This window comes from Glycine soja, chromosome 1 (assembly GCF_004193775.1).
Source record: "Glycine soja cultivar W05 chromosome 1, ASM419377v2, whole genome shotgun sequence".
Taxonomy (NCBI): Eukaryota; Viridiplantae; Streptophyta; class Magnoliopsida; order Fabales; family Fabaceae; genus Glycine; species Glycine soja.
Window position 1 is genome coordinate 16211356 of NC_041002.1, and position 144179 is coordinate 16355534.

General features: G+C 38.9%; 3 protein-coding genes and 1 pseudogene across 3 annotated transcripts; 1 reads left to right on the forward strand and 3 right to left on the reverse strand.

Moving 5' to 3' along the window:
- Positions 1-7171: 7171 nt before the first annotated feature.
- Positions 7172-11031, reverse strand: LOC114412935. The gene is made up of 4 exons (XM_028377059.1): positions 10737-11031; positions 10172-10289; positions 9686-9782; positions 7172-7623 (listed from the first exon to the last, which is right to left on the reverse strand). Exons 1-4 carry the CDS (start codon positions 10970-10972, stop codon positions 7364-7366), a joined length of 711 nt encoding a protein of 236 aa, XP_028232860.1. The 5' UTR covers positions 10973-11031; the 3' UTR covers positions 7172-7363.
- LOC114411297 lies at positions 10975-101030 on the forward strand (annotated as a pseudogene).
- A 1452-nt stretch (positions 101031-102482) lies between these two features.
- LOC114411370 lies at positions 102483-103559 on the reverse strand. Its single transcript, XM_028375093.1, has 2 exons — positions 102902-103559; positions 102483-102577 (listed from the first exon to the last, which is right to left on the reverse strand). Exons 1-2 carry the CDS (start codon positions 103557-103559, stop codon positions 102483-102485), a joined length of 753 nt encoding a protein of 250 aa, XP_028230894.1.
- A 19033-nt stretch (positions 103560-122592) lies between these two features.
- Positions 122593-123480, reverse strand: LOC114411579 (uncharacterized mitochondrial protein AtMg00310-like). The gene has a single exon (XM_028375237.1). The coding sequence runs from the start codon at positions 123478-123480 to the stop codon at positions 122593-122595; it is 888 nt and encodes a 295-aa protein (XP_028231038.1).
- Positions 123481-144179: the final 20699 nt, after the last annotated feature.

Sequence of the window (144179 nt, forward strand, 5' to 3'; positions counted from 1 at the left end):
AAGGATTTTGCTTGATGATAGGAGTGAGAGCGATGCTTGGACCAAGTTAGTGATGATATTTATTTATCTTTTGGTAAAAAGTTTATGGATGTTGCTGAGATTTTCTTGCACTGTGTGGATTTCTTCTACATCCAACAATTTTATTAAATTTCAAACATTACCCCTATTAAGTTTTTTGTGAGTTGATTTTATTTTTTCTTCATTCACCAAGTTGTTTTCTTTCTGGATGACGTCCTAGCTGTTGTTGTGGACGGTTTGATCGAGGTTGCGGTGGTCGTTCCCAACACGTGGTTATCATCGTGGTGGGTATTGCGGTGCAACGATGGAGTAAGTTTTTTTTTTTTTTTGGTGTCTGAGAGTTGATCTGTTTGGTAATAAACATATGGATTGATAATCCGTATGGTTCTTATGGATCCGTATGAAATTTACGGATTGTTAATCCATAAGTAATTTATCGCAATATAATTTGTAATAAAAAAAAAGTTGATAATTTATAACTAATTTGTAGATAATTATATATATATATATATATATATATATATATATATATATATATATATATATATATATATATATTTGTAGCAATGACTAAAAGGTAATAAAAAAGAGTTGATATTTTTTTTTAGCAAAGTCCATATGAGTAATTAAATATTTATAATATTTGTGTAAATATTATTACGTTAACTACTTTATGCAAGTAAAAAAATAATAAAATTGTATCATATATTAGTTTATGCAAGTCTAAATTTTAATATATATGTTTATCAATTTTAATGTATTATATTATTAAATGAAGTAAAAAAAATAAAAATTGTATGATAGTATATGTTAAAAACATATTTATTGATATATCGACATACTTATGTAGTTTAGAAAACATAATTTTTTTAACCTAGATGTTTCTTAAACTAAATAGATTTATATATAAATAATTAGAATTATGTGGTGTCGTTAGGGTTCATTAGTTTATCATTGAATTTTTTTAATGTTTTGTTAAGATAAATGAAGATCAATGGATATATGACAACATAATGTTTGAAGAAGTTAATATGAATGAAGAAAATGGAGAAGAATCTGTTGTGTTTGAAAATATTGATTGTTCTGATGCCTTCAATACTTCTCAGGTATTTATATAATTTTGTATTTTGTTAAAGTAAATAATGTCCTTTAAAGACTAAACATGTATTAACCCTTTTGTAGGTGTTTGCTACCTGTGATGATGTTTTGCATTGGGCTCATTCTATTGCATATGATATTGGTTTTGTGGTGATGATTATGAGGTCAAACACAAGTACTAGAAATAGAGGAAAGATCTCATATGTTTTAATTAGTTGTGAAAAGAGTGGAAAATATAGGGCATACAGGCAAGATTTAGTACGAATAGTTACTGACAGTAGAAAATATGGGTGTCCCTTTAAGTTGTGAGTGAAACCAGTATTAGGAGGTGAATGATGGATGGTGAAATTAATACATGGGAGTCATAATCATACATTAGCAAAGTCATTAGTTGGACATCCATATGTTGATCGACTGACTAAGGATGAGAAGATTATTATTGATGATATAACAAAGTCAATAGTCATTTATGTTGAGGGGCTTCTTTCGCATCACCACTAACCTGTCTCCCTAAGGTTCTTCCCAAAACTCTACCTAAAGCCCAACACAATCCTCTAGTTCTAATAATAATCTACAAATTTAAACAGTAATAACAATTAATGTCATTGTTCAAATAATAGTTTACTTTCATCATATATTTGGTACAAATTTTTTTGTCATTCTATTAATAAAAAAAAAAACTAACAAGTTCAGTAAATATTTTAAAACCCTATTGTACTATAAAATGTAGTATATTTTAACAAAGGTAATAACAACATTTAAATTACCATTAAATGATTAATGTAGCAAACTACAATATATCATCAAAATCAAACTACAAATTCAGTAATAATTCCCGGCTATTATCTACAAGTTGGGAATTATCTACAAGGTTACAATAGCCCCTACAAATAAGGACCAACAACCACACTCAACTAATATAAATACAGGTTCCATCGAACCCCTCTACACGACTTGTTCACACACTCAGCACATGGCAACAAGCTTGTGCCCCCTCTCTCTTTCGCGCATACAAGCTTTACATTAACATACATTTGCTTTTCTTTCCTAACTCATATTGTTACTTGAGCGTTGAAGTCCTTTATTTTGCAAGTCCCCGCTCCTATCAAAGATACCTCTCCTAGCCGACGTATGAAGTTCGGAACCTCACTCAGCCACATCCACCTTGACGTGTTACGGTTCTAAATTTTGGTAAGAACATTTGGCGTCCACTGTGGGGCCACGGTAAAACATACCCCACGACCTCTCATCAATCCCCTCACACTCATCTATGGTTAGCACTTAGTCTGCCCTCTGATGTGAGACCCCCCCTAACGAACTCCCATCTTTGTCCGACAGTTATGACAGACACAAATACTCTACAACAACTCCAAAACCGCATCGCAGGGAGCAACACCATGAGGAAGAGTTGACAAAGCTTAAAAGTTGACCATGACCAGCTAGAGGCTCATGTCAGATGTCTCTAGGGCGATGAGCAATTCGCCCACACCTTGGCCTGAATGCACCCTAGGGGAATCACACATCTGACGCATATGCAACACTGCAGATGATTTGAGTCTCTCCCACATGCAATGCCCAGCGCGGACTGTCCGTTGACATCCTTTTGTCGATCGCATTATGGAGGCAGGTATACCCTTGGGGTGGAAACCACTCAACCTCGAGCGATACGATGGGACAACAGATCCAGATGAGCATCTGTATGCCTTCCTGACACAGGCGAACCTCTACACCAATGATAACACGATCCTATGTTGTGTCTTTACTACGTCCCTCAAGGGAGCAACATTGACCTGGTACGGTGGACTTCCACCTAGGTCCATAGATAGCTTCAACACCCTTGTCAAATGATTTAATGCGCAGTATGCCACTAGCAGGTTTCACCGCATGACCTCGACCACCTTATCCAGTTTGCGACAAGTAGACGACAAGTCTCTCAGAAAGTTCATGGACAAATTTGGGTGCTCTTCGCCTTACGCCCCGACAAGTTCTTAGATAGTCTGTGCAAAAAATCACTCGGTAGCATGGACGAACTGTGCGAATGAGCCAAGGGCTACATCCAAATGTAAGAAATGTCCAGATTCTAGAATGAAGTTCGTCAAGCCCAACGAAATCGCGACAAGCACGAAGCACACACCAAGCCTAACGCGCACAAGTCAGACAAGAGGCACAAGCCAGACAAGCATCAACGTCTCTCCAAAGGGCCTAGGTATGAGCGTTATACACCCCTAACGACTAATCGCACCATGATTCTCGAGGAAACATTCAACCTGGAGGTACGTATCTGGCTACCCCAAAGACGCAACCAAATATTGCAGATATCATCGCAGTATTGGTCACAACACCAAACACTGTTGGGCCCTAAAAGACAAGATAGAAGAACTTATACATGCTAGGTACTTAGCCCAGTTTGTTAAGAGACCAAACAACCACCAAGCAAGAGCAAGACCTGGAGGACATCTAGAGGAGTAGAACAGGAACAAGGAAGCAAATAGAAGAAGAGTAGAAGACTATGATAGACCAAGACAGCAGCAATAGTGACAACCTCCACCCTAGAACAGGAACCCGCCCAACACATCAAAGGTGTAATCAACACCATCACTAGCGGCTTTTCCTATGGATGACAGTCTAACCATCCCCAAAAATGAAGCCTACACGCCATCTGGGACTTCAACATTAATTTTTTCGACACACCCTTTTAGTGAAGTCTCCCTCTTATCACCTTTACGGATAGGGACTTCAAGGGCATCAACCCCGTCAACCAAGACGATTCTGTAGTTGTCTCCATCGTCATAATGAACTTCATGGTGTTTAGGGTCCTCATCGACCAAGGTAGTTCTGCTGACATCCTGTATTGGAAAACCTTCCAAAGACTTGAGGTCTCACATAATATTGTCCACCCCCACGTAGTCCACTCCTCGGCTTGCATGCGAGAAAGTCGAGACCAGAGGCTACGTGGACTTGATGACCACTTCCGATCAGGGCAAGCTCTCCAGGAGCTTCACCATCATATATCTACTGGTTAATGCAAACACATCATACTTTTCCTTAATCAATAGAAAGACATTCCACGAGGTTGGAGCCATAGTCTCCACGCCCCATCTGACAATGAAATTCCCTACACTGACAAGAGAGATCGTAACAGTCAAGGTTGACCAAAGGCAAGAGCGATAGTGCTATGCAAAGAGCTTGAAGTAGCACTGTATCCTCCCATCTATGAGCTTGTCATGCCTCACCCCATAGCAGTTAAAGGCACTTAAGTCATGATAGTGAATGAAGGGTCTCAAAGTCGAGCCCTAACCGTCTACCAATCTAGCCTAGGCATAGAATTTGACATAGATCAGTGAGATGATACCTTCGACAGAGGCCCAAAATCCATCAAAGAGCTTGTCTAGCTACAACTCGGACCTAAACCAGGGCAGTGCACTCAGCTCAGTAGGGACCTCACCAGTCATAAACACCGCTGCATCGTTGACATGCTTTGCAAAAATGCAGATTTATTTGCCTGACATCCATCTGACATGTCGGGGATCCATCCCGACATAATCTGCCATAAATTGGCTATTTGCCCCCAAGCTAAACCTATATCACAAAAGAAAAGGAAGATAGGAGAATAGCAGTGTGAAGCCGTCAAAGAAGAAGTAGACAAGCTCCTTCATGCCAACTTCATCAGAGAGGTCAGGTTTTCTACCTGGCTCGCCAACGTCCTCATGGTAAAAAAGGCCAACGACAAATGACGAATGTGCACCAACTACACTAATCTGAATAGGGCATGCCCTAAAGATGCACACCCTTTTCCCAGCATCGACAGGTTGATCAATAGAGCGTCCAGATTCTAGGTGCTAAGTTTCCTGGACGCATACTCTGATACAACCAAATCAGAATGCATCCTCCAAATGAGGAGAAAACAACATTCATCATTGAAGATGTCAACTTTTGTTATAAGGTCATGCCATTCAGCCTAAAAATACAGGCGTGACATACCAATGACTAATGGACCGAGTCTTCAAACAATGGATTAGACGAAATGTCAAGGTATATATGGACAACATGATTGTCAAGTCTCAAAGAATACCCCAACATGTGGGGGACCTGGAAGAAGTATTCGGGGAACTACGCAAATACGACATGCACTTTTGTGAATGGTTTGACTATTTGAGGATTCACATACTTCTCCACTTCTTCCTCCCATCCATTTTCCTTTTCCTTTCTTGTTCCAATGACTTACACCTTTGCTTTTGTGAATGGTTTGAGCCTGCAAAGCTTGTTCTTAAGCCCTTTCACCACTCCCTCTCTCCTTAACTCATTCTTCATGTGCTTGAAGAGAATTCAACAACTCCCCCACCTTCATTGAATCAAAGATCCTTGGATTCTTTGATTGCCACAATAATGTGATTAAAAGAGGAGTCAATGTTCTCAACACCTTGCCAACAATTTGTTGGTCTAACAACACTTCATTGCAGGCTTTCATTGAATTGATTAATGTTTGGATTTAGTTGAAATAATTAACAATGGACTCTTGATCACTCATTGACAATAATTCATATTGTCTTCAAAGATCTTGAAGCTTCACCTTTTTGGTTTTGTTTGCACCTCCATAAGCTTTGTTCAAGATGTCCCAAGCTTCTTTTATTATCATAGCCTTTGAAGTTTTTCCAAAATTTGCAACATCTACACACTGGTGAATCAAGAACTGGGCTTTGCAATCCATCTTCTTGGCTTCTTTGTGAATTTTCTTTTGCTCATCTGATGCACTTCTTCCAAGTTCTTGAAATCCATTCTTGACGATTTCTTCCATATCCTTGAAATTGAAGATTGCATTCATCCCCTCACACCAATCATCGGAGTTCTTTCCATCAAGCATAGGTAGGTTGCCTGAAACATAACCACTTGAACCAGCCATGACTTCTAGTCACTAACACTTCAGAGTATCGCACAAAATCAGTCTCCACCTCTTTTCACACAGATCCCTAACAATGGCTCTAATACCAGTTTGTTGGGAAGAAGACACTCTCTCACAAAATGTTTAAAGAAGGATAAGAGATAGAAGTTGAAAGTAATTGTTATTGATCACAATTTTCACATATATAATTAGTTTCCTTTTATAAGCAACTCACATTAATACTCATCTACCCTTTAATCTCTAACTAACTAATAACATAATAACTGTCATTTAAATTATATCACAACACCTCAGCCATGGCTAGCACTAAAAAAAGGATTTTTCTTAGAATATAAAAAAATGGAAGAGTCACGAGACCCTTAACAAAAAATTTTAAAAAAATAGTGGTATTTGGTTTTGTTGAGAAAATGGTTAATTTTTTGGATTTGGATCTAAGAAAAGGGTTCCCCAACAATGTGGAACATGAGAATCATTAATTGAGATTTTTAATTTTTTTATTTTTGTTATGTTGAATAGGTGATAGTGTGTCTAAAGAAAAAGTGAGGTGAGGATTGTAGTGAGGATTTTATGCACGAAGCTGAGTGATGTCATTATTACCGCGAGAGGGGTGGTGATAGGATTTTTCTAATGATAGGATGTATGGAATATGGGCCATATTTTGCGCATATTGGTGAATTGAAAAATCACCTTTAAAAAAAGTGAACTCAAAAATACCTCTACTAATAAGATGTTTAATTAATAAACGTATCAAAGTGTCATCTCAGCAATTAGTCAACATTTTTTTTCCAACAATCAACACTCCTAATTTTATGATTGTTAAAATTCTCAATTTTTCAAACTAGGGGACCAAATGTTTCAATTTTAAAATAAGAAGGTCAGAATTGCATATTTAATACAATAGAAGGACCAAAATTATAATTTAATCAAAAATTAATTAAAAATGACTTAATTATGATTCAGATCCTTGAAATTGTGATATTTTCTTAGTTTCCATTTAAATTTAATTTTTCTAAATATTTTATTCAACAAAAAAAATATTTTTTTAATCTATAATAGGTTAAATAAGCCTTCAATTAAAGTATGATAAAAGTGTATTTTTTGTACATCACTCAGGTAAGAGACACTAATTGCTAAACATAGGTGTTGTGAAGTCAGTTAGAAGTAGGAGCTGATATAAAATATTTCAAATATGATAATTTTGTAATGATGAAAGAGCTAACATAGCTTATCCAATTATCTTTCTAGTACAAAAATAAAAGTTACATAAATGACTCATAGTTTGAACATGAATCATATATAATTATAAATATACAATGGAGTACTCTTGCTATATCTACACTCCATGAACTAAAACCTTTGAGATCGAGCCACTATTATAATCAAGAGGATTAGTATGGAGAGAAGGAAAGATGACCTAACTTTTTCATCCCTCTCTGTTGCAATTGTTGTGGCATTCCCCATCTTAGGGGATTGAAATAAATCATTCACAAGTGATTGGAAACTTTCTATTAGTTCCAATATTTTTCCCTTTATGATATCCAATGTCCAGCTAAGTATTTGTATGCCAAATTCATTTAGTTCAAAAATCTGAGGTCTCCTGCAATCAACTAAATAAAACAATACCATGTGAAATGAGTCAGTAGAAGTTTAATGCAATATAGTATTTTAACATTCAAAAAGATGCTTTCATATATATCCCTTGGAGGTCATCAAGCAGGGAGGAAAGAGAGAAAATAAAGGTGTAAGTTGGATATAAAAATAGGGGTGCGATAACCTAGGGTTGTTTAACATTTTATTTTGGATTCTAGTTCCTCCAAAATGAGAAACTCACTTTAACAGAGTAAGATAAGTAATCTTAATCGTTGTTGATGAAATAAGCAATTGATATTATGTACACATGGACAACAAATTGTGACTTTGTTGAGATATCAAAAGTTGATTTTCTCATCAATGTTTGAGATTACTTACCTTTTATTAGAAAAAATTCAAGTCTCGCATCAGCTAGAGACAAGACCAGGATAGAATATATAAGTAAGGGAAAATCCTCACCCTATGAGCTAGCTTTTGCGGTTGAGTTAGACTAAAACCCACATTCTAAAATGGTATCAAAGTCTATCCTAAATCAATTCAAAGAACCACCCACCATGTTATCGCAGACCAAGCCCAAAAGTGTTGGGCATGAAGTAAGGGCGTTCAAATCCAAACCGATCGAAAATAAAAATTGAAAACAATTATAAAAAATTGAAAACCAAACCAAACCGATTCTTTTTTTAATATCTTTGGATGATTATTTTTCTCAAATCGATTAGTTTAGTTCAATTTGTGATTTGCATTTTTGAAACCAATCCAAACCGTAAAACTTGTACTGACACTTATATTACTTTAATTTTATGTATTTTATGTGTGTACCACTTCAATTTCATAATATTTTGTAGTGTTATGTATACAAAACTTATATAATGCATACTACTTTATTTTTCATATGACTCTTTAAAGATATGTTTGGTTCAAAATAGATAAAACTGTCCATATTTTTATTATAAAGGGTTTATCATATTAATAAATTTCGTAGATTGTTGTCAATAATTTTTAATGTAATTTTATTTAAAATATGAAAAGAAGTATATAAATTTTAATAAAATAATATTTTAGTAAAAACCGCAAAAATCAAACCAAACCACAAAATATTGGTTTAGTTTGGATTTTATTGTAAATGAAAACCAAACCAAATCGATCTGCATATATTTTTGAAGCTTGGTTCAAGTGACTTTTTGATTAAAACCGAACCAAACCGAGCTGCGAACACCCCCTAGCGTGAAGGGATGTATTGGAAAAAACTCTAGTCCCACATGGGCTAGAGATAAGGACAAAATAGAGTATATAAGTGAGGGACAACCCTCATCCTATGAGTTAGCTTTTAGGGTTGAGTGAGATTCAAATCCACATATTAAAAAAAAAGCACATCCCATATTAGCTAGAAATAAGGCCAAAATAAAGTATATAAATGAGAAACAACCCTCACCCTATGAACTAACTTTTGGTGTTGAGTTAAGTCCAAACTCACATTTTAAGATGGTATAAAGTATATAAGTGAGGAACAACCCTCATCCTATGAGTTAACTTTTTGGGTTAAGTTAGGTCCAAACGCACATATTGAAAAAAATCTAAATCCCACATTAGTTAGAGATAAGACCAAGATAGAGTATATAAGTGAGGGACAACCCTTACCCTATGAGCTAACTTTTGGGGTTGAGTTAGGTCCAAATTCACATTTTAAGATGATATCAGAGTCTATCCTAGATCCATTAAACGAGTCACTCACCATGTCATCCACGCACCAAGTACAAAAGTGTTGGGTGTAAATGGGTGTATTAGGAAAAATCTAAATCTCACATCGACAAGAGACAAGACCAAGATAGAATATATAAGTGAAGAGAAATCCTCACCCTATAAACTAATTTTTGGAGTTGAATTAGGTTCAAGTCCACGTTTTAAAACTTTTTACCCTAACTTTAGAGTAGTCATTTTTTTCATTTTTCTTTTGACCGGGAAGGGGTTTTATGAAATGCAATATGCAGTTGGTAGCTACTGTCAATCTATTCATTTACTTCTGTAGTTTTACTTTTCAAAAAATACACATATACATAGGACATGACCATACATACAAACCTGAATCAGGCAACTCTAGGAGCTTTTTTTGATGCCGGACATTGCTCATGACAGCATCCCAAAGAGCCTTATCAGATGATAATGATACCACTAATCTCTGCAAGAAGTTATAGTCCCAAAGACAGTCAAATTAAAAAGAAAATTAAATAGGAACAACAAAAGTCATATATAGAAGATTAAATTAGATAATAAAAGCAAGAATGACCACCTAGAAAGTGCCAAAGTGGTGCATTCAAATTGGGGATAACATATTAAATAACAAGATTCCCCCAACAGTGGTTGGTATCCATAACATGACAAATGAGGTTTAGACACTCGGATTATTAGCTCCGAGCAAATAAAAGAAAACAAATTTCGTCCAAAACAAAAATATCTAAAAAAAATAGAATTTTTATGTCAGTTTTCACCCAAAATCAGGGATTGTTTTGATTTAATAAGTGAAAAAAAATACTTTGCAATTTAAACTACTAAAGTCAAGAGGGAAACCTTAATAGTGGGATCAGCTTGCAGCAACTGAAAAGCATCATATAGTCTTTTATATCCATGAGACATCACTCCCCTCGAATCATAAAAGCCTGAGATCTGTTGAAATGCTTGCATAAATCTGACACAACAGTTTTGAAAAGGAACGTTCAAGCTGTTATTAATTGCTTGGATAAAACTCTTATATACACACAATAAACGGTAAAAAGTAACCAGTAAACTTTTGCCACTTGATAAGCTAATTTAACTTGGGTAAAAACTTATTTATTTTTTGTTTCTTGTTTTCTTTTTTTTCTAAGTGGTACGAAGAAGTTTATCCTAACATGCCTAAAACAACTTCTACATTAAAGTAAAGTAGACAAGACTAAACTATGAGTAACGAGAAATGTTACAGCCACGGCTCAACATGGAACACTGATTAACCAAAGCAGTAAAATTGAAGTTAAAATATTCTTTACCGCAACAGTAACTACAATTTAATCCAATTATCTTTAAAGGGGCATCAAGTAATAACAGAGATGTCGGAAGAAAGTAGAAACTAGAAAGTGAATTAGAAGTTAGAACCCACTCTTGAAGAGATGATACAGCATCTTCAACTTCACGTTGAGATGGAGCTGGCTGGTTGGTGCAAAGTTGAGTGTGAGAGACGCTGCAAGTGCAAGATAAAGTGTTTGTAGTTGAAAGTGCAGGGTTAAGCTTGGGAGCAGAAGAAGAAGGAGAAGGAGAAGAGAAGTTGTTGAGGGTGTTCCTAAACTGAGGCACACGATGACTGGTAATGGTAGTCATGATGGTTCCTCCTCCCATTGATGGGGGTACTGCATAGAGAGTTTCTAGTTATTACTCTTCCATAACATAATCTTCTATTAGGTGGATGATGAGATAAGATGTTGGCATTTGCTTCTTGGACCCACTTTTAGATGTTGGAATTTGCTTCTTACACCCCCTATTTTGCTTCATGCACGCCCCTAAAGACATGAACAGATCCAAATACCCCTGCCTCTCCCAAGCAAGTGGGGCCCACCCAAAACCTCCGCCAACCCAAACACCACTGCCGTAACTGTCAACACCACCACCGACAACCATGATTTAAAAAACAACACAAATCAAGTTGTTCAAGTCAAAAATAAAAAAGAGGAGTAAAACTATACCTTACTCTGGAATAGCTATTCCGAAATAGGCTTAATTGTAAATTTAATCCCCCAATTTATCTCAACTCAGGAATTTGGTCCCCCCTCACCAATTGAGTCTTTCATTTTTTTTTAATCTCGTTATTTTAGTCTCTAATCCCGAAATTAAACGTTGACTGTTAATTGCTTATATTGATCATCATATGTCGTGCTTTTATTGGAAATTAATTAGGTACACAAAATTAACCATCATTGGTAATTTTTATTTTACCTCTTTACCATAAAACTTCTCCCTATTATCACCCTACAAGAAAAAGTTGTAAAAGAAAAAGTTGGTTAAGCTTTTCTCATTTATTATCATAAAATAATAATAAATATTGATAAAAATAATTATATAAAATAATTAAGAGTGATTTGATTTTAATTTTTATGTTAATTTAAATATTGTTATGTTATAAAGATCATGTAAACATATAAAATATATTCCTTGCTAATTCAAATAAGATTTTAATATACATGCCTTTTTAGTTAGAATTTTTATTTTCTTATTAGCATGTAAAAAATTTTATATTGTTAACTGGTTAAAAATATTGTTTTGTATGATTTTAACGTAATTATAATAAACTTGATATACATTATAATTGACTGTCTAAAAACATCATTACACCAATAATGTATGTATTATTTATTCTTAAAATAATAATGTTTTAACACTATGTTTTTGTGTGCTGGAACCTCCCATTCATTGTCTATGCCATTTTTTTCTTACAAATTTTCTCCATCGGCGGTATATTAATTCTACAATCTATAAATTATCATATTTTCTCTAGTTTTCATAGTGCGTTTACATTCTACAAGCCATATCTAACACATACACATATATAGTTAGACTTGATAAAGTATTCTATTTTTTTGAATGCATAAAGTCTGTATTATTTTAAGAAAAAGAATATTGATATTACTTTCAATTCTGAAGATGAAGTTCCATTTGTTGTCCTGGCAATTTTTGTTGTTGCTTTACCTTGCGTGTGGACTAGAATGGAGCTTGATGCAGGTCCTAGCTTCAATAGTGTTATCGATCAAGTATGTTTATCAGTTTAATTTCTTCCTTATCTTATATACAGCAACGACCACAAACTGATGTCCTACGTACCCACACATGCATAATTGCATATACCATAAGGTTTTCTTTTTGTGTATAATGATTATATCAATGGCTCTTTTTTGAGATACTGATTAAATATCAATGATAAAACCTACAACTTAATGCATATTATATAAATATCCTTATTATTAAGCCAATTCTAGCGAGATATTGGCATTAGGTTATATAACATTTCTAATTGCCAATTCACATTTTTAAATTTTACAAAATAATTATGAGTATACCTTCAACATTGTCTTCCAAAATTGCACAAGTTATCACATTTTTCTTTTAAAAAAAACATACACCAAATTATTTTTTAAATTAAGATCTCAATCATCACCATATATTTTTCTTCAAAGATTTTATCACTAATTAAGTTTTGAAAAAATTAAAGTCCACTTAATCAATTTTCAAAATTCTTATCCATTAGTTTAGTCATCTATATCTATATTTTGATTAAATATACCGACATTTTAAAATTTTGACGGATAAATTTAGTCACTAGATTATTGGAGGAAATGCATTTTAAAATTATATTTTGAAGGACTTACTTAATGATCAATTTTTTTAAAAAGGGATATAATGTGGTGCTATATTTAAATGGTTAACTTAAAAATTCACTAATAATTTATGATTTCAATATCATAAGTTGTCGTCACTGAAACAACTTCTAATATTGAAATTAAACCTTAATTAATTATTTAAATGTTTATATATTCACAACACTATTTTTTTTTTGTTGGAAATGCTTACATTCATTTTTATCTCAATTACAACTCCTACCACTAAAAAACCCATGCATATACTAATAGATAAAAATGTTAATAGTATAAAACATTGATATTATGCGTCAATCTTCTTTATTAACCGAATTGTCCTTCAATAATTACATATTCTTCATACTTCGGTTTAGAAAATTAACGTGTGCCTTCAATACATCATCATGTAAACCTACAATATTTCTTATAAAGTATGTTTCGTTAGAAACAAGGTTTTAGTACCCTCCAACTTACATTTTTTTTCAATTAATTAGTATATAATTTTTTTTAACTACCCTCCTTTTTCTGCTAAAACTCTTGGAATCTCTGTTCCTTCCGTGGCTCCTGATAATTTCGGATGCGTAACAACTAAAACTAATGGTGATATTTCATTATGCTTTATTTTTTTTATTTATTTTATCTCTGGCGTTTAATTGATATTTAAGTACATGCATTTTGAAAATTTAGTTTTTCTCTGATTAATAAAAATTGCCTTTTCACCTGCTATTCAAAAGACAAGCATCATGAAAACATATAATTTTTTTTTTTTCGAAATGAATATGGAACCTGGCTTTAGGACATCCGCTTGTTTCTTCTCAGAAAAAAAAGGACATCCGTTTGTTATTTATTATAAGTATATTCATTTTTAATTAATGAATAGAAGTTAAATTTTATTTGGCTAATCTGATGTAAATAATTTGCAGTTACTATTTACATAGAGCCAATGCCTTTTATATGGCTTTTGAAGTTAATGTTTTGCATATGCTTTCTTATTTGAGCCTTTGAATACTTGAAAAATAAATATAGTACGTATAGTTAAAAGGAATCTAAAATTAATTTTATTTAATATCATTTTCAACTATTTGTTTGGTAATTTGTAAAGGCTTTTCTGAAAGCATGGAGAGACGCACGTAATGCAAGTCATGGCTCCCCAACACTTCTCATACCGAAAGAGAAAACTTTCATGTTACAGCCGGTGTTGTTCCGTGGTCGTTGCAAGCCTCCAATAGTTCACATTAAGGTAACTAGTCATAACTTTCATATTCTATTAGAATTTTAAAAAAGTTTTTCCACCAAAAAAAAATGTTTTAAAAAATTAAAAAAATCTATATAAAAAATTGAAGTAAAAGTATTAAATAATAAGATTTTTAATTTGCTAATTAACTAGTTTTTAGCGATTTAAAAAATAAAAAGTCATGTGAATAGTATTAGATAAGAAGAAATTCAATTATTTGTAATATTAAAAAACTTTCTTTTAATTAATTTAATATATTTAAAATAAATAAATGGCATAGATAATATTCGATAACGATAAATTTAAACTTTTGGATCAATAACAAAATTATTAATTTATTAAATTTTTTGTAATTTTTATGATAAGTTTAATTAAGATGAAAAAATGTTGATATATGGAAAAATGTTTTTTTATTTTATTTCAAGAAGTTAAAAGTGAAATTTGCTAAAAAAAATAAAGAGAAAGAATATAGATATAAACTAAGTTAAGAGAGTGCAAAAAAAAGAAGTAAAAGTCAAACTAATTAAACAGTATACTCATACTAAGAGATCTAATTCAATTTGTTGAGCAAGATATGTGAGTATGGATAAAAGAATTATATATATATATATATATATATATATATATATATATATATATATATATATATATATAGATAATTAATCCAACAACAAATGTTATAAAAGAATCATATTGTTGGATCACCTATGTGCCCTTGATAACTATTTTAAAGTTTTGATCTACATTTATCATATTGCATTATTCATCATTCTTGCTTACTATCTGTCCGTTTGATCTCCCTCCGTTGATCTTAATTAATTAGTCATCCTCTCACCATCCTTCAATATACGAACATAGCCAAAAATACAAATATTTACACATCGGTTGTGTACAAGTAGCCATCAAACCCTTAATTGATATGGGTATAGATGCAGCAGTTTTAATGTGCCTTAGAGACATTAGGCATAATAAATTTGAAGATTCCTTAATAGGAACGGTAGAAACAAGCCTAGGATAAGGTCCAATATACTTCAACTGTTACCCAAACAAAATAGTGAGTCTGATGGATAGAAACATTTTTGACTCTCTGTTTTTAAACATCCACTTTCATGGTCTCGACATGAAAGAAGGATCAATCCCAGCAACTCTAATCTATAGGATCTAGTACAAATTCATGAACACTTGTGCATCTAGAGTCCTATTAAAACCTCAAAGAGGAGAAACAACTTTGTTTATAACTGATATGACAAAGGCCAATGTTTCTCTTCCGAGAACGGTAAAATGGGATAAGGTAACTCTTCCTGAAAAATGGGTCATGGATAAGGCCACGCCGTCTGTTCCCCGACCCGCTCCGACAATTGAACAAATCAAACAGGATAACTCCGATAAGGTAGAAATAACCTTTAATAGGAGAAATTCTTTTTCATCAAGAATAGAAGTCTCTAGGTCTGAATATGAGTCAGTCAGAAGATCTTTTTTGGTTAGAACTCGTTAGATCCCAATAGGATTAACCAGATCTAAGTCACACAACCAGTTTCCTACTGTAAATCTCCAAGGATTAGATACCACATCTAGCATACCTAGAACAACTTACAACCAAGAATAAAAGGACGACTAAAAGCCAATCCAATCCCCAACTTATTCTTCTATTGAACCTTATGATGTTATCTGGCAACTTTAGCATTGATAAGGAAACACTTAAGAAAGACTTTTTTTCTCCGGAGAATTAACCTCAAAGGAGATGGTTTTTCCAACACTACAAGGGTACAAACAAAAAATAGATCCAAGATAAGTTCTATGAATTTGTCGAAAGAGTCAAAATTAATGTCCTTTTCTTTGATTGGTTTCATGCTTATACCATCAGAAAGGATATAGATTACCCATGGAAGCAGGATATCATAGGTGATCCAACAACAAATGTTATAACAAACTGACAAATGAAGGATGGCAAATTAATCCAATCGGAATTACCTCCCACAACACAATACCAACTACCAAATGTCAAAGATAGTAACAACAAACCTGTCATGACTGTTCCATTCAAAACAAAAGATATCAATGAGGAAATAACCTCTAAAGACATTAAAAGCCTAATGGAACAGGCAAATTGTACCAACAAATATTTACAAGTTTTAGGAGAGTCTATCAAAACTAAGGTAGTCCCTAAACATAAATCAGTTGAGGAAACATCAACAAGTATTCCTATTGAAAAGCCACTATTTAAACCTTTTAAAATTAGTGATAAAGCTAAACGAAAAATTAGGGAACTTAGAAAAAACAATCATCCTCATTCTGGAAACAAGTCCTCAATTGAAGAAGTAGGTGACAATAATAGCGAATTACAAAACAAAATTGGTAGTTTACTTAAGGTCATCCCAGAAACTCCCCAAACTTCAAAAAATACATCAAAAATGGTAACAAGAAGTACCTCCAAATTAATTAATGTCATTAATGAAGATAGTGACCAAAACTCAAGAAAACACAACTGAGATAGGTTCCGTATCAGAAAAGGATATAAATCTAATTAATTCTAAACACTGGAAAACACCTTCCAAGTTATATTATCAATGTCCAATTGCCCCTGACCTTCTATTAGAAGAAAGAGGTGAAAACAATTTTAAGAGTTTTAGTGCAAACAACATCTATGAATGGAACATAGATGCACAAATGGAGTATAACATTATGAATACATTCCAACATATGACCATGGTAGTCACAGCCTACCAAACCTCCCATGAGTGTTCAGAAGAAATCATTATAGATATTTTAGTGGCAGGATTTTCCGGACAATTGAAAGGATGGTGGGATAATTATCTCACTAACGAGGAAAAATAAAAAATTTACAGCGCAGTTAAGACGGATCTCAATGGAAAAGTCATTACTAATGACGAGGATAAGGAGATTCCTGACACTGTTAATACATTAATATTTACAATAGCCCAACATTTTATTGGAGACTCGTCTCTTTGGAAGGATAGGTCTGCAAAATTATTATCAAACCTTAAATGTAGAACTTTAGCAGATTTTAGGTGGTACAGAGATACCTTCCTGACTAGAGTATACATCAGAGAAGATAGTCAACAACCTTTCTAGAAAGAAAAATTTCTAGCCGATCTTCCAAGATCATTAGGAGATAAGGTTAGAGATAAAATCCGTAGCCAGTCTGCTAATGGAGACATTTCATATGAAAGCTTAAGTTACAATCAATTAATTTCTTATGTCCAAAAGGTAGCCTTGAAAATTTGTCAAGATGACAAAATCCAGAGACAATTAGCTAAAGAAAAGGCACAAACAAAGAGGGATTTAGGATCCTTCTATGATTAATTTGGTCTACCAGCTTGTCCAAAACAAAAGAAAAAACAAACCTCTAGGAAATAAATCCATGTGAATAAACCTATCCATAAAAGGAGATTTCCAAAAAGGAGATACTCGCATAAACCTTCAACTAGTAAAGAAATAGAGAATCCTAGACAAAAATTAGGATAAAAAATAACATGCTACAATTGTGGAAAACAAGGCCACATTAGTAAATATTGTAGGTTAAAAAAGAAATTAAAAAATCTTAACCTAGAACCAGCTATTGAAGAGCATATAAATAATTTGCTCATAGAAACTTCGAAGGAAGAAACTTCATCCTCCATGCTCTCTGATGAAAATCTCAATATAATCCAACAAGATGACCAATTATCATCAACAAATGATGATGGACAAATCAATACTCAAACAAGAGAATAAGATCTCTTGTTTGAAGCAATCAATTCAACACCTGATCCACAGGAAAAGAAGGTTTTTCTGGAAAAACTAAAGAAAACATTAGAGGTAAAACCTAGACAAAAGGATTTTATTACAAACAATAAGTTCGATGTTAGTAACATATTCAAAAGGTTAGAAAACACTTCTGCCAAACCAATAACAATCCAAGATCTCCAAACAGAGATTAATAATTTAAAAAGAGAAGTTAGAGAACTTCGTAAACAACAAGAAATCCACCAAATTATCCTTTCTCAGCTTGAAGAAAGCAGTGATTTTGAGAATACTGAAAAGGATAACGAAAATGAAATTAAAAATGAGGAAGATGAAATGTGTATGGGATTAATCAACAAGATTAAAATCCAAAAATTCTACATAAACATTAGAATCATAATTAATGATTTTGTCTTAGATACAATGGTCCTATTTGACACAGGGGTTGATTCAAATTGTATTTTAGAAGGTCTAATTCCAACAAAATTCTTTGAAAGAACCTAAGAGAAATTAAGTACAGCAAATGGTTCAAAATTAAAAATTAATTTTAAATTATCAAATGCAATCATTGAAAATCAAGGCCTTAGGATTAACACAAACTTTCTTCTGGTAAAAAATCTTAAGAACGAAGTAATACTAGGTACCCTTTTATTAGAATATTATTTCCCCTTCAGATATTAAAAGAGGGAATAACTACAAATCATTTGGGTAGAAAATTATATTCAATTTTTCCACTAAACCAATTTCCAGAAATATAAATCTTATAGAAAATAAGATTAACCAAATTAACTTCTTAAAAGAAGAAGTATCCTTTAATAATATCCAACTGCAATTAGAAAAACCTCAAATAAAAGAAAAAAAATCCAATCTTTATTAAAGCATATTGAATCCACAGTATGTTCTGATTTGCCACATGCATTTTGGGATAGAAAGAAGCATATTGTCGATCTCCCCTATGAGAGAGACTTCAGGGAAAAACAAATTCCCACAAAGGCAAGACCGATTCAGATGAACGAAGAACTTCTTCAATATTGTCAAAAATAAATTAAGGATTTGCTTGATAAAGGCCTAATCCAGAAAAGAAAAAGCCCATGGTCTTGTGTAGCTTTTTATGTCAATAAACAGGCTGAACTTGAGCGAGGTATGCCTCGTCTAGTCATAAATTACAAACCTTTAAACCAAGCATTACAATGGATTAGGTATCCGATTCCAAACAAAAAAGATCTACTCAACAGATTGAATTTGGCAAAAATATTTTCAAAATTTGATATGAAATCTGGATTTTGGCAAATCCAAATCCAAGAATCAGATAGGTACAAAACAACGTTCATCGTACCTTTCGGGCAATATGAGTGGAACGTAATGCCATTCGGACTAAAGAATGCCCCTTTAGAATTTCAAAAAATTATGAATGATATCTTTAATCCTTATTCAAAATTTGTCATTGTCTACATAGATGATGTTTTAATCTTCTCACAAAATATTGATCAGCACATCAAACACATTCAAACTTTTATCAATATTATCAAACATAATGGATTGGCAATCTCCAAATCAAAGATCAATCTATTCCAAAGTAGAATTAGGTTCCTTGGTCATAACATATATCAAGGTACGATTATTCCAATAGAAAGGTCAATAGAGTTTGCCAACAAATTCCTAGACCAAATAACAGACAAAGCCCAATTACAAAGATTTCCAGGTTGTCTAAATTTTGTAGGAGAATTTGTTTCCTACTTAAATAACATTGTCAAACCATTACATGATAGGTTGAAGAAAAATCTGCCTCCTTGGTCTGACATCCATACCCAAACAGTAAAAGAAATCAAATTCAAAGTCCAATCTATGAAATGTTTGTATCTTCCCATTCCACAGGCATTCAAAATTGTTGAAGCAGATGCATCAGACATAGGCTATAGTGGTATCCTCAAACAAAGAGTTCATACCCAGGAACATGTCATTGCATACACATCAAAGCATTGGAATTCTGCACAAGAAAAATATTCAACTGTTAAAAAAGAAGTTTTAGCAATTGTTCTGTGCATTTCCAAATTTCAATCTGATTTATTAAATCAAAACTTTTTAATCAGGATTGATTGCAAATCAGCCGAAGACATTATTCAAAAAGATGTTAAAAACCTTGCCTCAAAACAAATTTTTGCAAGATGGCAAGCAATTTTAAGTGTCTTTGATTTTGAAATAGAATATATTAAGGGCACCTCAAAATCTCTGCTTGACTACCTCACACGTGAATTCTTACAGAGAAACACTGATGCCGCCTAAGGCGACGAGTTCCTCCAGTAGAGGAGGAAGTTCTAGCAAAGGAACAGTACTGGCTCTACCAGAGCCAACCACCAAAAAGGCATCCTCAACATCTTCTGGGTCATCTAGCCAGGCTGGGTCATCTACCCAGAAATCAAAACTTGAAGAGTCATCAGCCCAACTAACCACCACCAAACCTGAGTCATCAACTCAGGACTCCCCAAAACCAATCACCACCAAACAAACCGTGGCAGATTATGCCTGATCAATCCAAACCCTCTAAGCCCTTGAAGAAATGGGCCTCACCAAAGTCCCAAGGTTAGCCAAAAAGACCTGGGCAGAAATGGCCTCAGAATCAGATGATGATTCTGAAACGAAACTCCAAAAACAAATCCAAATTGCCAAGCAAACCAAGACGGTTAGCAACCCCAAAGGCAAACAAACAATGGTTCAACAAGACCTAACACCAAAACCAGCTAACAACTATGTTTCAAAGAATAATTTTTTTTTTTTTTCTGTTTTGCAGATGGAGCTGGAGTATTGGGACAAGAATCCCTTTAAGGCAACTGCAAAAGCTTTCCCGCAGGGATTCCATTTCAAGTCAACGACCCTCAACAAAACTAGAAAATTCTATGAGTTCATCTTAGTGGATACAGATTCAATATCCATTAAACACTTCAAAGACTCCAAAGATCCAATCCTGAATACCCATTCAACCATTCAAATCATAAAAGTAATGCAACCATGACATAACAGATTAAACCTAAACCAACCCAAGAAATTCTCTATTCCATTTGACTCGGCAAGATATACGTATTGGGATTACATTGATGCCTGGACCAATGTATTCTGGCATTAAAATAATAAATTTAAACACTCATGGTTAATCTACTTTAAAAACAACACAGTGTATAATTTCCCGAACTGGTTCCTCCAATGGTGGAATTATTTTGAACCAATTTCACAAATTTATCTAGAAGAAGTCCAACAAGGATTTAACCAATTCAAAAAAAAAATGTTTAATAACTAGGAATCAAGAATTCCAACTGATTTAATGTATTTCTCCAGCTTTGGTTTGTCATGGATTTTCTCATGGCAATATAGATATGGGAAGACAAAAAACAACAGGCAATTTCCACCTCTGCAAAGACACGCTTTTGTCAAATGGTGGACTCAATTTGACACATCAAAAGTAGCTCCAGAGCAAGTCAAAAACTGGTTTCAGGCCAACCCAGAATTTTTAAAACCTACTGATCCAGAAACATCATTGTTTCTAAATCAAAAGTCTCAGCTAGAAGTATTCTTGGCTAGCTCCAAATCCAAAGAAACTCTGGCAAAAAATCTAAAAGAGGTTCTTCATCTACTTCAACAAGAAAAAGAAAGTACCATGAAGAAGGAAGTTGATTCCTTAGAAGAAAATGATGATAAAAACAACAGTCCCTTCTATCAGAATGAGGATGATTGTTTTGGCATCTCTTTAGAAGATGATTAATTAATTAAGATCACTCAATAGCTTAATCAATGTAATTTACTTTTTCGGTCAAGTTACCGGTATTTTGCACCAATCATTGTAATAGTTCCAGTCAAGTTATTGGTACTATAGCAAACAGTAAATCTTGTGGCTATAAAAGGAGTCCTCGTCCATAATGTGAGGTACCCTTTTTATTTCAGTCATATTTTCAGGTTTCTGAGGCTACAGGTGCTCTGCTTAAGAACAACTTTTGTAAGCACTTCTTCCAAAGTTTAATAAATTTTGAGTTTCGATTCATCTCCCTTCTCCCTCTTTGTCGATCCTGTGCGGCTCTGCCGCCGTTTCAATTTCTTCTTTTGTGAAAACCTGGGATTTGTAAGCCGTTTAACGGTGTGTGTAACACCCTAATATATATATATATATATATAGTAATTATATTTGATGTTTGATTATTTTGTTGTGTTATTTTATTCTTAATTATTTTCATGGAGGTTAATTTAGTTCATAGAGGGGTGTGGGTAGATAAGAATCTAGCTTCTCAAAGAAGCCATGAGGAAGCCTCTTAATGAAGCTTCTCAAGGAAGCTACATGAAGCTGTCTCGATAAAAATGCTGCCCAGTCTTCGTTAACCGTTGGATCTTCTCGAAATTTGGTCTTGAGCTTCACAGAACACTTGTCCATGATCTGACCATTGGGATATTTGAGAAGACCTCTGGAGTGTGCGCGACGTTTCCATTTCTGAGAGCATTAGTCACTTGTGCGTTTTGAGCCTTGCAGTCCAAGTAGCTTTGGAAAAATGCCATTTCTTCTCCTTCTTTCTTCCAAAACCATTTCTAATGTTCCAAGCTCTTTCTCCATCACCCACAACCACCAGTAGCCACCACAAACCACCGTTGTTCTCCGTTGAAACCCCACACCGAGAGGAACCCTTCAACCAAAGCGGAATCTTCCAAACTTGCCTCGCGGTTTCGGTAGAGAACGAAGCCCTAATCTGACCTTTTGTTTTCCTTCGAGGTAACCATGGTTCTATGCTTGTTTCTTGTTAGTTTCATCTTACCTTTGCATCATTCTGAGTTTGGAAACCGCCATTGCATGTTTTACGCTTCCTCTGAAAAACCCTAGAGCAAAGAGACTTTGTAAAAGTTATCCTTTTCTGAAATGGGTGTTATTTTCGTGACCTTCATTGAACCCCGATCGCATTGGCATGATCAGAATTTAAAAAATGATGTCCCTTTGTAAAACCCAAAATGCTCTCAGCACTTTCATGTAGTGACGTGGGTGTTTAACCCAGAGCATTGTTGTTAGCTTTGTTTCTAAAATCCATATTAAGTCTCCTTCATTTTGGCATGGTAGAGGCTTACGGGGAACCGACGAGCGGGGACGAAAGAGAAATCTCCAAGTGACGTGACAAGGAACTCGTGGGTAGCTTACAATATGTGAGGGGAATTTATTATAAAATTTACCGTTTTAACACCATAGTTAAGGTCAGGGAACGTAGCTATGAGAATAACTGCATGTCCCTGTTGCATGCTGATTTTTCCTTTATAGAAAATGATGTTTTTAACTAATGGGATGCAATATAATTGTCCTTGATGTGCATGCGGGTTTTCCAAGAGAAATAATGTTTTTAACTAATGGGATGTGATACATTTGAATATTGATGTTGCAGCTGGTTTTTAGGAAAAACTATGTTTTGACGAATAGGATGCGATATATATTTATTGTGATGAATGAAATTGGTATCTTTATTTGATTTGTGTTGTTTGAAGACCTTGGGAGTGTAAATCTCAGGCATGAAAGAAATATATATGTGCGGAATGCAATTTATTGTTGATGTCGCTGTCGCAACCTACCCTTCGGCGGGAGGGCGACGCGGGGCTCGCGGGTGCGTCTTTCAAGAAAGGAATACGTGCGGAGTCGCCACCAACATTTATTTGAGGAAAACGTCGGAAAAATCGGAAAAGACGTTGCCTATGAACTTTAAGTGAAAGGTTCGGGAGTTGTATTTATGCACGGGGAAGGTATTAGCACCCCACGCGTCCGTCACAAGGGACGACAGCCTTTAATCAAGGGTGCAAATATGACTTCAATTTGTTTTATTTTCCCTTTTTTATGTTTTTATGTCTTTTTATGCCTTTTGTATTTTTTATCTTTTTGTGGTCGACAAGGGTGTTTCCCTCGCTCCTACGTATCCTCAATTGCGATGAGAAAATCAGACCTACGTAGTTCTTTTGTGAACAAAGCGTTTTGGTTAAGTTATTTTTTAGTTTTTATTGAATGAAAGGTCATTTAAGGCGTTGGACCATTAGACAATCTTTCGATTCTTTTGAAAAGTGAGAAAACGTTAAGGCATTGGACCATTAATGATTTCTTTATTTTTGAAAGAGGTAACAAAGTTACATATTGATTTTAGGCTTTTTTAGAAATCTACACTTAACCAATAAAAGCGGAAAAGACCATTTCAAGGCGTTGGACCTTTGAAAATGGCTCTTTTAGGCGATGACAAAAGTTTGGTTTATGAATTGATTTTAGCCTTAGTTTCACTTTGGTTATTAGTCGATTCGATTTAAGAAAGAGAAATCCCAAAGAAATACGTCCGATTGATTTTTTTTAATTTATTTTACTAAAAGATATTTTTTATTATTATATTATTATTTTACCTTTTTTTGGTTTCCAATGTGGTTACGGCATGACCGAACGGTCGGATTTCATTTTAACATAAATTAACGGATGTTACAATTCAAATGATCGGTGGAAATTTATTTTATTTTTTGATTAGGCGAGAAAATGACTTAAGTAAATGACTAAAGCACGTTAAAAACAGAAGAAAAGAAAACTGAAAGTAAACGAAATTAAAGTGAAAGTACACAAAACAAGAAATGAATTGAAAGTCTCGGATTCGAAAACTTACCCGTTGAAGACCCTGTTGGACTTCTTCGAGTCCACTGGGTGTCTTGCGGGCACGATCCCTGCAAATAGTGGATGGTATAAGAAATCAGTTGAACCATATGCATACTTACCTATGTCGGGACGACAGAGACCAACTGATACATCTGTAGGGGAGATCGGCATTGCGGTCACTGGGCAAAACATTGCTAAGTAGCAACATCATCCATATCTGTGTAAGAGTGGTCATGTTGGTGCGCATGATCCACACTTGTCTCTTTGCAGCGACACGGGTGAAATCATGCCCCGGTATGCATAGTAGCTGCGTGATAGCCTCCCTCTCTGATTGTGCTCGCACAGTTGGCCCTCCTCCAATATCAGGGGGTGGCCCAAGAACTGATAAAAGGAAACTACTGGCCCCTGAACCAGGAGTGCAAGTCTCAGTTAAGCATTTAAGGGTAGAGGACCTTAAATTCTCTTAAGGTGCGGATGTGGAGCCCTCTGAAAGCGAGGACGCATAGTCCTCTAAAGATGAGGGCGTGTAACCCTCTGAAGGTGAGGACGTGAAGTCCTCTGAAGGTGAGGACGTGCAGTCCTCTGAAGGTGAGGGCGTGCAGCCCTCTGATGGCGAGGACGTGTAGCCCTACGAAGGCGAGGACATGTAGTCCTCTGAAGAAGATAGGTACTAGTACCCAAGGGTCCACCCTTATGAGAAATCAAGAGATCGACTCATTGAGAGGGCCGGTCATCCCAAATTCACAAGATTGGACATTTAGATGTAGGAAATCTATGTAGTTAACATGATTTTTAGGGATGCAGATGCATGCAACCTTTGTTGTGAAATTTGGCAAATGCGGACTTCATATGAAATAATGCAATGTAATGGAAAGTTGTACAATGTTCATGTCATTCTTTCCTTGTTTTGTGATTTTTGATTTTGATTTAATTTTTTGGAAAACACAGATTGACTATCCTTTTGAAAAAGGTGATAATTCATGCAACCTTATCCTATCTTTTGCAAATCTTTCCGTGAACTCCCTCAGAGTATATGTTCTGTTTGATTTAGTCACTTGACCATTTTGGAGTGACGGCAATGGAGTCGTTTGACATTTAATCAATCCATTGAAATTCCAGGGTTTGTCCCTTTTTTTTTTGTTTAAAAACATCGACGGGTGAGAACTTTTGATCTGCCCCTATGTTCACTTGAGGCTCATGCACGATGCCCCTCATTGCCCCAGTGTAAGACTTTGAGGTACCAATTTTTATCTTTCATCATGACCTTGTAGCTGGGAACCTATTAGGTGAGAACTTCTAATCTGCCCCTAGGTTTACTTAAAGCTCATGCACGGTGCCCCTCATTGCCCCAGTGTAAGGTTTTGAGGTACCAATTTTTATCTTTCGTCATGACCTTGTAGCTGGGAACCTATTGGGTGGGAACTTCTAATCTGCCCCTAGGTTCACTTGAGGTTCATGCACGATGCCCCTCATTGCCCCAGTGTAGGGCTTTGAGGTATCAATCGTTGTCTTATTTTCACAACCTTGTTGCAAGGAAGAACGAAAGAAGCGATTGATTCTCGAGAAATAATTGAAGGATTTTTTTTTCAGTTGATGGATTAAGTCAAATGACTCCTATTCTTGATAACTCACTTCTCTCTAAAAAGACAAACTTTCCAGAATGATAAAATGAGGTCACATGAACGTCTATATTTTTACTTGAAAACACAGTCAATAAAATGCTTTTTATTTTATTTTTATTTTGAAACTTATTTTTGCTTTACTTGTCGTTTTACGGCACCCTCACCAAATGTGTAGCACGAGTAATTTTTGATTGAATGGTCTTGGAAGTCAACACTCAGGAGCGCAGGTCGCTTTGAGCAAACAAACCAATGGCTTACACTCACATTCCGGTGGAAGTTGAATAAGCAAAGATGTGTTTGTGAAAGGATGAGAGAAACAAGGATGTCAAATTCATTCATTTTAGCATTGTAACTGTGGTTTACAATAATGGCATAAACTTGGAAATCCTGATGTGTCATTAGAGACACCTAACAACAGTCTTCAAAATTGCCCTATGTGTGGTGTCGCTTGTCAATGTCAGGACTCATACGCGATTCTCCTCAAATTTCAGCCAGCCCGCATCAATTAGACTTTGCACCTTATGCTTCAGGGTCATACAATGCTCAATGGAATGCCCCGGGGCTCCTCCATGATAAGCACACATTGCGTTCGAGTCGTATCCTCGAAAAAATAGAGGTTGAGGAAACCTACAGGGGTTATGGCTACCATTGCAGTATCTAGTAGGTAATGGAGCAAGTTAGCATAGGACACCGAAATTTGGGGTGAATCCTACAAGTTTTTTTGCTGTAAAATTCCTTTTTGGTTTTTGCTAAGGGTGGTGTTTGGGCATTGGTTGTGTGGTAGGTGGGTTTTGTGGTTGACTTAAGGATGGCCTTTGTGGATAACTGGGTGGTGGATAAGGAGAATGGTTGTTATTGACTGAGAAATGACATTGTTGGATTGGTGGGAAACTTGGCCATGTAGGAACGGCAGTCGCAGCATGGGTTTCTCCTTCATTCTCACCCTCTTCATTTGCCTCAGTTTTCTCATTTATCAAAGCATGAGGATCAGATTTGCCTCTTTTCAGACCTACTTCGATCATTTCGCCAGCGAAGACCAAATCCGCAAAGCTCGAAGGTGTGTAACCCACCATTTTTCATAATAGAACACTGGTAATGTGTCTATTATAATTGTGATAATCTCTTTCTCTGTTATTGGGGGCGCTACTTGAGCTGCCAGGTCTCTCCATCTTTTTGCAAGATTCATGCCACTTTTTGCACATGTTCTGTAGTTGCATCCTATCCGGAGCCATATCAAAATTGTACTGACACTGCCTAACGAAGGCAACCATTAGGTCCTTCCAAGAATGGAATCAGGAAGGTTCCTAAGTTAGTATACCAGGTGATAGTTGTCCCAGTAAGACTTTCTTGGGAAAAATGTATCAGCAGCTTCTCATCTTTTGCGTATGCCCCCATCTCTCGACAACACATCTTTAGATGGTTCTTAGGGCAAGTAGTCCCCTTGTACTTGTCAAAGTCCGACACCTTGAACTTGAGAATGACCATGTTTGGGTACTAGGAACAACTCTTCTAGGATAGCACAGGCATAATCTTCGCCTCCTTCAATGGACCTGAGCCTTTCCTCTAGATGATCCGACTTTCCCATTTTTTCCATAGCATGAAGGTTTTAACCCGGTGTGGAATGCAAGGGGTGTGGTTATGGGTGATACTGAGGGCCCTCCAAAATGTTTTGCAGGAGTATACCTACCAACTGCTTAACCTTCAGTGGCATATCCGAGGCAAGGCTCGAAGTCGGCTAGATTGTGGTGGGGCATTTCATGTGTCTCCCGCACAGTTTAAGAGACATGTACATGATGAGGTTGTCGACTTTCAATGAGTATGGGAGCGGAGTTATTGACATCCTCATTGGGAATGTATGCCACATTGGGTGGTGTATAGTTGGGAGGCAAGCCACATGGTGGGAAGGCATGCTTGTTTTGAATTTGCGCATAATGGGGGGTCGTTCGTACTTCCCAAATCTTTGCCTACCATATCTAAGGTTGGATGATTCATTTGGTTAAGGCCAGATGGGGGCATCGGGTTCACCTTAGCAATAGCGCTGGTAGCGGCAACTGTAACCGCATTGGCTTCCATTATCTTCTTCATGCTCATCATGGCCTCCATCATTGTGGCCATTTGCTCTTTCATGGCCTCCATGTCAGCCTTTATCTGCTCTTGCGCCTCCTCTACTTTACCCATTACTCTAGCTCTAGCACGGGTTCGGTAAGGGCACCATAAAGCATGTTCTTTTCTTTTTTATAACAATGGTTAAGTTTGTTTTTCTTTTTTCAAGGAAAGAATGTAATGAACAATGCAACCAATGAAAAGCATGGATGTATGTGAATGATGCAAGTTGAAGTATTGCGAATTTTTATGCAGGACATGGGGTTGAATCAATTTAGATTTTCAACATGGTCCATGACATCTTTGTCAAGGTGAAACTGGAAGTAACAAGGACATCAACAGTCCTAAATGTGTTTGGCAGTAGACGAAGCAGCGATGTAACTAGATTCATCTTTTGCCCCAATTTTTGCAAGATGGTTACTTCCATACTTCAACTTGACTTGATGAACCTTTTTCATAAAAGCATGAACTTAGTTCAACCCTATAATCCAAGGAATGGCAATTTTGATCACCAATACTCATGAATGACTCGAGCACACTTAAGCAGTGCATGGAAAATGTAATTATGAGATTGAGATGCCCGAAGAAACATCATTTCCTAGTTTAACCATGCATTAGGTACCATGTTCACTCATTTTGTTTTGTTGTTTTTTTTTGTTTTTTAGAAATGGGTTTATGATCCCAACATGGTTGGCTCATGGTACCTAAAACATGCAACTAAGAATGTAGTGTGAATTTTCATGCTTCCTCTCCTTTTTTTTTTTGTTTTCATTTTGTAGAGGAAAATGCAAGGATCATGCATAAGCGAACATGAAAACAAAAGGTATGCAGTTTGTAGAACAAAAGTATGTTGAACGCATATGCACGATGATGCAATGACTCATGCAAAATTTGCTAGAATATGATAACGGACAAATGCAGGAATGATATTATGATGCCATGAAGAGATGCTTATGCGATGCATGATATGAATGCATTTATGGACACGAGAGCCCGAAAAATTATCTCTTCTTACTTGCGCATTTGGGGGCGCAGTGCCCCATGTGTATAGTTAAGAAGGTGATATGGAACTTCCGGCTTCCCGAGACCAACATACAATGCATGCTAGAGATAACATGCGGGAGTGACTTGATTCGCACTGACTTTTTGGAGCAAAAACGTGGGATAAACTCATTTTATTCAGAAAGTTATAACTAGTTAAGATCTGAGTGACAATACAAACTTTCCTAGTGGTTTCTAATTATATGGGCCATTAAGTCTATCATATGCTGACAATAGCTGAGAAGTCCGTGGATCTCCTCGGGGGTAGAGTAGGTGTCCACCATTGCTTTGGCTTTGGCTAGCAATCGGGGAAGCTCTTGATTCCCGTTCAAGGTAAGAGCGAATCGGTCCATCCACATCGTTGCCTCTTGATGTAGTGAGTCGATCACCCTTCCTCTAGCCTCCTTTTCCGTGTACACTTGGGCATACTCGTCCGCCACTCTATGCTCGGGGGCCGTGGCTAGATTTAGTTCTTCTTGGTACTTGCTGATGATGGCTAACATGTTGGTCTCTGTCTCGCATAACCGCTGAGACAAACTTCTCTTGGACCTCGAGCAAGCCTTCAACTCATCCTTCAAGATCAAACTGTCTACTTGCGATTGGTCCCTTTCCTCTCTCCGGAGCTTAAGCTCGCTGTTACTGCCCCACAGAGCCCCTCGGAACTTGTTCCGGCCGTGTTCTTCCCTACGAGCCCTCTTGGTTTCTCGTTCCAAGGCTTTGGTGGTAGCCACATTTACATCTCTCAGTTTGGTATTCTCTTTTCGGATTTTCAGAGCTGTTGATTTGAACCTTTCTTTAACTGTTTGGGCATGCTCGAGTTCCGCCCTAAGGGCCTGCACTTCTTCGTCTTCCTCCAGTGCCTCAACTTCCTCTCTTTTAGCGGTTCTCAAACTTGGGAGCCAATCCAATCCTTGCACGTGGGCTTTTAACCACTTACGATAGCCATCGATGGGCCCATTGTTACTGCCCCTGAGTTCCTTGTCCTTCTTTTGCAACACCTCCTATGCCTTGCGGACCTTTTGAAGTGTCTCCACGTTGGTCTTATTGAAGCCTCGTGAAATGACAGGTGCGAGCTCATCCTCTAGTGGTGCCCTTCTCATAGGGTAGCCAAGTTGTCTTATAGCAAGAACGGGATTGTAGCTGATGCAACCCCTCGTCCCCATCAAGGGAACATTTGGAAATCCTCCACATGAAATAAGAACTCCGGTTCTTCCTTCCTTCCATCGAGGGAACCAGTTGACAGATGCTCCTTCTTTGCTTGCTAAGAGTTGGTCCCAATTTGCCCCTCCTTTCTCTGTGCACGAACGGTGGCTTTCTAGCGGGCAAGCATGCCTCACCTCTTGGCAAAAAAGGTGTGAAACTAACCATACATAAAGAGCTGTAGTACAACAAACAATCCTTGTGTTGCTCTTTTCACATCTTCGGTCGAAGGTGTCATATAGGTCGGCTAGTATAGCGACAACCGGGCTTTCCTTGTGGTTATTATAGGCGAGAAAAGCGTCGATCGCTGCCAGGTCCACCAACCCATCCACATTCGAAAAGAGGACTCCTCTGAAAATCAACAGTGCGAGAATATCTATGAACGGGGCCCACTCGCCTTTACCTGCCAAGATTCTTGCTTTTGCCTCCAAATATTTTCTCGATATTCGAACCACCCCATTTTTGACTTGCTTCCTGTGGTCTAATTCCTGCGCCGAGATTTGGACTATCTTGGAAATTCTAGTTAATGAGGGATAGAACCCTGAGAAGAGGTATGGTTTCCTTCCCCCTAGAGGGCATCCTAGGATCTCTTCAAATTCTTCTACCATAGGTGATAGCTGGAAGTCCCCAAAGGTGAAGCACCTCAACGGCTGATCATAATACTGGGCAAGGGAGGCAATGGCCTCTGTGGAGACTTCTACCATGGCTAGGTCCCAGATTTTACCATAAGCTTTGCGAAAATCTTGCCACTGGAGCTGACCCATCAACTGCCCAAGCTCTTTTAGGCTGGTGATTCCTAGGCTCTTGACCTTGACTTGATAGAACCTCTTTTTAAGTGAAGGCTTTTGACTTGATCCCATGTTTTACTAAAGTGAAACAAAACCCAACGCGAATCAAAACTTCGACATCTATCATGGGTGGAATGGATGAATGCATGAAGAAATACATATGATACAGATGCAATTTATGAACACGGGAGCCCGGGAAATTGTCTCCTTCTTAGATACAACGTCTTGGGGTAACACAGTGCCCAACGTATGTATTTAAGAAGATGACACGGACCTCCGTTGGTTTGCCAAAGAGAGGGGATTAAGACGGGACCCGCACATGATGCATATGCGAAAGGTACAACACGGGGATGTACATAGTACGACAATATTCACAAACAAATATAAGCAAAAGGGTACTTAACACTTATGCATGGCAGTGTGAAAAAATGGCACACAGCGTGTTTGCCCCGTGCCCCTATTTACGGGACCTATATGGGAGGGAGCTAAAAAGGGCTTTTAGTGATAATTCCCAAGGCGGTCATATCTCTCTTGATGGTCTCTAGAGGTATCATCCCCTTTGAAGAACATATTGCAGCAGTAGGGATTACTAGCAACAATATGTTATCAAAGAAAAAAACTCTAGATAAGGGTTCACTGTAATCAAGCAAGTTGGAGACCTAGCATGATCACAGATTCACCTCCACTCCTTAAGTTCCCATGGACCCGGGTATAGGGACCTTTTTCAACTCACCATGTGTGGAGATAGTGTTTGTGTTTGTGTGCATCAAATGAATAAATATTTACCTCATGCATACATTTTAAAACACACTAAAAGCATCAAAAGAGTTTATATACACAAGAACATAAGGAGAAAGACAAAGAAAAAGAACAAAAAGGGAAGTCATGGTAAGGAAAGCACACTGATTGATTGGCCTAACTCTCTAAAAATTGTCCCCAGTGGAGTCACCAACTGTCGCAACCTACCCTTCGACGGGAGGGCGACGCGGGGCTCGCATGTGCGTCTTCCAAGAAAGGAATTCCCAGCGGAGTCACCAACTGTCACAACCTACCCTTCGGTGGGAGGGCGACGCGGGGCTTTCGGGAGCGTCTTCCAAGAAAGGAATACGCGCGGAGTCGCCACCAACGTTTATTTGAGGAAAACGTCGGAAAAACCGGAAAAGACGTAGCCTACGAACTTTAAGTGAAAGGTTCGGGAGTGGTATTTACGCACGGAGAAGGTATTAGCACCCCACGCGTCCGTCACAAGGGACGACAACCTTTAATCAAGGGTGCAAATATGACTTCAATTTGTTTTATTTTTCCTTTTTATGTTTTTATGTCTTTTTATGCCTTTTGTATTTTTTATCTTTTTGTGGTCGACAAGGGTGTTTCCCTCGCTCCTACGTATCCTCAATTGCGATGAGGAAATCAGACCTACGTAGTTCTTTGGTGAACAAAGCGTTTTGGTTAAGTTATTTTTTAGTTTTTATTGAATGAAAGGTCATTTAAGGCGTTGGACCATTAGACAATCTTTCGATTCTTTTGAAAAGTGAGAAAACATTAAGGCATTGGACCATTAATGATTTCTTTATTTTTGAAAGAGGTAACAAAGTTACATATTGATTTTAGGATTTTTTAGAAATCTACACTTAACCAATAAAAGCGGAAAAGACCATTTCAAGGCGTTGGACCTTTGAAAATGGCTCTTTTAGGCGATGACAAAAGTTTGGTTTATGAATTGATTTTAGCCTTAGTTTCACTTTGGTTATTAGTTGATTCGATTTAAGAAAGAGAAATCCCAAAGAAATACGTCCGATTGATTTTTTTTAATTTAATTTACTAAAAGATATTTTTTATTATTATATTATTATTTTACCTTTTTTTGGTTTCCAACGTGGTTACGACATGACCGAACGGTCGGAATTCATTTTAACATAAATTAACGGATGTTACAATTCAAATGATCGGTGGAAATTTATTTTATTTTTTGATTAGGCGAGAAAATGACTTAAGTAAATGACTAAAGCACGTTAAAAACAGAAGAAAAGAAAACTGAAAGTAAATGAAATTAAAGTGAAAGTACACAAAACAAGAAATGAATTGAAAGTCTCGGATTTGAAAACTTACCCGTTGAAGAACGAAGAACGGATGAAGAACGGTGAAGAGCAACGAAGAACGATGAAGAATTTCCACAAAATCGCTTACGGAGGCGTTACGGAAGCACTTCGACTCGATTTTTCTTCACGAAAATGTGTTTTTTGCCCAAAATAGCCGAAATGCATAGCCAAGGGGTCTTGAACATTTTGAAACAGCTCCCCCCTCCCCTATTTATAGGAAAAAAGGGAGGTGCTTGCCGCCCAGAGACTTAATGAAGAAGATTTCTAAGCGCACCCGAATTACTAAGTTCACCCCCCTTTCGTATTTTACGGAAAAGTTACGGAAGTCTTACGGAAGTGTTTCGGATTTGATTTTCATCTTTTTTCTCTTCCATTTCACCAATGTTAAGTGGAATATGCTTACCCAAGATTTTCGGAAATTTTACGGAAGCATTACGGAAGCCACGGAAGCCCCGGAAACCATTTTTCAAAAACGTGGAGGAGCTTGCCGCCCAGTTGCTTCCTCCTTAAGCAACCCAACTTCCAAAATGTTCCAGAAGGGCCTAGACTCAAATTTCTATTTACACCCCTATCTTGATAAGTTCACCCCTTTCTTTGCTGATTCTTTTTTCCGTAACGTTACGGAACCTTATGAATTATGTAATGATACTTGTTTTCTTTCCACAATGTCGCAAAACTTTACGGATTATGCAACCATCCCTTTTTTTTTTTACTTCCGGAATGTTACGAAACTTCACGAATTGCCTAACGATGGGTGCCAAGTACCTCGAAGTGGTCAAACGAAAGTTGTATGCCACCAAACAATGGTCCCTGGATGAAATTAGGATATGACAGTCGTTATTGCGGATTTTAATTGATATGTGGTGATATTGATAATTATGATGATATTGATTTGAGATGACGTTGTTAATAAAGACCATGTCAACATGAATTGATGTTATTGTTGATGATTATGTGAATATGAAATGAGGTTGTTGTTGTCGTTGTTGATAACGTCATTGAGACGAGATGATGTTTATGTTGAGAATGATATGAAAATGGAATGTTGATTGATGTTGGAAATGCATTGGCATGTGCATGTTGTGTATGTTCATGGGGGGTGTGCATTGACCTTGTCGGACGACCTATTCGTGGGGGACTAGAGTGGTTAAAGAGTCTAAGCATTCGCTACGGGGATGCTTAGGCGCTTTAATTTGTCCATGGTCATTGCACTTGATGGTGCCCATGTTCGATACGTTGGATGTTGTGTATGTTCGTGGGGGGCGAAGTGCATTGACCTTGTCGGATGGCCCATTCGTGGGGGACAAGCGTGGTTAAAGAATCTAAGCATTTCTGAGGGGATGCTTAGGCGCTTTAATTGGTCCATGGCCATTGGCACTTGCTTGTGGCCACGTTCATACGTCGTATGTAGTGTATGTTCATGGGGGGGGGGGGGAAGTGCATTGACCTTGTTGAATGGCCCATTCGTGGGGGACAAGCGTGGTTAAAGAATCAAAGTATTTCTGAGGGGATGCTTAGGCGCTTTAATTGGTCCATGGTCATTGGAACTTGCTTGTGGCCACGTTCATACCTCATACAACACAAGAAATAGAATAACTGTGGCAGAGTGTACTTTGTACTGAGGGTGCACATCACCTGGTAGGGAACTCCTTTGGGCCCCAGACTGATCACCTGTGGGGGGGGGGGGGCAGTTACGTGCATAATCGGGTGGTCTCGATGAACTCTGCATGGTTTCCTAAGTGAGAGTGTCGTGTGGACATGCTTAGGCTATTTCCTGGGATTTGGTTATTGGTACGTACCACATTGCATATGAGAGTTGAGTCAGGTGCATGCATCATTCTATGCAATCTTGATTGGATTCATGGATGAATGATGAGTAATTGTTGAATATGGATGATGAGTAATTGTTGAATGTGGATGATGAACAATTGTTGGATGTGAGTGTTGAATAATGAATGTTGTGTAAGCTCATAATGTTTGCCTATGTTTCTTGCTAATTGTGATTATTTGGAATTGGTATTGGTTCTTTTTATAATGAACTCACCCTTGCAATTTTGTATCGTGTGGTTGATACTTGTGATGATCGCGAACATTGTTCGTGGGAACAGATTGACAACAGCAGGGTGCAGGGAGTAAGATTATGGTGAGGAGCCGCCAAGCCGACGTGAGCATTATTTTGGGAGAGAGTTGTATTTTGTTTATCAACTCCTCCATAGTTGGGTTATGAGTCATTTTGTTGAATCAAGGATGTAAACTTCATATTTTACTTATATGCATGAACAAATTTTAATTTTCCATCATGTTGATGACGTGTACTAAGTTGTTGTCCGTACACATTTACTTAGGTGAATATATATATATATATTCACCTAAGTAAATGTGTATGTTTTAGCGAATGTATGTTGGGACAAAATTACTTCTATTTTCATAAGCAAATTAAGGGAGTTCTTTTTTTATAAAAATTGAAATTATCGCATATTAGAGTGTTGATATCGTAGCGACAAGGCGGGTCGTTACAGTGTGCTCTTGATAACTGTTTTAAAGTTTTGATCTACATTTATCGTATTGCATCATTCATCATTCCTACTTTCTATCTGTCTGTTTGATCTCCCTTTGTTGATCTCAGGATATATATATATATATATATATATATATATATATATATATATATATATATATATATAAATAAATTTTTAAAGACAAGATGACAAAATAATCATTTTTTAAAGAATACACACTTCTACCCTGACATACATACAATTGAAAGATTTTTCTTAATATGTTCATTTCATAATTTTAATTAAAAAGGATGTATTGAGTATTAAAAAATTTATGTAACACCCTAAATTTCTATTAAGGAAATATTATTTATTTTTGTTATCTAGAAAAATCATTTGAATATTTATTATAAAATAATCTTGGAAAACGTGGGGAAATTTGTTCTATTTTTTATTTTCAAAATATCATTACTCTTAACTTCATAAAAGAACCATTCTCATTAACTTATCATCAATTTAAAATCACTCTTTTTGACCCAAAAAATTCGGTTGCTAAATGGTTAAATTCAATCCCTAAAACTATTAGCAACCGAATTAGGTGTGTCACAACAATCCTAATCGCTAAGCCCTGAGCGACCGAATGCCAACTCAGTGGCTATTTAGTGATTGAAATTTTTGGTTGCAAGTACATGTTGTTCGGTGGCTGTCCATTTGGTTGCTATTCTGCTTAAGACCAAATCAACAACTGAAACAGTCGGTTGCTAATTTGGTCGCTAATAAATAATTAAATTTTAAATATAAAACAAAGTAAAATAAAATCCGACGCTATGTTCTACTTAATTTTTAAATATAAAATAAATTAGAAAGGCAATTTGGTCGTCATTTAATATTTAATTTTTGAGTATAAACTAAATTAAAAATACAATTCAATCGCTATTTGGAAATGAATTTTAAATTAAAACAAATTGGTTGCAGATTCAGTAGCTAAAAGATAATATGCTATATTTTTTAGTTTTCATTCATTAAATTTAGACCTACTTAATAATTATCGACTATATATATAATTCTTAATTAAACTGTATAGTCAAACTTATAAATAAAAGCGGACATTTATAATATGTAAATATATCTAATAAAAAAGTTCTAATTTAAATATTGATAAAGTGAAATTCAAAGTTTTCAAAGTACCAGAGTCCAACACAATCAAGGTAGTTAAACTACATTCCAAACACCGAGTCAACAGTTTAATACTAATCATAGAACCTACTAGTTGAACCCACTTTTGACAAAAGAAAGCATCAAATCTACCATGCATCTACTAATATTCTTATAATACTTAAAATTGTGAGTACAAATATTATACCTATTGTAGTGTGTATTGAAACAATTATTGAAGAAAAAGAAATAGTTATTGAAGAAAAACAAAAGAATTGATTTTCCTGTAATGTAAACTGTCAGGAAAAGAAATCGACAAGATTAAAATGATAGGAAAATATAAATAAGGTGTTGGACAAATGGCCTCAGTTATCTTAAGAGGGGGGGGGGGGTTGAATTAAGATACAAAGACTATTCCCCAATTAAAATTTCACTCTCTTTTTTTGGATTAACAATGCACCCTTAACATGAATTACTCAAAAGACAATTCAGAATAAACTTCTTTAAAGCAAAAGATAAATAGCAATAAATAAAAGAATTTTAAGGGAAGAGAGAAATGCAAACTCAGTTTTATACTGGTTCGGCCACTTCCTGTACCTACGTCCAGTTCTCAAGCAACCCACTTGAGATTTTCCACTCTCTTTGTAAAACTCCTTTTACAAAGTCTAAACCACACAGGGACAACCCTTCCCTTGTGTTTAGGAATCCTTTACAACAAGAGACCCTCAGTCTCTTAATCCCTTTTCAGAAGTAAGAAGAAGAGAAGAAGAAATCTCTCTTGAAAGAGATAGATTGTACAATAAAGATCAATCAAGATTCCTTATTGAATATGCAAGTGTTTGACCAAAGAATCTTTTTGAGAGGATAAGACATTTCCGTTCAGAAAAACTCTCTCTCAATTTCATCCCAAGTCACACATATATATAGGCCTTTGATGGCCATTCAAAATCCAAATGATAAGATGTGACTGTTGGCGATATTCCTTGAAAATTCTCTCTGGTAATCGATTACAGCATTAGTGTAATCGATTACACAATTATTTTTCTTGATCAGTTGTGACTCTTCATTTAAAATTTAAATTCCCAACGTTCAGAGTCTCTAGTAATCGATTACATATGATGTGTAATCGATTACATACTTTCAAACCATTGGCAATCGATTACATGTATTGGTAATCAATTACATATATTGGTAAGGAATTACATGTGCCTTGGATGACTTGAAACCTTTCGTTTTGAGGCAAGGATTGATCTTGAAGAAATCATGAATCAAGGCTTTGTTTGAATCTTGTATTAATCTTGAAGCAAATGAGCCTTGTTTGATTCTTCTTTTGACATCATCAAAATCATGTATACATACATTCACATAAGGTAAAGTTAAAGTAGATAAAGTGCATAAAACTTAGAGAAGTTAAAAATAAAAGTGTAAAGCTTAAATAAATATAATTTTTGAGTCCCCCTATATTTCAAAATTCACTAGGAGTAACACACTCCTTTATCACTACACTCACATGACCATTTAGATATTTGGTACAAAATATAATATTAATACAAATTTTATGCAAAAATAGTTCAAAATTCAAACTTTATTCTTTTTTAATTTATTATATTTTAATATATAAGATTAAATTTTATTTTCTCATAAATTAGAGTATGTAACATATGTAAGCTTTATTTTATTTTATATGTTATATTTTTATAATCTTATGTATTTTTATAACATTATTTAAAACTTATTTTACATACTAAAGATATAATATAAATTTTATCTTTAATGTATATTTTTTTATAGATTATAATTTTATATATAAAATGACAGTATTTTATTATGTTTTAAAATATTTATATATGTGATTTAATAACAATTTTTTTTACCTATATTAAAATATTCTTGTTATTTATTATAAGTATTTTTTTATATATATCAATATATTGTGTTTAAGGACGTGCAAAATTGAGGAGCGAGCTTATAGTGTATCTTGGACAATTGCTCTCTAATATTGATGCTTCTAGAGTTTTCTTACTGGCCTCTGTCACCGCATATTTGTTGTGTGTCTACCACCTCAAGAAAAGGAATCTAAGTGAAGCTTTTATTGTATCATAAAACTAATAATTATGAGAAAATAACACAAAAATGAACAATGAAGTAATTTATGCATTTATCTCCTTTCAAATCTATAAAATGATTAATAAAAAATGAAATATATTTAAAGATATAGAAACATCTATTCTTAAAACTAAAATTTTATAATTTTTTTTAAAAGCTCATTTTTTATAAGTTTGGTTCAATTTCTTCTTTAAAAAATATAAACTATGCTACAAGAAATATTACCTTAAATTATCATTTAGTCATATCAAATATACAAGAAATTTGTTCAAATGAAATTATTTTATTTCTTAAAATTTCAATATAAAATTCTTCGTTGTAATTCATAGGACAACAAAAGTGAGAATTAAGTTGATAATGATGACAATGATAAAGATAAGAAAAATAAGGAATTAAAATATTTATCAGCACATGAATAGACAAAAACATAGCAATTACATAGACATAAATAGGGAGAAAACATACAAAAGGCAAAGTGTGTAAAGCAGGTGAAATTGAAATGGTAATTTTTATTTCTATAATAATAATCACATGGTCAGTGTGTGAAGTAGTTTTCTTAGGCTAAAATTAGGACATGGGAACTAACAAAAACCCCAAACTAATAAGAACATGCCTAATACCAAAAAAGCACATTATTAAATGCAAACATTTGAGATCTATATTTCATGACATAACAACTTTTTACCATACAAGTTCCCTATTTATAAATCACTTTCCAAATTTAGTGTCTCGATCATCAGAATACACATACCAAACCGATAACAAACACACATTTAAATAGGAAACAAATTGACTAAGAATTATGGTATAACCAGGGCAAAGCATATGTTAAATTAATTCTAAGTATTTTTAGTTAAAAAAAACATTAAGGTTATTTAAAGAATGAATTGGTGAGACAAATTGTGTGTTAGGCTACACATTTGTGCTATTATTTATTGATTGATTTACAAGCAATTAGAGCATAATCTCATCAGACCAAAAACTAATTTGTAGCCTAATATTTAGTAATTGATTTTTATAATCTAATGAACACCAATATGAAGGGTTGACTATATATTCTAGCATGCATGTTAGTATAACAATGATCAATTCCTTTCGGGGCAACATTTCTATATGCATACTAATAATTAATTTACAATATTTATACATATTTTTCCAAGCAACCTTACCCATGCATCACATGTATACATATTATCCCCATGAAGCCACTCCTTGGCAGTAAACTGGTGGGTGCTAATGATTGTTCCATGTGTTGGTATGTTAAATGTAGTTTTGGTGAAAAGAAGTTAACTTTACCCCATTGTAAGTCTAATGACAACATTTGCAGTAGTTCTATGGAAACAAGACTTTATTTTGAACTCATTGTCATGTCAAAGACAAATATTATATGACACTAATCGTAGATTTTCTTTTTAAGTCACATAAATGAACTAAAACATGCTAATAATTCCTTTGTAATCTTCATAGTTGAAATCCTTTGTAATCTTCTTTTTTTTTGGATAAATAAGATATTCCTAACATTATATATGAAGGGTGCAGATTCTCAAACTAGAGAAACCATAAAAGTCATAATGAGGTTACACATGCAACTAAATGCCTATTCTACGAGTCAGTGACAGAATTGGAAGATCTACCAACACTAAAATGTTTTCAGAAATTCAAAATATGGTTACTGGTTAAAGATCATAGGCCTTCAACATCTTTAATGTCACCATAATTTTCTAATTTCCTATAACTATAAAAGTCATGTATATAAAGACCTTCCAGTTTGCAAATAACCTAAAACGTAGAGTACACATAGCTCTTTGTATATTACCTATTTTTCCATTGAACCACTCAAACATCTTAAGTATAAACCCAGAAGTGAAGCATCTTTAGCTTAGTTTTTCCATGTATAGAAATAAAGCATGCAAGGTAATCTCAGTTACTATGGCAAGTACCTTTTATGGTAGATGTTAATGCACAAACTCTTTTCTTCTATTCTTCATCTAATTAGCTTAACAATTGATACCAAATGTAGTGGCAAGAAATAAAAGGAAAATTAAGCTACCTTCATGTATGCAAGCATTAAAATCAAAATGGTATTTAGCAAAGAAATCCATTTAAGTGGTCTGACAAAGGAATTCCTAATTCTTTCTCAGCAAGGATATTCTAATGTATGATATAGCTTTGCCCTTTTGTAGTATAACATTCCTATTTTTACTTAGAGTTTGAAGTTAGAACAACACGTGGTTTATTCCTAGTTTTGTTAGATTGTGATAAATTTTGTTTTCTCTTGGGTTTTTCTTCCCTTACCTATTTACCTTTTCAGTACTATGACACTGAGACTAGCTAATCATTACTATATAGCAGCTCACAAGTACATTAAACTTCCTACAATCAAATTTGAAGTAATACAAGATAAATAGGAGCAAAAAAGAAAGACAAGGAAATCTATAACAAAGCAAAAGAGAGTCAACCTTATGGTTGGTAACCAAGTACAAGTGGAGGAAGAAAATCTTCTGGGCTATTAAGAAAATTTCACCCATCCACTGTAACAAACACTAACAACCCTTTTTTCCTTGAAGAAGTAAAATTGGGTTAATTTGAAAATCCTATGGTTTCTTGTTCCTAATGATTTCATGCTAGAGTTGTGCTAGTAATCTTCAAGCTACTATACCTCAAGCAATCTTCTATTCTAACCACATAAAAAAAATTTTGTTACATGAACCACCTAAAGTTTGACTGATTGAGCAGTCAAAGTAATATATCATATGATTTTTATTTTATTTTTTACTTCCATTATATCTAGCAAACCACATGATTAATTAGCATAATCCTCATTGTTTCCATTTATCATTCAACATTAAATTGGGTGGTTTCCCTGCTTTGCTGTTGACCCACCACGTAACTTGAAACATTGCCACTGCTCACTCATTATATTTATGCATTCCCCAACCACACTTTTTAACTCTCAATAATCACTGTTTGGAATCTTATCCCATCCCCACAAGTAACGATCCCTACCCACTGACCCATGTCCATGTTATGATGGCTTTGTTTAGTATTCGTAAGATGTGACGTGTATCCGACACGACATGGTGAAGGGAGTTGCTAGGTGCACCCAACATCATTGTCGATGCACCTAGCATTCTTAAAAAATGCCAAAACTACCCCTGACTTCTTTCTCCTTTTAAAAGTTGTTTTCTTTTTAAAAAAAACCACACCAGCCATTTTTGTGCACTCTTCTTCTCGCTTTTCTCTCTTCGGTGCCGTATTTTCTTCGGTTCCTTGGCAACGGTTAGGTTCGGTGAAGGTGAAGGTACCGGTGTTCACTGTTGCGGTGGTCATTGGCGGTATACGAGGTACACATTTGTGTAGGGTGTGCGTTCTGGTGTACCGTAGATCGTGCAGATCAACTTGATCCGTAAAAAATTATGGATCAACTTGATTTGCATGTTGATTTTAAAGCTGCGGATCAAGTTGATTGTTACAGATCCAGTTGATCTGCAAAAGAGTTACGGATCAACTTGATCCGTAAGTCTTCTACGGATCAACTTGATCCGTAAGTCTTCTACGGATCAACTTGATCCGTAAGTCTTTTGCAGATCAACTTGATCCGTAACATGCTATAATTTTTGAAATTTTAACCTTTATTTAAGTTTAATTTTGTTTTTTTTAATTATTACTTTGTTTGTATTGTCATTTTTTATTTGAATTGTTTATACGTGTAGAATGATATAGGATTTTGGCTTTTTACTAATGATGAGTTATTCCATAGCAGGCTATATTTTTTGAAATTTTAACCTTTATTTAAGTTTAATTTTGTTTTTTTAATTATTACTTTTTTTGTATTTTCATTTTTTATTTGAATTGTTTATACGTGTAAAATGATATAGGGTTTTGGCTTTTTACTAATGATGAATTATTATGTATAATTTTGTATGTTATGTATTGTTCGGTTAGGTGTTGTATGCCTGTGTTGAAATTTTTGATTTATTGTTAAGATGGATGAAGATCAGTGGATGTATGAAAGTATAACGTTTGAAGAAGTGGATATGGATTATCAAAATGAAGAAAAATGTGGTGTGAATGAACCACATGTTGATTGTTCGAATGCGTTCAATACTTCTTAGGTAATAATGTTCATGATTGTGAGTGATTTAATAAAATGAATATGTTGTAGGAAACTGAAATTATCTGGATTGGTTTATAGGTGTTTGACAACCAAGAGGATGTTTTGCAGTGGGCTCGATCCGTTGCTCATGAAAATGGATTTGTGGTAGTGATTATAAGGTCTGACACAAACAATGGTAGTAAATGAAGTACTTTGTTTGTGTTAATTGGCTGTGAAAGGAGTGGCAAGTATAGGTGCAGGAAGAAAGAATTTGTTAGAAGAGATACTGGGGCTAGGAAATGTGGGTGTCCCTTCAAGTTTCGTGGCAAGCCAGTGGTTGGAAGACAAGGCTGGATGGTGAAGTTGATGTGTGGGATTCATAGTCATGAATTGGCCAAGTCATTAGTTGGACATCCATATACGGGGCGATTGAGTAAAGCTGAAAAGACACTTATTGTTGATATGACAAAGTCAATGGTCAAACCAAGAAACATTCTGCTAACTCTGAAGGAGCACAATGCCAATAGTTGTATGACCATCAAACAAATATACAATGCAAGAAGTGCATACCATTCTTTCATAAGAGGAAGTGATACTAAAATGAAACATCTAATGAAGCTTCTTGAACGGGATCAGTATATTCATTGGCACAAATTAAAGGATGAAGACATGGCTCATGATATCTGTTGGTGTCACCCTGATGCAATGAAGTTAGTCAATGCATGTAATTTGGTGTTTTTGATAGACAGTACCTACAAAACAAACAGGTACAGACTCCTACTGCTCAATTTTGTTGGGGTGACACCAACTGGGATGACATTCTCTGCCGGTTTTGCATATCTAGAGGGTGAACGTCTTAATAATGTGGTTTGGGCTTTAGAACGCTTCCGAGGTATATTTTTAAGGCGTGATGCCCTACTTGGAGTTATTGTGACTGACAGAGACCAAACATTGATGAATGCAGTGAAAACTGTATTCCCTGAGTGTACAAATTTATTGTGCAGCTTTCACATAAACAAGAATGTGAAGGCCAAATGTAGATCGTTAATTGGTCAGAGAAATGCTTGGGAGTATGTCATGGATGCCTGGGGAACTCTTGTTGATTGTCCTTCGGAGCAGCAGTTTGATAAGTGACTGAAGAAGTTTGAAATAGTTTGTTCACCTTGGCCAATGTTTGTTGACTATGTCAAGGAAACATGGAGAATCCCACACAAGGAAAAATTTGTTTCCGCCTGGACGAATAAGGTGATGCACTTAGGAAACACAACAACAAACAGGTATGAAATTGTTCAATTATTTCTATTAACATTGAAGAATTGATGGAATTCTATTGTTGTATATGTTTATTGTTATTTGTGTATTTGAAATGTAGGGTTGAATCTGCTCACTGAGCTTTAAAAAGAGTGTTACAGAATATCCTTGGAGACTTATGCAGTGTCTAGGATGCTATGAACAACATGATGATGATACAGCACACGGAAATTAAAGCATCATTTGATGATGCTACAACACACGCAAGCAGCTTACGGATCAACTTGATCCGCATGCAGCTTGCAGATCAAGTTGATCCGTAAGCTGCGTGCGGATCAACTTGATCCGCATAAAGCTTACGGATCAACTTGATCCGCATGAAGCTTCACTGAATCCTTCCAATTGAGGATCACCTAAAACCTACATGGATTATCTACATCCCTACCCTATGACTACTGCGGATCAAGTATAATGCAAACGCGGATCAGCTAAATGGATAAGCAGATCAACTACCCTAAGCACTACACAAAGCCACCAACAATGGAAACACAAATGACAGTGAGGGAGAAGAGTGCTTACCTCGACAATCCCGACGCGCTGAAGAAGAAGAAGAAGAAGAAAACAACGTTCATGCCGCGGAGGGAGAAGAGGACGCTACAGAACGAAGCTGCTGAAGACCAAAACCAAGCTCAAGAAGAGGACACTGATGCTGGGTGCACAGGGTCATAGAAGAAGAGTCGCGGAAGAAGAAAAGCCAGGGTGCAAAACTTTTAAAAAAATAAGCATGGGTATTTTTGACTTTTACCCTTAAGTGTTGGGTGCACCTAGCATTAGCCCATGGTGAACCCTATTTTTATTTACCACATAAAGTTTGTGTGATTAAGCTGTCAAAGTACTATATCATATGATTTTTATTTTATTTTTTACTTCCATTATATCTGGCAAACCACATGATTAATTAACATAGTCCTCATTGTTTCCATTTACCATTTAGCATTAAATTGGGTGGTTCCCCTACTCTGTTGTTGACCCACCATGTAACTTGAAATGTTGCCACTGCTCACTCATTATATTTACGCATTCCCTAACCACACTTTTTAACTCTCAATAATCACTGTTTGGAATCTTATCCCATCCCCACAAGTAACGATCCTTACCCACTGACCCACGTCCATGTTATGATGGCTCTATTTAGTATTTATAAGATGTGACGTGTATCCGACACGACATGGTGAACCCCATTTTTATTTGACTCCCAAATATTTTTAGGTAGATTGTTACTACATTTCCAACTAATTAAAACTTAAATAGTTACAAAATCAGACAAACCAAATACTAAATCTCCGGTGGTGCAGTGGCATGGTACTGCGGTGGCCAGTGTCGTCGAATGCGAGCAGGGACTTTTTAGTGTGTTTTTATTAAGTGTGTTTATGTTTTTTTATTTTTATTACTAAGTTTGTCTTTATTTTTATTAACTACTTTTTTAGTCTTTTTAGGCTTGTTTTAACTTTAGTAAAATTGTTTTTACTAAGACTCTTTATTTTTACTAAGTTTATTTTTTATTTTTATTAAGTATTTTTTAGTCTTTTAGGCTTAATTTAACTTTAGTAAAATTGTTTTTCCTAAGACTCTTTATTTTTACCAAGTGTTTTTTTTTCGTCTTTTAGGCTTGCTTTAACTTTAGTAAAATTGTTTTAAAGAAAGCTATTTATTTTTAAAGATAAAATAACAAAAAATGTGTAATTTTTAGAAAATTTAATATTTATAGGTTGTACGCTCAATTATTTTTTCTAACTTTTAATTTAAAAAGAGTTTTTAAAGTATAAAAATGAAAAATAATAAACAACTACTTATTTTTTAAATTTCTATTTTTTTTTACTTTAACTTATAAGTAACTTTTAAGCCCAAAAAAAGCTAGGCCAAATAGAACCTAAGGCTATTTTGGTCCTCTAACCAAAAATTATAATTTAATTATTTTTATTAATTTTTCCTAACTTAATTATAACTCATTTATCTTTATTAATTTTTCTTAAATTATTTTATAACTTTATCAATATAATATTTAATAATTATTTTTATACAAGATAATTAAAAAATGAGCTTAGCATGTAATATATGAGATTAAAAAATTAAAAACTTGAGCTTGACTCTTTTACATAATCAAGTGAGAGTGGTATCTCAAAAAAAGTGGTATCTTAAAAAAAAGTAAGAGTATAATACACATTTATATATGACAGTGCATGACTTTTTCTCATAATATAATTAATTTTACTATTTTTAAAAATATATTTAATCTTATTAATTTTAATAAAATGGAAAAATTATTAATTTATCAACTTGTGCATCACACGAGAATACACACTAGTAACTTTTAATTAATTATTAAGCTTTGATTAGTGTATATGTTACACTAAAGTCATATTGGATCTTATTGAGTTTCAATTAATCATTAGTGCATATGTTACACTAAAGTCATATATTGGGTCTAATTGGGTTTCAATCAATCATTAGTGTATATGTTACACTAAAGTCGTATATTGGGCCTTGATTAGGTTTCAATCAATCATTAGTGCGTATGTTACACTAAAGTGATATTGAGCATTGATTGAGTCTTATTGGGTTTCAATCAATCATTAGTGTATATTTTACACTAAAGTCATATTGGAAAGTGTTGAATGCATAAGTTACACATTGAATCTTAATAAATCATTATTGGGTCTTGGTTAGTGAATATGTTAAATTAAGGCTTAATTGCAAAATTCATCCCGCTATTTTGCCTATTTCACCAAATCGGTCCCCCTATTTTTTAATTCACTATTTGAGTCTCCCTATATTTCAAAAATCACTATCTGAGTCCCCATAAATCGTCAACCGTTAAATTTTAAACGTTGACTAGACTAAAAAGTTGACTAATATTTTCTTAAAAAATAAGAACTTAAAAAAATGCTTGAGGAAGGACTAAAACCATGGTCCTTGGCATAGTTGTGAAACCTAGCCTGGTCATTGACCCGGTTGAGGTAATTGGTCAATGGTCCAACCGGTGGGCCAGTAATTGGTCTGGTTTGACTCGGTATATATTAAAAAATTCAAAATTATATATATTTATTATATACACTATATAACTAACATTATTTGATTAAGAAAAGTACATTCATACTCCAAAATCCAAAATAACAATTGAAGTATTAAAGTTGATAACACAAGTTCACAAATAATAATTCAATAAGACAATTACGCAAGTCCATGATAAGTTTTGAAATGAAAACACAAATAGCATCAACATGATAACATCCATAATTTATATCCAAGGAGCCAATATTGGGTTAACTTCAGGTAATCCTTCTTCATCAAAAGAATGAGACTCTTCACCAATGTTGCTTTCATTTGGATTAACATCTTCCATGGTGTTGCTTGGTGTTGTGGCACATCATCATCCTCATATTCATCCAGTTTTAATTTATCTATGATAACATCATTATAGATTCAAATTAGCAATTAACATAAGTACATAAGTGATACCTAATAAATACTAATGTTATTAAGAAACATACCAATATCATATGAAGTTGATTGAATGGACATGTTTGCAAGATCATTATGTAAAGCCTCCATCTCTTCACAAGTTAAGAATGATGGTGACTCCTCCAACACCCAATTAAAATGGTCATCAGGGGTTTCCGAATTGATTGGGTCATAATTTTGTTGCCTTAGCCGATTCCTAAATTGATCAAAATGCTCATATATCAACAATAAAAAAAATTCAGACAAAATTGGTAAACAATCAAAGCATAATCAATATAATAATACCTTTGTTGTAACCTCAAGTTATACGAACATAAACAAGATCATTAAGCTTTTGATGCTCTAGCCTATTCCTTCTTTTTCAATGGGTGTGTTCAAATATACTCCAATTTCTTTCACAGCCCGAAGCACTACAAGTCTGATTTAAAACATGAATAGCCAATTTTTGCAATTGTGGAGCACTACATCCATAACAATCCCACAATTGATCTAGAATAAAATATATAAAGAAATAAATCAAATGTAATGAATATATTATGACTCGCTAAAATAAATCACAAATCAATAATGTTATCAAAGTATCAAACACTAAATTTACCTGGCATGACTGTGTTCCCTTCACGTATTGAAGCTCGTCTTGCAAAATCTCCTTCAAAATTTTATATATCCTCATGCCTTCATTTAATTTATCTTGCAACTCAAGATCTCCAAGTGTGTAACTATCAATGAGTTTCAAAATGCTAGATTGTGTGTTCCTATGCTTCTTAAATTCTTCAGCATTGAATCTACAAGCCGAATTTAACCAATAACCAGCTACATGTAGATCTTTGCAAAGCTGTGAATCCCAACGCCTATCAAGGACCTCCAAATAAGGCTCCACTTTCCTCTTATTTCTCTAAAACCTCTTAACCATCTTCTCTCTGGCCTTATACATAGCCTGGTAAAGAAAACCCATGGCAGGTTTATGTTGATTGTCAACAATACATAACACATGAACTAATGGCTCCGTAAGCTTCACAATAGCAGCACATTGTTTCCAAAAACTAGAGTCTAGGATTTGCTTCACAAATTTTTTAGCCTTGGAGTCTTTGGCATAAGTTGAGCCTATCCAATCCCTAGATGTCACCATGGCCCTTAATGCATCCTTTTGGGCCAATATGCTTTGCAAGGCAATGAAATTAGTTGCAAACCGAGTAAGAGCTGGACGGAGCATATCTCTTCCACCTGTATGTTGTCTCATCAAGAATAATGCATAACAATGATTATATATGTACTTAGTAATTTTTGAGGCATGTGAAACAATCTCACTTACTTCCTCAAATTTCCCAAAGTTTTGCAACATCAAATTAATGCAGTGAGTAGCACAAGGAGACCAATATATTTTAGGAAACTCTTTTTCCAATAACCTATCAGCAGCAACATAATTTGAAACATTATCGGTCACAATGTGAACAACATTTTCTGCTCCAACATATAACACCATCTCCTTGAAAAGCTTAAACAACATTTCAACAGTTTTAGAAGCATAAGAAGCATCAACAGACCATAAGAAAACAGTCCCTTTAGGACAATAAACAAGAAAATTAATGATAGTTCTTTTAGAGTGGTCAGTTCACCCACCAACCATCAGAGTATATCTAGTTTCCTTCCAAACTTCTTTATAACTTTCAACAAGCTTCCTCTCTTCATCAACCCACATATTTAACAAAGGACCACGAATTCTTTAAAAAATTTGGGGCTTTATACCCTGGACTCATGCTACTAATAGCATCAATCATAGGTTGATAATATGTCGAGTTAACTGCATTAAATGGCATTGAAGCATCTATCATCCATTTTGCAATGGCTTTGTCACACTTTTCTACAATTTGCTTATTTTGCAAGACACTCTTTAAGCTAGGTTGAGCTCCAGGAGTTGTTCTAGGCATAAAATAATCATCTACATAAGGAGTGTTCTTTCCCTTTTGAGACTTGGAAGAAATTGGTTTTGGAGGTCTTCTTAATTCCTCAACTATTCTCACAGTGTCTTCATCCATTTCAAATGTATTACTTTCATTAAATTGTTCCTGCTGCACTTTTATTTTCTTGTTTTTTTTCAATTTGTTCAAGTAGTTGCTTCATTTCATGTTGGACATCAGCAGAAACCTTCTTCCAAGCCTCTACTTGGCCTTTTTGTCCAGCCAAGTGAGCCTTAAACCTATTAATACCACCTCCCTTAATTCGTTTATCACAATAAATACACATCATTGTCACTTTTGTAGCACCCTCATCAATTTTTTTACAATGTCCTCAAGTTGGATCATTTTTCCCTCTAACATTCTGAGAAGTATTTGGAGTGCTTCTTGAGATGATGGGACTTCAGTAGATGACATGTTCAAGTCTAATTGCAAACATTAGCTTCATTAGTTAGTGATCATATCATTCTACATGATATTCAAATAAAAAACTAACTTGATTTTTAATAGAGAATACAAATATTTGTGTTTGATAGAGTGAAAAGGAATGAAAAGCATAATTATATAACAAATATGAAACAAACCAAATTACACTTAAAAAATTAGGAATGAAAAAATTCAACTACCCCTAACAAGAAAAAGGGAAGATAAAAATTTTCAACAGCTTAAGTGTACTAAGTTGTTAATGATTAATGAAATAATTAAGAAATTGTTGATTTTCTGCATAATGTAAAGGTTTACTACCCCACTTAGTGGACACGAAAGAAACAATTTTAGGCTTTGATTATCATTGGGTCAGCCTTGTCTAAAGGAATTTAGGAACATGTGACTGCACCCGAGTGACAATCAATTTTGTGAAAGAAAAGCAAAGATTCCAATCATAAAATTGACAGGAGCTTAATTAGTGATAGATGGGAAGTATGGGAGAAAGGGAATTGCTTGGACTACCCAAAAACTGATTACATTTTGATAAGAATTCTACATAAAGGTGATAGGAAACTTAGTGATAGAATAAGAAGCCAAGCATAAAGAACTCCAATAGTGAAGATTCTTTTCAAAACCAATTGAATATTTTAAAACAACACAAGTAATACAACATGTTTAGTTTTCTTGCGTTCACCTCATGACTGTATAGCATAGAAATCTTCAAAAAAAATAACAATGGTGCCTTAAATACCTTAGTTAGACGAAGATATTAAGGACCTACACAGAAATCATATTTGGATGTAGTGGACTTGCCTAAAGAAAAAAAAAAGATTGTATATGCAAATAGAAGTTTGCAGTCAAGTATATACATATACACCAATGGCCAAGCTTAATCGTGTTGAAGTCCTATTCTCAATGGCTGAAAACTTAGATTGGTCAATACAACAACCAGATTTCAAAAATGCATTCTTGAATATAGATACAAAAGTGTAATGGAATCTCCTTCTAGCTTCGATCAGAGGCATTAGTATTGTTACAAGGAATGGAAACTAAAAAAATCCTTGTATGGATCAATCAATCACCTAGACAACGGTTTGATAATTGTACTCAATCTATGAAGAAACAAGGATATTTTCAAGGGTAGATTGATCTCATTTTATTTCCAATTCCATGATATCCTTGACAAAGTAGGAAACTAAGATATTCATGAATTAATAATAACAGAAAAAAGCACATTTTTTGAACCAAAGAAAAATAAATAAAATAACACCTCAAGCAAAACCTGTCAAGTTGTTCTTAAAAGTGCTAACCATTTAGAGTGTTAACCCTCTAGATCATTGATAATAAAACAGTGCAATTTCATAAATAAGATAAGAGAATCAAACAAGAAATTTATAGACATTTTGATTGAGTGAGACATCATATTTTGGTATATTAACTATCAGTATCAAAATAAAAACTTAAGATTCTAAGCCTTGCCACCTCCTGAAATAATGAAAAATCATAAGGAGCAATGATGCAGCTCTAGCGGGTACATATTGTAACACCCTGAAATATTACTAATTATAAATCGATGTTTAATTATATTTATCATGTTATTTGACTATATGGTTGACTTGAATGAGTTGAGGTATGGCTTGAATTAGTCATGTGTGAATTTCTTGATGTGGATGTTGAGTTATGTTGAGCTAAGTTGAAATTATGAAATTTCAAATTTTACCTAAACATATTTCAGTAAAATCATGATCCCGATTCGTTAACCGTTGGATTGTCTTCAAATTTTGGCTGGAGCTTCCTAAGACAATTCTCCAGTCTGACCGTTGGGATTTCGAAAATAACAACTTTTGATGTCTCGCTAAGCACGAGGGGCGCACTAAGCGCAATTCCAACCCAGAGGGAATTGCACTGAGCGAGAATTAGCGCGCTAAGCCCAATTCCAACCCGAGAAGGAATTGCGCTGAGTGAGAATTAGTACGCTAAGCGAGAATTAGTGCAAAAGGAGTTGCACTTAGTGCGAATTGTCACGAAAAGTGGACTCCCGCTTAGCGAGACAAGCTCGCTAAGCGAGATCTACAGATTATAAATACGTTCTTCAGCGTGAAAAACACGATTCCCCCCCCCCCCTCCTCCTCTCCAAACACCACCCAAACCCTAACACCTCCTTCTCCACCACCCACGACCACCGGTGGCCTCCACGAGTCGTTGTTGCTTGCCGTCGAACCTCCACACCAAGAAGAATGTTTTAATCCGAGCGGAATCCTCAAAATCCTCCTCAAGGATTCGGTGGAGAAAATTCCCGAATCCTTCATTTCGTAGCTTCTCTGAGGTAATCTTGACTTCTAAGCCTTTCTCTTAGTTAGTTTGAGTTTCTCTTAGTGTCTCTTGTGTTTTGGGTACTGTAGTAGGGTGTTTTTACACTTCCTTTGTAAAACCCTTGAGAATGAGATATTGTAAAAGTTATCTTTTTATAACATTGATGTTATTTTTGTGACCTTCACTGAACCCTGGTCACATTGGCGTGAGCGAAATTTCAAAATGACGTCTCCTTTTAGTAGAATCCGAAACACCCCTCATCCCTTTATGTTTTGACAAGGGTATTTGACTCTGAATATTTTTATTAACCATGTTTTTGAAATCTATACTAAATTTCGTTCAATTTGGTATATAGAACCTTGCGTTTGGACTCACGAGCGTGACGAGAGAAACCTCTGAGCGACACAAAGAGGAACTAACAGAGAGCTCACAATAGGTGAGGGCAGTTTATTATCATTTATAGTTTTTAATACCATAGTTGGGGGTCAAGGAACCTAACTATGGGGATGTATGCCTGTTCCTGTTGCATGCTGGTTTTCAAGAAAACAATATTTTTTACTAATGGGATGCGATATATCTATTATTGATGAATAACATTATTGTTTCTATTAGACTTGTATGGTCTGAAGACCTGGGGAGTGTGAATCTCAGGCATGAACTATAGATGTATGTATATGCAGAATGCGACTTACTAATGATACTATTAGTGAGGATATTAATTGATGTGAGATGATGTTGTCATTGATGATTATGTTGATATGAGTTGATGTTGTTATTGATGATTATGTTAATATGATATGATGTTGTTGTTTTTGATAATGTCATTGAAATGAGATGAGGCAATGTTGATGCAGATAATGATATTGAGGTGAAATGTTGATGATGTTGAAAATGTCATTGTGATGATGTATGTTGTGCATGTACATGGGGGGTGCAGTGACCTTGTTGGATATCCTTGGTGGGGGAATAGAGTGGTTAAAGAGTTTTAAGCATCTCTTAGAATCTTTAATTATCCACGGTCAATGCATTGATGGTGCCCATTGTCGCAACCTACCCTTTAGCGGGAGGGCGACGCGAGGGCTCACAGGTGCGTCTTCCATGGGAGGAAAATGTGTGGAGTCGCCACCAATGTTTATTCGAGGAAAACGTCGGAAAAACCAGAAAGGTGTGGTCTACGAACTTTAAGTGTGAAAGGTTCGGGAGTTGTTTTTACAAACGGGGAAGGTACTAGCACCCCACGCGTCCGTCACAAGGGACAACAACCTTTAATCAAGTGCAAATATGACTTCCAAATGTTTTATTTTCCCTTTTTTTTATGTCTTTTTGTGTTTTTATGCTTTTTATGTTTTTTTGTATTTCTTATCTTTTTGTGGTCGACAAGGGTATTTCCCTCGCTCCTACGTATCCTCAATTGCGATGAGGAAATCAGACCTACGTAGTTCTTTTAGAACTAAACGTTGGTTAAGTTGTTTTTATCTTTTTTCGAAAGATAAATTTTAATTGAACAAAGGTCATTTAAGGCGTTGGACCATTAAACGATCTTTTGATTTTGAAAGGAGAGAAACGTTAAGGCGTTGGACCATTAACGATCTCTTGTTTTTGAAAGGAGAGAAACGTTAAGGCGTTGGACCATTAATGATCTCTTGGGGTGATCGACAAAAGCGGGGCTTTTGCTCCTAAGTATCCTCAATTGCGATGAGGAAATCAGACCTACGTAGTTCTTGCAAAAACGGTAAAGTTACATGTTGATTTTATGCTTTTGAATGGTCCATGTTAACCGATAAAAGCAAAGAGGACCGTTTAAGGCGTTGGACCTTAATTTTAGCTTTAGTTTCACTTTGGTTATTAGTCAATTGATCCAAGGAAACTTCCAAAGAAAAACGTCCAATTGATTTTTTTGATTATTTTATTCAAAGATATTTTGATTATTTTTTTTATTATTTTTTTCAAGATATTTTGATTATTTTATTATTATTTTTCTTTTTTTGGTTTAATCGTGGTTACAGTGTGAACGATCGGTTAGATTTTGCTTTAATAGTGATTAAACGAGATTACAACGCAAATGATTGGTTGAAATTCATTTTATCATTTATTAGGCGAGATAACGACTTAAAAGATTGGTTAAAACTCGTTAAAAACGGAAGAAAAGAAAACCGAAAGTGAACAAAATAAAGATGAAAGCCAACAAAACAAGAAATGAATTGAAAGTCTCGGATTCGAAAACTTATCGGTTGAAGAACGAAGAACGAACGAAGAACGGATGAAGAACGGTGAAGAACGGCGGAAAACCTTCACGGATTTGCTTACGGAAATGTCTCGGAAGCGTTACGGAAGCACCTCGGCTTGAATTTTCTTCACGGAAACAATTTTTTTCACCCAAAACAGCTGAAATGCATAGCCAAGGGGGTTAGGGATATTTGGAATAGCCTCCCTTCGCCTATTTATAGGAAAACGGGGGAGGAGGTTGCCGCCCAGCTCACCCAGGCGAGCTGGGTTGCTTCCTCCATAGGCAACCCCGCTTTCAAAGTGTTCTGGAAGGCCCAAATTCGAAAATTTTAAAATTGCTATTTGCACCCCATCTTGATAAGTTCACCCCCCTTCTTTCGTAATTTACGGAAAAGTTATGGAATCATATAGGACTTGACTTTCTTCTTTTTTCTCTTCCTTCTCACCCATATTAGGTGAAATATGCTTATTTAGGGTTATGGGAATTTTACAGAAGCATTACGGAAGCCTTATGGAAGCATATAGGACTTGATTTCCCTCTTTTTCCTCTTCTTTTTCACCAATATTAACTGGAATAGGCTTACTCAAAGTTTTAGTAATTTTACGGAAGCATTACGAAAGCCCTGGAAGCCCCGGAAACCATTTTCCAACAAAATGTGGAGGATCTTGATAAGTTCACCCCCCTTTGCTAAATACACTCCTGTTTATTTACACACACCCAACTTTGCTAAATACACTCCCGTTTTCGTGTTTTTGACCGGTTTCTTCCTGAAACATCTCGAAACTTTACGGATTATGCAACGATACTCTTTTTGTTTCCGGAATGTTGCGAAACTTTACGGATTACGCAACAATGCCCTTTTTGACTTCCGGAATGTTGCGGAACTTTACAGATTACGCAACAATGCTTCCTTTCGACTTCCAGAATGTTGCAGAACTTCACGGATTACCTAACCATGAGTGTTAAGTACCTCGAGGCGGTCAAGCGAAGGTTGCATGCCACCAAACAATGGTCCCCGGATGAAATTAGGGTATGACACCATGTTTCATACATTGTATGTTGTGTATGTACATGAGGAGTGCAGTGACCTTGTTGGATATCCCTGGTGGGGGTAATAGAGTGGTTAAAGAGCTTTAAGCATCTTTGGAGGGGGATGGCTTAGAATCTTTAATTATCCACGTTCAGTGCATTGATGGTGCCCATGTTTCATACTTCATATGACATGGAAATAGTATAAACTTTGTCAGTAAGTACTTGTAGTTTCTCATGAGGAGGAATACTTGTACTTGGGGGCATGTCACTCGGTTTGGAACTCCCTTGAGACTTAGGCTGATCACAGTGGTCAGAATTTCCCCAAAACCTTTCTCCTTGATCTGAGAAAACTAGGCTGCTTGAGATCATCTTGAATTCATAGCAAATGTTCTAGAAAAATATAAATTAGATTGAGTATTGACAGCCTAAAATAACTTACTGACAATAATTAGTTATCAGGTAATGTTTTATGTAAATTTATGGAATTTATTAGATAAGAAAATCCAATATTTCTTTAAAAAGAAATTATTATTGCTTGGGTGACCTCATCATTTTCTAATTTTTATCACTCATCAAGCATGGCTTAGAAGGAAAACATAAGTTTAAAAGAATTCCAATTTGAGTTTAATATTTTCGCTAATAAGAAGTCCATTATAATAAAAAAATTTACATGTTCATGATAAATTTCAGCCACAACAACATCTAAACATCACCCTGGCACTACAAATTCGCATGATTTAAAAGTACTATTATACTATATGGTCATTGTCCAGAACACAAATAGAAACATAACAATTAGCTGAAACAGGTACTAAGAACCCAAGTATGCTAAGATAATAATAACTATTATGATTGACAAGAGATGAGGAAAAGTCCAGTGCTTTGGCATAAATAAGTAAAATAATTCAAAGATAATAACAATAACACGAGATTGAATCCTAGATTCAATAACACAAGCAATAATGATGGGGCCAAAAGGTGGCTTTGAATCCAAAATTCTAACCAGCTCCCAAAACTTTTAACACGAGATTGAATAATAATAATAATAATGATTACTAACAATGAAGGTAACACAAAACATTCACAAGTCAAAATGGCACTGACCCTTTTGAATGTCTTAAAACAAAAAGCATACAAACAAATTGGAAGGCAAATAAAATAAACAGAGGAAAGAGGACAAAGAAGAAGAAGAAGAAAGATTACCTAAAAAACAAGCTCCAACCACAGGAAGAAAGAAATGAGATGTGGAATCTCATTTGGCACCAGTCAGAAGAGGAATACTAGAGAAATCAGATAATGAAGAGAAGGGTCGAGAACGACTGAAGGTTTTTAGGTTTTTTCAAAACGGCATCGTTTTGTAACTTTTTTGTGTGAAAATCCAGGTTTTAAAAACTGGTCGGGTCACACCAGCCAGATGCATGACCAGCCCAATACCCAAACCGACCCAGTTTTGCCACCGGATCCCAGTCGGACTGATTTTCTGAACTATGGTCCTTGGAGTAAGTGGCACATTCCTATACCACTACACCCACATGTCCATTTGAATATTTGGTGCAAAATATAGTATTAATATAAGTTTTATGTGAAAATAGTTCAAAATTCAAACTTTATTTTTTTAATTTATTATATTTTTATAATCTTATATATTATATTTTAAAATATAATATATAAGATTAAATTCTATTTTTGCATAAATTAGAATATATATATACTTATATAAGCTTTATTTTTTATTTTATATATTTAAATTTATTTATATTTAACTTTATTTATTATCTGAGTTCCAAATCAACGATTTTGGAGACTCAGATAGTGAATTTTGAAATATAAGGGGACTCAAATAGTGAATTAAAAAATAAGGGGACCGATTTGGTAAAATATGTAAAATAGGGGGACGGAATTTGCAATTAAGCCTTAAATTAAAGTCAATTTGAGCTTTTAGTGAATGCATAATTTACACATTACATCTTATTGGGCCTAGCTTAGTGCAATGTTATACTAAAATCAAATTGGGTCTTCATCAATGTATAAATTTCACTTACACCATATTGAACCTTAATGAACCATCAAGGTTACACTAATGCCTTATATTTTTAAACACTTAATTTTACAAAATTTGATTATGACATATTTTCATAATATAAAGGGTATTTATTTATTATAATTTTTCAATAATGATATGAAATAAACAATTATTTTGTACAACACACAAATTAAAACTAATGATAAGCATGATTTATTTATCTTAACCAAAAAATATAAATATTGGTTTGTTAATTTCAAAATATTACTAATATAATAATTTCAATACTTTTCAAGTATAAAATTTATTTAAGTATATTATATATTTATTATGATTAATAATAAATTAAAATTTAGTTTAAAATATTTTAGAAAAAAGTACATTCGGTCACTAATCTCAAGATATTATTTAATCTAGTAGCAACCGAAATATTATCGGTCGCTATGACCATAACTTAGCGACCGAAACAATATTGGTCGCTATCATCATAATATAACGATCGAAAAGTATTCGGTCGCTATATTTAAGTCACTCTTTGGTCGCTAATTCAATCGCTATACTTGTATTTTGATATGTAGCGACCGTATATTTCAACGACCCTTTCTCTTCGGTCTCTAATTTGGTCGCTGGTTCAAGTTAGAACCTTGATGACTGCGGTTGCAAACTCAGTCTCAATTAGCGACAAAACATTATCGGTCTCTAATAACAACTGAACGTTTTCAGTCGCTAATTTTGTTCGCTGGATTGCATTTTTCTATTAGGGCGACCGTGTAGCCTTGTTCGTCAACCACACACATAAACAAAAGAGAAAGGGAATTAACCCTCATCACTCCTTAGGGTCACCATCATTATGACCCTTCAAGTGGATAATTCTACTTCACACAAAAGCACATGGCACTATACACCACACCATTCAACATCAATCAAATTCTGCAAATACTTATATACTTTCCTGAGGGTCCAACACCCTCGGACCCAATCCCAAATCATGACAATTCACAAGAATATATTAAAAATAAAGTTCATAATCATAATCATAATCATGCAATATTCATTGCCAAGTGGTTTCACTCACTTGGTCTTACAACACAAAACATAACAATTTTCATAACTTTCACATACTCGTTAATTAAATAGCATTCAAAAGCATCATACAAAGTCACAATTTAGTCCTTGTCATCACAAGCTTGCATTAAATTCTTATTCCATATTTAACATACAATTTTATAGCCCCATCTCATTTAGAATTATACACCATTTATAGAATTTACTCCTACATTTTCAAAACTGAAAGAACCCTAAGTTGTACACAATAGCCAAACTTAAAAGTTAAGTTTTTGTTGATGTAAGAATCCATTTTAGGCAAATTATATGTGCATCCCTAGGTTTTTAAAGATGATGAACTCATTTTTAGACTCAAAATTACCTAAATCCACCTCCATTATGCCCAGACACAAAACTGTCCTGCACTTTTCCCACAAACCAATAAAACTTGTTTTTCATAATTCCAAGAGTTGTAGAAATCTGATTTTTGCAAACTTTATATTGAACTCAAGGCTTTCAATTATGGTGAATTCATTCCAATGGTCAAAATTGGAAAGTAATGGGCCCATAAGTACAGTTTATTCAAAACAGAATACCAAAGAGGGCTAAAACATAAAGTTTTGATTCCAAGAGCTATACTAACTCAAATGGGGTAAACTTTATGTCGAACCCTAGGTTTTAGGACCTAATGAGTTCATTTTTTAGGTCTATAGGCACAGATTCAAGCCCCCAAAATCTAATTTTTCAAAAATTTGAGGATTACCCACATAATGCCCTAAAACTCAAAATTGCAATTCCAAACGATGTACAACTTCAAAATGAGATGAATTATGTATGCATTCCTAGATTTTTAGGGTCATTTAACCCATTTTTTAACTCATACAAAGCAAATAATACACCCATTTTCCCCATAATCTCAAATAGAGACAAAAGCACAAATAAACCATATTTCACATCACTAAAATTAGGGCTTTGTCCATTTCAATCAAAGGCATAGGTTTCAAGGTTAAGAGAACTCCCTCATACCTTTGCTTCCAAGTGCTCAAGTGTCCAAAACAAAAATGCAACCACCTAATTGTAGAGCTTGAGCTTCTCTATCACATATCCAAAAATAGAAAGGAAGGAGAAGATTAGAACTATGAAAATCTAGAGAGAAGAAATGAGGAACCTAGAGAGAAGTTATAAGACCTCACCTTTCTCTATATTCAAACTCAACTAGGGTTGAGGGCTTTTTAGTCAATTCAAAAATATGACATTTACTAAAAACATTATAGGCATGATTAAGCTGTGAAATTAATTATCCATCTTGTGACATTTAATTTTTCGAGTCATATGCCCTTGGAATCACTTAATTTCAATTTATAATGAATTTTCTACACTTAAAATACTAGGAATGCTCAATAAATTAATTATTAATGCATGATAATAGATTTTCTTGAACTAACTTCATGACTGTCCTTAATTATAATTAAAATAATTTTATTAAGGTTCAAACTAATATTTAGGCTACAAAATTGCATAATAACCAAAATGTCATTAATGAGGATATTCTCTTACTTTGACTCCTCTTGATTGTAGTTGTTTGGATGTTTGGCCAAGGATTTTTAAGCCTAAAACACATCTTTTTAAGCCAATAATTAAAATTCTAGAGCATTTTTCTATGCTAAAACACTTCACACACACAAGACAATTATTTCATTATTTATAAAGCTACTAAATTAGTCATCAATCAACTGGTTACTACTTTCACTCCAACTTTCTAAAGTATGGAAAATCGGGGTGTTACAACTTCTTTCATGGTAAAAGTCATAAACTTAAAAGAAACAACTCAATAAGTAACATAATTCAAAGGTAAACAAACCTTGGCACTCGAAAGGCCACACAAACCATATCGAATAAAGTAAGAAAAATTATTCATGAGTTGAAAACTCATAAATGACTAACACCCATGTTCTGATGTTACATTGTCTTAGAGAACCTATAACCATAAAATTAAAAGATAATAAAATAGAGGCCTAAGACTATCCTCAAGCATCATCATTGTAACCTTGTAGAAACAAGGAAAACATGTTGGGAATCTCACGATGCATTTAAATCTCAAGGAATTCATAAAGAAATAAGTTACATTTACGAACAATTTTGTTGCACAAACACACCATCGCCAAATCAAACGCTATATACATAGACACACATGAAATGCGATAAACATTAGACTCATGGACTCCTATGCATGTGGTATCATTTTCAAAAACACTATAATCGGCATATTATCACACCATGGGCAGGCCAGCTGTCGCAACCTACCCTTCGGCGGGAGGGCGACGCGTGACTCGCGGGATGCGTGTTCCACGAAAGGAATATGCGCGGAGTCGCCACCAACGTTTATTTGAGGAAAACGTCAGAAAAAAACCGGAAAAGACGCGATCTACGAACTTTTAAGTGAAAGGCTCAGGAGTTGTATTTATGCACGGGGAAGGTATTAGCACCCCACACGTCTGTCATAAGAGACGACAGCCTTTAATCAAATGTGCAAACATGACTTAGATTTTTACGTTCCCTTTTACGTTCTTATATCTTTTATACCCTTTTTATATTTTTCTCTTTTTGTGGTCGACAAGGGTGTTTCCCTTTGCTCCTACGTATTCCTCAATTGTCATAAGGAAATTAGACCTACGTAGTTCTTTCTTATGCGTGAATCAAGTGATTCTTTTTTACTTGAAAGGTGATCATTTTCAGGCGTTGGACCTTAAAAATGATCCATTTTACTTAGTAAGAAACAGAAATGATAAACTTTCAAAATCCTATTTTTGTGGACGAGCTTGACTAGGCGAATCGATTTTAGCCTTAGTTTCACTTTAGTTATTAGTCAATTCAATTAAGAATGAGAAATCCCAAAGAGAAAACGTCCGATTGATTTTTCGCTTTATTTTACAAAAAGGTATTTTTTATTATTATATTATTATTTTACCTCTCTTTTTTATTTCCAACATGGTTACGGCACGACCGAACGGTCGGAATTCATTTTAACCGAAATTAACGGATGATACAATTCAAACGATCGGTGGAAATTTATTTTATTTTTAGATTAAGCGAGAAATGACTTAAATAAATGGCTTAAGCATGTCAAAAGGGGGTATAAAAAGTAAATGAAAACGAGAATAAAAATACATGAAACAAAATGTGGACCACCACGGGTACATAGAATGAATTGAAAAGCTTGGTTTGAGGTACTTACCCGTTGAAGACTGAAGAAAACGAAGAACGAACGACGAATCTTGAAAAACGGTCGAGAATCTTCGCGTAATTACTCACGGAAACGTTACGGAAGCGCCTCGGCTTGGATTTTCTTCACGAAACTAATTTTCCTCAGCAATTTCGAGAGAGAGAGAAGTGCCTAAGGGGATGAACCCTTTTCTACTTCACTTATCCCCCTATTTATAGAAAATTGGGGGAGAAGCTTGCCACCCAGCTCGCCCAGGCGAGCAAGGTTGCTTCCTCCAGAAGCAACAGCCTTCTGGAGGAATCTTCTGGAGGGCCCAAGTGGGCCTGGTTGCTATTTGCACCCCCATTTTTACTAAATACACCCCTGCCTTTTTTTTTGGTGATTCTTTTTTCGTAAAGTTACGGAAACTTACGAATTTCGTAACGATACTTGTTTTCTTTCCGTAATTTGACGGAACCTTGCGGGTTACATAATCATCCCCTTTTTTGACTTACGGAATGTTACGGAACCTCACTATTTGTGCAACGATGCTTCCTTTTGATTTCCGGTGTGTCACGGAACCTTACGGATTGTGCATCAATATTTTCTTTTGATTTCCGGCACGTCACGGAATTTCACAAATTGCCTAATGATAGGTGCCAAGCACCTCAAAATGACCAAACACAAGTTGCATGCCACCAAGCAAAGGTCCCCGGACGAAATTAGGGTATGCCAGTTGCCCCTCTTTACTTGTCTTTTATTGGAGATAAAAGGGAAGTAAAGATAAGACACTAATTTCGTTCCTCTCGGTTGACGAGAGTTGCGGGTGACCATAAAATCTCCGCGTGCAAATGACTTGTTGTTCCCGGGGGAACAAAGGGTGCAGAAGACGATGTCAGTCTTCGCATGCTATCAGGCTTTTCGTCTTACAAATAGCAAAAAGAATGTTTATACGGATAACCACTAGGGTATTTCCGCCTGTCAGCGTGACTCAAATGTCAGTATGACAGATCTTGTGAGCGCGGAAGATGACGTAAATCTCCGCATGTCAACGGGCTTATCGGCCGCGATTGACGAAGGGCGCAGAAGACGACGTTAGTCTTTGTGTGCTATCAGGCTTTTCGTCTTACAGACAGCAAAAAAGTTTTGAAAGTGCGGACAACCACTTGGGTATCTCCGCGTGTCACGTGACTCCTGTGCCAGCATGACAGATCTTGCGAGCGCGGAAGATGACGTAAATCTCCGCTTGTCAACGGGCTTGTTGGCCGCGATTGACGAAAGGCACAGAAGACGACGTTAGTCTCTGCGTGCTCTCAGGCTTTTCGTCTTACAGACAGCATAAAAGTTTTGAAAGTGCGGACAACCACTTGGGTATCTCCGCATGTCACGTGACTCCAGTGCCAGCATGACAGAACTTGTGAGGGTGGCCGACAAAAGCGAGGCTCTTGCTCCTACTTATCCTCCAATGAGGAACTCAGACCTACGTAGTTCTTGATAACTTGTGAGACTTGAAAAAGTCTCCACCGGAAGATGCTGACATCTCTGGAAAGGGCGCAGATGACTACATTGGCCTCTGCTCGTCAATCACACTTGGGGTCACTGAATGACAAGGTGCGGATAACCGTAAGGTGTCTCCGCGGGCTACCAGCTCTTGGGTCATGGTAACAAAAACGGTGTGGTCGACAAAAGCAGGGCTTTTGCTCCTACGTATCCTCAAATGAGGAACTCAGACCTACGTAGTTCTGGATAACTTGTGAGACTTGAAAAAGTCTCGGTGTTTTCTCCACTAAAATGAAAACATGCTTTAGTAAAGAGATCAATATTCCAACTGATTAGAGCAGCATATGCCTTTTTGAGTGAAAAACAATGCGTCTACCGGGGAAGGAGAGTCTGCTGATGAAACCCCCCCATAACCATAAATGAGATTTTGGATGTTAGCATTTCGTTTCTAAATGACCATTTAGAGGAAACACTAGGTTCAACAAAAAATAGAAGAAAATCACTCAGAGTGTATCAACCTCGCACAGGTAAGTGTTTCATCCTAATTCCGAACCATAGATATGCCACGACTTGACTTTGCGAATTATTTCCTATCAAATCAAAGATTACATGCGTGATCATGGATCAATAGGACTTCCCTTGGAAATGGGTTCTTTTGGTGGGTTTTTTCGGCTTTTGATTGATTTGATTTTTCCTGGCTTTCTTCCTTTTCTGTTCTTGTTTGACGCGAGGCGAACAAGTCACCGACGCACAGGATTTTGGTTGGTAATCAAAGGGAGAAGACCACTTTAGGTCATGGTTTCCTTTCCTTCCATTTGTTCATTTGGTGACAATTCTGTATTGTTCAGATATTGTCTGGTCAAAAGACCTTTCTGCACATTTCTTCTGCTTCTTTGATCAGGAACTTTCTTTCCTTCCTTTTCTTCTTCTTTTTTTACTTTCTCCCATTCTTTGATTGGGAATTTTCTTTCTTTTCTTTTCGCTTTCTCCCACTCTTTGATTGGGAATTTCCTTTCCCCTCTTTTTTGCTTTCTCTTTGATTGGAAATTTTCCTTCTCATTTTTTGCTTCCGAGGGTAAGGATTGACATTCTCACCCTGGGTCAAGGTTAATGGTGAGTTAGGATTTTGGCTCAAGGCTTGTAGAATGGCTAGACATGATACCCGTCAGGGTTTGGCTTGGTTCAAGGATAAAAAGGGATGCCCCACATTATTTCCATGACACAAATGCAAAAATGATGATTTGGAAACTTTATGCAAAACTGGTCATGCATGCACCTATGTGGACACTCAAGTGTCAAATTTTTATGGTCATGTGATGCTAGGGCTCAGGATTCATTTCCTCTATTTTAGTCAACCCAATGTTTCCAAAATATGTTCTTTTATCCATTTGTGCATTCATCCGAGTCCATTTTGGGCGTCCGGGAAAATTTTCACAGCGTTCACCCTTCAGGTGTACACACATTTTGTTTTTCAAAAACTAGCTATGATCGGCGAATTTTCCTTTCAAACAAAAGTCGGAAATCATCTCTTTCAAAAACATGTTGGTTCTTTATCTTCTATTTTCCTTCTTTTTCTCCTTACTTGCTCTCTCTTTCTTTTTTTTTTCTTTCTTTTTTTATTTTTATCATGATTTTTGTTTGTTTTATTTTTTGGACGATGTTCCTAAACGAAAAACTCTACACGGTTCCAGAATTTCAAATAAACATCATCGATAATAATGATATAAGCACTAACGCAACAATCCAAACAAAAATGTATGCGCTGTACAAATGACAATCGAAACAACAAAAACAAACATTAGTCTCTCAAGTAAAAAAAAATAACATAACATAAAAATGATAAAAGAAATATGAAAGAAAACATGAATCTGGTGATCTCCCAGTCATGTAGCTCCACTCCCTCCCAGGAAGTCAAGCAAATCGGCCATCTCCTCGTCCTCGTGGGCCTCCTCTCCATCATCGGGAGCCTCTGGGGGTGCCTCTCCTGCTTGGGCCTCGGGCCAATCCCCGGACCATGCGACCTTTGCCCTGAACTGGTCTGGAGTAGGGCATGAAAAAGAAGCGAAGCCCTGGCTCTGCATGCTGAGGCTCAGCTGGTAAAGACAAACATAGGTCTGTACATGTGCCCGGTGGTTGGCCGCCTGCTGGCGAACCAAATGCCGTAAATACTGCTCCATGTCAAACGACCCAGCCGGGCCAGCCTGATGAGGTGGTGGTGGCGCGCCTGCGGCCTGTGGAGCATCACCCTGAGCCTGTCTCTGGGTGCAGTACTTCTCAATAAAAGCCCGGGTGATGGGCGGCCGAATCACCTTGGTAGGTGCAACGGGGACTCCGAACGACTGGCAGAGTCCTGTGATCAGTGCGGGAAATCCCAGGGCCCTATTGGACTTATCTGGGTCCAAAGGGTGCCTGGTCGGCGCCATACCTGCAAATAAATAAATGGCATCAGCGATCAACTGAGCCACGTGAATACTCATCCGTGTCAGGATGGCGTACACCAGCTGACACTTCGGCAAAGGGAGGTCGGAATTATGATCGATGGGCAGGATGTTGCTGAGCAGCAACGTCATCCATATCTGGGTCAGGGTGGTCATGTTGGTGCGCATAATTCGCACTCGCCTCCCTGCACCAGTCCGGGCAAAATCCTGCCTCGGTATACACAGCAACTGGGCGATGACCTCCTCATCAAAACCATTGGACCGGTTCCTCCTCTGGCCATACTCGCACTCCTGGCCCTCTTCCAGCACTAAAGGATATCCCAGGAATTGGCTGATAGCATCCGCATCGAACGGGATCCACTGACCCCTCACCCAGGATCTCATATCTCGCACGCCCTCCTCCGTAGGCCAAGCATTGGCATAAAATTCGAGGACTATGTCTGGGTCGAACTTGGCCATGGGGGTAACCAGTGATGCCCACCGCCGGCGAACTATCTCCTCCTGGAAATCGGCATACTCATCGTCCCTGAGCTGGACGCGTCGCTCCCGGAGAAATGACCACCCCTTGATGGCCTCGAAGCGCTGCTGGTGTTCAGCGCTCCTAAAGCGGTGGCTGTCATACTCGGGAGCGGAACTGGTTCCTTCGGCCGCTTTATCCTTCCTGGACCACTTTGAGGCAAGCTTCCTCGGGGCCATTTCTTGTTGGTGATTAATAAAAGCGCAAAACGGAATCGAAAAATGCGAAAATAGTGACCCTAGGGCTGCAAACTCGTAAATTCCGTGGGTATTGCTTTTGAATGGGGGGAAAAGAAGTTTTTGAATGCAAAAACGTCCCCCTTCTTCATTTTTTATATTTTGGTACAGGGGTTGCTCGCCCAGGCGATCTAACCTGCACTTTTATTTTATTTTTTTTAAAAAAAATGGTCGATTGATTTAAGAGGCGACTATACACGGGAATGGCTCGCGTGAGGGGACCAAAGCTTTTGATGCTCCGCCAGCCACTCCGTAAGGTACTGATCGAAACTCCCCAGGATAGATTAGGCATCGAACAAAGGTAATAATTACTATAATTTCAAAGGATACTGGGCTGCTTTACAGCAGCGCTTTCCGCTCGTCCCGGGCTAGGTTAAGGACGACGACCTATTGGTAGTGACCCTAGCCTCCTTTTGTGTCCGTCCACAAGTATCTGAAAGTAGGAAACAACGAGGTGTGGCAAATCTCTACCGCGTCGTTGTCTTACCTCGATTGGTTTCTGCTGTTTTAGCTTTGTCTCTACCCCAGAAGGTAGCTCAAGATGATCCTGCCCCTGTTTTACCACAACAATATGCATGCGTATGCGTATGCATGAATGTTTTCAAACGCAGCAAATTTTAGTGAAAGTTGGTTTAGGTTCAATTTTAATTAAGCGCTTGGGGCATCCCATGAACTGAGCGGAAGGGCTCAGGTGATCACAAATTAACGCAAGGTTTAAAACCAACGTGAGGACTAAAGCCTCGAACCCACGTTCACTTCTTTGAAAGATTGTAACGAGAGATACAGTAGACAGGGAATCCTTGGGGGAAACCTAGAAAACACATAAAGATAAAGAACATGCGGCGACATTCTTAATTGCCCCATATTCTAAGCATAATATCGCTTGACGACGTCAGAGTTCACGGGTGAAGGTAGCTCTTCGCCATCCATGTTGGTAAGCACCAAGGCTCCTCCGGAAAAAGCCCTCTTCACAACAAAAGGCCCTTCGTAGTTTGGGGCCCATTTTCCTCGATTGTCCTTGACAGTATGGGACATTTTCTTTAGCACAAGGTCTCCCTCATGGAACTTGCACAAGCGTACCTTCTTGTTGAATGCATTCTTCATTCTTTGCTGGTACAAGCGCCCATGACTCATGGCCGTTAAGCGCTTACCTTCAATGAGGTTGAGCTAGTCATAGCGCGTTTGAGCCCACTCTGATTCCTTTAATCCGGATTCCGCCAAGATCCTTAATGACTGGACTTCTACCTCAAACGGTAGCACAGCCTCCATTCCATATACCAATGAGAACGGCGTTGCCCCAGTTGACGTTCGTACTGAAGTTTGGTAACCGTGTAACGTGAATGGGAGCATCTCGTGCCAATCTTTGTATGACACGGTCATCTTTTGGATAATCTTTTTGATATTTTTATTGGCCGCTTCCACGGCTCCATTCATCTTTGGTCGGTAGGGCGTGGAATTGTGATGCTGGATTTTAAACTCCTCGCACATTTCCCCCATCATCTTGTTATTTAGGTTGGTGCTGTTGTCCGTGATAATCTTCCTTGGCAAACCATATCGGCAGATGATCTCTTTCTTAATGAACCTGACCACTACACCCCTCGTGACATTGGCGTAGGAGGCCGCCTCGACCCACTTGGTGAAATAATCTATCGCCACGAGGATGAAGCGATGACCATTCGAGGCCTTGGGCTCAATGGCCCCGATGACATCTATTCCCCACATGGAGAAAGGCCAAGGGGCGGACATGACATTCAGAGGATGCGGTGGGGCATTGACATTGTCTGCGAATGCTTGACATTTGTGGCATTTCCTTACGTGGACACAACAATCACTTTCCATGGTAAGCCAGTAATAACCTGCCCTTAGGATCTTTCTGGCCATAGCATGCCCGTTGGCGTGCGTTCCAAACGAGCCCTCATGGACTTCCTCGATCATGTGGTTCACCTCTTTGGCATCCACGCACCGTAGGAGTGTCATGTCGTGGTTTCTCTTATATAGTATGCTTCCGCTCATGAAGAAACCGACCGCCAATCTTCTCAATGTCCTTTTATCATTGTCAGCAATCTCTGGTGGGTATTCTTTGCTTACTACATATCGCTTGATGTCGAAATACCAAGGCTTACCGTCCCGTTCCTCTTCTACTTGGCAACAATGCGCGGGTTTGCCACGACACCAAAATTCAATGTATGGTAGATCCCCATGCGGCGTTAGCTGGAACATAGACGCCAAAGTAGCAAGCGCATCCGCCATTTGATTTTCCTCGTGGGGAACATGATGGAAGGAGATCTCATCAAAGGTCTTAGCCAATTCCTTGATATAGGCTTTGTAGGGTATCAGCTTGGGATCTCTAGTTTCCCATTCCCCTCTCAGCTGATGGATTACCAACGCTGAGTCGCCGTACACCTTGAGTAGTTTGACATTGGAGTCAATCGCTGCCTGGACAGCCAGGGCACATGCTTCATATTCGGCCATGTTGTTGGTGTAGTCGAATCCTAACCTGGCTGTGAAAAGTACGCATTGATTGTCCAGAGAGACCAATACTGCTCCAACGCCATGGCCTAGAACATTCGACGCTCCGTCAAACCATACGGTCCATTTGTCCCGATCTTCGTCCAATTTTTCCTCAAACAAGGCCATGATGTCCTCATCCGGGAATTCGGGATGCATGGGCTGATAGTCGTTAAGAGGCTGCTGAGCCAAATAATCTGCCAAGGCACTTCCTTTAATCGCCTTTTGGGTGACGTAAACTATATCAAACTCGGATAGCAGGACTTGCCACCAGGCGATTCGTCCTGTGAGAGCTGGCTTTTCAAAGATGTACTTGATCGGGTCCATCTTGGATATCAACCAGGTAGTATGGCTCAGCATGTACTGCCTTAGGCGATGGGATGCCCATACTAAAGCACAACACGTTCTTTCGAGCAAAGAGTAATTCATTTCACAGGTCGTGAACTTCTTACTCAGGTAGTAGACAGCGCGTTCTTTCTTTCCGGATTCGTCATGTTGCCCCAGCATACACCCCGTTGACTCGTCCAAGATTGTCATGTACAAGATGAGAGGCCTTCCAGGTACTGGTGGCATAAGCACAGGGGGATTCATGAGGCATTTCTTGATCCTTCCGAAAGCCTCTTGGCAACCCTCATTCCAGCGGTCAGTTTGGTTTCTGCGTAAGAGTTTGAACAACGGCTCACAAATGGCGGTGAGCTGCGATATGAATCTGGCAATATAATTCAAGCGTCCCAGGAAACCTCGGACTTGCCTCTCTGTACGGGGTTCCGGCATCTCAAGGATAGCCTTCACCTTTTCGGGGTCTACCTCTATCCCTTTCTGGCTTACAATGAAACCAAGCAATTTCCCTTATTTGACCCCAAAGGTACACTTGGCGGGGTTCAACCTTAATTGATATTTCTTAAGCCTTTCGAACAACTTCCGCGGGTTGACAAGGTGTTCTTCCTCGGATTTAGATTTAGCAATTATGTCGTCCACGTAGACCTCGATCTCTTGGTGCATCATATCATGGAACAAAGCTACCATGGCCGGTTGATAAGTTGCCCCGACATTCTTGAGTCCAAAGGACATCACCTTGTAACAGAATGTCCCCCACAGGGTGGCGAAGGTAGTCTTTTCCATATCCTCTGGCGCCATCTTTATCTGATTGTAACCGGAGAAACCATCCATGAAGGAAAATAAAGCGAAATTGGCCGTATTATCTACGAGGATATCGATGTGTGGTAAAGGAAAGTTGTCCTTAGGACTGGCCCGATTCAGGTCCCGATAATCCACACACATTCGTACTTTCCCATCCTTCTTAGGGACCGGTACAATGTTGGCAACCTATTCTGGGTACCGAGCGACGGCCAGAAAACCAGCGTCAAATTGCTTCTTCACTTCTTCTTTTATCTTCAAGGATGTTTCGGGCTTCATCCTTCTCAGTTTCTGCTTTATCGGGGAACACTCGGGATTTAGAGGTAATCGGTGTTGTACAATGTCAGAGCTCAAACTGGGCATATCTTGGTACGACCAAGCAAAGATGTCTTGGTAGTCTCTTAGCAGGGTTATTAATTCTTCACGGATAGGTGCGGTAATACCTGTGCCTACCTTTACTTCCCTTTTTCCACTGCCAATTCCCAAGTCTACTAGTTCTGTTGCTTCTTGCTGAGGCCCCATTTCTTGGTCCTCATGGACGACTATCCTTTCTAATTCTGGGGGAAGTCCCACATCCTCGTTCCCTTCATCTTCCGTTTGATTCGTTTCTTGCTCGAAGTTGATAGGCGGGTCCCAGGTATTAGTACCTTCGAGGGACTCGTCATTGGATCTGCCATTTTAAAAATAAAGAAGTAAACATGCAAATGGATGAGAATGGGTAGAGACGTAGGAACAGATGAAGAAAGATCCTTGTATTATAAATTCAAAAACAAAAGACACAAAGCCTTAACAAAAGAAAAACTCTAAAGCCTAGGCCCAACTATAGAGCTTTTAAAACCGTAAAGGTTTACATTATGCTCGTCGCGTAAATGCCGGGGCGTTCTTCCACTCGCCAATTTCCCAACTGGAAATCAGGAGGGCATGGTCGTACCAAATCCAATGTACTCGGAACATTATCTTCGTATATTGCGACCACTTGACCTTCGTCCCCCAGACCCGCGCTTATAAAGCTCCTACTTATGTGGCAGGGTGGGCTTCCTTCACCTTCTTGTCTCAACCGCGAGCTTTGACTACCGCTCTTCCTTCCCGCGATGCTTCTCTTTATATCTGCTTGAGTGGGCTTATAGCCTAACCCATACTTCCCACGATTTCCTTTGGCATTTATCAGGCTAGTTATGCCGCCGTTGTCTTTGCCTAAACCCATTCTGGGTTCGTAACCGTTCCCCAACATAACTCGGGCCATCATTACTGCTGCATCGGACAGGCAAGCTTGCCCAGAGAAGGAATCCACGGAGGAAATGCTTACCACCTCGAAAGACTGGAAAGCGGTTTCTAATGACTCCTCTGCGGCCTCCACATAAGGCATAGAGGATGGGCAGCTCACCAAGATGTCTTCCTCGCCTGATACGATGACCAGATGCCCTTCCTCTACGAATTTCAACTTTTGGTGGAGTGTAGAGGGAACAACTCCCACTGAGTGGATCCACGGACGCCCCAACAGACAACTGTAGGGGGGTTAATATCCATTATTTGGAAGGTAACTTGACAGGTGTGAGGGCCCATCTGTACTGGGAGATCGATCTCTCCCCTAACCTCTCGGCGGGTGCCGTCGAAGGCACGAACCACCATTGAACTCGGCTTTAGGTGGGAAGCATTGAATGGTAATTTCTCCAAAGTGCTCTTAGGCATCACGTTTAAACTGGAACCATTATCGATCAGCACCTTGGCTACGATATGGTCCATACACTTGACTGATACGTGCAAAGCTTTATTATGCCCTCTCCCCTCGGCGGGGATTTCTTCTTCGGCGAAGGCGAGATAGTTGTTGGCAGTGATATTATTGACCAGCCCTCCGAAACCTTCTACCGAAATATCTTGGGCCACGTGGGCCTCGTTCAGAACTTTTACTAGCAGAGCCCGATGAGGCTCGGAGCTCATGAGTAACTCCAACAGCGAGACCCTGGCCGGGGTTTTGTTGAGCTGCTCGATAACCTTGAATTCGCTCTGCTGAATTATATGGAGGAACTCGCTGGCTTCCTCTAGCGACACCTCCTTTTTACCATCCTTTTTCTCCGGAAGACCTTTTGCCGGAATATCTTTATTCGAAGCGAGGGGTATTTCATCATCTTGTTCCTCCACCACTTTTGCTTTCCCCTTTACGTTCGCGGGTTGGACTGGTAGGTCCGGGGGTGCAAACACACGACCGCTACGGGTCACACCACTCAGTCCCGTGATATTTGTTACCTTAGCCGACAATGAGCTGACGTCGGTGGCTTCTTCTTCCTTCCCCCTCGGAGGTGTATATCTCCATGGGACTGCGTGGCTATTTAGGTACGGGAAAGGGACAGGTTTAGCTGCCAAGGGGTGTCCGGGCTTTTGCGAAGCTGTGCCCTTGGTGAAGTATATCACCAAGGGTTTGGGCTTCACAACAGTGCTCCCATCCGTGGACTGCATGCATATGTGCTACTCTTCTCTTCCTTCACTGCCAACTTCCAGTCGACCTTGATCTATCATCCGCTGTAACAATTCCTCTACTCCCAAACACGTTTCCATGTCATGCAGCTCGCCAGAATGCTGCAAACAGGAATCTTCCTTACGCCCACTATGGGGAATCACACCTCCCTTTTGTAGGGCCTCAAAGATAAACCTCCTAGGGGTTGCCACATCCCTTAAAGGTTTAGACCTGCGTGGCCTATCGGACTCAACGACATTAACCGCTCCCCTTCCATGATTGGCGAGCGGGTTGGTTTTCACATTGGGCCGATCCTCTTGGAAAGTCAGCCATCCAGCATCTATCAAATGTTGGACCTTGTGTTTAAAGGCCAAGCATTTTTCAATGGAATGCCCCGGGGCACCCCCATGGTACTTGCAAGTTGCGTTAGGGTCATACCACTTTGGGAAAGGGGGTTGGAAGACCTTTCCGGGAGTTACCACGGCCAAATGGTTGGCGATGAGGGACGACAAGAGGTCTTCATACATCATTGGGAGTGGGGTGAATTCTTGAAATGGCCTCGGAGGGAAGTTCCTTATTGCGTTGGAATTGCCGGCCGGGCGAGTTGTGTTCGGAGTTGGAACTTGGGGAGCTTCCCTCTGGGTGGGTGCCTTAGGCTGCACAGGTGCTGAACTAGAGGCGTTCCCGGTGTGAGCCGAGAAGCTCGGGTGATGTTGCGCGTACTGATGGGTACCATGAGGTGGCTGCGGGGGTTTGACCCATGCGGGCGTTGAAGAGACAGCATGGGCATCTCCTTCCTTCCTTTTTGCCCCCGTTGTCCCGATTCTTTTGGCATTCACACTCGTGGGGGAAACGTAATCGAACTTTCCTCTTTTCAATCCTACCTCGATTCTTTCCCCGGTGAACACTAGGTCCGCGAAGCTGGACGACATGTAACCTACTAGCTTCTCATAGTAGAACACTGGCAAAGTGTCTACCATCATAGTGATCATCTCTGTCTCGACAATGGGAGGAGCCACTTGTGCTGCCAGGTCTCTCCACCGCTGTGCGTATTCTTTAAAGGTTTCGCCCTCTTTCTTGAACATATTCTGTAGCTGAGTGCGATCGGGAGCCATATCGGAATTATACTGATATTGCCTTAGGAAGGCAGTAATTAGATCCTTCCAAGTACGGATACGGGAAGCTTCCAAATTAGTGTACCAAACTACCGCGGCTCCAGCCAAGCTATCTTGAAAAAAGTGTATTAATAGCTTCTCATCCTTAGAGTGTGCACCCATCTTGCGACAGTACATCTTGAGATGGTTCTTGGGACAAGTCGTCCCTTTATACTTGTCGAAGTCCGGTACTTTGGACTTCGGAGGGATAACAACATCGGGTACTAAGCAGAGATCTGTCATGTCTGCGAACGGATAGTCACCAAATCCTTCCACGGCCCTCAGTCTCTCCTCGAGGAGATCGAGCTTCCTCCTTTCTTCAGTTGCCGGGGGCGGTCCTTCCATGGACAAAACTATTGGTTGTGTCGTGATGTTGGGCTGAGGCAACGTGCTGGGTGCCGGCCCTTCGGGAATCGGGGGATAGAACTCGACATCCCTTCGAGCATAGTCTTGAGGGTCTTCGTGGACCTCGTCAGGCTGTTGAGGAGGCTCTCTTTCAAGGACGGGAGAAGCAATATGGCCCGCATCGTCTTGTAGGACGGGTGGTGAGTAGTTAGGCGGCAATCCATAAGGGTAAGCCGCTCGGTTGTATCCCAGATGAGGGTTGCCGTCATGCCCCAGCGTGTTCCTTCCCCGTCCTACTATGTTTGAGGGAGGATGGCGCACGGTAGCCAAGAGAGTTGGGTCTGCTTCGGCAGCCGAACTGACAGCGGCAGCGGTGGCCACGTTTTTCTCCATGAGCTGCCTCATTCCTAACATGGCCTCCATCATGGAAGCCATCTGTTCTTTCTGAGCCGACATGTCGGCTTTCATCTGTTCCTGTGTCTCCTCTTGATCACCCATCGTTCTAGATTTGGATCTGGTGCGATAGGGATGCCTTGTGGCGCGTTTAGTTATGGTGTTTTTCCCTAAAAAAAACAAACGTGAGGAGTGGGTAAAGAAAGAAAGAATGCATGCTAGAGATAAAATGCAGGAGTGATTTGATTCGCACAAGCTTTTTGGAGTAGAAACATGGGACCAACTCATTTTATTTCAGAAAGTCGTATCTAGTCAAGATCTGAGAGACCATACAAGTTTCCTAGCGGTTTCTAATTATATGGGCCATTAAGTCTATCATATGCTTACAATAGCCGAGAAGCCCATGAATTTCTTCGGGGGCGGAGTAGGTGTCCGCCATTGCCTTGGCCTTGGCTAACAATCGGGGAAGTTCTTGACTCCCGTTCAAGGTAAGAGCAAACCGATCCATCCACATGGTTGCCTCTTGGTGTAAAGAGTCGATCACCCTTCCTCTAGCCTCTTTTTCCGCGTATACTTGGGCATACTCGTCCGCGACCCTATGCTCGTGGGCCGTGGCTAGACTTAACTCTTCTTGGTACTTGGCGATGATAGCTAGCATGTTGGTCTCCGTCTCGCATAAACGCTGAGACAAGCTCCTTTTGGACCTTGATTAGGAAACTAACTCCTCTTTCAAGACCATGCTATGTGCTCGCGACTGGTCCCTCTCTTCCCTTCGCAGCTTGAGTTCACTGTTGCTACCCCACAGAGCTCCGCGAAATTTGTTACGGCCATACTCTTCCTTGCGAGCCCTCTTGGTCTCTTGTTCAAGGGCTCTTGCGGTAGTTGCATTCTCTTCCCGTAATTCGGCACACTCCTTCCGGATGTGTGTAGCGGCTAACTTGAACTTCTCCTTCGCAAGTTTCGCCTTCCCTAACTCGTTTTTGAGAGCTTGGACTTCTTCGTCTTCTTCCGGTGCTTCGAAACTGTCTTCGCTGACGACTTTTAACTTGGCGAGCCAATCTAAACCTCGTATATGAACTTTCAGCCATTCATGATAACCACCAATGATGCCATTACGAATGCCCCTAAGTTCTTGATCTTTCCTTAACGGGGTTTCCCATGCCTTATGGATTCTTTGTATAGCCTTGAAATTTTGCGCGCCGAAATCTCTCACAAGGAAAGGAGACATGCTTTCTTCCATCGGTGCTCCCCTCATGGGGTACCCTAGTTGTCTTATAGCGAGCGCGGGATTGTAGTTAATACAACCCCTCGTTCCTATCAGCGGAATGTTTGGGTACCCTCTACATGAGAAAAGGACTCCCTCATTTCCTTCCTTCCATCAGGGGAACCAACTGATTGTTCTACCTCCTATCCCGGCCAAGAGCTGGTCCCAATCTATTCTTCTCTTTTCAGCACACGAGCGATGGCTTTGGAGCGGACATGGATGCCTCGTGTCTTGCTGGAACAGGTGTGAAACCAACCAAACACAGAGAGCGGGCAAGCAACAGATGATCCGTGCGCTACTCTTCTCGCACCTTCGGTCAAATGTGTCAAATAAATCTGCCAAGACAGCTACCACCGGGCTTTCCTTGCTATGGTGGTATGCAAGGAAAGCGTCGATGGCGGCTAGGTCCACCAAACCATCTACGTTTGGAAAGAGGACGACCCCAAAGATTAGCAATGCTAACACATCCATAAACGGGACCCAATCTTCTTGATTTGCCATATCCCTCGCCTTGTCTTCTAGGTACTTTCGTGGTAGGCCCGCAATGCCGTTTCGAGTTTGTTTTACGCGGTCCAAACCTCTTGCTGAATCTTTGACCACAGTTGCAATTCTGCTCAAAGAGGGGAGACACTTGGAGAAAAGATATGGTTTTCTTCCCCCGAGAGGACATCCTAGAATCTCCTCAAATTCTTCAATGGTCGGTACCAATTGGAAGTCTCCGAACGTGAAGCATCGCAAAGGCTGGTCGTAGTATTGGGTGAGTGACACAATGGCCTCTATGGATACCTCTGCTATGGTCAAATCTAAGATCTTTCCGTAAGTCTTGCGGAAGGCTTGCATTTGGAGAGGTTCCATCAACCGCCCTAATTCCTTGATGCTGGTGGTATCTAGGCCTTTAGCCTTGACTTGGTAAAACCTCTTGTCGGTTTGATTTGTCCCCATGCTTACTAAAGTGAGACAAAAAGCTGGTGCAAATCAAAACTCTGATATCTCATGGGTGGAATGGATGAATGCATGAAGGAATGCATATGACACAGATGTAATTTAGGAATGCGGGAGCTCAGGAAACTGTCTCCTTCTTAGACACAACGTCTAGGGGTAGCAAAGTGCCCCAACGTATGTATTTAAGACGGTGACCCTGACCCTCGGTTGGTTTGTCTATAGAGGGGATCAAGACAGAACCCGTGTGCGATGCATATGCAAAAGGTGCAATACGGGAATGCACATAGTATGACAATACTTACTGAATATAAGCAAAAGGGTATATGATACTTATGCATGGCAGTGTGAAAAATGGCACGCAGCGTGTTTGCTCCGTGCCCCTATTTAAGGGACCTATAAGGGAGAGAGCTAACTAGGCTTTTAGTGATAACCCCCAAGGTAGTCATATCTCTCTTGATGGTTTCTAGAGGTATCATCCCCTTCGAAGAACATACAGCAGCAGTAGGGACTACTAGCAATAATATGTTTTCAAAGAGAAAAACTCTAGATGAGGGTTCACTGTAATCAAGCAAGTCGGAGACCTAGCATGATCACAGATTCACCTCCACTCCTTATGTTCCCATGAACCCGGGTATAGGGCCCTTTTTCAACTCACAGTGTGTGCAAATAGTGTTGGTGTTTGTGTGCATCAAATGAATAAATATTTACCTCATGCATACATTTTAAAACGCACTAAAAGCAACAAAGAGTTTATATACACAAGAACATAAAAAATAAAGGGAAACCAACAAAGGAGAAAGTCATGATAAAACATTGCACAAGATTAAATGGCCTAACTCTCTAAAAATAGTCCCCAGTGGAGTCGCCAACTGTCGCAACCTACCCTTCGGCGGGAGGGCGACGCGTGACTCGCGGGATGCGTGTTCCACGAAAGGAATATGCGCGGAGTCGCCACCAACGTTTATTTGAGGAAAACGTCGGAAAAAAACCGGAAAAGACGCGATCTACGAACTTTTAAGTGAAAGGCTCGGGAGTTGTATTTACGCACGGGGAAGGTATTAGCACCCCACACGTCCGTCATAAGAGACGGCAGCCTTTAATCAAATGTGCAAACATGACTTAGATTTTTATGTTCCCTTTTACGTTCTTATATCTTTTATACCCTTTTTTATATTTTTCTCTTTTTGTGGTCGACAAGGGTGTTTCCCTTTGCTCCTACGTATTCCTCAATTGTGGTAAGGAAATCAGACCTACGTAGTTCTTTCTTATGCGTGAATCAAGATATTAGTTTCACTTTAGTTATTAGTCAATCCAATTAAGAATGAGAAATCCCAAAGAGAAAACGTCCGATTGATTTTTCGCTTTATTTTACAAAAAGGTATTTTTTATTATTATATTATTATTTTACCTCTCTTTTTTTATTTCCAACGTGGTTACGGCACGACCGAACGGTCAGAATTCATTTTAACCGAAATTAACGGATGATACAATTCAAACGATCGGTGGAAATTTATTTTATTTTTATATTAAGCGAGAAATGACTTAAATAAATGGCTTAAGCACGTCAAAAGGGGGTATAAAAAGTAAATGAAAACGAGAATAAAAATACATGAAACAAAATGTGGACCACCACGGGTACATAGAATGAATTGAAAAGCTTGGTTTGAGGTACTTACCCGTTGAAGACTGAAGAAAACGAAGAACGAACGATGAATCTTGAAAAACGGTCGAGAATCTTCGCGTAATTACTCACGGAAACGTTACGAATGTGCCTTGGCTTGGATTTTCTTCACGGAACTAATTTTTCTCAGCAATTTCGAGAGAGAGAGAAGTGCCTAAGGGGCTGAACCCTTTTCTACTTCACTTATCCCCCTATTTATAGAAAATTGGGGGAGAAGCTTGCCACCCAGCTCGCCCAGGCGAGCAAGGTTACTTCCTCCAGAAGCAACATCCTTCTGGAGGAATCTTCTGGAGGGCCCAAGTGGGCCTGGTTGCTATTTGCATCCCCATTTTTACTAAATACACCCCCTGCCTTTTTTTTGGTGACTTTTTTGGTAAAGTTACGGAAACTTACGAATTTCGTAACGATACTTGTTTTCTTTCCGTAATGTTACGGAACCTTGCGGGTTACATAATCGTCCCCTTTTTTGACTTACGGAATGTTACGGAACCTCACTATCTGTGCAACGATGCTTCCTTTTGATTTCCGGTGTGTCACGGCACCTTACGGATTGTGCATCAATATTTTCTTTTGATTTCCGGCACGTCACGGAATTTCACAAATTGCCTAATGATGGGTGCCAAGCACCTCAAAATGACCAAACACAAGTTGCATGCCACCAAGCAAAGGTCCCCGGACGAAATTAGGGTATGACACCAGCATTGTCACTCTTATCGAGGTGACATTGTCGATGGTGTGTTAGTGTGTTTCAGCATGAGCTTAAAAGACATTCCAAATTGTTGTACTCCTAAGGTCAAAGTCATTTGTCAACTCATTCATAACCTTCCCAGTTAGGTTCATAAACATTCTTCACTTTAAAACACACGCATAACATGATGCATGGTTTACAAAAAATATGCACATGATTTATTTTTGAAGTCCCTTAGAAATTATTATCCAGCGAGGATTAGGTTCTCCTAATATTTTTCACAACATATATGCATATCATGGCATATTGCTTTCACATATACTTGTGGGCATCATACATTTAGTCACAATATCATTTATGGACACAATTAGTCATTCACACAACAATCTCATGCTATCACTTTACACAAATCATACATGCAAACGTCATGCATTGTACTACCATTCGTTATGATACCAATATTACACACTTACTCTTTCTCCTATGTTACCATAACCTTTATAAAGTATAATAATCATAGCTAGTGTTTTACTAATCCTATTAAGTTGGTTCTTACTTTGTTAGAAAGCTAAGACTATTATCTACAACTTTTATGTTGACCTCAAAAGTTTGTTTAGTCGTTTCCTAAGCCTAAAATTAGAAACATATAAATTGATTGCATAATCCTGATAGCTTGACATTTACTTGCTAAAATAACATTATCTAGAGTTCTAGATTTCAATTTTGAGTGAAACCAAAGCCATTAGTTAACACTAAGCCCGCTTAATTCTTTGGTTCTCCTAAGACTTGGTGTAACACCCTAAGTTTTGAGTACTACGAATATACCATAAGGAAAACTCTTATTAGGATTAGGAACCTTTTGTTATATTTTTTGTAAATATTTGTTATTATTATTTGTATATTATTAGTTTTGTCTTAAGCATATACTATGTTGAGATAGTGTGTGTTCCTATACACATGTATATTTTGTGTATATTATTATTATTGTTGTCTTTATTATATTATATTTGGTGTTAGAAGAGTATTAGATTAACTTCTTGTAATTAAAATGCTTGACAAGTTGTATAAGTCTAGTGTTAGTTTTATGATGACAACCCTAGATAGACCATGTCATATCTTGAGTTATAGTTGTCTATTTGAGGTGTTTTTTATGTTGTTGGAAAGCTTGCTGAAAAAGCTAGAATTCATTCACACACCTTGGAGACCAAAATTAGCTTATATCTTAGAGAAAATAAGCTCCAAAGTAGGTCACTTGATCATGAAAAATGTTCTAAGTCTCACATTGGACAAAATAACCTAATGAACTCCTTTTTTCCCTATATATAGAGGAGACCAACAAGCCTTATATGCATAAAAGAATTAAGTAGGCTTAGCGTTAGGCACAGATCCCCTTGGTCAATATTTTTATATTTCCCTTTGAGTTTTCAAACTTGGGGAATTTAGATGGCTTGAGATTGTGTTTTAAATCACAATCAAGTTTTTTCCATAGTAAGAGTTGTCGTGGAGATCATGGTGGATGAAGCCATTGGGTCAATGTGTTCTTGGGAGTGGTCACGATATCATATTCCTTTTCCTTGTTGAGTAATTGTTTCATTCGAGGTTAGGGGAGTGGGTTCTCTCTTTTTCTTTTGTTGTATGAGTGGTAATGAGCCACCACGTGTAAATTGTATGATCTTAGGTTTATGATTATAGCAAGTTTATTTTCTTGGATGGGTTGTGAATATCCTGAAGCACTTTGTTTTGTTATAATTTAGGTGAATTTGATTGTTGTATGTTTTGATGTTCTTGAAATTGAATGTGATAATTGATGTTGGATGCATATGCTGATTTTCTAATAGAAAACATTAACTTAGAACACCAAAACATGTACATAATGATAGAATTAGACTTTGTGATCTTCATAAGAATTGTAGCCCTGGATGTTATCTAGTGAGTAAAGATTAAGTTGTCAGAATTATGCGGTCAATTTGTATATTTCCTAATTTTAGGTTTCTAAACGATTGAAAGGGATTTTGAGGTCAACATAGAAGTTGTATATAACTATCTTATCTTTCTAACAAGATAAGAAGCAACTTAATAGGATTAGTACAACTTTAGACATGATTATTATACTCTATAAAGGTCATAGTAACGTAGGAGGAGAAATGTGTGTAATATTGATATCATAATGAGTGGTAGTACAATGCATGATGTTTATACTTATGATTTGACCAATGAAGTGGTGTGATGATATTGTTGTGTAAATGAGTGAATGTGCCCATGATTGATATTATGAATGAATGCATGATGTCCACGAGTATATGTGAAAGTAATATGCCACGATATGTGTATGTGTTGCAAAAAAATGTTAGGAGAACTTATCCCTGCGGGATAAGAATCTCCAAGGGAATTTGAAAATAAGCCATGTGCATATTGTCTATGAATCATGCATCATGTTGTGTGTGTGTTTTGAAGTGAATGACGCTTATGAACTTAATCGGGGTCATGAATAAGTTGATGTATGACTTTGACCTTGGGGGTGCAATGGTTTGGAATCTCCTTTAAGCTCATGTTAATCACATGTGTTGGAATATCCTTGCAAGGCCGGAACACCCTAACGTGCCACCGACGGTGTCATCTCGGTGAGAGTGATAGTGTCGGGTTGCCCATTGTATGGCAATTCGTAGACTACACAAACTCTAAGGTTACATTCATAGTGTTTTCCAAAATGGTACCACATGCATACGAGTCTACAGGTCTAATTTGCATCGCATTTCGTGTGTGAATTTGTGTATGAAATGTTTGATTTGGATGAGGCATGCTTGTGTTGAGGAACGTAATTGTTTATAAATATATCTTATATCTTTAGAACTTCCTTAATGCTTTAAATTTATTGTGAGATGTATCTCACTCATTTTCTGTTTGTCTTGTTTGTGTTTAGGCTGAATGCTACCTTGCAAGGTTATGATGATGATGCTACATGAGAGGTTAAGATCTAATGTGGCTCCATGTAGAGCTTGTAGGCCTTGGATCTTCTTCATCAATGGAGCCCTTTGCTTCTTGAAGATGAATGGCAGTGAAATGGAGAAGGAGGAAAAGTGATTGGAGACGCCACTTCAAGGAGAAGATGAGTCAAGAACAAGCTCACCATCATAGGAAGCCATGGATAAGAGCTTGAAGGTAGAAGAAGATGAGTGGAGGAAGAGGGAGGAAGAGGGAGAAAGGGGAACAGAATTTTGAGAGAGAGAAGAAGGAGAATGAGGTCTGAACTTTGAAGTCTAATTTCTCAAATCATCAAAGTTGCAAAATGCACATGCAAGGCCTTTATTTATAGCCTAAGTGTCACACAAAATTGGAGAGAAATTTGAATTTCTATTCAAATTTAACTCGAATTTGAATTTGTAGGGCCAAAATTTAACTAACTATGATTAGTGGATTTCAGCTATGGTTCAACCTACTAATCCAAGATCAAATCCAAGATTCTCTACTAAGTGTGCTTAGGTGTCATGGGGCATGTAAAGCATGAAAGACATGCACAAAGTGTGACTATATGATATGGCAATGAGATGTAGCAAGCAAATGTTCACCTTCCCCTTAGGTTGGTTCAAAATTTAATTGGATTAGGCTTCTCCCAATTCAATTAAATTTCTCTCCCAACACACATATCAAATAGGTCTCCTCCTTGGGAGGATTGCATTATCCCCTCCCTCTTAAAGATGATTTGTCCTCAAATTCGCAGGCTCCTCATCATCTGAATCAGCTACACCTACAAAAGGAACCAAATCAATAATGTTAAAGGTGTTTCTAACTCCATATTCCTATAGGAGGTCTAGCCTATACTTCATAGTTATGTTGATGACGGCCCTACAGTTTGTACACATTCTCCACTTACCATCCTTCTTGGGCACCAACAACATAGACACAACACAAGGATTTAGGCTCTCTTGGACCCAACCCTTCTCCAACAATTCCTTAACTTGGGATTCAATCTCCTTGGTCTTTTGAGGATTAGTCCTATAAGTTGGCCTATTAGGAAGGCTTGCTCCTGGGACTAAGTCTATTTGGTGTTCTATTCCCCTAAGAGGAGGTAACCCAGGGGGTATCTCTTTGGGAAATACATTACCAAATTCCAATAAGAGTTCTTGGAACTTTGGGGGAATGGTCTCAAGTGTAGGAATTGTGGCAATGCTAAGGAAAGTCTCCCTTGAGAAGAGAAGGTAGAAAAATTGCTTGAGAAGAATAGCTTTCTTAATATCTCCTTTTGTTGCAAAATGACTCTCCTTCTTTACAACTTTCTTAGAGGAACACCCTCCGTCTTTTTCTTTCTCCTTGACCTTTGGAGCTAAAGCCTTACTATCCTTTTTTTCTTTTGTTTTTCTAACTTTTACTCATCCCTCTTGTCCTTCATTGTAAGTTGATCCTTAGCTACATGTGACGGTGTTTGAGGATGCAACACAAATTTAAGGCCAAGAAGGGTGAGGGTAATCTCATTAGTTAGGACATTGTAAATGATATTTCAATCAAATTGCCATGGCCTTCTGAAGAGAATATGTCCTGCCTCTATGGGAACTATATCACAAATAAATTCATCCTTATATGTCCCAATGGAGAAAGGTACCTTCACTTGTTTGTTAACTGTCATTTCCCCTAGCTCATTGAGATAATGAAGTTTATAAGGTTTTGGGTAGAGAATTGATGCATTCCTATCCTCCAAGGGCATTGGATAGAAGACTCCAAGAAGATTGGGCCAGAGATGCAAGAAAAGGCCCTAGGGTTCTCATGAGCCTTAAGGTAGATTTCGGACCCATGGCCTAAGTATGAGCCAACTTATCTTTATACATATTAGATTAAGGTTTCATTATTTTTGGGCCTTGTATTTAGGACTACATAATGTAGGTAGGGTACCTTAGAAATGTAGGATTTTTCAGCCCTTGTATTTTAGGGCACTTAGACTAGTTTAGTATTAGGGGTATTTTTGTAATTTCACATGCATTAAGTGAATATTTGATGTGTGTGTTGGGAAATAAATTTAATTGAATTGGGAGGAGCCCAATCCAATTAAATTTTAGAGGGGGAGGTGAGCATTTGCTTGCTACACCCCATTGCCACATCATATAGTCACACTTTGTGCATGTCCTTCATGCTTTACATGCCTCATGACACCTAAGCACACTTAGTGGAGAATCTTGGACTTGATCTTGGATTAGTGGGCTGAACCATAGATAAAATTCACTAATCATAATTAGTGAAATTTTGGCTCCAAAATTTGGCTCCACAAATTCAAGTGAAATTTGAATAGAAATTCAAATTTCTTTCCAATTTTGTGTGACACTTAGGCTATAATTAGAGGTCATGTGTATGCATTTTTTCAACTTTGATCATTTAAGAATTACACTTCAAAGTTCAAACCTCATTTGAGGCACAAAATTTCATGCTCCTTCTCTCTTTCTCCCTCCACTCATCTTCTCCTAGCTTCAAGCTCTTATCCATGGCTTCCTATGGTGGTGAGCTTCTTCTTGACTCATCTTTTCCTTGAAGTGGTGTCTCCAATCATCTTTCTTCCTTCTCCATTCAACTACCATGATCTTCAAGAAGCAAAGGAGTCCATTGATGAAGAAGATCCAAGGCCTACAAGCTCCACAAGGAGCTACATCAGGAATGATAGTGAGGTTCAACTTGGAAACTAATCTTATGCTACAACAATTGTAACAAGATCCACTATCCATAACAAGAGAACAATTTTTGTCTAAAATTTTTGCATCTTGTATGAAAGATGTTCTCTCTTTGGGATTGAGATATATCACAAGATTGACTTCCAAGGAGCCTTCTAACCTTTAGGAGGTCACCTTCTTCATGGGGGTAGACTTCCTCACTAGACTCTTCACCTCTTACTTCATCTTCACTTCCACCAGAGGAAGGGGAAGAAGTAGTCTCCTCTTGACTATTATAAATGTCTTGACCCCTAATAATCATGGTTTTCTTTGTGGGGCATTGAGAGGAAATTTGACCTCTCCCAAGACATTTGAAGCATTTAATGTTGCTAGTCCTTTCTTGGGAACTAGTCTCAGGGGTGGATTTCTCTATGGTCTTACCCTTATCTTCCTTGGGTTTTGAAGGTGCAGCCCCCAAAATTCCTTGGGCTTGGTCCTTCCTTGGATAAGAGTGAAAGCCATAAGATTTTGAAGAAGGATTTCTTTTAAGTTGATGCTCCACTCTTATACAAAGTTAGACTAGCTCATCTAGGTCCCTATATGGAAGGAGTTCAACCTTGTCCCTCTCTTCCATATTAAGCCCACTAAGGATCCTAGCTATGCTTGTTCTTTCCTCCTCCCTAAGTCCAGCTCTTAAAAGGAGTAGTTCCATTTGTTGTCTACATTCTTCAACACTCATACTCCCTTGTCTAAGCCTTTGGAGCTTGTCCATAAGGTCCCTTTCATAGTAGGAGGGAATGAGCCTCTTCCTAAGGGCACTCTTAAGATCATTCCAATACTCTACTGGAGGATCCCCATGAATCCTTCGTTCCCTAACAAGGAAAGTCCACCAATAGAGGGCATACCCTTGAAAGCTAAGGGTAGCCAATGGAACTTTTCTCTCTTCGCTAATATGATGGCAAGCAAAGAGTTGTTCAACCTTCATTTCCCAATCTAAGTAGGCCTCAACATTATCTTTTCCATGGAAATATGGGAGGCTAATGTTAACCTCTTGAGGCCTTCTATCCTTTTCTCTTATTTGGGAATGATGTTTAGTATATGAACTATGGTGCCCTCTATAATAGTCGCTAAGTTCTTCACTTAAACTCTTGCAAGAGTCATGACTACTATAGGAGGCATGCTCTTCTCTTTTCATTTCTTTCATTATTTTTCTTCTTTCTTCCTCTCTTATTTATTCTCTCTCATCTTGATTTATTTCTACCCTCTCTTTTCCTTTTTCTTTTCTTTCTAGTTTTTCTTTCAATAACTTGAGGGAACTCAACTCATCTAAGATTCTAGATAGAGGGTCCTTATGACTAGTACCCTCACCATTAGCACTAGATGAATGATGACTCATGTTGGTTCCTAAGTTGTGGTTCTTTCTTGTTGGGGGTTTGTAAAAGGTAAAAGCTAGGGTTCAAAAGAACTCAAGATAAGCGTGATAAGTAAGAAGAAAGTATTATGTAATTACAAGATAAATTAGGCGTGACTAGTAAAGAAAATAAGCTATGAAAGTAAGCAAGAAATTAATGTGCAAGAAATGTAAACTAGATGAATCCTAAGAGTGTTTGGATGACCACATTTAAGGTTCCCAACAAAACACTCACTATCCTAAGGGGAAAATTGTCTAAAATTATTACACACAAATGGAAGTTTGGTAACCTATTGGAGGCTCCCAACACACTTCCAATGAAAGGCCTTTTTGTTACAAAATTTGAAAGCAATGAAGGTAAGTAAATTGCAAATTACAAAATTATGAAACGGTCCTCAATTTTGGTGGTTGTTCTCTTTTTTGTGATTCACTCAATTTGGAATGCTTCTTAGTCCAATATCTCTTAAGGTGGTTGATCCCATGCTTCTTGACTCAAATTCTTCAAGGGATGACACCAATTCTCCTTTCCAGTTCCCTATATGGAAATTCACAAACAAGGAAATAAAGAGACAAGCAATAACCAAAGACCAAAAAAAATGAAATGAAAGCTAAACCAATAGAGTTTTAACAAGACAAATTTTCAAGGATTATTCGAAAATTAAAGCAATGAAAAGCAAGCTAGGACCAAAGAGAAACCTAGAATGGCTCTAGAGTAGAGTAAAAAAAACTAAAAAGATAAGACTCAAGAAACCTCAATTTTTGGCACTTTTTTTTGCACTAACTTTCAATTGAAATTTCAGAACTATGATTGGTATAAAATAGGCACAAATTATAGAGTAAATTTCGAGCCAAAACAACAAGCACACTTCCCTTTCACTTCTTTTTTTCTTGGACACTGATTTTCCTACCAACTTGTGTGATTTTTCGTATTTTTTCCTTTTATAAAAATCACTTGGTTCTTTTTTTATAATTTTCTTACAGATGTCTAGAAAATTCAGTAAAAATTTTAGCTCAAACTTCATAGTTACCAATTCCCAGTAATTTTTACAAGTTCATATGTTCAAGCTGCCAGCGCCAACAATTTCAACCTAGAAATCAAGAGTAGTTTTTATGTTGCTTAAGGCTTGGATAATTACAATTTGTGTTTGCTTATGCTGAAATCTATTGAATAACACAATTAAAGAGATATTAAGACTTATTTTGATTCACAAATTCAGCCACAAATCAGCACCGCAACTCAATTTCTTCATAGGCTTCATATAGGAAACTTAGAAAACAAAACAAAGTTCAACAACAAGACTACTTCTAGGAATTGATTTAGAACATGTTATGAACTAAATAACATGCGTGAATTAGACTCAAAATTCAAAAGATAGGCTAAGAATGACAATAATACATGAACAAATGTATCTAGAATTCAATCAACAAAATCAAAATTCAACACAAACTTAGAACATAATGTAACAATTGTTATGACTAAACATGACTCTAAGACAACATGGATTAAGTGATTTACACTTAGATTTTTGTGTTTTTTTTCTAATCAATATTTTGGAAGAAAATTTAGATCTATAGGTTCAGCACAAGAAGATTATGACTGAAAAATGATACAACCTAAAATCAACAGAAAAACATGATTCAATAATAGATCTATAAAATTTGAACCATAGAAATGCAAGAACTTGATCTAAGATTTAATCATTTTTTTAATTGACTTTAAACAGCACCAAACCACGAGACAATGGAGGATATACATGGAGAATAAGATTAAGAAAAAGGAATTAAAGTGAATAGACCGAACAAAAAGATAGAGGAAGCAAAAGAACATCATCTAGACGAAGATGCTCTAATACCACATGATGTAGCTCCATGTAGAGCTTGTAGGCCTTGGATCTTATTCATCAATGGAGTCCTTTACTTCTTGAAGTTTAATGGTAGCAGAATGGAGAAGGAAGAAAGATGATTGCAGACGCCACTTCAAGGAGAAGATGAGTCAAGAAGAAGCTCACCACCATATGAAGCCATGGATAAGAGCTTGAAGGTAGGAGAAGATGAGTGGAGGGAGAAGCAGAGAAGGAGCATGAAATTTTGTGCCTCTAATGAGATCTGAACTTTGAATTATAATTCTCAAATGATTAAAGTTCAAAAAATGCACACACATGGCCTCTATTTATAGCCTAAGTGTCACACAAAATTGGAGGGAAATTTGAATTTGAATTTGTGGAGCCAAAATTTCACTAATTATGATTAGTGAATTTTAGCTATGGTTGAGCCCACTAATCCAAGATCAAGTCCAAGATTCTCCAATAAGTGTGCTTAGGTGTCATGAGGCATGTAAAGCATGAAGGACATGCATAAAGTGCGACTATATGATGTGGCAATGGGGTGTAGCAAATAAATGCTCACCTCCCCCTCTAAAATTTAATTGGATTGGGCTTCTCCCAATTCAATTAAATTTATTTCCCTACACACACATCAAATATTCACTTAATGCATGTGAAATTACAAAACTACCTCTAATACAAAAACTAGTCTAGGTGCCCTAAAATACAAGGGTTGAAAAATCCTACATTTCTAGGGTACCCTACCTACATTATGGAGCCCTAAATACAAGGCCCAAAAATAATGAAACCTTAATCTAATATATACAAAGATAATTGGGCTCATACTTAGCCCATGGGTCCAAATTTACCGTAAGGCTCATGAGAACCCTATGGCCTTCTCTTTCATCTTTGGCCCAATCTTCTTGGAGTCTTCTATCCAATGCCATTGGGGGGTAGGATTGCATCAGGATCCCCGTGAATACTTCTTTCCCTAACAAGGGAAGTCCACCAATAGAGGGCAGACCCTTAGAAGCTAAGGGTAGCCAATGGAACTTTTCTCTCTTCACTAATATGATGGCAAGCAAAGAGTTGTTTAACCTTTATTTCCCAATCTAGGTAGCCTTCAACATTATCTTTTCCATGCAAATATGGGAGACTAATGCTAACTTTTTGAGACCTTCTATCATTTTTTCTTCTCTGGGAGTGGGGTCTAATATGGGACCTGTCAGACCCTAATTTCGTCTGGGGAATGCTTTTATTGATCGACATCAGTTGGAACACAAGGTCGAGGGATCGCTCATATCTATTGTCAAATCCAAGAACGAAAACCACTAGGAAATGGGCAAAATGGTTATTTACTGGAATTTTCTGGACCCTAGCTCGCCCAGGCTAGCATCTGGCTCACCTGGGCTGTGAAATACCTTTATCCTTAAACAACCAGCTCGCCTGGGCGAGTTGCCCCTTCCCCAAATGCCTTTTTTCTATAAATAGCCATGAAGGGGAAGGGGCAAAGGGTTCAAAAAGTTTAGGAGGAAGAAAAATGATGGGAGAGGAAGGAAAAAGAAGAAAAGTGAAGCCAAGGCGTTGTCGAATCGCAACCGAAGATCATTCCCTACATCGCTTCTCTTGCTAGCCTTGTACCCTGTGCAACAATCGCTTAGTTTTTCTTCCTTTTCTTTTCTTTTATTTTCTTAAGAGTTGAATATAATCCATGTACCCTTATGGGTCCTCTCTGACATTCGTATGTATTCGTCTTCTCCCCTCTTATTGTTGGTAATTTCATTTTATTTGTAAGGTTTAATTCTAGCCAACCACCAATGTCGTGAGATTGTTTTCTTTTCTTTTGTGAGACTAGAAACTAATAAACTCAAATAAAAATGAAAAGGGAATCAATTCACAAACCAAACTTCTTTTTATCAAATATCACTTGAGATCGTTTTAAGGTCCAACGTCTTAACAATTTTCTCCGTTTTTCAAAATTTAAAACGTCGTTTCAAGGTCCAACGCCTTAACGACTCTTTGTTTGCAAATAAAATAAATCTTTCAAAAAAACAAAATCAATTTAACACTCAAACATTCAGACTTAAAGAACTATGTAGGTCTGAATTCCTCATCGCACCTGAGGATACGTAGGTGCAAGGGCAGCCCCTTGTCGACCCCAAAAAAATAATATATATATATATATATATATATATATATATATATAAAGGGAAAAATAAATATTTTTGAAGTCACGTTGTGCTCACTTGATTAAAGGTTGTCATCCCTTGTGACAGGCGCGTGGGGTGCTAATACCTTCCCTATGCGTAAACAACTCCCAAACCCTTATTTTCAAAATTCGCAGGCCTCTTTTTGGTTTTCCTAACATTTTCCTCGAATAAATGTTGGTGGCAACTCCACTCGTTTTCTCCTTAGGAGACAAACACCTGTTCTTTTATTTGCTTTTGTTGTCCCGTCATGAGATAGGTTGCGACAGATGGCGACTCCACTGGGGACTGTTAGAGAGTTAAGCCATTTTCATCGAGTGTGTAATTTTATCATGACTTTTTCTTTATTTTATTTTTGCAAAATAAAATCTGCCATTGAACCCTAGGATAGACGACATGTGCTATACTTAGGTTGCTTTGTTCACACATGACACCTATACTTTTTTCACACACCTTTAGAGGTTGGGCCCTATACCCGGGTCTGTGTGAGCCATAGGGAGTGATGGATGATTTGTGGTCATGTTGGGTCTCCGACTTGCTTCATAACAGTGAAGCCTCATCTAGAGTTTTCCTCTTTTGGTGATGTATTGTCGCTTATAGTCCCTATCTCCATAATGTATTATCTAAGAGGATGATATCTCTAATGACCGGTAAGGTTACATGAAAGTACCTTTGGGAGTTGTCACTAGAAGTGGACTTTTGGATCCTTTCCATTAGGTTCATGAATTAGGGGAACAGAGCAAACTCACTCTGGCTTGTTCCTTGATCGCATCATGCATCTCTTCTTGGCATCATAATGGATGTATCATTCCTGCATTTATCATTTATCATATTCATGCATTGCATTTGCATAAGTCATTGCATTATCATACATCTTTATTTAACATGCTTTTGCTCTGCCAATTGCATACATTCTATTTTCATCATTCGCATGTTATGTTCACTCATGCATGATCCTGACACATAGTTGCTTATGCCTTGCATTTTCCTCAAAAAATAAAAATAAAAACAAAAAAAAAGAACAAAAAGAAAGTCACAATGAAGCATGAAAGTTTACACCACATTTTTAGTTACATGTGTTGGGTACCATGATGATAGCTATAAAGAGACCATGTTGGGATTATACAGTCATTTCTCTTGAAAAATGATTGAAAATCACGTGAACATGGTACCTAATGTATTGTTAACTAGGAAAGGGTGGTTCTTCGGGCGTCTCATGTCAATCTCATAATTACATTTGTCATGCATAGCATAAGTATGCCCTAATCATTCATCTCTATGATAGGTTGTCGAAGTATTGACAATCAAAATTTATATTCCTTCGATTATGGGGTAAAAACAAGCACGTGATTTTAAGAAAAGGTTTTCATCAAGTCAACGTCAAGTATGGAAGTAACCAGCTTGCAAAAGTTGGGGCAGAAGATGGATCGAGTTTACATACCTTCTTTGGCTACAGCCAACACATGATTAGCTAGATAATTTACAAAATTAGGGACTATTGATGTCTATGTTTTATTTTCAGTCACACTTTGACTCTGACAAGATGTAATGAACAATGTTGTTTTAATGAAAATCTAAATTGATTCGACCCTATGCTCTATAGAATGTCCTGTGTAAAATTTGCAATACTTCAACAATGTATCATTCACATACATCCTTGCTTATTTTTCTTTTCACATTGGTTGCATTGCTCATTGCATTATTTCCTTGAAATCAGAACTGTAGTCATTGTAATCAAAAGGAAAGAATGCGCTTTACAACACCCTTACTGAATGCGTGCCAAAGCTAGAGTGATGAGTGAAATAGAAGAGGTAAAGGAACAGATGAAGGCCGGCATGGAGGCCATGAAAGAGCAAATGGCCACAATGATGGAAGCCATGATGAGTATGAGAAAAATGATGGAGCTCAACACGACTACAGTTTTTGCCGCAAGTACCGCCACTGAGGTGGACCCAACTCACCCATCTGGAATCAATCAAGTAAATCATCTAGTCTCAGATATGGTAGGTCAAGGAGGCGAAGCATTGGGAAGTACGAGTGGCCCCCATTTTGTGTAGGTCCAGAGCAAGCATTCTTTCCCACCAAATGGCTTGCCTCCCAACTATGCACCACCCAATGTTGCACACGCTCCTAATGAGAATGTCGATAACTCTCCTCCCATACCCATTGAGAGCCAACATCCCTAATCTGGTCATGCACAGGTTCCTCAACCCATGAGGGAGACACATGAAGTACCCCGAGACCACACTCTAGCCGACTTCGAGCCTCACCTCGGATATGCCACTGAGGGGCAGACATTTGGTGGCATACCCCTGCCAAAAAATTTGAGGGGCCCTCAGTATCGCCCACAACCATAACCCTTACATTTTGCGGTGGGAAGACTTCCTCCTGCCATGGTAGAAAGGGAAAAATTTGATGATATAGAAGAAAGGCTGAGGGCCATTGAAGGAGGCAGAAATTATGCCTTTGCTGACATGGCATAGTTGTGCCTAGTGCCCGACGTGGTCATTCCTCTGAAGTTCAAGGTGCTAGATTTTTATAAGTACAGGGTGACTACTTGCCCTAAGAATCACCTGAAGATGTACTGCAGGAAAATGGGGGCATACGCGAAAGATGAAAAATTGTTGATGCATTTCTTCCAGGAAAGTCTTACTAGGGCAGCCGTCACCTGGTATACTAATTTGGAACCTTCCTGGGTCCGTTCCTGGAAGGACCTAATGGTTGCTTTCATTAGGCAGTATCAGTACAATTCTGATATGGCTCTGGATAGAATGCAACTATAGAACATGTGTAAGAGGGAGCACAAATCTTTCAAAGAATACGCCCAAAGGTGGAGGGGTCTGGCAGCTCAAGTACTGCCCCCAATGATGGAGAGGGAGATGATAACAGTGATAGTGGACACGTTACCGGTGTTCTACTATGAGAAGATGGTGGGTTACATGCCTTCAAGCTTTGCAGATTTAGTGTCTGCTGGAGAGAGGATCGAAGTAGGTCTGAGAAGAGGCAAATTTGATTATGCTGCTTTGATGAATATGAAGCTTGGGGAAAATGAAGAGAATAAGAAGGAGGGAGAAACACATGTTGTGATTGTTGTTCTTACATGGCCCAATTTTCCACTAGCTCAACAATATCAATACTCAACCAATATCAGTCCTTCTCGTTACCCACCACCTTACCAGCCAAGAACACCCAATCATCCACAAAGGCCGCCCCTAAATTGGCCACAAATCTCGCATGTTGCACATCCGAGGCAAAACACCACCCTTAATACGAACCAAAACACCAACCAGGGAAGGAATTTTCTAGAAAAAAGCCTATAGAATTCACCCCAATTCTGGTGTCGTATGCTAACTTACTCCTATATCTATTCAATAATACAATGGTAGCCATAATCCCAGCAAAGATTCCTCAACCTCCATTTTCCCAAGGATACAACTAAAATGCAACATGTGCTTATCATGGAGGAGTTCCGGAGCATTCCATTGAGCATTGTATGACCCTGAAACATAAGGTGCAAAGTCTAATTGATGCAGGTTGGCTAAAATTTGAGGAGGACAATTGCTTGTGAATTCTGACATTGTTGAGCGATACTATGCATGATACTTGGGGCAATTTGAAGGTTGTTGTTAGATGTCTCCAATGACTTATTAGGATTTCCAAGTTTATGCCATTACTGTAAACAATAGTCACAATGCTAAAAATATGGATAAATTTGATGTCCTTGTCTCTCATTCTCTCATAATTACATCTTTGCATATTTATTTAACATTCATTGGAATATGAATGTACGTCGTTGGCTTGTTTGCTCAAGTGACTTGCGCTCCTGAGTTGATCTTCAAGTTTGTTCAATCTGAAATTGCTCGTTCTACACATTTGGTGGGGGTGCCATAAACGATGAGTGAAGTTCAAAAAAAAAAAAGAAAAAAACGTTTGATTGACTGTGTTTCAAATAAAAAATAAGAAGTACAAACATTCATGTGACCTTATTTTATCATTCTTAAAAGTTGTATTTTTGATAGAAAAGTGAGTTGTCAAGAACAAGAGTCATTTGACTTAATATGTCAATTGAAAATCCTTTAAATATTTCTTATCCTTGAAATTTCTTTTTCGAGAACCTGTACAGTTTCTTTCATCTCTCCTTGCTATAAGGTCATGACAAACGGAAACAACATATACCTCTGAACCCTACACCGGGGCAATGATAGACATCATGCATGAGCTTCAAGCGAACCTAGGGGCAAACAAGAAGTCCTCACCCGATAGGTTGAAAACCCAAAAGGGTGGCCTAGGCAAGTTAGGGAAATAACCCTTCTCCCTCCACTATACAAACCCAAAAGGGTGGCCTTTGCAAGCTAGGGGCAAAAAACAAGTCCTCACCCGATAGGTCCAACACCTTAATGACTCTTTGTTCGCAAATAAAATAAATCTTTCAAGAAAAACATAAAATCAATTTAACACTCAAACATTCAGACTTAAAGAACTACGTAGGTCTGAATTCCTCATCACACCTGAGGATATGTAGGAGCAAGGGCAGCTCCTTGCCGATCCCAAAAAAATAAAAAAATATATAAAAATGGAAAAATAAGTATTTTTAAAGTCATGTTGTACACACTTGATAAAAGGCTACCATCCCTTGTGACAGGCGTGTGGAGTGCTAATACCTTCCCTATGCGTAAACAACTCTCGAACCCTCATTTTCAAAATTCACAGGCCTCTTTTTGGTTTCCCTAACGATTTCCTCAAATAAACGTTGGTGGAGACTCCACTCGTTTTCTCCTTAGGAGACAAACACCTATTCTTTTATTTGCTTTCGCCATCCTACCTATGCCTCCCTCCATATTAGTCACTTAACTCTTCACTCAAACTTTTACTAGACTCGTGACTACCATAGGAAGCATTTCTTCCTCTTCTTAATTCTTTCATTAATTTTCTTATTTCTTCCTCTCTTATTTTCTCCCTTTCATCTTGACTTATTTCTTCCACTCTTTTTTTCCTTTTTCTTTTCGGTCTTGTTTTTCTTTCCACAATTTAAGAGATATCAACTCATCTAATATCCTATACAAGGGGTCCTTAGCAATAGAACCCTCACCATTAACACTAGATGAAGAATGAAGACTCATATTGGTTCCTAAGTTGTGGTTCTTTCTTGTTGGGGGTTTGAAAACAAAAAGTAAAAGAAACTATGGTTGAAACTAGCCAAAATAAACACTAAAAGAGGTGTGAAAGATAAGGTAAAAACTAATTGGTAAAAAGCAAGCTATCTAGGCAGTTTGACAATGAAAGGTAAAGGAAATTTAAAACAATCTAGACGGTTTCCTATGTGAAGGCTTGGATGACCCTTTGGAGGTCCCAACTGGCTCTTCACTTAGTCTACAAGGTTTACACTAAGCTATTACACACAAATAGAGGTTTAGGTGGTCTCTTGGAGACTCCCCATACACCTCTGAAGAATGTCCAAATACAAGGAATTGCAATAGAAAAAAATTCAGCACTCAATTGTTCCATTACAACAAATTTAACAGAGCAATTAAGGTCTTCAAATTTGTCTTCAATGCTTCTTTGTTTTCTCAAGTGTTTCACTCAAAATTTGGTGAGGTTTTGGTTGCTTCAAATCCAATGGTGCTTCTTGGATGGTTAACCTCCAAGACTAAAAAATCTTCCTTCGCACAATGCATCAATTTCCTCTTCCAATCCTTATTGTAAGCAACACTTAAACACAAAAAAAGAAGCAAGAAATGAAAAGATGAAATGAAAGTTAAACCAAAAGGAAATTTAACATGATAGTAATTCAATGACATTCAAGGAAAAATAAAGCAAAAGGACAGCACCACAAGCTAAGGTCGAACACAAAGGAAGTCCTAGAATGGCACTAGATTAGATTGACAAATTGAAAACAAGACTCAGAGCAAAATTCTAGTTATGTAAATTTGGAAACACATCTAAAAGATGAAAAACTCCAAGAAATCAAATAGGCTTGTAATAAAACTCAAAAAAATGAAAAAATTTCAAGCAAATCAAGCATACACTTTTTTTTAATTTTTTGTTGTTGTTCTGGATGTGTATTTTGACGTTAATCTTTATCACCTTTTCTTGCTCATTTCTTTTTTGTTTTTGTTCATTCTTTTTCCATTGCTTTCGTCTAGATGTCTATTTTATCTAGTTAAAACTTCATCTCAAAAATCAAAGTATTCAACCCATAGTGGAGTTAAGAAGATAGTGTGCTAGAACTGACAACAACCAGAATTCTAACCTAGATATCAAAAGTAGTGTTTATGTTGCTTAAGGCTTGGATAGTTACAATTTGTGTTTGCTTATTCTCAATTGTCTTGGATAACACAATTCAAGAGAGCTTAAGACTTATTTTGATTCACAAATCCAGCCACAACTTAGCACCACCACTCAATTTCTTCATAGGTGTCATATACGAAACTTAGAAAACAAGAAAAGTTCAACAAGACTACTTCTAGGAATTTATTTAGAACATTTTATGAACTAAATAACATGCATGAATTAGACCCAAAATTCAAATGATGGGCTAAAAATTGCAAGAATACATGAACAAATGTATCTAGAATTTAATCAACAAAATCAAAATTCAAGACAAACTTAGAACATAATGAGACAATATTATGACTAAACATGACTCTAAGACAACATGAATGAAGTGATTTACACTTAGATTTTTGTGTTTTATTTTCTAATCAATATTTTGCAATAAATTGAGATCTAAAGGTTCAAAACAAGAAGATTATGACTAAAAAATGATAGAGCCTAAAATCAACACAAAGACATGATTCAAGAGTAGATCTATAAAATTTGAACCACAGAAATACAAGAACAAGTGTAAATCTAATATTTAATCGGTTTTTTAATATACTTTAAACAACACCAAACCACGAGACAATGGAGGAGATACATGTAGAAGGTGATGAAGAACAAGGAATTAAAGTGAATTGACTGAACAAAAGATAGAGGAAGCAAAAGAATATCACCTAGATGAAGATGCTTTGATACCACATAGTGTGGCTCCATGTAGAGCTTGTAGGCCTTGGATCTTCTTCATCAATGAAGTCCTTTGCTTCTTGAAGATCAATGGCAGCAAAATGGAGAAGGAGGAAAGGTGATTGGCGACGCCACTTCAAGGAGAAGATGAGTCAAAAAAAGGCTCACCACCATAGGAAGCCATGGATAAAAGCTTGAAGCTAATAGAAGATGAGTGGAAGGAGAGGGAGAGTGACGAATGAAATTTTGAGAGAGAGAAGAGGGAGAATGAGATCTGAACTTTGAAGTCTAATTTCTCAAATCATCAAATTTGCAAAATGCACACACAAGACCTCTATTTATAGCCTAAGTGTCACATAAAATTAGAAGGGAATTTGAATTTCTATTCAAATTTCACTGAATTTGAATTTGAATTTGTGAGGCCAAATTTGGAGCCAAAATTTCACTAATTATGATTAGTGAATTTCTGCTATGGTTCAGCCCACTAATCTAAGATCAAATTCAAGATTTTTCACTAAGTGTAATTAGGTGTCATGAGGCATGTAAAACATGATGTACATGCACACAGTATGACTATATGATGTGACAATAGGGTGTAGTAAGCAAATGTTCACCTCCCCCTTAGGCTAGTCCAAAATTTAATTGGATTGGGCTTCTCCCAATTCAATTAAATTTCTCTCCCAACACACACATCAAATAGTGCACTTAATACATATGAAATTATAAAACTACCCTTAGTACAAAAACTAGTCTAGACGCCCTAAAATACAAGAGCTAAAAATCCTACATTACTAGGATATTCTAAACTTGTGGGTTACCCTCCCTACATTATAGAGCCTTAAATACAAGGCCCAGAAAAATAATGAAACCCTAATCTAATATGTACAAAAATAAGTGGCCTCATACTTAGCCCATGGACCCAAAATCTATCCTAAGGCTCATGAAAACCCTAGAGTCTTCTCCTACATCCCTGGCCCAATCTTCCTGAAGTCTCCTAGCCATGACTCTGGTGATGGGTCCCCTCCTTGTGAGGATTGCATCAAGATCTCCACTTTATATTACTATTAATTTTAGGGTTATGGATGCTCTAAAATTATGTAACATTTGGACATAAGTTTTATTCGTTTATCTAAGGATTAAATTAATAAGTAATTTTTCACCATATTTTATTTAATATGGTTTGTATGGAATTTGGAGCGCCAAGATTTGTTTAACATGAAGTTACATTATTTATCGATTTTTTTCTTTAAGTTTACAAATATTTGACATGTAATACTCTTACCGCAAAATAAGTATTTTTTTTAAAACGTATTTAGAAAATATTACAAGTGTATGTATCTTGGGGCAAAAGGGTGTTACACTTAGTGGTCTCCTATATATTTATAGAAAATCTTATTATATTAGTTCAAACCAAAATCTTATACAAACAACCAAAAATGTTATTATTTATCAAATCGATGCAGAAAATCTCTTATATTAGTTCAATAAACAATTAAAGTATATAAATTGGTAGTATACAAGAAATATGGAGGTGGTCATAGTCATTTTAAAATTCTCCTAACCATTTAGTTGTGTAACTTAGTCTTCTAACGATCTATGATACGTGTGTTAATTATTTCAAATGACTATAATATTTAACTTATGGTTTGACTTGATAGCTCAAGGGAACCATCATTGCCCCAAACAAGATTGGATTGAAAATTGCCAAAAAGTACAAGGAAGGCATGGATTCGTTTCAGGCACATAAGAGACTAACATGAAAATTAATAACAAATAAAAACACATTGACCAATGAAAATTTTAATTTGGAGTTTTAAATTCAAAATTTATTAGAATTATGTATATAATTACTTAATACTCTGTGTGCAAGCTTTACATTTTCGTGAATGTGACAATCTATTCCTTAGTGGATTGATTCACCTTAACAGCCCAAAAAATCATATAAGCATAATTAGATGCAACAACTCACTCATCTCCAATCTTCATATGATTGCACCAAATGAAAGCCCAAACACTGATGAGAATGTTATCTCACATTCATCCAACATTTCCATAAAGAACTCCAAGATGGAAATTGGTAAATCATATATAAGTTACAATCTTTAATTGCATAATTATTATATCTTGTCCTTAAATCATTCAATGAGATTGCATAGCCCTTTAATTCCTAGTTTTTTTTATAAGGCTACTCAAGTGGTAGATCCTCTCTTAATTTTTTTTATTTAAAAATTATGTGATGGTTAAATATTCATTTTTCTCATTTAAGTTGACAATCTTATGTAATAAAAAGAAGAAACAAAATTCTCTTCAATACTTTATGAGATGAGAAATTTTATTTATACCACTAAATTGAACAATTTTTTTTACAAATTAATGAATATGAAAAGAAAGAAAGAATTGTGAAATAAGATGGACGATTTCATGAAGAATGATTGAAGGAAACATAAATGTTACATAAGTTGTAATATAACTTTATTATATAATATGATATTTGTTTTCAAAATAAGTGCAAGTTCAAACATACAAAGGTTAAAAATGTGTTTATCTCTCTATAAAAGTTACATAAATATAAGAGAGATAGAAAATTTAAACATGACCTCGCATGTATGAATCTCTTTCTTTTGTATTATCTTATCATTATTATTATTATTATTATTATTATTATTATTATTATTATTATTTCTAAACGTGAAGATTGCATTGCCATTAACCACGGATCCACCTTCATCAGCATAATTGGTGTCTTTTGTAAACCTGGCCATGGCATTAGGTCAGTTCGAGTAAACTTTTATTTTCATGTTAATTCAAGTTATTTGGCCAATAAATTGAAACCATTTGGGATGTCTTTGTGAATATGTAGTATTGGGAGCTTAGGGAAAATGGAGCTCATCAAACAGTAGAAGAGATATGTGTACGAAATTGTACCTTCAATAGAACAACAAATGGAGCTAGAATCAAGACATGGATAATAAGGAGCGACTCTAGTTAGTTTGGCATTATTAAATATATTGAACTAAAGTAAATAACATTAAATAACTTTCATGTTTTATGTTCTTTAAATCAGGGAGGTCAAGGGTATGCAAGGAAGATCACCTTTAAGGATATTAAACTTGTGGAAGCTACAAATCTTGTGATTATAGATCAACTTTACAACCCATGTGACAATGTATGTGCAGTCAGAGTGAATGATGTTAGTTACCACAATGTGAGGGGAATCTCAAGTTCCACGCATGCAATCAAATTGTATTTTGACAAAATCATAGGTTACACAAACATTGTATTGAAGGGGGTTAAAGTAACTACCTATACTAAAAAGAAAACTTATGCATCATGCAAACATGTAAAAGGGGTGTGCTCTTTGTGTAATCCACATGTGTCATGTCTTTCTCATAAATAATCAAATTAATGTGATAAGTCATTTCAATTCTTGTCTCAACATTTGGTTTTTCTTTCTCCATTGTATTAAATTGTTGATTTAAGTAGAACATGCTACAAATCTTATTGTATTATACTTGTTGGCTAAAAATGTTTGTTATTGAGACTAGCTATTTATCGTCGACTAACAACTAATTTAGTCAACAACCGTGAACTAATGTACCTCAATCTAAATAGATTCTAGTTTGTCCCCCACTATAAGAAAATATCATTCTAGTCTAACCCTAAGCAAATGCATTTTCTACAGTTGCTCTTTTTGTTGGGAAAATGTCTGTGACAAGCGTATTACTAGCATTTTAGACCAACCCTTAGAAGCGCATGGTTTAGCCACGATTTTAAAATCCCCATCAACACCATAGTTAAAGGCTTTCTAACCCTCATTAACGTTATATTTGACCTGAGATCATGTAGCACTTACCTAGGTTTACTAGGCCTTGCTAATTTTGAGCCTTACCAATGGTTTTTAACCCCTTGTTAATTGATTTTTTTTTCAATTTTTTATTACCTATTTTATTTTACCCATGCATAATATTTTAATCACAGATGAAGTTGCATTTAAGGATTTTTGTGTACCAATTAAATCAAACTTTCAATGTTTGTGTCTAAAAATTTTAAGCTAGACAAATATTCAAAAAATATAATAAAATAAAGCAAGAAATCTTCAAATTTTATGAGTAAACAAATGTACTTAAACAAGTGGTTCAATAAAACTGCTAATAAGTAACATCCAAAAGAACCCCTAATTAAGAAGTAACATCCATAGTTTATAAATATCCAAAATCTAAGAAGAAACAAAACACATCACTACTACAAAAAGCGGATTCAACATCGGTGTGTTAACATCGGTTGTTAAAAAAACCGATGTTAACATATGCGCGGTGGCATAATTGTAAATACCGTGTATACGTTAACATCGGTTTTGTGAAAAATCGATGTTAACAAAGTTCATTAACATCGGTTATTGGAGAACCGATGTTAACATTTATTAACATATGTTTATTAACATCGGGTTTTTAGAAAACCGATGTTAACCTTAACATCATTTTGTTAACATTGGTTTTTTTTTAAAAACCGATGTTGAAGTTATATTTTAAAAAATATGGTGAGCCCTAAGAAACTAGCGCTCTGTCTTCTTCTCCATCTAAGCTTTCGCGCTCTCTTCTTCTTCTAATCTCCGTCTAGCGAAACCGTCCCTGTCTGCATCTGAGCATCGTGTTCGTCGCACTCGAGCATCGTCTTCGTTGCACTCGAGCATCGTCACAAGTCTCTGCTTCTTCTCCTTCGCCATGATACCTAGGTATGTTTCGTCTCCTTCGTGTTGTCTTCTCCTTCTCTCTGTCTTCTTCTCCATCCATGCTTTCTTGCTCTCTTTGTTCTCCATCTACCTTGAAGCTGTATGTTCTCCATCTGACCATCATTTTGTCTAAGGTCGAGCATCGTGTTCGTCGCACTCCAGCATCGTCAGAAGTCTGTGCTTCTTCTCCTTCGCCACCTCACATAGGTATGTTTGGTCTAATCCTGTATAAATATTTGATTGCATTCATGTATCGCACACTTAGTGAACTAAACATGGATAGGGTATCTCATATTTAACTCGAGCATCGTGACAACTTTGTGCTTCTTCTCCTTAATGAAGTTTCCCTTACCCTTATTGTGTTCTTCTAACAGTTTAAGAGTTAACGCCTATTATTGGAGTTTAACAGTTTCCCTTACCCTTATTGTGTTCTTGTAACAGTTTAAGAGTTAACGCCTATTATTGGAGTTTAACAGTTTCCCTTACCCTTATTGTGTTCTTGTAATAGTTTAACAGTTTAAGAGTTAACGCCTCCTAGTTCCTAAAACCTTCCTTAAGATTAGAGGACCATTGGTTAAAATGAAGAGTAAAATCCTTGTCCATTGCTTTGATCCATGACCATAGTAGGAATAAGGCATCTTCTAACAGTTTGATTCCATGAAAAGTTGTATCTTGGAACACCACCTTATTTCTATGGTGCCATATTGTCCAAGTTAAAGCAATCCACCAGCATTTCCAGGTTTTGGACCTGACTCCATCTGCTACCTCCATTCCATGTTGCAGAAAATGGTCCCTATGATTTTGTGGCATTACAGTGATAAGATTAACCCAGGACATTGATTCCCACCATAAAGGGAGGGTTTTGCTACAATTGAAGAACAAGTGTTCATCCCCCTCCTCCTTATTTCTGCATAAAGGACATAACATATCATCTATCGGTATTTGTCTCCTTCTAAGGTTTTGCTTTGTTGGTAATCTATCCCGAAGTAGCCTCCAAGTGAACACTGCTGTTTTTGTGGGTATTTTGAGTTTCCATATTGCCCCACAATCCTGTTCCTGTCTTACCTCCATCAGCTCTCCCCATATCAAATCATATCCACTTTTTGTTGAGTAGTCTCCTGCAGGTTCAGGTTTCCAAATCCAAGTGTCCTCCCATAGGGGATGAAGTTGCTGCTGTGATATGTCCCCAAGAAAACTATCCGCCATTGCTATTTCAGAATCGAAAAGGCTAGGTGTCTTCTCCAATTAAGCTGCCATTCCCAGTTTGAGTGCTATTTCAAGAAAACTACCCATGCAATCAGTATTTGGTTTGAGTGTCGTTTCATTTGTTTTGCTTATGCTCTTCTTTCCCAGTTTAGTTAGGATTCTTTTATCAGCTTGTTCTTTTAATCCAACACAATGTCAGTATTTTGGTCTAAAAGTTAAGATAGTTCCAATGATTGCTTTTTATGCATATTTTTGTTTGTGAAGTGATCCTAAGAATTTTTGTATGTAGCTTGTGTAGAAAATTGAAACCAGTAATTTGAAAATAGGATGCTTAAACTGGTTTAGGCTATAAGAAGCAAGTTTTAACCACTATGCTACACAAGCCAGTAGCATAGTTATGAAACCAGTAATTTGAGAACAAGATGCTAAACTGGTTTAGGCTACAACAAGCAAGTTTTAACCACTATGCAACATTTGCTTTTAACCAATGTAGTGTATATGGTCCTTAAGCACACGGGTTAGTAGATCAATGTTTAGGTCAATGTATATGAAATAACATCTTTTCTCTTTTTTGCTTGATCATTATTAATTCTGATGGCAATATCAATAGATACAAAGCCACAACTGATATAGAAGTGGCCCCTACAGCAAAATATAGAAGTTTAGTTGCTGCCACAGCTGATATTCTCTGGATTCAAACTCTTCTCTTGGAACTTCCAGTCCCTCATTGTAGACCTAGGTAGGTTAATTATTCACCATGAAGTAAAAAGAGAGTATCATTTGTATATGCAGATAGATATATAACATAACAAGGCAGCTAGAGAGAGAGAGAGAAAAAATAGAGAAAGAGAATGATAGCAAGGGAGAAGTTCATTTATGTTCCAAATTTCAGTGACATGATTGATTCATTGATTAAATTCCAAGCAGCATGGCTAAACGCTTTTGAGTTCTGCCCTTAATTGTTTTTTTATTCTTCTGTATTTTATACTTGTTTTTTCTATAGTTCATTTCATCATCATTGTAACTATAGCTGCCCATTATAAAATAGCTTAGACAATCTAGGTCTGCTGCTTCTGAACCTTTTATTTATCCTTGAAGTAGTTTAATTTTTTTTTATTTGTGTTCAACTAGTGAAGAGTGAAGACTGAAGTTGTTCTGTCAGACTCGTTGATTTTCCTTTCATTTCGACGGAAGCCTAAGCAATACACTGCCACTGAATTGCCAGTAAGAAAAATTGGTCATGAAACACACACACACACACACACAAACCCTAATGACACACACACACACACACGTATGATAGAAACACACAGACACACAATGATGACACACACACACACACACACACACACACACTCATCATACAAAGACACACACACAAGTTTGATAACAAATTTGTTGAATTATACATGCAGAAATTTGTTCAGTTCTGACTTGTTAGCTGTGACAAGGTAGCTGGCCTCTTCATAAGGTACTTATCTAAGTTTAACTTAAATTCTACTGCAGTGGTGATGACCTACTAATATTAGTGAAAACAAATTTTCCTACTGTACCTTAGTTAATTTGTTCACAGTTGTAAAAAATGAATTGATTTTAACTTGAGTTATTCGTATTTTAAGTTTTCAAATATGCTTGCATGATTGTTTTTTTTTTTGCACTGCAAAAATCTGAAGATGGAAGTCTGTCTCCATTCCATTTAACCAACACCAAGTGTGGAATAGATACTACCTTATGCACCACTTTTTTAGGAATTTTGAAGAATGACAGTAGGTAGATAGGAAGGGCTGTTAGGAATATCCTGCCTCCCATAGAGAGACATCTCTGCTTCCATTTGGCTACCTTAGATTCAAACTTGCTGATGAGAGGCTGCCAAACATCCCAGCTTTTAGAGGTGGAGCCTACTGGAATTCCAAGGTAAGAAAAAGGAAATTCCAGCTGGCCACAATTAAGGAAGCTAGCTGCTTCCCTGCACCAGTCCAAAGATTTACCCAAGCACCCAAATTGGCTTTTAGCATAGTTAATCTTGAGTCCTGAAACCAACTCGAAAATTCTGAGGATAGATTTCATGACTCTAACATTAGCTGTAGTTGCAGTTCCAAAAAATAGTGTATCATCTGCATACTGCAAGATGTTAATCTCCTCCTTTTGCCTCCCCACTTTATAGCTGCTAAAAAGGTTTTTGGAGACAGCTGTCCTCATCAAACCAGTGAGTCCCTCAGCTGCTATATTAAATAGGAAAGGTGCAAGGGGATCTCCTTGCCTCAGTCCCCTCTCAGGCACAAATTCTCTAGTAGTGCTGCCATTGATCAAAATTGATATAGTTGCACTAGAAAGGCATCCATGGATCCATTTTCTCCATCTTTCACAAAATCCCATCCTCATCATCATATAGTTTAGGAATCCCCAAGAAACTGAGTCATAAGCTTTTTCAAAGTCAAGTTTGAAAACCATGCAGGGGTTATTTTTGAATTTAGCTTCAGCTAAGACCTCATTAGCTATCATTACACCATGGAGGATATGCCTGCCTTTGAGGAAAGCAATTTGCCTTTCATCAATTAAGTGAGGCAGCACAAGAGCCAGCCTATTAGCCAGGACTTTGGACATTATTTTGTAGACACACCCTATGAGAGAGATGGGTCTATAGTCATTAAGAGATTGGGGGCTATTGGTTTTGGGGATGAGGGCTATGAAGGATGCATTACTTCCTTTGGGGAATCTGCCATTAATGAAGAATTCATCAAAGAATATGATAAAATCAAGTTTTAGAGTTTCCCAAAACTGTTTGATGAAATTGAAATTCAAACCATCCAGGCCAGGACTTTTATCTCCCCCGCAAGCCCAAACTGCAGACTTGATTTCCAGCTCAGTGAGTCTATCAACAAGGCTTTCCTTCTACCTTTGATCAAGGGAAGAGAACTGGATCCCTTCCAAGGTTGGTCTACAAGGATTCTGCTCTGAGAATCTTTCTTTAAAGTGCTGAAGAACTGCAATCTTGACACTGATGATTCTGTGGAAATTTCTGCATTAATGCAACTCCTTCACCATTCCAGCAATCGGGAGTGATTATAAAATAGAAAAACTAAGATGAATTTAATTTAAATTACTGCTTTGTTATCATTCTTGATGGATGTTCTAGCATTCATGAGTATTGACTTTGGTTTAATGGCTTCCATTTCTTACTATATGATTAAATCCCGCTCTGATATTGGATGACCATTGGTTGAAATGAATACCAAAATCTTCTCCAAATGTGTCAGCCATGTCCATGACCATTGGTTTTTTTTTTCAGGTTATCATAGACTACTTTTAATTGACATTGTTGTTGAAGGTCGTTCGGGTTATAGCAACTCCAGGTACGTACGTAGGAACTAGCATGTATATACTGCTGTTTCATTTAAAATATAATGTAGTGGTGTTTGCTTTAAAATGTTATATGCTGGTGTTTGATGTAAAATGTTGCATACTGGTTTCAATGAATGAGGAATTGAGTCCCTTAGGAAATGAATTGATGTAAAAAAAAGAAAACCTTCTGCAGTGCTTATTTTTCCACCCACATTTTTTTTATCAGCCAAGATAAATTATTTTTATATATATTGTGAGTACCAGAGGTACAAAACAGTACATGAATTAGATTGAGTTGCCAGCAACATGGTTTCAAGCTCAGACTGAGATCAGTCTCGCAAGGAACCAAAGCTATGTTTTTTTTTGGAAGGCAAATTGTATAATATATTATTAAGATAAGCAAAAACAGTACAAGTATGTCATACCCTAATTTCGTCCGGGAACCTTTGCTTGGTGGCATGCAACTTTTGTTTGGTCCTTGTGAGGTGCTTGGCTCCCATCATTAGGCAATTTGTGAAGTTCCGGGACATGCCGAAAATCAAAAGAAAGTATTGATGCACAATCCGTAAGGTTCCGTGACATACCGGAAATCAAAAAGGAAGCATCGTTACCCAATTCGTGAGGTTCTGTAACGTTCCGTAAGTCAAAAAAGGGATGATTATGTAATCCGCAAGGTTCCGTAACATTACGGAAAGAAAACAAGTATCGTTACGAAAATCGTAAGTTTCCGTAACTTTACGAAAAAGAAGCACAAAAAAAAGCAGGGGGTGTATTTAGTAAAAATAGGGGTGCAAATAGCAACCAGGCCCACTTGGGCCCTCCAGAAGATTCCTCTAGAAGGTGGTTGCTTCTGGAGGAAGCCACCTTGCTCGCCTGGGCGAGCAGAGCTCGCCTGGGCGATCTGGGTGGCAAGCTTCTCCCCCAATTTTCTATAAATAGGGGGAGAAGTGAAGTAGAAAAGGGTTCAGCCCTCCTGGTAATTCAGAATCACTTAAAATTAGTGAGAAAAATTGGTTCCGTGAAGAAAATCCAAACCGAGGCGTTTCCGTAACGTTTCCGTGGGTGATTTCGCGAAAGTTTTCGACCGTTCTTCGACGTTCTTCATTGGTTCTTCGTCGTTCTTCGGTCTTCAACCGGTAAGTTCCCTAGATCGAACTTTCCAATTCATTCTATGCACCCTTAGTGGTCCTCATTTGTTTTTACGTGCTTTCATTTACATTTCATTTACTTTCCGTACCCCCTTTTGACGTGCTTTAGTCATTTGCTTAAGTTATTTTCTCGCCTAATCAAAAAATAAAATAAATTTCCACCGATCATTTGAATCGTAATATCCGTTGATTTCTGTTTAAATGAAATCCGACCGTTCGGTCATGCCGTAACTACGTTGGAAACCAAAAAGAGGTAAAATAATAATATAATAACCAAAAATATCTTTTAGTAAAATAAATCAAAAAGAATCAATCGGACGTTTTTCTTTGGGATTTCTCTTTCTTAATCGAATCGATTAATAACCAAAGTGAAACTAAGGCTAAAATCAATTCATAAACCAAACTTTTGACATTGCCTAAAAAGCCATTTTCAAAGGTCCAACACCTTGAAATGGTCCTTTTTTACTTCTATTGGTTTAAGTGTGGATTTCTAAAAAACCCTAAAATCAATACATAACTTTATTACTTCCTTAAAAAAAAATAGAGAAATCATTTAATGGTCCAACGCCTTAAATGGTTTTTCATTCAATAAAAACATGTCGTGCAAAAAGGATAAAAACAACTTAACCCAAACACTTTGTTCCAAAAGAACTATGTAGGTCTGATTTCCTCATCACAATTGAGGAATACGTAGGAGCAAAGGGAAACACCCTTGTCGACCACAAAAAAAAGGAAAAATATAAAAAGGGCATAAAAGATATAAAGAACGTAAAAGGGAACGTAAAAATCAAAGTCATGTTTGCACATTTGATTAAAGGTTGTCATCTCTTATGACGGACGTGTGGGGTGCTAACACCTTCCCCGTGCGTAAATACAACTCCTGAGCCTTTTTCATTTAAAGTTCGTAGATCACGTCTTTTCCGGTTTTTCCGACGTTTTCCCCAAATAAATGTTGGTGGCGACTTCGCGCGTATTCCTTTCGTGGAACACGCATCCCGCGAGTCACGCGTCGCCCTCCCGCCGAAGGGTTGGTTGCGACAGTTGGCGACTCCACTGGGGATTATTTTTAGAGAGTTAGGCCATTTAATCTTGTGCAATGTTTTATCATGACATCCTCCTTTATTGGTTTCCCTTTATTCTTCTTACGTTCTTTGTATACAACTCTTCGATGCTTTTAGTGTATTTCAAAATGTATGCATGAGGTAAAAATTTATTCATTTGATGCACACAAACACCAACACTATTTGCACACACTGTGAGTTGAAAAAGGGCCCTATACCCGGGTTCATGGGAACATAAGGAGTGGAGGTGAATTTGTGATCATGCTAGGTCTAGAGCTTTTCTCTTTGAAAACTTATTGTTGCTAGTAGTCCCTACTGCTGCAATATGTTCTTCAAAGGGGATGATACCTCTAGAGACCATCAAGAGAGATATGACCACCTTGGGAGTTATCACTAAAAGCCTTTTTAGCTCTCTCCCATATAGGTCCCTTAAATAGGGGCACGGAGCAAACACGCTGCATGCCATTTTTCCACTGCCATGCATAAGTTTCATGTACCCTTTTTATATTTTGTGAATATTGTCATACTATGTTGCGCCTTTCGCATATGCGTCACGCACGGATTCTATCTTGATCCCCTCTCTTTAAACAAACCAACGGAGGGTCCGTGTCACCTTCTTAAATACATACGTTGGGCACTTTGTTACCCCAAGACGTTGTATCTAAGAAGGAGACAATTTCCCGGGCTCCCGTATTCATAAATTACATCTGTGTCATATGCATTCCTCCATGCATTCATCCATTCCACCCATGAGATATCGGAGTTTTTGATTCACACAGCTTTTTGTCTCACTTTAGTAAACATGGGGACAAATCAAACTGGCAAAAGGTTTTATCAAGTCAAGGTTAAAGGCCTAGATGTTACCAGCATTAAGGAATTGGGGCGGTTGATGGGACCTCTCCAAATGCAAGCCTTCCGCAAGACTTACGGAAAAATCTTAGATTTGACCATAGTAGAGGTATCCATAGAAGCCATTGCATCACTCACCCAATACTACGACCAGCCTTTGAGATGCTTCACGTTCGGAGACTTCCAATTGGTACCGACCATTGAAGAATTTGAGGAGATTCTGGGATGTCCTCTCAGGGGGAGAAAACCATATCTTTTTTCCGGGTTTCTCCCCTCCTTGAGCAGAATTGCAATTGTGGTCAAGGATTCAGCAAGAGGTTTGGACCGCGTAAAACAAACTCGAAATGGCATAGCGGGCCTACCACGGAAGTACCTAGAAGACAAGGCGAGGGATATGGCAAATCAAGAAGAGTGGGTCCCGTTTATGGATGTGTTAGCATTGCTAATCTTTGGGGTCGTCCTCTTTCCAAACGTGGATGGTTTGGTGGACCTAGCCGCAATTGACGCTTTCCTTGCATACCACCATAGCAAGGAGAGCCCGGTGGTAGCTGTCTTGGCAGATTTATTTGATACATTTGACCGAAGGTGCGAAAAGAGTAGCGCACGGATCATCTGTTGCTTGCCCTCTCTCTGTGTTTGGTTGGTTTCACACCTGTTCCAGCAAGACACGAGGCATCCATGTCCGCTCCGAAGCCATCGCTCGTGTGCTGAAAAGAGAAGAATAGATTGGGACCAGCTCTTGGCTGGGATAGGAGGTAGAACAATCAGTTGGTTCCCCCGATGGAAGGAAGGAAAGGAGGGAGTCCTTTTCTCATGTGGAGGGTACCCAAACATTCCGTTGATAGGAACGAGGGGTTGTATTAACTACAATCCCGCGCTCGCTATAAGGTAACTAGGGTACCCCATGAGGGGAGCACCGATGGAAGAAAGCATGTCTCCTTTCCTTGTGAGAGATTTCGGCACACAAAATTTCAAGGCTATACAAAGGATCCATAAAGCGTGGGAAACCCCGTTAAGAAAAGATAAAGAACTTAGGGGCATTCATAATGGCATTATTGGTGGTTATCATGAATGGCTGAAAGTTCATACACGAGGTTTAGATTGGCTCGCCAAGTTAAAGGTTGTCAGCGAAGAGAGTTTCGAAGCACCGGAAAAGGACGAAGAAGTCCAAGCTCTCAAAAATGAGTTAGGAAAGGCGAGACTTGCCAAGGAGAAGTTCAAGTTAGCCGCTACAGACATCCGGAAAGAGTGTGCCGGATTACGAGAAGAGAATGCAACTACCGCAAGAGCCCTTGAACAAGAGACCAAGAGGGCTCGCAAGGAAGAGTATGGTCGTAACAAATTTCGCGGAGCTTTGTGGGGTAGCAACAGTGAACTCAAGCTGCGAAGGGAAGAAATAGACCAGTCGCGAGCACATGGCATGGTCTTGAAAGAGGAGTTAGTTGCCTGTTCAAGGTCCAAAAGAAACTCGTCTCAGCGTTTGTGCGAGACGCAGACCAACATGCTAGCTATCATCGCCAAGTACCAAGAAGAGCTAAGTCTAGCCACGGCCCACGAGCATAGGGTCGCGGACGAGTATGCCCAAGTATACGCGGAAAAAGAGGCTAAAGGAAGGGTGATCGACTCTTTACACCAAGAGGCAACCATGTGGATGAACCGGTTTGCTCTTACCTTGAACGGGAGTCAAGAACTTCTCCGATTGCTAGCCAAGGCCAAGGCAATGGCGGACACCTACTCCGCCCCCGAAGAAATCCACGGGCTTCTCGACTATTGTCAGCATATGATAGACTTAATGACCCATATAATTAGAAACCGCTAGGAAACTTGTATGGTCTCTCAGATCTTGACTAGATATGACTTTCTGAAATAAAATGAGTTGGTCCTATGTTTCTGCTCCAAAATCTTGTGTGAATCAAATCACTCCTGCATTTTATCTCTAGCAGGCATTCATTTTTCATTACCTACTCCTCACGTTTGGTTTTTTAGGAAAAACACCATAACTAAACACGCTACAAGGCATCCCTATCGCACCAGATCCAAATCTAGAACGATGGGTGATCAAGAGGAGACACAGGAACAGATGAAAGCCGACATGTCGGCTCTGAAAGAACAAATGGCTTCCATGATGGAGGCCATGTTAGGAATGAGGCAGCTCATGGAGAAAAACGTGGCCGCCGCTGTCAGTTCGGCTGCCGAAGCAGAACCAACTCTCTTGGCTACCGCGCGCCATCCTCCCTCAAACACAGTAGGATGGGGAAGGAACACGCTGGGGCACGACGGCAACCCTCATCTGGGATACAACCGAACGGCTTACCCTTATGGATTGCCGCCTAACTACTCACCACCCGTCATGCAAGACGATGCGGGCCATATTTCTTCTCCCGTCCTTGAAGGGGAGCCTCCTCAACAGCCCGACGAGGTCCACGAAAACCCTCAAGACTATGCCCGAAGGGATTTCGAGTTCTATCCCCCGATCCCCGAAGGACCGGCACCCAACACGTTGCCTCAGCCCAACCTCACGACACAACCAATAGTTTTGTCCATGGAAGGACCGCCCCCGGCAACTGAAGAAAGGAGGAAACTCGATCTCCTCGAGGAGAGATTGAGGGCCGTGGAAGGATTTGGTGACTATCCATTCTCAGACATGACGGATCTTTGCTTAGTACCCGATGTTGTTATCCCCCCGAAGTTCAAAGTACCGGACTTCGACAAGTATAAAGGGACGACTTGTCCCAAGAACCATCTCAAGATGTACTGTCGCAAGATGGGCGCACACTCTAAGGATGAGAAGCTGTTAATACACTTTTTTCAAGATAGCTTGGCTGGAGCCGCGGTGGTTTGGTACACTAATCTGGAAGCTTCCCGTATCCGTACTTGGAAGGATCTGATTACTGCCTTCCTAAGGAAATATCAGTATAATTCCGATATGGCTCCCGATCGCACTCAGCTACAGAATATGTTCAAGAGAAAGGGCGAAACCTTTAAAGAATACGCACAGCGGTGGAGAGACCTGGCAGCACAAGTGGCTCCTCCTATGGTCGAGAGAGAGATGATCACTATGATGGTAGACACCTTGCCAGTGTTCTACTATGAGAAGTTGGTAGGTTACATGCCATCCAGCTACACGGACCTAGTGTTCGCCGGGGAAAGAATCGAGGTAGGATTGAAAAGAGGAAAGTTCGTTTACGTTTCCTCCACGAGTGCGAATGCCAAAAGAATCGGGACAACGGGGGCAAAAAGGAAGGAAGGAGATGCCCATGCCGTCTCTTCAACGTCCGCATGGGTCAAACCCCCGCAGCCACCTCATGGTACCCATCAGTACGCGCAACATCATCCGAGCTTCTCAGCTCACACCGGGAATGCCTCTAGTTCAGCACCCGTGCAGCCTAAGGCACCCACCCAGAGGGAAGCTCCCCAAGTTCCAACTCCAAACACAACTCGCCCGGCCGACAATTCCAACGCAATGAGGAACTTCCCTCCGAGGCCATTTCAAGAATTCACCCCACTCCCAATGACGTATGAAGACCTCTTGTCGTCCCTCATCGCCAACCAATTGGCCGTGGCAACTCCCGGAAAGGTCTTCCAACCCCCTTTTCAAAAATGGTATGACCCTAACATGACTTGCAAGTACCATGGGGGTGCCCCGGGGCATTCCATTGAAAAATGCTTGGCCTTTAAACACAAAGTCCAACATTTAATAGATGCTGGATGGCTAACTTTCCAAGAGGATCGGGCCAATGTGAAAACCAACCCGCTTGCCAATCATGGAGGGGGAGCGGTTAATGCTGTTGAGTCCGATAGGCCGCGCAGGTCTAAACCTTTGAGGGACGTGGCAACCCCTAGGAGGTTTATCTTTGAGGCCCTAGAAAAAGGAGGTGTGATTCCCCATAGTGGGCGTAAGGAGGATTCCTGTTTGCTGTATTCCGGCGAGCTGCATAACATGGAAACATGTTTGGAAGTGGAGGAATTGTTACAGCGGATGATAGATCAGGGTCGATTGGAAGTCGGCAGTGAAGGAAGAGAAGAGCAGCACATATGCATGCAGTCCACGGATGGGAGTAGTGTTGCGAAGCCCAAACCCTTGGTGATATACTTCACCAAGGGCACAGCTTCGCAAAAGCCCGGACACCCCTTGGCAGCTAAACCTGTCCCTTTCCCATACCAAAATAGCCACGCAGTCCCATGGAGATATACACCTCCGAGGGGGAAGGAAGAAGAAGCTACCGACGTCAGCTCGTTGTCGACTAAGGTAACAAATATCACGGGACTGAGTGGTGTGACCCGTAGCGGTCGTGTGTTTGCACCCCCGGACCTACCAGTCCAACCCGCGAACGTCAAGGGGAAAGCAAAAGTGGTGGAGGAACAAGATGATGAAATACCCCTCGCTTCGAATAAAGATATTCCGGCAAAAGGTCTTCCAGAGAAAAAGGACGGTAAAAAGGAGGTGTCGCTAGAGGAAGCCAGCGAGTTCCTCCGTATAATTCAGCAGAGCGAATTCAAGGTTATCGAGCAGCTCAACAAAACCCCGGCCAGGGTCTCGCTGTTGGAGTTACTCATGAGCTCCGAGCCTCATCGGGCTCTGCTAGTAAAAGTTCTGAACGAGGCCCACGTGGCCCAAGACATCTCGGTAGAAGGTTTCGGAGGGCTGGTCAATAATATCACTGCCAACAACTATCTCGCCTTCGCCGAAGAAGAAATCCCCGCCGAGGGGAGAGGGCATAATAAAGCTTTGCACGTGTCAGTCAAGTGTATGGACCACATCGTGGCCAAGGTGCTCATCGATAATGGTTCCAGTTTAAACGTGATGCCTAAGAGCACTTTGGAGAAATTACCATTCAATGCTTCCCACCTAAAGCCGAGTTCAATGGCGGCACCCGCCGAGAGGTTAGGGGAGAGATCGACCTCCCAGTACAGATAGGCCCTCACACCTGTCAAGTTACCTTCCAAATAATGGATATTAACCCCCCTACAGCTGTCTGTTGGGGCGTCTGTGGATCCACTCGGTGGGAGTTGTTCCCTCTACACTCCACCAAAAGTTGAAATTCGTAGTGGAAGGGCATCTGGTCATCGTATCAGGCGAGGAAGACATCTTGGTGAGCTTCCCATCCTCTATGCCTTATGTGGAGGCCGCAGAGGAGTCATTAGAAACCGCTTTCCAGTCTTTCGAGGTGGTAAGCATTTCCTCCGTGGATTCCTTCTCTGGGCAAGCTTGCCCGTCCGATGCAGCAGTAATGATGGCCCGAGTTATGTTGGGGAACGGTTACGAACCCGGAATGGGTTTAGGCAAAGACAACGGCGGCATAACTAGCCTGATAAATGCCAAAGGAAATCGTGGGAAGTATGGGTTAGGCTATAAGCCCTCCCAGGCAGATATAAAGAGAAGCATCGCGGGAAGGACGAGCGGTAGTCAAAGCTCGCGGTTGAGACAAGAAGGTGAAGGAAGCCCACCCTGCCACATAAGTAGGAGCTTTATAAGCGTGGGTCTGGGGGACGAAGGTCAAGTGGTCGCGATATACGAAGATGATGTTCCGAGTACATTGGATTTGGTACGATCATGCCCTCCTGATTTCCAGCTGGGAAATTGGCGAGTGGAGGAACGTCCCGGCATTTACGCAACGAGCATAATGTAAACCTTTACAGTTTTAAAAGCTCTATAGTTGGGCCTAGGCTTTAGAGTTTTTCTTTTTGTTAAGGCTTTGTGTCTTTTAATTTATAAATACAAGGATCTTTCTTCATCTGCTGCTACGTCTCTACCCATTCTCATCCATTTGCATGTTTACTTCTTTATTTTTAAAACGGCAGATCCGATGACGAGTCCCTCGAAGGTACTAATACCTGGGACCCGCCTATCAACTTCGAGCAAGAAACGAATCAAACGGAAGGTGAAGAGAATGAGGATGTGGGACTTCCCCCGGAATTAGAAAGGATAGTCGCCCATGAGGACCAAGAAAGGGGGCCTCATCAAGAAGAAACAAAACTAGTAGACTTGGGAACTGGCAGTGGAAAAAGGGAAGTAAAGATAGGCACGGGTATTACCGCACTTATCCGTGAAGAATTAATAACCCTGCTAAGAGACTACCAAGACATCTTTGCTTGGTCGTACCAAGATATGCCCGGTTTGAGTTCTGACATTGTACAACACCGATTACCTCTAAATCCTGAGTGTTCCCCGGTAAAGCAGAAACTGAGAAGGATGAAGCCCGAAACATCCTTGAAGATAAAAGAAGAAGTGAAGAAGCAATTTGACGCTGGTTTTCTGGCCGTCGCTCAGTACCCAGAATGGGTTGCCAACATTGTACCGGTCCCTAAGAAGGATGGGAAGGTACGAATGTGTGTGGATTATCGGGACCTGAATCGGGCCAGTCCCAAGGACAATTTTCCTTTACCACACATCGATATCCTCGTAGATAATACGACCAATTTTGCTTTATTTTCCTTCATGGATGGTTTCTCCGGTTACAATCAGATAAAAATAGCGCCAGAGGATATGGAAAAGACTACCTTCGTCACCCTATGGGGGACATTCTGTTACAAGGTGATGTCCTTTGGACTCAAGAATGTCGGGGCAACTTATCAACGGGCCATGGTAGCTTTGTTCCATGATATGATGCACCAAGAGATCGAGGTCTACGTGGACGACATAATTGCTAAATCTAAATCCGAGGAAGAACACCTTATCAACCTGCGGAAGTTGTTCGAAAGGCTTAAGAAATATCAAATAAGGTTGAACCCCGCCAAATGTACCTTTGGGGTCAAATCAGGGAAATTGCTTGGTTTCATCGTAAGCCAGAAAGGGATAGAGGTAGACCCCGAAAAGGTGAAGGCCATCCTTGAGATGCCGGAACCCCGTACAGAGAGGCAAGTCCGAGGTTTCCTGGGACGCTTGAATTATATTGCCAGATTCATATCGCAGCTCACCGCCATTTGTGAGTCGTTGTTCAAACTCTTACGCAAAAACCAAACTGACCGCTGGAATGAGGGTTGCCAACAGGCTTTCGGAAGGATCACGAAGTGTCTCATGAATCCCCCTGTGCTTATACCACCGGTACCTGGAAGGCCTCTCATTTTATACATGACAATCTTGGACGAGTCAATGGGATGTATGCTGGGGCAGCATGACGAATCCGGAAAGAAAGAACGCTGTCTACTACCTGAGTAAGAAGTTCACGGCCTGTGAAATGAATTACTCTTTGCTCGAAAGAACGTGTTGTGCTTTAGTATCGGCATCCCATCGCCTAAGGCAGTACATGCTGAGCCATACTACCTGGTTGATATCCAAGATGGACCTGGTCAAGTACATCTTTGAAAAGCCAGCTCTCACTGGACGAATCGCCCGGTGGCAAGTCCTGCTATCTGAGTTTGATATAATTTACGTCACCCAAAAAGCGATAAAAGGAAGCGCCTTGGCAGATTATTTGGCTCAGCAGCCTCTTAACGACTATCAGCCCATGCATCCCGAATTCCCGGATGAGGACATCATGGCCTTGTTTGAGGAAAAATTGGACGAAGATCGAGACAAATGGACCGTATGGTTTGACGGAGCGTCAAATGTTCTAGGCCATGGCATTGGAGCAGTATTGGTCTCTCCGGACAATCAAAGTGTACCTTTCACAGCCAGGCTAGGATTCGACTGCACCAACAACATGGCCGAATATGAAGCATGTGCCCTGGCCGTCCAGGCAGCGATTGACTCCAATGTCAAACTACTTAAGGTGTACGGCGACTCAGCGTTGGTAATCCATCAGCTGAGAGGGGAATGGGAAACTAGAGATCCCAAGTTGATACCCTACAAAGCCTATATCAAGGAAATGGCTAAGACCTTTGATGAGATCTCCTTCCATCATGTTCCCCGGGAGGAAAATCAGATGGCGGATGCGCTTGCCACTTTGGCGTCTATGTTCCAGCTAACGCCGCACGGGGATCTACCATACATTGAATTCTGGTGTCGTGGCAAACCCGCGCATTGTTGCCAAGTAGAAGAGGAGCGGGACGGTAAGCCTTGGTATTTCGACATCAAGCGATATGTCATAAGCAAAGAATACCCACCAGAGATTGCCGACAATGATAAAAGGACATTGAGAAGATTGGCGGCCGGCTTCTTCATGAGCGAAAGCATACTATATAAGAGAAATCACGACATGACACTCCTACGGTGCGTGTATGCCAAAGAGGCGAACCACATGATCGAGGAAGTCCATGAGGGCTCGTTTGGAACGCACGCCAACGGGCATGCTATGGCCAGAAAGATCCTAAGGGCAGGTTATTACTGGCTTACCATGGAAAGTGATTGTTGTGTCCATGTAAGGAAATGCCACAAATGTCAAGCGTTCACAGACAATGTCAATGCTCCACCAAACCCTGACATGTATCATGTCTAGCCATTCTACAAGCCTTGAGCCAAAATCCTAACTCACCATAAACCTTGACCCAGGGTGAGAATGTCAATCCTTACTCTCGGAAGCAAAAAAAGAAGAGAAGGAAAATTTCCAATCAAAGAGAAAGCAAAAAAAAAGGGGGGAAGGAAATTCCCAGTCAAAGAGTGGGAGAAAGTTCCTGATCAAAGAAACCAGAAGAAATATGCAGAAAGGTCTTTTGACCAGACAATATCTGAACAATACAAAATTGTCAAAAGGAAGGAAAGGAAACCATGACCTAAAGTGTTCTTCTCCCTTTGATTACCAACCAAAATCCTGTGCGTCGGTGACTTGTTCGCCTCGTGTCAAACCAGAACAGAAAAGGAAAAAGCCAAAAAAAAATCAAAAGCCGAAAAACCCACCAAAAGAACCCATTTCCAAGGGAAGTCCTATTGATCCATGATCACGCATGTAATCTTTGATTTGATAGGAAATAATTCGCAAAGTCAAGTCGTGACATATCTATGGTTCGGAATTAGGATGAAACACTTACCTGTGCGAGGTTGATACACTCTGAGTGATTTTCTTCTATTTTTGTTGAACCCAGTGTTTCCTCTAAATGGTCATTTAGAAACGAAATGCCAACATCCAAAATCTCATTTATGGTTATGGGGGGGTTTCATCAGCAGACTCTCCTTCCCCGGTAGACGCATTGTTTTTCACTCAAAAAAGCATATGCTGCTTTAATCAGTTGGAATATTTGTCTCTTTACTAAAGCATGTTTGCATTTTAGTGGAGAAAACACCGAGACTTTTTCAAGTCTCACAAGTTATCCAGAACTACGTAGGTCTGAGTTCCTCATTTGGGGATAAGTAGGAGCAAGAGGTTCGCTTTTGTCGACCGCACCGCTTTTTGTTACCATGACCCAAGAGCTGGTAGTTCGCGGAGACACCTTACGGTTATCCGCACCTCGTCATTCAGTGACCCCAAGTGTGATTGACGAGCAGAGGCCAATGTGGTCATCTGCGCCCTTTCCGGAGATGTCAGCATCTTCCGGTGGAGACTTTTTCAAGTCTCACAAGTTATCAAGAACTACGTAGGTCTGAGTTCCTCATTGGAGGATACGTAGGAGCAAGAGCCTCGCTTTTGTCGGCCACCTTCACAAGATCTGTCATACTGACATTTGAGTCACGTTGACGGGTGGAAATACCCGAGTGGTTATCCGTATAAACTTTCTTTTGCTGTCTGTAAGATGAAAAGCCTGATAGCACGCAGAGACTAACGTCGTCTTCTGCATCCTTCGTCAATCGCGGCTGACAAGCTTGTTGACACGCAGAGATTTAGGTCATCTTCTGTGCACACAAGATTTGTCATACTGACATTTGAGTCACGCTGACGGGCGGAAATACCCGAGTGGTTATCCGTATAAACTTTCTTTTGCTGTTTGTAAGACGAAAAGCCTGATAGCACGCAGAGACTAACGTCGTCTTCTGCATCCTTCGTCAATCGCGGCCGACAAGCCTATTGACACGCGGAGATTAACGTCATCTTCCGCGCACACAAGATCTGTCATACTGACATTTGAGTCACGCTGACGGGCGGAAATACCCGAGTGGTTATCCGTATAAACTTTCTTTTGCTGTCTGTAAGACGAAAAGCCTGATAGCACGCAGAGACTAACGTCGTCTTCTACATCCTTCGTCAATCGTGGCCGACAAGCCCGTTGACACGCGGAGATTTACATCATCTTCCGCGCTCACAAGATCTGTCATACTGACGTTTGAGTCACGCTGACGGGTGGAAATACCCGAGTGGTTATTCGTATAAACATTCTTTTTGCTATCTGTAAGACGAAAAGCCTGATAGCCTGCAGAGACTGACATCGTCTTCTGCACCCTTTGTTCCCCCGGGGAAAACAAGTCATTTGCATGCGGAGATATTTTATGGTCACCCGCGACTCTCCTCAACCGAGAGGAACGAAATTAGTGTCTTATCTTTACTTCCCTTTTATCTCCAATAAAAGACAAGTAAAGAGGGGCAACTGTCATACCCTAATTTCGTCCGGGGACCTTTGCTTGGTGGCATGCAACTTTTGTTTGGTCCTTGTGAGGTGTTTGGCACCCATCATTAGGCAATTTGTGAAGTTCCGGGACATGCCAGAAATCAAAAGAAAGTATTGATGCACAATCCGTAAGGTTCCGTGACATACCGGAAATCAAAAAGGAAGCATCGTTACCCAATTCGTGAGGTTCCGTAACATTCCGTAAGTCAAAAAAGGGATGATTATGTAATCCACAAGGTTCCGTAACATTACAGAAAGAAAACAAGTATCGTTACGAAAATCGTAAGTTTCCGTAACTTTACGAAAAAGAAGCACAAAAAAAGTAGGGGGTGTATTTAGTAAAAATGGGGGTGCAAATAGCAACCAGGCCCACTTGGGCCCTCCAGAAGATTCCTCCAGAAGGCGGTTGCTTCTGGAGGAAGCCACCTTGCTCGCCTGGGCGAGCTGGGTGGCAAGCTTCTCCCCCAATTTTCTATAAATAGGGGGAGAAGTGAAGTAGAAAAGGGTTCAGCCCTCCTGGTAATTCAAAATCACTTAAAATTAGTGAGAAAAATTGGTTCCGTGAAGAAAATCCAAGCCGAGGCGTTTCGGTGGGTGATTTCGCGAAGGTTTTCGACCGTTCTTCGACGTTCTTCATTCGTTTTTCGTCGTTCTTCGGTCTTCAACCGGTAAGTTCCCTAGATCGAACTTTCCAATTCATTCTATGCACCGTTAGTGGTCCTCATTTGTTTTTACGTGCTTTCATTTACTTTCCGTACCCCCTTTTGACGTGCTTTAGTCATTTGCTTAAGTTATTTTCTCGCCTAATCAAAAAATAAAATAAATTTCCACCGATCATTTGAATCGTAATATCCGTTGATTTCTGTTAAAATGAAATCCGACCGTTCGGTCATGCCGTAACTACGTTGGAAACCAAAAAGAGGTAAAATAATAATATAATAACCAAAAATATCTTTTAGTAAAATAAATCAAAAAGAATCAATCGGACGTTTTTCTTTGGGATTTCTCTTTCTTAATCGAATCGATTAATAACCAAAGTGAAACTAAGGCTAAAATCAATTCATAAACCAAACTTTTGACATTGCCTAAAAAGCCATTTTCAAAGGTCCAACACCTTGAAATGGTCCTTTTTTACTTCTATTGGTTTAAGTGTGGATTTCTAAAAAACCCTAAAATCAATACGTAACTTTATTACTTCCTTCAAAAAAAATAGAGAAATCATTTAATGGTCCAATGCCTTAAATGGTTTTTCATTCAATAAAAACATGTCGTGCAAAAAGGATAAAAACAACTTAACCCAAACACTTTGTTCCGAAAGAACTACGTAGGTCTGATTTCCTCATTACAATTGAGGAATACGTAGGAGCAAAGGGAAACACCCTTGTCGACCACCAAAAAAGGAAAAATATAAAAAAGGCATAAAAGATATAAAGAACGTAAAAGGGAACGTAAAAATCAAAGTCATGTTTGCACATTTGATTAAAGGTTGTCGTCTCTTATGACGGACGTGTGGGGTGCTAACACCTTCCCCGTGCGTAAATACAACTCCCGAGCCTTTTTCATTTAAAGTTCGTAGATCACGTCTTTTCCGGTTTTTCTGACGTTTTCCCCAAATAAACGTTGGTGGCGACTCCGCGCGTATTCCTTTCGTGGAACATGCATCCCGCGAGTCACGCGTCGCCCTCCCGCCGAAGGGTTGGTTACGACAAAGTAGTACTGAATGAAAAGATAATACAAAGCACCTCTGGTGCTGCCTCCCAAAGGTAAAACCCAAGCTAACCCATCAAAAAGTTCATATCCACATAGGTTAAACAAAGTGATCCTTTATATTAGAGGACCAGTGATTAAAGCTAGTGTTGAATCCTTTCTCCCTAGTTTTTAGCCAAGACCAAGCTGAAAACATAGCCTCTTCCATGACTTTCGATGAGTCGAATTGGTTTCCTTGAAAGATGAGGTTATTCCTGTGTTGCCAAATAGTATTAGTTAGAGCCACCCACCACCCATACCATCTGCTATGATTTACATTAACTCTGAATCCTTCACAAAATTGTGCTAAATGACTTGCTGGGACAAGTGGGAGTGGTCCTACAACCTGTAACCATGTGGATTCCCACCATAGGGGCAGTGTCCTTTGGCAATTAAAGAATAGGTGACCCACTTCCTCCTGTACTTGACCACATAAAGGGCAATCAACATCTTGGGTAATGACATTTCTTCTTAGAAGGTTACCCTTAGTAGGTAATCTGTCCTTGAGGAGCCTCCAAGTGAAGGTTGCTGCCCTTGGGGGATGTTCATCTTCCATATTAGTTTGAAAATTCTGACATCTGAGGCTGAGGCATTGACATTCAACATCATTCTATAAGCTGATCTGGTGGAATATACTCCTGTAGATTCAGCTTTCCACACCATAGTATCCTTCACATTTCTCTGAATAGAAATAGAAGTAATATCTTCCATAAAATTCACCGCCAAAACACTTTCGTGGTCAAAAAGATTCCTCCTCCAATTGAGATCCCATCTCCAACCATCTTCAGAAAAATTCCCCATCTGTGATATGATGCTGTGTTGTTGCCTGCTGATCAAAAACAGAGAATTATATTTCTGCTTTAGGGTGCAGTCTTCCCCTAACCATCTATCTGTCCAGAAATGAATTCTATCCCCCCCATCAGGCTTCCAAACCAAGTTTTGTTGAAAGAGGCTCTGACCAGAGTTATGATAAATCTTCCTCAAGTCCCTCCACCAGTGTGAGCAGCCCCTTCTATCTCTGCTCGACTGAAGCTCTTCCCAACCACCATATTTAGATTTAATGATCCTAGCCCATAACTGTTGCTGGTCAGAAGCTAAATCCCATATCCATTTACCCAACAAAGCTTCATTAAATTTAGATATTTCTTTAATCCCCAAACCACCTTCCTCCTTAGGTAAACATATAGTTTCCCATTTTACCCAGGGGATTTTCTTGTAATCCTTGTCTCCCCCCCACAGAAAATTTCTTTGCAGTGTTACCAATCTATGAGCTACCTTTTGAGGGATCTTGAAAAAGGAAAGCAAATATATTGGTAAAGCATTGAGCACCGAATTGATTAAAGTCACCTTCCCTGCCATGGAAATATTTTTCTGTGCCCACTTAGATAACTTGGATTCATATTTACTAATCAAAGTCTCCCACACCATGTTGCTTGAAGGTTTAGCCCCAATCGGAATTCCCAAATAACAGAAAAGGGTTTGCAGCTACCTACATTTCAGAATTTGTGCAGCATGATTTACCCAATTGACTCTACCTCCTATAATCCCAAACTGGCTTTTTGCATAATTAATCTTCAGACCTGAGGCCAATTCAAATCCCCTGAGCATAGCCTTCAAAACAATAACATTCTCCCACTCAGCCTCACCCACAAAAACTGTGTCATCCGCATACTGCAAAATATTAATGGGTTCCTTTTTCTTTCCAGCCATATAGCTTCTATATAAGTTCTTCTAAACTGCTTCCCTCATCAATCCTGTGATGCCTTCTCCAACTATATTAAAGAGTAAGGGGGCTAAAGGATCCCCTTGCCTCAAACCTCTAGTAGGAGAAAATTCCTTTGTAGGACTGCCATTGATAAGAATAGAAATGCTTGCTGACTTGAGACAGGCAGACATCCAGTGTCTCCATTTGTGGCAAAAACCCATTCTTTGCAGCATATAATCCAAAAAAACCCATGAGACTAAGTCATAGGCCTTTTCAAAATCCACCTTGAACACCATAGCTGGCCTTTTGCTTCTACAAGCTTCCTTAATCACCTCATTAAGGACTAGAACACCATGTAGGATGTGTCTGTTTTTTATGAAAGTTGTCTGCCTCTCATCAATAAGACCAGATATCACTTGTCTCAATCTATTTGCTAATAACTTAGCTATCACCTTGTACATACATCCAATCAAGGAGATGGGTCTGTAGTCATCAAATGACTGGGGATGTTTAATTTTGGGAATGAGAGCTATGAAGGAAGCATTACTGCCTCTAGGGAAACTGCCATGTACATGGAATTCATCAACAAATCTTCTGAAGTCAGCTTTCAGCATATCCCAAAATTCTTTAATGAATTTGAAGTTGAAACCATCAGGTCCAGGACATTTGTCCCCATCACAACTCCATACTGCTTCTTTGATCTCCAAATCTGAAAAAGGAACAACCAAAGACTCCCTCTGCTCCTGGTTTAGTGAAGAGAAATGCACTCCATCAAGAGTGGGTCTACAAAGCTGCTGCTCAGAAAATCTGTTAAGGAAAAAATTCACAGCTTCCTTCTTAACTTCATTGGGGTTCTGGATCCATTCACCCTGAATGAGAATTCCATGAAGACCATTATAATGTCTTCTGAAATTGATGACTTTATGGAAATAAGCCGAATTTCGGTCCCCTTCCTTTAGCCATTTAGCTCTATATTTTTGCCTTAATAAAGATTCATAAGCTGTTGAAACCTCCCACAATTCTTGCTGTAATTCTCTCTTAGCTTTTATCTCATCCTCGGATAGATTTCTAGTAGATGCTAAATCCTCCACTTCATTGAGCTCCTTCTGAATTTTGTGAATCCCCTTATCATTTATGAACCCATAGTCTTTACTCCACTGCCTGATGGCCCCTTTCAAATATTTGAGCTTATTTTTTAGCACAACTCCCCCCATCCCCCCTGCTGGGCAGTGTTCCAAGCCTCCCTCACTGCTCTGTATTATAAAGACCTACAACACCCACTGTCTATGGTTTCTACCCCCTTGAAAAGACAAATCTCGATGCTATGTTAGACGACCAATAGCTGTAGGTGAAGGCAAAGTCCTTGTCAAAGTTCTTCAGCCATGTCCATAGTGTAAAAATAGCATCCTCCATTAACTTGTTACCATCAAAAGTTTGATTAGAGAAGATGATTTTATTCCGGTGCTGCCACACTGTCCATGTGAGGGCCAGCCACCAACTTCTCCATCGGTTAAGACGAATTCTACTAGGCAAACAGAATGCGTGCTGGAAAAGTGCTGCCATGGTTTCTGCGGAAAAGCTCCATGAATGTTGACCCATGTCATAGATTCCCATCATAATGGAAGTATTCTATCACATGTCAAAAATACCGAATATTGTCCAGTAGGGTCTATTTTCCAGATCCAGTCATCTTTTTTGTGAATCTGAATACAGCTGCCAACAACATCATTACGGAAACAATCTGCCATCTCAAGCTCTCTGTCAAACAAGTGTCTTCTCCATTTAAATTTCCACTCCCACCCTTTTTCCACCCACATACTGCAGATGCTGAAGAATTTGTGCCTTAAATAAGCTGCAGTGCTTATTTTTGTAAAAGCTACAGTGCTCGTACATAACTTCAATTAATTTGAATCTGCTTTGCAAATGCTGCAGAATTTCAGGCTTAACCAAATTAGGATTTTCCACTCAGAAACCATCAATTTGCAGCATGAAGACACCACTCCTTAGATTGACCAAAAGCTTGTAAAGCATTGATTTGATATTGCTTCCCTCATCATGTGGCTCATGATGTTTACAATTTAATGATCCTTTGCTACCCTGCAATGAGACACACACAGATACACAAACACACACACATAGAGACAAACACACGCAGACACAAACACAAACACACACACACACACATAAAGATACACACACACACACACACAGAGTCACGCACACATAAAGACACAGACAAAGACACAAACACACTGAGCCACAGACACACACAGAGACCCACACACAAAGACACACACACTGAGTCATAAACACACACATACACAAACACACTCACACACATGGACAGACACACACACACATAAAGAGACAAACACACACACACACACACACACAGATAAAGAGACAACCACAAACACACACACCCACACACACACAGATAAAGAGACAAACACACACACACACACACACAGTCACACACACATAAAGAGACAGACAAACACACAAACACACTGAGCCACAGACACACACACAAAGACACACACACTGAGTCACAGACACACACATACACAAACACACTCACACACACACACATAAAGAGACAAACACAAAACACACACACACACACACGCAACTGTTGATGTCCTTGTATGTTCTTGTACGTCATGAATGTTCTTGTATGTCATGAATGTTGTTATACGTGCTGAATGTAATTTTCTATATAAATAACGGTTGTTCATGCTGAGTGAACCGTAGATTCCCATTTGAGACTGAATGCAATGATTCTTGCGGGTAGTTTGCATTAGTCATTGTATTTAGTCTTGAATTGTCCGTTTGGACAGTTTGGGGAGACTTGTATTTTTATGTTAGACTCATTCGGTCAGGTTATTATTATTTTGATAAATTTGATGAAATTTCAGTTGAATGCATTTCAAGTTGTTCTCTGAGTACATACTTGATTATCGTGAAATTCGTTTCACCGATGTCATGTCGTGTACTTGGAGACCAATGCGAAATGCTGTCGAAATTTACTCAAATTGTTCAAAATAATGCTAACCATGACGTTTGAGGCTAACATAAAAGACAATCTTCCTAAATGGGATAGGGCCACACCTATAAATAAAAAAGTGAGATTTGCATGCATGGATTTGCTTAGATGGATAGAAGTTGGATCAATCAAAGTCGCATGAGCCCAGAATATGAGGATGGCGTCGAGCAGTTTTTGCAATTTGCTTTAGAAAGAGGTCGACCGAATGAAGAAGGAAAATATTATTGTCCTTGCATCAACTGTTTGAATGGAAGACGACAACTACTTGACGACATACGGGACCATCTATTGTGTGATGGGATGAAGAAGAATTGCACGATGTGGATATGGCATGGTGAAGTGACTGACTTGCATATTGGGTCCCAATCTGAACCGTTTGATGTAGAAATGGGAGATCGCTTGGAAGACATGATTCGTGACCTTGGACAAGAGTGTTTTCAACAAGCACACGCCCCTGTGTATGAAGGATTGCAGAGTGATTCAAAAAAGCCTTTGTATACAGGGTGCCAGAATTCCTTAACCTTGTTGTCTGCGGTGTTAAGTCTGGTTAATGTGAGGGCCAGGTATGGGTGGAGTGACAAAAGTTTCACCTCACTGCTTGAGATAGTGCACAATCTGCTTCCAGAGGACAACACGCTGCCTAAAAGTTACTATAAGGCGAAGAAGATATTGTGTCCCATGGGTATGGAGTATCAGAAGATTCATGCTTGCCCCAATGATTGCATACTCTACAGGCATGAATTCCAAGAAATGTCCAAATGCCCTGTCTGTGGGACTTCACGGTACAAAGTGAAGGATGAAGAGGAAAGAAATTCTGATGAAAACTCCAACAAGGGCCCCCCAGCGAAGGTTTTGTGGTATCTTCCAATCATTCCAAGGTTTAAGCATCTGTTTGCTAACGAGGACGACGCAAAAGACCTTACATGGCATGCAAATGGAAGGATTTATGATGGAATGGTCCGTCATCCGGCTGATTGCTCCCAGTGGAAGAAGATTGATGGTTTGTATCCGGATTTCGGGAATGAGCCAAGAAATCTTAGACTTGGACTAGCCAGTGATGGAATGAATCCATATGGCACCTTAAGCACTCAACACAGTTCATGGCCAGTTCTGCTAGTAATTTACAATTTGCCTCCTTGGTTGTGCATGAAGCGAAAATACATGATGTTGTCTATGATGATATCGGGCCCAAGACAGCCAGGAAATGACATTGATGTTTATCTAAGTCCGTTGGTTGAAGATCTGAGAAAGTTGTGGGACGAGGGGGTTGTAGTGTTTGATGTGTTTCGCAAGGAGACGTTTGAAATGCGTGCAATGCTTTTTTGTACCATTAATGACTTCCCAGCATATGGGAATCTCAGCGGTTACAGTGTTAAGGGTCATCATGCATGCCCCATCTGTGAAGAAAATACAAGTTACACACAACTGAAACATGGGAGAAAAATAGTCTACAGTAGGCATCGCCGCTTTCTAACACCCAATCATCCTTACAGACGACTGAGAAAAGCTTTTAATGGAAGTCAAGAGCATGATATTGCGCCGATACCGTTCACTGGTGAGCAGGTATATTAGCGGGTTCAACACCTGAACACTGTATTTGGGAAGACCCAAAAGAAGGATAAAAGTCAGAGTTGCATATGGAAGAAGAGGTCCATTTTCTTTGATCTTCCGTACTGGTGTGATCTTGACGTTAGACATTGTATTGATGTTATGCCTGTGGAGAAAAATGTTTGTGACAGTGTGATTGGGACGCTCCTTAACATTCAAGGCAAGACGAAGGATGGCTTGAATACCCGTCAAGATCTAGCTGATATGGGTATAAGATCACAGTTGCATCCAAGGTCTAATGGGAAGAAAATTTACTTGCCCCCAGCCTGCCATACTTTGTCCAAGAAGGAGAAGATAAGTTTTTGTCAGTGTCTTCGTCGGGTGAAGGTTCCACAAGGATACTCTTCAAATATTAAAAGCCTTGTGCAGTTGAAGGAGCTTAAGCTTGTAGGGTTAAAGTTTCACGATTGTCATGTGCTCATGCAACAATTGTTAACCGTGGCTATACGAGACATCTTGCCAAACAAAGTCAGGTTCACGATAACTCGCCCGTGCTTTTTCTTCCATGCTATATGTAGCAAAGTGATTGATCCAGTAATGTTTGATGAGTTGGAAAATGAGGCCGCAATTATACTGTGCCAGTTGGAGATGTATTTTCCCCCTGCTTTCTTTGACATCATGATTCACTTGATTGTGCATCTGGTCAGAGAAATCAAATGTTGTGGTCCTATTTATCTATGGTGGATGTACCCGGTTGAGCGATACATGAAGATCTTAAAAGGGTATACAAAGAATCTATATCGTCCGGAAGCATCTATTGTTGAGAGGTACATTGCAGAAGAAGCCATTGAATTTTGTTCAGAATACTTAGAGAAGGCTAAAGCTGTTGGGCTTCCTGAGTGTCGGCATGATGACAGAGTGGGTGGTAAGGGTTCAAGAGGACTGCAGGTGATCACTCCAGGTGTAGAAGATTTGTTACAAGCTCACTTGTATGTCTTGAACAACAGTAATGAAGTTTTGTCATACATAGTTAAGCATGAAGCTTTAGTCAAACAAAATAATCCAAAAATGTCAAAGAATTGGGCGTTGAAAAAGCATAACAAAACTTTCTGTGATTGGTTTAAAGATATACAATCTTTGCAGATGAGAATGCTTCAGAAACATTAAGAAAACTAGCAGATGGGCCTAAAAGAAATGTTATAACCTGGCAAGGATACGACATAAACAGGTATTCATTTTACACAAAAGCACAAGATGACAAAAGTACAATGCAGAACAGCGGGGTCACCCTAAGGGCTGAATCTCAACACTTTGCAAGTGTCAATGACGCCAATCCCTATGTAGCTTCCATCCCTTACTTTAGGTTCATTGATGAAATTTGGGAGCTTAATTATGTGAAATTTACAGTATGTGTTTTCAAATGTAAATGGGTTGACAGCAACACCGGTGTGCGCACCGATGATATAGGATTTACCCTGGTAGATCTAAAGAAACTTGGTTACCACAATGACCCTTTCATCATGGCAGAACAAGCTAGACAAGTATTTTACGTGCAAGACCCTTGTGATGAAAGGTGGTGCGTGGTTCTGCAGGGCAAAACAGTTGGTGTTAATGTAGAAGATGATGATTCATACATGGACACCTATGTTAGTCCTTTGACTGCTCAAATCACTGGTAACGTTGTCGGAGAAGAAGAAGCTGACGACGTTCATGCAAATCGAAATGATCATGATGAAGGAGAATTGATTAACTTCGGCTAATGTAATTTTCTGCAGAGACAGAGGTCACCAAACCTAGTAAGTGACAACTACATTTTTCTCTTATTGAGGCATCGGTTTTTTGTTTCAATTTGCCTCCTTAGGACTTCATCCAGCTGATGTTTGTCGCCAGTTTCATCATCCACCACCCTTTTCTTCTCTAGCTTCTCACGTTCATTGTTGTTAAACACATATTTATGCTCTCTTCCCTTCATGTCTTGTTTTATCACAACTTTAGTTGAATCTCCCATCTTCAGCATAGTTGAAACTCTTGTCTCATTGTCCAATGTCACACTTTGATGGCCTGTATCTCTTTTCTTTGTATGTTCTAGTGCTTCAGCTTCAGAATGCATAAAGCAATCAGAATTTTCGAGTGATCACCAAAGGCTTCTGCATCAGCATTGACACTCTCCACCCTCTTTGGTTTATGCTTCTGTGTTTTCTTCCGTGCCTCCTCGTTATAAATCTCACCTTTATTCGAGGTTGCACTAGAACGATCACCACCAATCTGTGCTTCTTCCTCGTCTATCAGGTCAATATCTTTCCTTTCAACTTTTGTTTTGTAAATTACAGTGTAGTTTTCAAAAGCAAAGGTGAAACGAAAGATATTGAGCTGGTAGAGGAGGAACAGGCACGGATTGGTGCTGATCCTTCTAGTGGGACCTCCAATAAATCTGAGAATTATAAGGAGGAAGCATGGAAGAAAACACAGAAGCATAAACCAAAGAGGGTGGAGAGTGTCAACGCTGATGCAGAAGCCTTTGGTGATGACTGGAAAATTCTGATTGCTCTATGCATTGTGAAGCTGACGCAGTAGAACATACGAACAAAAGAGATACAGGCCATCAAAATGTGGCATTGGACAATAAGACATGAGATTCAACTATGCTGAAGATGGGAGATTCAGCTAAAGTTGTGATCAAACAAGACATGAAGGGAAGAAGGCATAAATATGGGTTTAACAACAATGAACGTGAGAAGGCACAGAAGAAAAGGGTGGTGGATGATGAAAATGCTGACAAACATTAGCTGGATGAAGTCCTATGAAGATCCTCCTCATTCTGAAAGAGGGGAACGAGCAACAATTTGAAGGTTGTATATTCAGGAACTAAAGAATTCAAAATAGCTAGTAATAAGAGGGATTTGTTTTTGGGATTTTCTGAGCACCAAGAGCGGCTACGCAAGAAGTTTGCACTTGAGGAGGGAAGGATATTTGCAGCTAATGAACAAGTTTCTTAACTATTTGTCCTTAAGATTTTACTGTTTCTTTTTGCTAATATGTAAATATAAATGGTATAAGGGTATGGCGTAAAATCATGGTCTATATTTACTTCTAAGATTGTTAGGCGTAAAAATGACCATGTCCCTATGGCATAACCTTATATTATTTATATTTACATATAAGAAAAAAAAACAGTAAAATCTGAAGGACAAATAGTTAAGTTGTTCATTAGCTGCAAATATCCTTCCCTCCTCAAGTGCAAGCTTCTTGCGTAGCCGCTCTTGGTGCTCAGAAAATCCCAAAAACAAATCCCTCTTATTACTAGCTATTTTGAATTCTTTAGTTCCTGAATGTACAACCTTCAAATTGTTGCTCGTTCCCCTCTTTCTTTTCTGCAAAAAAGCAAATCAAATGCTGTCAAAACATGGATGAAGTCCTAAGAAAATCAATATCAAAGAAAACATGGATGAAATCACAATTAAAAAGCACAACTACCTATCTTTCAGAGTCCTTTGGTTAATTTGTCTTGTCTCCTTATGTGGTGGGGTTTTGTTTAATAATCTTATACTTTTGCCTTCCAAAAAAAACTTATCACTAATCCTCTTTTCATTAATCCAATTTTGTATGTTATTGTATAAAAGATCATGGGTTCTCCACCTGCCTCCACTACTCCTCCTCCTCCTCCTCCTCCTTCTCCTCCTTCTCCTCCTCCTCCTCCTCCTACTTTGGACGCATCGGCTTCGACGTCTGCCGTGAAGCGGACACGCAAAGCCTCACGCCTACGATCGTTGTCCACTAGACCACCTGGTGTTGAGAGACCAGTGGTGCATGTTGATCCTGCTACAGGGAAGGCCGACGGTCCCCACAAGAAGAAATTAAGAACATATTTGGGGATTGTGGCACGTGATAAGGTGGACATCACCTACGAGAACTGGAAGGAGGTCCCTACTGCTCAGAAGGACCTGATTTGGGAGGATATTCAGGTATTTCTTTTCTTATTTGATTGTGTGTAATTAATAGCCAAAAAATTTCATTATTGTAACAAATAAACTTTGTTTCATGTTGTCAGGTGGAATTTGATATCCCAGAGGCTTCTGACAGTAGGACGAAAAGGAAGTTACTACAGACCGTGGGGGAGAGATGGAGGCAATTTAAATTAGACCTCACGAGGAAATGGGCCCTTGCAGCCGATCAGGACAGTTTCGAGGACACTGTCTGTGACAAATACGGCATCAGCAAGGAAAAGTGGGCCCAGTTTTGCCAGACTCGCAGAGACCCTTCTTGGGAGGTATGTTCCTTTGCCATTTAAGTTGTTTTTCATATTAAACATGATGTTGTTATACTTCATTCTACCCATTTCAAACATTATTGTTTAATTTTTTCAGGATGTGCGCATGAAGGCACAGGCCATCCAGAAGCAGAATACTGCCCCCCACGTTTTGTCTCGTGGGGGTTATGATTATTTGGAGCAGAAGCTCCTGGCTGAGAAGACCAAGAAGAAGATGCAGGAAGCTGCACAGTCAGAAAGCGTTGATGGCGTCATCGACCCTCCATCCCCGGTCAGACGGCACGTGAAGTGGAAGATGGCCCACACGAAGAAGACAGGGGAGATGACGACTGAGGCCGCAAAGGAAATCGCTGAGAAGATTGTAAGTCATGTTCAACTAACCATTACAATTATGTTTGAATATTTTGAGAATGCCATGTACCACTGTGTGTTTTCTGTGCAGGATTCGTTTGAGGAGCAGGCCACACAGGGATCGTTCGTCCCCCATGGACGTCAGGATGTTCTGGCCGCTGCTATTGGACGTCCAGAGCACCCTGGATGTGTCCGTGGTATTGGAGCCGGTGTCACCATCAAGCAATACTTTGGATCGACTCCACGGACGTCCCGCAGCGCTTCCTCCCTACCTCCTGACGAATTACACCAGCTGACTCAGCAGATCAGGGACCAGCTAGAGGAGTCCATCATAGAGAAAGTGACGAGGTAGGTCATGGCATCCTTTAGCCACCTTCAGTCGCAGATGCAATCTCAGGGACTTGCAATGCCTCCTGAGCCTCTGGTTGGTCCTGGTCCCTTCTGTCCTCGAGTGAGCAAAAAGGGGAGTTGTGTTGATCCCTCAGGAAACGATCCTGAGACCGGTGACTCTGACAGGTGCGGCTTCTACATAGAAGCAGATCCTACCCGCCTGGTTGCCATCGGGAGAGTTTATGAGGGATCCACTGTTGTTCATAACACTCCTTTGTTGCTTGGCCAAGTAAAGGTGAGTGTGGAGGAGGTTAGAGATGCAGATGCTCCAATTCCTGTACCCACTGATGAGGTTTCCTTAGTGGGGCAGGCACTTCACACCTTCCTTGCTTGGCCGACACATCTGGTCAAGTCTTTATCACAGCAGGTACTTATTGTCCTTACTATATGTTTCTTCTTTTCAAATTAGGCTATTTAACTTTGTTTCATGAATAGGTAGTTGTGTCTCCGCCAAAACCACCTCCGAAGCCCGATCCGGAGGTCGATGATCCGCTTTATCTGATGACATTAACCATCCCAGAGCTTTTCTTGAGGCCTTATCAGGTTAGATGGGATGCCACCATGTTCGGGGTCGTTAATCCAGATTTCCCCCTGTACATAAAGCACGAAGACCTCTCCGAAATCGCACACGGTGGTCAATGTCTCAGCATATCAGTGTTACAGTTGTGGATTCTGTAAGTCTTTATATAAAAGGCTTTTATTTACCTAAGTTATGGCTTTCAATTCATAAATATTTAACTTTGACTTAATATAAACAGGCATCTCACCGAAACATGTATGCGAGCGGGGAATTCTGATATCTATGGATTCCTCGAGCCTCAGTCCATTCAGAGGTCTGGGCAATCGCAGTTTGAATCTGAAAGTTACATAAAGAGTTGGATGCAAAGTTCACAACGCGATGTGTATCTTAGAGCCTACCTAAATGGGTAAGTCACAAAATAACAAAATTTAATTAATGTTACTAATGTACTAACCCATTTTAGGTTCCACTGCAGCGGACATTGGCAGATGGTGGTCATCCTGCCCAAGGAACACTTAGTTGTCTGGTTTTGTTCATTGCATAACAGGCCAGACAACTACCTTAAGGGGATTATTGATAGGTTAGTGTTCTTTTCAATACATTTGCATTGTAATACCTCAACGTACAACACCAGTTTTTAATTGTTACTCATATGGAACAGTGCTATCAAGGGTCTTGATGATGCTCCACAGCCTAAATCAAAGGCTCCTGCTAGGTGGATTGTCGTCAAGGTACGTCATTTACATAAAACTTACACTAGTTGTTTAATTAATATCTGTCGGAACCTACCCTTCGGCGGGAGGGCGACACGTGACTCGCGGGATGCGTGTTCCATGAAAGGAATACGCGCAGAGTCGCCACCAACGTTTATTTGGGAAAACGTCGGAAAAACTGGAAAAGACGTGATCTACGAACTTTAAATGAAAAGGTTCGGGAGTTATATTTACGCACGAGGAAGGTATTAGCACCCCACACGTCCGTCATAAGAGACGGCATCCTTTAATCAAATGTGCAAACATGACTTTGATTTTTACATTCCCTTTTACGTTCTTATATCTTTTATACCCTTTTTATATTTTTCCTCTTTTTGTGGTCGACAAGGGTGTTTCCCTTTGCTCCTACGTATTCCTCAATTGTGATGAGGAAATCAGACCTACGTAGTTCTTTCTTATGCGTGAATCAAGTGATTCTTTTTACTTGAAGGGTGATCATTTTAAGGCGTTGGACCTTAAAAATCATCCATTTTACTTAGTAAGAAACTGAAATGATAAACTTTCAAAATACCTATTTTTGTGGACGAGCTTGACTAGGCGAGTTGATTTTAGCCTTAGTTTCACTTTAGTTATTAGTCAATTCAATTAAGAATGAGAAATCCCAAAGAGAAAAACGTTCGATTGATTTTTTTCGCTTTATTTTACTAAAAGGTATTTTTTATTATTATATTATTATTTTACCTCTTTTTTTGATTTCCAACGTGGTTACGGCATGACCGAACGGTCGGAATTCATTTTAACCGAAATTAACGGATGATACAATTCAAACGATTGGTGGAAATTTATTTTATTTTTAGATTAGGCAAGAAATGACTTAAATAAAATGACTTAAGCACGTCAAAAGGGAGTATAGAAAGCGAATGAAAACGAGAATAAAAATACATGAAACAAAATGTGGACCACCACGGGTACATAGAATGAATTGAAAAGCTCGGTTTGAGGTACTTACCCGTTGAAGACTGAAGAAAACGAAGAACGAACGATGAATGTTGAAGAACGGTCGAGAATCTTCGCGTAATTACTCACGGAAACGTTACGGAAGCGCCTCGGCTTGGATTTTCTTCACGGAAATAATTTTCCTCAGCAATTTCGAGAGAGGGAGAAGTGCCAAGAAGGCTGAACCCTTTTCTACTTCACTTCTCCCCCTATTTATAGAAAATTGGGGGAGAAGCTTGCCACCCAGCTCGCCCAGGCGAGCAAGGTGGCTTCCTCCAGAAGCAACCGCCTTCTGGAGGAATCTTCTGGAGGGCCCAAGTGGGCCTGGTTGCTATTTGCACCCCCATTTTTACTAACTACACCCCCTGCTTTTTTTTTGGTGCTTCTTTTTCGTAAAGTTACGGAAACTTACGATTTTCGTAATGATACTTGTTTTCTTTCCATAATGTTACGGAACCTTGCGGATTACATAATCATCCCTTTTTTGACTTTCGGAACGTTACGGAACCTCACGAATTGTGCAACGATGCTTCCTTTTTTATTTTCGGTATGTCACGGAACCTTACGGATTGTGCATCAATACTTTCTTTTGATTTCCGGCATGTCCCGGAACTTCACAAATTGCCTAATGATGGGTGCCAAGCCCCTCACAAGGACCAAACAAAAGTTGCATGCCATCAAGCAAAGGTCCCCGGACGAAATTAGGGTATGACAGTTGCCCCTCTTTACTTGTCTTTTATTAGAGATAAAAGGGAAGTAAAGATAAGACACTAATTTCGTTCCTCTCTGTTGACGAGAGTCACGGGTGACCATAAAATATCTCCGCATGCAAATGACTTGTTGTCCCCGGGGGAACAAAAGGTGCAGAAAACGATGTCAGTCTCTGCATGCTATCAGGCTTTTCGTCTTACAGATAGCAAAAAGAATGTTTATACGGATAACCACTCGGGTATTTCCGCCCGTCAGCGTGACTCAAATGTCAGTATGACTGATCTTGTGAGCGCGGAAGATGATGTAAATCTCCGCGTGACAACGGGCTTGTCGGCCGCGATTGACGAAGGATGCAGAAGACGACGTTAGTCTCTGCGTGCTATCAGGCTTTTCGTCTTACAGACAGCAAAAGAAAGTTTATACGGATAACCACTCGGGTATTTCCGCCCGTCAGCGTGACTCAAATGTCAGTATGACAGATCTTGTGTGCACAGAAGATGACGTTAATCTCCGCGTGTCAACGGGCTTGTCGGCCGCGATTGACGAAGGATGTAGAAAACGACTTTAGTCTCTGCGTGCTATCAAGCTTTTCGTCTTACAAATAGCAAAAAAAAGTTTATACGGATAACCACTCGGGTATTTCCGCCCGTCAGCATGACTCAAATGTCAGTATGACAGATCTTGTGTGCGCGGAAGATGACGTTAATCTCCACGTGTCAACGGGCTTGTCAGCCGCGATTGACGAAGGATGCAGAAGACGACGATAGTCTCTGCGTGCTATCAGGCTTTTCGTCTTACAGACAGCAAAAGAAAGTTTATACGGATAACCACTCGGGTATTTCCGCCCGTTAGCGTGACTCAAATGTCAGTATGACAGATCTTGTGTGCGCGGAAGATGACGTTAATCTCCGCGTGTCAATGGGCTTGTCGGCTGCGATTGATGAAGGATGCAGAAGACGACTTTAGTCTCTGCATGCTATCAAGCTTTTCGTCTTACAAATAGCAAAAAAAAGTTTATATGGATAACCACTCGGGTATTTCTGCCCGTCAGTGTGACTCAAATGTCAGTATGACAGATCTTGTGAAAGTGGCCGACAAAAGCGAGGCTCTTGCTCCTACGTATCCTCCAACGAGGAACTCAGACCTACGTAGTTCTTGATAACTTGTGAGACTTGAAAAAGTCTCGGTGTTTTCTCCACTAAAATGCAAACATGCTTTAGTAAAGAGACAAATATTCCAACTGATTAAAGCAGCATATGCTTTTTTGAGTGAAAAACAATGCGTCTACCGGGGAAGGAGAGTCTGCTGATGAAACCCCCCATAACCATAAATGAGATTTTGGATGTTAGCATTTCGTTTCTAAATGACCATTTAGAGGAAACACTGGGTTCAACAAAAATTGAAGAAAATCACTCAGAGTGTATCAACCTCGCACAGGTAAGTGTTTCATCCTAATTCCGAACCATAGATATGTCACGACTTGACTTTGCGAATTATTTCCTATCAAATCAAAGATTAAATGCGTGATCATGGATCAATAGGACTTCCCTTGGAAATCGGTTCTTTTGGTGGGTTTTTCGGCTTTTGATCTTTTTTTTGCTTTTTCCTTTTCTGTTCTTGTTTGACGCGAGGCGAACAAGTCACCGACGCACAGGATTTTGGTTGGTAATCAAAGGGAGAAGACCACTTTAGGTCATGGTCTCCTTTCCTTCCTTTTGTTCATTTGGTGACAATTCTGTATTGTTCAGATATTGTCTGGTTAAAAGACCTTTCTGCACATTTCTTCTGGTTTCTTTGATCAGGAACTTTCTTTCCTTCTTTTTTTTACTTTCTCCTATTCTTTGGTTGGGAATTTTCTTTCTTTTCTTTTCGCTTTCTCCCACTCTTTGACTGGGAATTTCCTTCCCCCTTTTTTTTGCTTTCTCTTTGATTGGAAACTTTCCTTCTCTTCTTTTTTTGCTTTCTCTTTGATTGGAAATTTTCCTTCTCTTCTTTTTTGCTTCCGAGGGTAAGGATTGACATTCTCACTCTGGGTCAAGGTTTATGGTGAGTTAGGATTTTGGCTCAAGGCTTGTAGAATGGCTAGACATGATACATGTTAGGGTTTGGTTTGGTTCAAGGATAAAAAGGGATGCCCCACATTATTTCCATGACACAAATGCAAAAATGATGATTTGGAAACTTTATGCAAAACTGGTCATGCATGCACCTATGTGGACACTCAAGTGTCAAATTTTTTATGGTCATGTGATGCTAGGGCTCAGGATTCATTTCCTCTATTTTAGTCAACCCAATGTTTCCAAAATATGTTCTTTTATCCATTTGTGCATTCATCCGAGTCCATTTTGGGCGTCCGAGAAAATTTTCACAGCGTTCACCCTTCAGGTGTACACACATTTTTTTTCAAAAACTAGCTGTGATCGGCGAATTTTCCTTTCAAACATAAGTCGGAAATCATCTCCTTCAAAAACATGTTGGTTCTTTATCTTCTATTTTCCTTCTTTTTCTCCTTACTTGCTCTCTCTTTTTTTTCTTTTTATGATGATTTTTATTTGTTTTATTTTTTAGGACGATGTTCCTAAACGAAAAACTCTACACGGTTCCAGAATTTCAAATAAACATCATCGATAATAATGATATAAGCACTAACGCAACAATCCAAACAAAAATGTATGCACGATACAAATGACAATCGAAACAACAAAAACAAACATTAGTCTCTCAAGTCAAAAAAATAACATAACATAAAAATGATAAAAGAAATATGAAAGAAAACATGAATCTGGGGATCTCCCAGTCATGTAGCTCTACTCCCTCCCAAGAAGTCAAGCAAATCGGCCATCTCCTCGTCCTCGTGGGCCTCCTCTCCATCGTCGGGAGCCTCTGGGGGTGCCTCTTCTGCTTGGGCCTCGGGCCAATCCCCGGGCCATGCGACCTCTGCCCTGAACTGGTCTGGAGTAGGGCATGAAAAAGAAGCGAAGCCCTGGCTCTGCATGCTGAGGCTCAGCTGGTAAAGGGTCTCATTGGTCCGCACATGGGCCCTGTGGTTGGCCGCCTCCTGGCGAACCACATGCCGTAAATACTGCTCCATGTCAAACGACCCAGCTGGGCCAGCCTGATGAGGTGGTGGTGGCGCGCCTGCGGCCTGTGGAGCATCACCCTGAGCCTGTCTCTGGGTGCAGTACTTCTCAATAAAAGCCCGGGGGATGGGCGGCCGAATCACCTTGGTAGGTGCAACGGGGACTCCGAACGACTGGCAGAGTCCTGTGATCAGTGCAGGAAAACCCAGGGCCCTGTTGGACTTATCTGGGTCCAAAGGGTGCCTGGTCGGCGCCATACATGCAAATAGATAGATGGCATCAGTGATCAACTGAGCCACATGAACAATCATCCGTGTCAGGATGGCGTACACTAGCTGACACTTCGGCAGAGGGAGGTCGGAATTATGATCGCTGGGCAGGATGTTGCTGAGCAGCAACGTCATCCATATCTGGGTCAGGGTGGTCATGTTGGTGCACATGATTCGCACTCGTCTCCTTGCAGCAGTCGGGGCAAAATCCTACCCCGGTTTACACAGCAACTGGGCGATGGCCTCCTCATCAAAACCATCGGCCCGGTTCCTCCTCTGGCCATACTCGCACTCCTGGCCCTCTTCCAGCACTAAAGGATATCCCAGGAACTGGCTGATAGCATCCGCATCGAACGGGATCCACTGACCCCTCACCCAGGATCTCATATCTCGCACGCCCTCCTCCATAGGCCAAGCATTGGCATAAAATTCGAGGACTATGTCTGGGTCGAACTTGGCCATGGGGGTAACCAGTGATGCCCACCGCCGGCGAACTATCTCCTCCTGGAAATCGGTATACTCATCGTCCCTGAGCTGGACGCGTCGCTCCCGGAGAAATGACCATCCCTTGATGGCCTCGAAGCACTGCTGGTGTTCAGCGCTCCTAAAGCGGTGGCTGTCATACTCGGGAGCGGAACTGGTTCCTTCGACCGCTTTATCCTTCCTGGATCTCTTTGAGGCAAGCTTCCTCGGGGCCATTTCCTGCGAAGGCAAACATTTGGAAAGTTAGTTTTACCAAGAAATGCTACTCTTAAAACGAAAATGGCATACAACCTCCTCCAATAAACACAAACATCAATGTAAATTTAGAGCAAACTCATGCACATACTTCCTTACGAACATTCACTCGCACAAGATATTCTTCTAACTAAAAAAATGCACCCATGCACAATCAAGGCACCTTCGTTACCTAGATCACTTATATGCACTTCCGAGGTATATTTGCTACCTACATCACATGCATTTCCTTTGCTAAATTTACATGCATGCATACTCAAGGCACTTTGGCTACCAAAAATTGCATACATGCACATTCAGGTATTTCTAATACCTATACATACACAAACTTCGTGATGGATCTTGGCTACCTACACAATAAGGTGCTACATTTCATGCTTTATTCAAGTGTTTTTGCTACCTAAAGCCGCATGCAAATTCAAGTATATTTTCTTTTGCTGACTAAAATTGCATTCAAATTAAAAGGTATCTTTGTAAGGTATTTCTTTACATAACATGCAACATATATATATTTTTGTGAGACATTTTGACTACCAAAAATTACATGTACATACATCCAAGTATTTTGCTATCATACCCAAAGTGTAAATTGCCAAAGTTATTTTGCTACCTATTCTACACCTACACGTCCGTGATGAACAAAATTCCTAAACGTCTAGGTGTATGGAAACTATTATAGCGTGGCTTATAGCTGATTGCTGGCCAAAAAGGGTAGCTTCACCCAATATGCACCCACTCTTGTGTTTTCTTGCATCAAAACAAGCTTTGGTTACTAGGCCTAGGGTATATGTGGGGTAATCATTCTAGCCCTCACGAAACTGAACACATGTTCAAAAAATAGAAAACATGCGCAAACCAAATTGCCCCATAGGTTGTTTCCCTATAAAATCATGCGCAAATGCCATTGAGGCATTTCACCGAACACTTGGTGGGCGCGCGTTTAGGCATAAATAGCGAGAGAACGGGGACAATGTGACATGCCTCATTGCTTCAAAATGCATTATAGGCATAGGGCCATCTCATACAAACCCTCAATTCAACCCAATCAAGCAAGAAAACAAACCAAAATTGCCCCACATATATGAGCACATTCCCACAATTTAGAGCACCAAAAGAAGATCAAAATACACCAATGGAAAGCTAGAAAGCTTAAGGATGGAATACTTACTTGTTGGTGATGAATAAAAGCGCAAAACGGAATCGAAAAATGCGAAAAATAGTGATCCTAGGGTTGCAAACTCGTAAATCCTGTGGGTATTGCTTTTGAATGGGGGAAAAAAATTTGAATGCAAAAACGTCCCCTTCCTTCTTTTTTTTTTTTCTTTTGGTGCAGGGGGTTGCTCGCCCAGGCGAGCTAACCTGCACTTTTTTTTTTTGCCGTAGTTTATCAACATCGCCCAAAACCTTAATTGGACAACATCCCAGGGATTTTTAAAAGTCGATTGATTTTAGGAGACGACTGTACACGGGAATGACTCGCGTGAGGGGACCAAAGCTTTTGATGCTCCGCCAGCCACTCCGTAAGGTACTGATCGAAACCCCCCAGGATAGATTAGGCATCGAACAAAGGTAATAATTACTATGAATTCAAAGGATACTGGGTTGCTTTACAGCAGCGCTTTCTGCTTGTCCCGGGCTAGGTTAAGGACGACGACCTATTGGTAGTGACCCTAGCCTCTTTTTGTGTCCGTCCCCAAGTATCTGAAAGTAGGAAACAACGAGGTGTGGCAAATCTCGGCCGCGTCGTTGTTTTACCTTGATTGGTTTCTGCTGCTTTAACTTTGTCTCCACCCCAGAAGGTAGCTCGAGATGATCCTGCCCCCTGTTTTATCACAACAATATGCATGCGTATGCGTATGCATGAACGTTTTCAAACGCAGCAAATTTTAGTGAAAGTTGGTTTAGGTTCAATTTTAATTAAGCGCTTGGGGCATCCCATGAACTGAGCGGAAGGGCTCAGGTGATCACAAATTAACGCAAGGTTTAAAACCAACGTAAGGACTAAAGCCTCGAACCCACGTTCACTTCTTTAAAAGATTGTAACGAGAGATACAGTAGGCGGGGAATCCCTGGGGGAAACCCAGAAAACACATAAAGATAAAGAACATGCAGCGACATCCTTAATTGCCCCAGATTCTAAGCATAATATTGCTTGACGACATCAGAGTTCACGGGTGAAGGTAGCTCTTCGCCATCCATGTTGGTAAGCACCAGGGCTCCTCCGGAAAAAGCCCTCTTCACAACAAAAGGCCCTTCGTAGTTTGGGGCCCATTTTCCTCGATTGTCCTTGACAGCATGGGACATTTTCTTTAGCACAAGGTCTCCCTCATGGAACTTGCGCAAGCGTACCTTCTTGTCGAATGCATTCTTCATTCTTTGCTGGTACAAGCGCCCATGACTCATGGCCGTTAAGCGCTTACCTTCAATGAGGTTGAGTTGGTCATAGCGCGTTTGAGCCCACTCTGATTCCTTTAATCCGGATTCCGCCAAGATCCTTAATGACGGGACTTCTACCTCAAACGGTAGCACAGCCTCCATCCCATATACCAATGAGAACGGCGTTGCCCCAGTTGACGTTTGTACTGAAGTTCGGTAACCGTGTAACGCGAATGGGAGCATCTCGTGCCAATCTTTGTACGACACGGTCATCTTTTGGATAATCTTTTTGATATTTTTATTGGCCGCTTCCACGGCTCCATTCATCTTTGGTCTGTAGGGCGTGGAATTGTGATGCTGGATTTTAAACTCCTCGCACATTTCCCCCATCATCTTGTTATTCAGGTTGGTGCTGTTGTCCGTGATAATCTTCCTTGGCAAACCATATCGGCAGATGATCTCTTTCTTAATGAACCTGACCACTACACCCCTCGTGACATTGGTGTAAGAGGCCGCCTCGACCCACTTGGTGAAATAATCTATCGCCACGAGGATGAAGCGATGACCATTCGAGGCCTTGGGCTCACTGGCCCCGATGACATCTATTCCCCACATGGAGAAAGGCCAAGGGGCGGACATGACATTCAGAGGATGCGGTGGAGCATTGACATTGTCTGCGAACGCTTGACATTTGTGGCATTTCCTTACATGGACACAACAATCACTTTCCATGGTAAGCCAGTAATAACCTGCCCTTAGGATCTTTCTGGCCATAGCATGTCCATTGGCGTGCGTTCCAAACGAGCCCTCATGGACTTCTTCGATCATGTGGCTCGCCTCTTTGGCATCCACGCACCGCAGGAGTGTCATGTCGTGGTTTCTCTTATATAGTATGCTTCCGCTCATGAAGAAACCGGCCGCCAATCTTCTCAATGTCCTTTTATCATTGTCGGCAATCTCTGATGGGTATTCTTTGCTTATGACATATCGCTTGATGTCGAAATACCAAGTCTTACCGTCCCGCTCCTCTTCTACTTGGCAACAATGCGCGGGTTTGCCACGACACCAGAATTCAATGTATGGTAGATCCCCGTGCGGCATTAGCTGGAACATAGACGCTAAAGTGGCAAGCGCATCCGCCATCTGATTTTCCTCCCGGGGAACATGATGGAAGGAGATCTCATCAAAGGTCTTAGCCATTTCCTTGATATAGGCTTTGTAGGGTATCAGCTTGGGATCTCTAGTTTCCCATTCCCCTCTCAGCTGATGGATTACCAACGCTGAGTCGCCGTACACCTTGAGTAGTTTGACATTGGAGTCCATCGCTGCCTGGACGGCCAGGGCACAT

Bases quoted from the DNA above. Each gene is read 5' to 3' on its own strand.
- LOC114412935 (XM_028377059.1), bottom strand. From the start codon at position 10,972: ATGGGAGGAGGAACCATCATGACTACCATTACCAGTCATCGTGTGCCT. The intron at 10,290-10,736 runs GTGGGTTCTAAC...CTGTTGTGTCAG, and splicing joins GCTGTATCATCTCTTCAAGA to ATTTATGCAAGCATTTCAAC. The intron at 7,624-9,685 runs GTTTGTATGTAT...TGTTTTATTTAG, and splicing joins CCTAGAGTTGCCTGATTCAG to TTGATTGCAGGAGACCTCAG.
- LOC114411370 (XM_028375093.1), bottom strand. From the start codon at position 103,559: ATGGCGGATAGTTTTCTTGGGGACATATCACAGCAGCAACTTCATCCC. The intron at 102,578-102,901 runs GTTTTAGGAACT...ATATTTATACAG, and splicing joins GTCCTCTAATCTTAAGGAAG to GATTAGACCAAACATACCTA.
- LOC114411579 (XM_028375237.1), bottom strand. From the start codon at position 123,480: ATGGCAGGGAAGGTGACTTTAATCAATTCGGTGCTCAATGCTTTACCA.